This window comes from Tamandua tetradactyla, chromosome 12 (assembly GCF_023851605.1).
Source record: "Tamandua tetradactyla isolate mTamTet1 chromosome 12, mTamTet1.pri, whole genome shotgun sequence".
NCBI classification, from domain to species: Eukaryota; Metazoa; Chordata; class Mammalia; order Pilosa; family Myrmecophagidae; genus Tamandua; species Tamandua tetradactyla.
Genome location: NC_135338.1, coordinates 59,663,827 through 59,801,736, shown reverse-complemented (window position 1 = coordinate 59,801,736; position 137,910 = coordinate 59,663,827). Strand labels below are relative to the sequence as shown.

The following is a 137,910-nucleotide window of genomic DNA, read 5'->3' as shown; positions in this document are numbered from 1 at the left end:
TGTGTGAGTGTATATCATTGTAGGACTTATTTAAAGGGTAATTTTTGAATATACATGCATATGATTAAATGTAAATGGGGTAATTTAATTTAATTCAACAGAATTTATTGAGCACCTATTATATCTAAATCATTTTGTGAAAACAATTAATGATGACTGGAACACCGTCTCTGACCTCGCTGGAGCTCACAGACTAGTGAATCAGGCTTTACACACTAATTATTACACAGTGCCCTCCTTAGGGTACGTTAACTGTGGCAAGCTACCAACAAGCAAAGCTCCAAGGGAGAAAAATTGAGCTGAAAGCATTTGGTGAAATAAAACATTAATCTAGTGATTCTTAAATTTCTGTTGGAGAAGAAATTATAGGCATCTTTGAATTTTGATAAAAGCTTCAGAAACTCTTCCCAGAAAATATGCACAAGGCACACCATGTGCACATCCATTGAGGTCTATCCATGGATTCTTCAGCTACACACAACCCAGGATAAGATGCTTGGCCAAGGTCACTAACTCATTATGCTTTGCTACCACTTCCACCCTTGAGTTTAAGGTGCTCTGTTCTAGCTGGAGCTTCCCCATTCAATACAGATTAGCAACCCAGACACCAGACAAATTTCTAGGCTTCTTACCGCCATGTCACAAGAGCTTGGAAGACAAAACAGGAGGTTCACTTGATATAAACACCAAGTGCATTTGCTTTTGATATATCAATGGTTTGGTGTATGATCTAGACTAGAAAACTTTGGAGCATCACTGGTCCAATGGCATTCATTCACTATATTGGCCATCAAAAGCAACATACTCCCATTCTTATGGATAGGACCACTTCCTAATTTGGGCTCAACATGTAAATGGATTCTTCATTGATCTGAATCATGGATTACACTTCCCCTGTAGTATTTTTTACTATCCCTTCGGCTAAAGCAATGCATGGAATATATATACTTAATTACTTAGCCCTGATATTATTTAGGACAGTGGTATTGAAACTTTGGGGTCTCACTTTACACTATTAAAAATTTATTGCAGATCCAAAGTGCTTTTGTTTATATGGGTTATAGCTAGCAGTATTTACCATATTATAAGTTAAAACACAATTAAACATATATATTTATTAAGCCATTTTTACATAGCAATAACAAAATCATTAATTGATAATGGAAATAGGATGATTTTAATGAAAAATAAAAAGATATTCTGATGAAAATTAATGAGGTTTTAAAAAAATTACTGAGAAGAGTGGCCTTGTTTTATATTTTGGAAATCTTTTCAATAACTGGCTTAAGAAAAGATAGCTGGATTCTCATGCTTGGTTCTACTTTAATATATTGTGATAGATTGTTTTGGCGGAATTATATGAAGAAAATACAGTGTCACATAATTGTGTGGTTTGAAAAGAGATGTATATTAATTGCTTTTCAAATAATTTGGGATATTTTTCTTTAGTACAACACCCAAACTTGATAGGTTGTAGCTATTTAAAAGTTATTTTTAATGTGAAATCTGAAGTGATACCAATGACCTTTTTATATTCTGTTATTTTTAAACCTATTGGTCTGGCTAGAACTTTTAAATAAATTGACGGTGGATTCATACATGATTTTGTCACACACACATTGGTCATTTGTGAAATATTCATCTGCTGAGTCATGAAGATGTTCCAAACATTGGCACAGTTCTTTATGCCATACCCAAACCCACCTTCCTAACATCACCACAGATCTCAAAACAAGAGTCTTTAAGTAGTGGGGAGCTGATAGGTTCATTGTGGTAGATGCAAGGTCTCCAACATTGTAATTTTAACTAAAAAGCTCAAACTTTATTAGCAATAAATACAGCCAGTTGTTTTTATTGAGGTGAAAACCTCAAGATCACACTACCTTCATTAAAAAAAAAAGCCTTTCAAACACCCAGATCTAAATAAGCATAGTTTGTCTATAAGTTGTGCCTTCAGGTAAAAATGGTATTCTGTGGAAAAAACTTTAGTTTTTCTCAAACAATGCACAAGAGTCTTTCTTCAAGACAACCATCATGTTTCAATAGTCAGAAGAAGTGCTTTAGATGCACATCCCATTTTGTCAGCCAGAATACTATAATAATATTGTGGTAGGTAAAATAATTGACCCCATTCCCCCCCAAATATCTACATCCAAATCCCTGGAACATGTGCATAAATTACCTTACATGACAAAAGGGACTTTGAGGTGTGATTAAGTCAAGGACCTTGTTATGAGGAGATTAGCCTGGATTATCTGGGTGGGCCTTATATGACTACATGGATCTTCAAAAGTCAAGAATGTTTCCTGGCTATTGTAAGAGACAGATGTAACTACAGAAGAAAGATGAAGAAAGATGAATGGTAGTTGACTTTGAAGATGGAAGGAGGAGGGCATAAGCTTGTCATGTGGGTAGCCTCTAAAGCTGGAGAAGGCAAGGAAATGGATTCTCTCCTAAATTGGTTAGAAAGGAGTGTATCTCTGGTGACCCCTTGATTTTAGTCCAGTGAGACCTGGGGGAGACTTTTGACCTACAGAGCTGCAAGATAATGAATTTGTGTTGTTTCAAGCCACTGTGATAATTTGTCACAGCAGCAGTGGAAAACTAATACAGATGGATACTCTGGGTCAAGATACAATAACATTAATAATTTTTACTGTTTCTTCAAGGACATTCTTAAATAAACCTAGGAAAAATTAAACAGCCACCAATATATTTTGGTGCCATTGCCTTCATTGGTGCTAAGGCACCCACAGTTCGCTTGTACATTATCACTGCAAATGTCAACACAGTGAAAATGGCAAATGACATCAAGTTATAATTATAAAAATAATTTTTACCTCACAGACTCTGAAAGAGTTTTAAGAATCTCAGATTCTGTGGATCATCACTGCGTTTTAGTTGCACAATTATCTTCCAAACATCTGGGAGATTTTTATCTGTGTCCTTTTCAATTATGAATCAACCCTGAATTAAACTGTAACATTATGGATATTAAAAACTAAAATGAGATGAAAGTTTGGGGTCTTGAATCCCACTTTTTGAGAATTCTTTCCATGATAATCAGGTGAGTGCAGCTACATTGCTAGGAAATTTTCAACACATCTTTGGATTTTAACACATCAATAACCTTCTGTACGTAAGCATTTGAAGTGATTTAATGTTGGTTTCTCTGTATCTAATATTTCCCATAAGCTGTTGATTTAAGTCAAATAAGACATAAATACATATATCCTATTTCAATACATATTTCAATCCATTTCAATCAAGTTATCTGCTTGCTTTCTTTCACAGGGAATGAAAGCAATGAAACGATGGAGTTTTCCTATGTGGGCAAATTTCTTTGGGGAGCAACTTCTACCCATCCAAACTGGAACACTTGGAGCTAAAAATGCACACTGTGGGCTTTCAGAACCCGAAGGTGTGCATTTTAAATGTTTTTAAGTGCTCTTGTTAAAAGACATGTTCTCTTTGATTGATAGATTTAAAAAAAAAATCTGCTAAGTGAACTAATTCAGCAATAGTTGAAATTTAGCAGCAGTAGAAGTGGCTGAACTAAGGAAACTAAAACCCTTTCTGTGATGAGATACAGGAGAGCATGTAGCATCCTACCAACTCATCTCTATAGCCTTGAAGTAGGCAGAACAAATAAATTCTTGATTTCCAATTTCCAAAGCAAGGACCATGCGTGGCTTAGTTGAACCAGAAAAATATAAAACAAAAAACCAAAAGAAGTAAAAAATTAGAGCATTAAGATCATGTCCAAATACCAAATCTCTCTAAGTTGTGGCTCCCCCATATCTGTGTAATGCAGAACAATTTTATTAATAACTTTAATGCCTTCTAAAGATCGTGGATCATGGAAACTGGAGAGTCCTTTGCTTCCTAAGGACTCTTAGGAAGATGTGGGTATTGCACTATCATGACAGAAGCAGAGAAAGAGCTAAATTTCTTTTCACAATAGAGAGTGAGCCAATTGGGATTCCCAGGGAGATGATCCAAGTAGAAGGAGACAAGACCCATGAAACCTGAGTGATGGTGGAGGGAAGGGCAGGGAAGAGGAATCCTTTTGATGATGAAGCAAAGAAGAGGGGATGTTAGCAAACAGACATTTTGATGGGCATTTTTTTAAAGTTTGTTGTTGGATATAAAGTTTACACTGTCTATTCTCTATGAAAGCTTCATAAAATCTTTTGTTCTCATTCTGAGTCTAGCCAGAGGCAGGTCAGACCCAGCGAGTCAGAGTTCCATGATGGTGAGAGCCCTGATCTACCAGCAAGTGTAAAGTGGGGGAGAAGATTTTTCTTCCTGTTCCCCTGGGTTTTGAAAAACAAAAAAAAAGGATCCCATTTCTTGAGGACCATTTATTATACACCAGGCCCTATTACAGACATATTGTAATGCCTTTCTCTCACAGCACCACTATTTTACAGATGAGGTAAATGTGAATCAGAGATCAAGTAATTTGCTCAACATTTCAAGACCAGTAATTGCTTCTAGTAAATGTCTCTTCTACAATTTTCTGAAATTGGGAAAAGTAGCTAAATCTTGCTTTCTGAAATGTTTAGAAAATACATAGATGATAGATAGGTTGGCAGGTCAATAAACAGATGATAAAGTACATGTGACAAAATGTTAAAATTTGTTGTATCTGGTTATCTGTGTAGGGGATATATTGGCGGTCTCCATATTATTTTATATTATGTTTGTGACGTTCTTGTAAGTTTGAAATTACTTCAAAATTAGAAGTCACAAAGTTTTGGGAGAACAAAATGCTGCAGGGGTGGTGGAGGTACCTCTTGAGATGCTCTCACCCATCCACTCCCTCCTAGGATAGAAGGCCCTCCTTCACCTCGATGCCTTCGTTCATAGGGAATCTTCCATTCCCTGCTCAAACACTGAGGGCATAGCACAGTGGGATGCATCATAAAAAAAAATACAGTACCTAGAATCTGGAGGTTTGGGTTCAAGTCTTGATAGTTATAGAACAGTTGACTGATTCTGAATGTCAAAGATTTGCTTCTCTCTCCTTTCCCAGTAAAACACTGGATTGTATTTCCTAGTCTCCTTGTTGGTAGTAGAGGCCACTTAACTGAACTTTTGCCTATGAAATGCAAATGGAAGTCAGAGGTGTCATTTCCAGGACCAGTCCTCAAAACCCTCTCATGCAAAACTCTCCCTCCAGAGTAATTCTCCACTGCTGCCATTGGCCTAGATCCCTAGTGACCGTATAGAGCAAGTTCTCCCGTCATCTCTGGTTGGCTGCTGGCTGAACTTCATGTGAAGTAAAAATAGTTTATCTTATATTAAGCCATTGAGATTTGGTGGTTCATCTGCTATTGTAACTGGTATATCTTAATTAAATTTGGAGAATATATTTGAATATTACATACCACCACCACTCTGGATAATGGCTACCATTTATGCCCACTTTGAGTTGGGCATTGTGTGAAAAGTTGAACATGCATTACCTCATTTAAGTTTCACCAAAACATTAGGAAGTGATTAATATTGTCCTCCTTTTATAAATGAAAAAACTGAGTCTTGTAGACACTAACTCAATTGTCAATATCACACAAATGCTAGATGATGGAAGACAGACTAGAAGTAGATGCTGAATAAAATCCTTTTATTCTGCTATCATGCCATCCTGTCCTCCCCACAACAATCTCTCTTTTCCTTCTTTAGTGTCTCCATAGAGTCTAGGAGTTGTTTGATTCCACTGAGGAATATTTATTAATTGCATTGACTTGAAAGCAAGGATTTACTTATTCCCCAAAACTTATAGTGGCCACTGTATGTCAAGCTCTGCACTGATCCTTTGAAAAACACAGGGCAGTTAGTTATACTGCCATCTGCCATACCACACCTGTTAGAAAATCCTAGTCTAGATCCTGACTTCAGTGAATCCTGAATTGTCTGGGCACACAGAATGGGTTATGGTCTTAGTATGGTGAAGATGCAGCTCTAGCTGTGGTCTATAGTTGGTTACCAGCAGCAGAAAACCACAGCTGGCTAGTTTAAGTGAAAGGAAATTTCCTCAGTGGGAGGTGGGAGGGTTGGAAAACAAACAGGATTCAATGGACCTCCCAGGAGTATGACAGCCTATCTCTTGTGCAGGATAATTCTCACTCATTTTTCAGGTCCCAGTTCCATATCACTTTATTCTAGCTTACCTTACCCATATCCCTTCCTATGCCCACCAGCCCCATAGCACTGGGGAATACATCATTGCAGACTTAGCCCTTGAAGTGATTCTTGAAGGAAAGAAGGATTATGGAAGGGAAGAGGATTCAGAGTCAAGAAATCTGGGCTCTGTTCTGGAAACATCACTATTTCTCAGCTTTGTTCTCCTGTAGAATAGAATTAAGGACCACTGTGTTGATCCAGTCTACAAAGTCATGGCTGTACTGGTGTTTAAATATTTTTGAGCTTTAGTTGCTGACTGCTCACCCCACTTCCATACTTCAGCAGCCTTGGATGATCTACAGGGTTTCCACAGATTTCCTCATGACCCAGGAACTAAGGGGATAATGCCTGGGACAGCAGGAGATAGCTAGGCCCTTGCTCCCACACTAAAGCCAGAGTCTAATTTCACTGGTCATGCCCCATACTTGTCACACCACCCACTGTTCCAAGCAAGGGATATTTATTTAACAGGTGGGTGATATGGTTGTTTATATTCTCAGAATTAGTTGGGTACAGGGTAGACTATGAGTGACTAAAATGTAAAAAATGTGATCTCTTATTATTGAACAGAGGAAAATAGATGGGGAATAAATTTTAACTTTAAGTAGAAATGATAGCCCGGCACATGTCCTTATCGAATAGTGTGTTTCTGAGTAGCTGAAGTGTTTATAATATTCTAGGGGCAACATCTTTGTGTATTCTCTGCTTGATCAATGTGTCAGAGACTCATGCCCATGAACCATCGACTGATACTTGATCTTCTGCTCCTCCGGATTATGGCTTTGAACCCGTGCTGGGCTCTTGGTGTTACTCATGGATTCCTGTTAGTAGAGATCTTCTCCATCTGTAGTCAGATGCCTGCTACCCACTGGTAGATACTTCAGCGTTTCCCAGGCTTCTATGTTTGCCCAGTTCCTGTTGGACCCACAGGGTGACCTTGAGGACTCTAGGGAAGACTTCGTAGAATGGGACCTACTCCCTGTCCTTGGGAAGTTCCCCTCTCATTAGGCTAGGTGGGTCAGGCCCAATGAGCAAATAATTATCAACACTAGGTATAAATGTTTAGGGGATACTCTTGGAAATCTAACATGTTAAGTGCATCTATTTCGGAGAAGGGGACATTTAGGCTTGGCTTTCTTTTTAGTCCCAATTTAAATACTTCCTTCTTAAAGTACTTCCTTGAATATGTGACATATACAGAAACTTGCTATGCCAATCTATGCATTGAGTTCAGTGCACTCCCTCATCCCCACATGAATGGCAATCACTAACAACGAGATGACCATGCCCAAGCCCATGGCAGCATGGAGTTACATCTGTGGAGCTCTCACCCTTGCCTTCAATCCCCATCTCCTTCCACATGGGACTTGGGTTTTATCTTCTGTGTCTGACTCTTTATATTAGGCTGCAAAATTTACTTTCCCTGCCTTTGGCCCTTAACACTTTATAAGAATACTTCTTTTGCTGATCCTTGGCTTTTGCCATTTCAAACTGCCTCTGGACTATACTATTACCAGCCATAGCCTCTGGGACCCCAAATCTCATTCCAAAGCACATGGGTGACAGGGAGAGAGACTGATGTAAGGCCATGTGGATAAGACCTTTGGCCTACCTAGGTTTGTTTGCTGCTGTCTCCCTCTGTCCTAGAACAATGCCTAGCACACAGCAAGCAATGAATATTGAATAAATAAATCTGCTTGGCAATGGAGGATGCTTACTACAAGCTGAAACAAAAGAAAAGTTCATGAGTGGTTGCTCAGTACAATCCTAAAGTTGACAACTTGGTAACAGCGTGAAAACAAATTAAGCCAAAGAAATACCTCCCCTGGGATGCTTCATTACTTTCCCCATCTAGGTGTGGATGCCATTAAGGCAAATTATTGCCTCTCAAATATTTTTAGCTCAATGCCCGTTACTCTCTGAATTTGCCTTAGAGGTACATGTTTTCAACTAAGTAATGGGACATACAAATTAAATGCAATTTCAAATTTAAACCTGTACAAGTGTCACTTGCCAAGTCCCCCTGATAGTCCCAGGAGGCTGCCCACAGCACTGTTGGAAAGTGTATTACTGTACTTGGTTCCCATTATTTAGTCTGAGAAATTCATATTAAAATAAAAGCCAGCAATAAAGTTAATATTTTATATACTGCACAACCACAGCAGATGTTTAGGTCCCAAACAGATAGATTCATTTCTCATATTCTTTTTCTCGTTTGCTTTTTTATTTTACACATACTCACACATACATATAAAAACCAACCTCGGACATTTTAAGATGAAAAACCAGCATCTACTATAAGCATTTTAAAAATGGAAAATGATTCAAGCAAAAGGTTGGTATATTCAGGAGTCCAGAATTCTGGCTGAATGCCAAGTCCCAAGTATCTGGTACTATTTCCTTGAAACAAAGCCAGCCTGGGAGTGAGTTGGACTTCCACAATGAAGCTTCATTGGTTGTACACTGTTACTTAAGACTCTGTTTTTTTCTTGTCTTGTTTTGTTCCCAATCCTTGCTACTCTAAACTGGCTGACCCCTCAACACTCTGGTACAGATTGTCATAGACTTGAGGTTTACCACCCTGATCACCTGGCACAACAAAGACGGAACTGACTTGGTTACTGGCCCATGCACTCCTTCAAGGAAGGGCTGTGCTAATTTGTCTTGACATTCCCAATCAACAACATAGAACCTGGTGAGCAGTAAGCATTACATAAATGTGGCATTGTTAAAGTTGTCTTGGACTCGGTGACTCTTTTGCTGACCTGGACCCCGGAGTTTGCTCCCACCTGATTTTTTGCTTCTACTCACATCACACAATAGCTCACTTCACACTCTTCTGGTGTTACCTGTGCTTACTGTTGAGTATCTACCTCTGGTCTTCCTTCTGGTATCTAACCGCTAGGCATTCCCCATTTATTAATTTCTCCAAATTAAATTTGCAAAAGGGCTATAACTATTAAAAAATGGAGATTTGAATCACTTGTAACATAATGTTGCTTTAGATGAATAACTTACGTCTTCAATCTGTATTCTCATCTGGAAAATGAAGAAAGTGGATTAAATAATATATCATCCATATCCTTCATTCTCTGTTTCTGATTTCACAAGAATCAAGATATATATAATTAATGCAAGCAAAATAAAAATAGCAATCTATAGATTTCCCAAGGGACTCCTATGGTTATACAGTATAATGCCACCAATCAAAATTTGAATGAAGATCTTCAAGATCAGAAGATGACGTTCTCGAAATCTCCTGATATCCAACTGAAAAAGATGCTCCACATACTCTCAGGAGGCAACGCACACATCAGCTGAACCAGGAGGCTCAGAAAATGTTTACAGAGAGGATGGATACCTATTGGGTTCCAGGTTTACCAGGCAACATAGAAAGAGCTAAATGATTAAAAATATAATAAAATAAGCCACTCATTCATTCATTCATTCATTCATTCAAAAGTGCTTATTGAAAACCCACTTTGCGTTGAGGCTGTTAATGCCGTTAAAGATCAGCCTAGGAAAGTTAGAAAACAGCAGAAAAAATGAAGTACAAGTCTGCCACCAGCTATTGGACTGTGTGAGAGGAGGGTGTGTTTAGATTTTCATTTCTAGGCGTGTAACTTTCCATATACTTTCAAAGATAGTGGACACATAATTAGACATTCTGCTTTTCTTATTTAACATTAATAACTAAGTGTTTCCTACATTGTAAAATGTTTTCATAATTACCATTTCACTCTACTAGAATTTAATTAGTCTATGTTGTGGGCTGTTTAAGTTTTCCTTATTCCCTTTGTTTTACTAAAAATGACACTCAGGGCGGGCCGCGGTGGCTCAGCGGGCAAAGTGCTTGCCTGCTATGCCGGAGGACCTCGGTTCGATTCCCGGCCCCAGCCCATGTAACAAAAACGGAGAAACAGAATACAATAAAACAAGAAAATGTTTAAAAAATGTTTCCCTTTCTTCCTTCTATCCTTCCTTCCTTCTCTCTGTCTTTCCTTTAAAAAAAAAAAAAAAAAATGACACTCAATGAAAATCTTCGTGAACATTATTTATGTTTTTAGAATGTTACTTTTGAATGGGTCTCCCCAAATAGTAAAAGGCTGAAACTATCTTTTCTCTTTGGCTACTTATCTTTCTTTTAACCAATGTTGCTTAACTCTTCTCCATGGAAGTCAGACTTGATCATCATCAGCTTTCTCACTTCTTTTCTTCTCTTTCCTCTATACATTTATTAAGGACGTTGCAACTTGCGCTTTGTCACAGTTCAGAACACGTGCATGCTGTTCTGCCATCCCAAAAGAACTTGAGCTGTTTGGACAGAGATCTTCCTTTAAATGGATCCAGTGTTCTTCTCCAATTGTTTTACTTAAGTTTCCCCTTTCCTGAAAACATCGTTTTGTTTCCTTTATTGCCTGAATGGGTTTTATCATTGAGTTTTTCAAGAGCAGCACTCTGATCCTATGTTTCCTGAGTTCTTTTGTGTTTGGAACTGCCTTATATTTTCAATTACAAGCATATGACAAATAATAACTAGCTTGAATTATAGTATTCTAATGAACAATTAACATCTATAAAAGATAATAAAGAAGATGGTAATCAGGTATGGCATCATGATTAAAATCCCAGGTTTGCCTTTGAATCCTGACTATGTCACTTAACTCCCGGTGTGACCTTGGGCAGAAAATGTAGCATCTCTGAGCACCAACATTTTCATCTGAAAAATGGGGTTGATAATGAAACTTGCTTGGTCAGGTTGTCATGACAATGAGAAGAAATGCTGCTTCTATAGTATTGAACAAATTGCTCGGTACATAATCAGCAGTTAATAGAACAGTAATAACTCTTAACATTTACAAATATATTTCCTTAAAAATTTTATTATTACCATTACTATTAGTAGTAGTATTAGTATTATTATATTAGTATTATTATTGCCATTCTATTTAAGGGGCACTTCCTGGGAGTGTTTTATGTGCCAGGCAGTGGAGTAGGTACTGGGGAGTCCCCAAGAGATCATTACCTAGAAAAGACAAAATATTAAGTCTGTTTGTTAGAGAACAAGAGTTATAGAGTTACAATGAGTCAACTTTTCTGAGACTGTGCTCCTTATTCTGTTGATAGAAAAGTAAAAATATTAGTAACATTGCCTCCATCTGTGATACCATCCTTGCTATACCAATAAGTGGCATAAACAGCAGGAGATGTTTATACCACTTAGACAAGATTGGAACTTGGGAAAGGATGAGGGTTTAAAGCTGATGTTTTCACATATAAATAAACAAAACGTCAATTACAAGAAGAAGAAACAAAAACTACCTAAAGAGACATTTTAGCTCCATCCCTGCACCCGGAAACCCAGTTTGGGGGACTTTTGGAAATACATGGAAGTGAATCTGAGAAGCTTGAGTGTTCATAGACACATTACCTTATGGATTAAATGTAGAAATAGATCCTTTCCGTAATCAGGTAGCTGACATTCTATTAAGTTAGACTCTGTTACAGTATCAAACATAGTTTACCATTTTATGTAGAAGGAAACCTGGGTAAAACATTTACTAACAGGGGAAGAACATAGCCAGTCCATCTGTAAGCTGGGAGAGTCAGCTGGGGAGCAGGTCCCAACAGGAAAGAGATTGAAAGAGCTGGGTTTTTGGGTTTCCAAAATAATTTGTCTGAGCCAAATCATAAGAAAATAGTAAGAAAGAAGCTTGGAGAAGTCATATTACCTAGAAGTCACAAATGGACTTCTTGGCCTTTGAAATCAGGTCCACCAGGCAGTTGAGGATCTCCTGGATGTTATGTTGTGATCAGTTCTCTGTCCACCATCTGAAGGGCTAGGGATTAGCCAGTACATGTGCAGTGATGATCTAGACTGAGCTCCCAGCTCCAGGAAAATAAGACCCAAACCTCCACAAGTACCGACGTGGGGCTTTGGGGCAGAGCAGGAGTGGTGGCACTTACATCCAAGAAATTCTGGAACTACATTTCTCAACCTGCTGCTTGCAGTTGAGTGGCTGTCTTGGTGGGATCATTTGGGTCTTCTAGCCCCAAAACAGAATTTATGTGAAGAATTTCTTACACTAAATACATTCTGAATCTGTCTACTTCTCCCATCTCACACACACCATGGTAGACCAGGCTACCCTTGTCTCTAGTGATGCCAATAGTCATGTAACTGGCCTTCATTGAGGGGCACCAGGCATGACCAGTTCACTCTAAGAACTGACAAGCTAAAGAGGAGGCCAGACAAGTGCCTCCCTCTTTCTGTGTTTGCCTTCCTTATTAGACTGTTGATTCCTTAGGGGCCAGAACTATCTGGTTTTAATCTTGGTGACCCCAAAGGCTTGTAGATGGTCTGATACACATCATTGTAAGCATTGGTTGAAGTATTCTTGTTCATTTTATGTATACATTTTTAATTTGCAAGGTAGCTACAAATCACAAAGTTACACGCATAACTTAAGTTCTCAACTGCCAAATCCTCCCCTACAATCAACAAAGTCCCGTAGACCAAATCCAACTTTCATCCCCAAATAAGAATGTAGATGGTACAAAATTAGCATATTTTAAAAGATGCTTTCCCGAGGATGGCATATATATACATATATGTAAAATAAGGAAAAGAATAAAAGGTGCCTCTCATCATCTTATGAGATCAGCACCACTCTCGCTGCTGCCAATTTCTCTCCTTTAAGTGCTGTCTTTGAAACCAAGGCACAATCAAGGTGCGTGATAAAGTAAAATGCTTCACTGATCTAAACAAAAGGTAGTTTTGAAGATGTCTGGTTGGCATCGAGGGATGGGGGGGGTGGGTTCCGTGGAGAAACATGTCACATCCCACTATCCCTCTTTCCACCTTTTTTCCCCCCTTGGCTGGGGAGCTGAGATATATGTGTTGGTGAAGGTGAATTTATTTCTTGGAGGATATTTTTTTTTCTCCCATGGACCAGGGTCAGGAAGAATCCACCCCAAGGGTAGTTGGAGGGAAGAAAAATAACAAGGCCCACGAGTGTCTAGGGACCATAACATTGCTCACTTCCTCTGTAATCATCAGTGCCTGGCTGGGCTGCCTTGGTAATTTACATAATATCATCCTGACACCTTCACTTCAGTTATCCATCACCTGCGAAGGAATTTTCCTTCCTGGCATGCTCTTGCTTGCTCCCTCTATCCTTTGGTCCCTCTCTCCTGTCTTTCATTTATTTCTTTTTTTCTGCACCAGCCCCTTACCCTTTCTGCATGCTCCTACTGCTCTTCTTTCCTCTCTTCCTTTGTGCTTGTGTTATCAGACCAAGCAAAGAAAGATGGATTTCACATCATTTCTGTCCTTCTTGTTCAACTCACCCACTTTTGGTAAATGATGAAGTACCAAGTCAATGAGGTTGGGAAATATGCAGAAGAAGAGAGCTCTCTTTTTATATAATAAATAGTATCATTGGGGTAGGGGGAAGGGAGTTACTCTAATAAATTTACACATGAACACTCTGGGGGAAAATGAGGTCTTCAGTTTACACATTGTTTTGACCATAAATCAGTTTATGCTTTGCATTGAGCATAAATTTGCAAATAGAGAAAAACTGGGCATTGAGTATTCAATTCATCTTTTAGTATAAGCCGAAGAGTCCAGAAATAAATAAATCCAAGAATCCCATGCACCTAGGAATATAATCAAGTCACCATGCTAATAATTTTCTGAGAATCCCTCAGTTGCTTGTGTTTTTATGGTTAGGCTGCAAGGAAATAGACCAATAATCAGAAGGATCAACGGTCTTTGCCCTCATCCTACATTTTAGGGGAAAGCAAGTTGGTTGGAAAAATTATATAAAAAAACACAGAAAATCTGTTGTACAGAATACATACTTTGTGGCTTTTAAAATATGCATTGGAAGTTATTATGAAGTGTTTTACAAAGACTGAGGAAAACCAAGGTCATCAAGGTTCCAATGTTATGAAAAGGCATGTTATACGTATCTGAATTTTAAAGATGAAAATTATTCATGAATTGATTCTAATGGTGTTTCTTAAGCTTAGTTTTTCCTTTCTTTCTTTTGTAATGCCCATCCCACCTCCCATCCTCTCCTATGTTTTATTTTCCTTCATTTTTGTTAGAATAGACTGAGCAGATAAATGGGACACACAAATAACTAGCACAAGCTTTCAATAATTGTTTCTTGAAAGGTAGGGCCAATGTTTTATCCTTGTCTGTAGACCTTTTTTAAAAAAGATAATTACTGAGGCTAAGACCCCCATTCGAGAGCAATTGAACTGGAATTTTCAAATATAGAGCAGTTACCAAGTTCTTATGTATTATAATGGTAAGTTCTCTATATGTTCTCCTCTAGTCACTATTTAATAGTTCCCCCAAGTCTTCTGGAATTTTCTGGAAATCTCTGTGCAGATGGTGCAATGTCATGCAAGCAGTCCCTGAATCCTAATTTTTTTATGTAAAAAAAAAAATTACAGGGACCACATCCTCATGCATGTGGACTTTGTGATTATCTGTGCCAGACACTTTGCTAGGAATTTTATGTACGTTTTCTCACGTACTCCGACGCAATTCTACATTGTAAGAGCTATTATTCTCTACATCATACACATAAATAAATTAAGGTTCAGGGAGGGTGGTAATTTGCCCAAGGTCACACAGCCAGAAAAATGCAGAGCAAGGATCATAATTAGGAAAAGAGCAAGACGTGGCACTTCGCAGACACCAATAAATGATGGCTGTTTGTGTGATAATCACTGCTATTTTTTTTTCTCTCTGAGGTCTTACTATCAGTTACTAATGATAAACAATATAAAACTGAGGGGTGATGTACCAGGGAGTAAATTTGCATGTGGGCAGCAGATGATCAAGACTGGAAATCAGGAACCTTGAACGGGCTTAGGGTGAACATACCAGAACTCAGTCAGTATTTGCCAAGGTAAATCTCATTTAATTCCAGAGACTCCCATTGAGAGCCAGGGTATGATTGGAGATGTGGTGCAGGCATGATTCTCACAGTGAGAACCACATGGTGCCAAACCCACCAGCTCTGTGGACCTTGCCCCTCATCTCTTTTAGTTCTGTGCACAAATTGTTCTCAGCACTTCCCTTGTGCTGTTTGTAAGTGTGATAGAAAGGAACCTACCCAGGTGTTCACTATCTCTCACTAGCCAACATGGCCACTTCTCTATTTGTAAAGAAAGAGGGCCAAACCAGAAATTTTGGCAAAAATTGTAGCCATCATGGTCCATTGAATTCAGATGGTAATGCCCCTGTCTCCTTTGCTAGTCATGACTGTCCTACAGGCAAGGACCCTGTCTTTACTTTGGCATTTCCCTACTGAGTACAGTGGCTGGCACAGAACAGGTATCCAGTGGCTACCTAACCAACTTGGCTGCGGGGAGAGAGGGGTGCTATCTTGTGTTCCTCGCCATTGTAGCCCCGTATAGAGCACCAAGCTTGGCACATGGCAGAACATAATTATTACTTGTGGAACCAGTGATAAATGGAATGTGTTAACATTCCCAAGTGTGACCTCACAGGCGAAATTCCCACTGGGTCTCAGGAGTCCCCTTGGGGGCAGCTGTGTGGCTCCAAAAAGATGGAGACATCTACGCTCCTAATCCCTGCCTTCTCAGGGGGCAGGGTTCGCCTTTCTGCATACCCAGGTGTGCAGTGTTAAACAAAACAGAGTTTATACCACAAGAAGGGGAATCTATGAGCTAGAAAGGCTAGAAGAACTTTAGCCCTGCTGGAGGGAAGTCTCCTAGGGCTGCCAGAAGCCTAGTGCAGCACATGGTCTTAGTCTCCTAGAGGTGCCAGAACCAAGTGCCACAAACCAGGCAATTTATAACAACAGAAATGTACCATCTCACAGGTCTGGAGCCCAGGGAGTCTGAAGTTAAGTTGTTGGTGGGATGGAGTTCCCTCTAAAACTGTAGGGAAGATACGTTCTAGCTCCTGGTGGCTGTGGGCAGTTCTGGTGTTCCTTGGCTTGCAGCTGCTGCCCTCCTTTGTCTGCTGATGTCATCACATGGTCTTGCTCTCTTCTTTCCCGCTTTCTATAAGGTCACCGGTCATATTGGTATAGGGGTCAGCTTACTCTGGTATGATCTCATTTTGATGGAACTAATTCCATTTACAATGAAAATTTCCTATTTCTAAATGTGCTGGTTTGAAAGGAAGTATGCCCCCTAAGAAAAGCCATGTTTTGATATAAATCCCATTTCTTAAAGGTAGAATACTCCCTATTCAATACTGTATATTTGAAACTGTAATGAGATCATCTCCTTAGGTGATGTGATTTAGTCAAGAATGATTGTTCAACTGGATTAGGGGACGACATTTCTCCACCCATTTGAGTGGGTCTTGATTGGTTTATTGGAGTCCTATAAAAGAGGAAACATTTTGGAGATTCAGAGAGATTCAGAGAGAGCAGAGAATGCTGCAACACCACGAAGCAGAGAGTCCACCAGCCAGCGACCTTTGGAGATGAAGAAGGAAAACGCCTCCCGGGGAGCTTCATGAAACAGGAAGCCAGGAGACAAAGCTAGCAGATGACACCGTATTCGCCATGTGCCCTTCCAGCCGAGAGAGAAGCCCTGACTGTGTTTGCCATGTGCCATCTCACTTGAGAGAGAGAGCCTGAACTTCATCGGCCTTCTTGAACCAAGTTATCTTTCCCTGGATGCCTTTGATTGGACATTTCTATAGACTTGTTTTAATTGGGACATTTTCTCGGCCTTAGAACTGTAAACTTGCAACTTATTAAATTCCCCTTGTTAAAAGCCATTCCGTTTCTGGTATATTGCATTCCAGCAGCTAGCAAACTAGAGCACTAAATAAGGTCACATTCATGAGGACCAGGGTTTCAGACATGAACATATCTTTCTGGGGTACACAAGTCAACCCTTAAGCACCCAACAAAAGACTTCAGCACTTCATGGTTTCCTTTAGAAGCTTCTCATTACCCTCCAGCATTAATTTGCAACCCCATTATAAGCTCTCATAGTATCTGGCCTCCTTGTTTGTGTCACTGTACACCTCAATTGACTTTGTATGTATGTGTTTATTTACCTTCATTTCTTCCTAAATCAAATACTTTTTGAAGGCCAGCTCAATTTCAGTGTTTTTGCTATTCCTTGCTAGGAGCGACACTAAAGTTTATTAATTGGCTGTTTCCCTGAGTAGACTGTAAGGTCCATGAGCTCAGGGATCATAAGTATGCCTTCTTCATCAGTGCATCCCTGCTATATGGCAGGTCCTTCATAAACATTTGCTGATTAAAGGAATGAATGAGTGAGTGAATTATCAGAGCCCTTTGCTGTACACTGAAGATGCAAAAGTGTTTCATAGACAGCTCCTGCCTTGTCCTAAAGGAACTCACACCCTATGAAGTAACATTTATATTTAACCAACAAACCACAAGGCTGCAACAATGTATCATGTCAATGTAGAAGCATGTCAACAATATGTAACTATTGGTATTTGTGGATGCTTCCCCCCAGTGCTAATGAGCCAGTGAGAGTCAGAGCATCTCAAACTCATCTCTGAATTCTCTTCAGCACCTAAAAGGAGCACTGCCCCCAATAGCTACCTTGTAAATGCTGGTGAATTTGACACTTGAATTGAGTCCTCCAGCCCATTCCATGGCAGAACCCCCAGGGCTTAATGTAACAATGTTGACCAAAGATAGATATAACACCACAGAGGTAGAGTAGAGACCATTTACTGAGTTCTTTCTATGCACCAGGCACAGGCTAAACATTGTACAGACATGTCATTTAATTCTGACAGTAACCCAAGGGCCTAAATTTCATGTCCTCATTTTATAAGATACACACTTGCCTCTGTTAAGATATGTTTGCTGGGATTGCACAGTTGGGTAGTGGCAGATCCAGAATCCCAAACCAAGTTGCCCTATTTCTTAAGCCTGAGACCTGAACCACATGAAGACATTGGCCCTACACAGAGATGCCAACAAATCCTAACACCAGTGGGCATCCCACTGGTTGGCGGACTACCTTTCCCATGAGGATAAATCCAAGTCTTGGTCCTTGTGTGGGTTTCAAAATATGTTCCTTATCTTCCTGGACATAGTATCTAGGTAGAGTTTCCTAAATGCCTTTATTTTCACAATTTTGGGGATTTATGCTAAGGAACTCCTAGCTCCACACCAGAATGTTCATGATCTAATGGAGCACTGATTATGTTATTTTTTCCTGATAAAATTTACAAAGCTGGGGACAATCCTTCTGGAGTTTATATGTGCAGAGGAATTCTCAGCAAACAACTAATATGTACTTCTGTTGGTGGCAGTGGTACTAGACTCTATTAGCATTTGATTAAGTACATCAGTAGGACTCTACTCCACTCCCACCCCATATACACTAAAATGATAAGAAAGAAAGAAGAAATACCAGAAGTCATTTGAGCATCTGTGGCAGGCACTTTCTACCTCCACAAGGTTTTGTTTGGATACTGTTTTTCAAACCTACAGTCTGCAAATCCAGAACAATTGGAGGCCTATCGACTTTCACAATACCCTTTTTATTGTTATATCTACTGTTGTGAAGTTACTTTATTAAGATTGGAGTTTATGCTATAAATTGAATTAAGGCACAAATATATACAGTTCATTTTGTCTTTTAGCACTGCCCCTCTCTTACTTTCTCTTGTGATAAAGAAAACCATTAACTCCTGTCAGAACCACAAGGAAGGAGATCATTTTTATTGAAATAAGAACAAAATGATAGTGTCAGGCACTGAGTCTAAGAGATAAAATATTACATCTAATAAACATGCTACATATGGGATTCGACAAGGGGTCCTTGAATTACGGAACAACAGAAGCTGCAGAAAAACAATAACATTAATATTGAAAAATAATGACTAACACTTCCATCTTGGAGAAACCTGAATTTTAATAAACAGAATGGAAATTTTGGAATCTCTGGGAAAGTAGCTTAATGGCATCCAAGTTATTGGAGGATTGTTCAAGGTGAACCAGTAGTATGGTGGTTATGGCTAACCAAGGTTACCAAGGATTCAGAAAAAAACACAGGAGCCTCTATTGAAAGGAAGATTTGTCAAACTATGGCATTTAAAATGTTGCAAAGAAGCAGATTAAAGCATAGACAGGTGGAGTCTAATTAGGGCAAGTAGGAAGTTTAATAATAATTTTAAAAGATTCATAGTGACTGTCTGGCATGCCAGGTGAAGTTTCCCGAGTTTCTGTTGGGGTCAGTGGCAAAGGATGTGATGTTGATGAGTGAGATCTGCATTTGGGTTGAAGAAATGGGAGAAATGGTTGGCCTACTACTCTGTGTTTGCCATCATTTGTCTAAATTGGTAGTTTTGAACTGGAGGCAACTCCCCTTCCCTGCCCCACCAGGGGACATGTGGCAATGAGCCATGTGTTGGTTGGCTAGACAGGTTGGTCCTACTGGCAGCTAATGGGGAGAGGCCAGTGATGCTGCTGACCATCCAACAATGCACAAGGCAGTCCTTCAAAACAAATAATTATTGCCCCAAATGCCAATAATTGAGAAACCATGACCTAAATCTATTTTTAATTCCTAATCAAAAATGCCTCATTGCTCATAACTAACAGATCTGGGCTGTCAACCATGTGCCCAGGAACCCACATCCACTGCCCTTGTAGGCTCACTTTCCTCCATCTTATCATCCATACCAGACTTCGGGCATGAGGGCATGGTCCAACTAAAATCATGTTTGTGGTTGTCACAGGATCTAGCTCTTTATTTGGCTTATTGTGCTGACAAAATAATTTAAAAAATAAATTGTGTATTGTTACTAACAATATCCAAAACTACAACTATCAATGAATGAGTGCAATATTTGCCACTTATTGGGTATCTATGGAGCAGACACAGTTTCAAATCTTTCCATGTATTCTCTTAGAAATGAACCTGCATGAAGACACCATCATCTCAAAATTACAGATGGAGTAATTTGGAGAAAGATGTCCTAGCTAGTAAGCCACAGAACCAGGATTCAATAAAAGCTTGTCTCACCTCAGAACTTGATCCTTTTTGGCTAGTCCAAGGTTTCTCCACATTGGTGCTGTTGACATTTGGGGGTGGATTATTCTTTGCTGTGGGATGCTGTCCTCTGCTTTGGAAGAAATTTAGCAGCTTCTTTGGCCTCTACCCATTAGATCTCCTTCCCTTGCTGTGACAATTAAAAATGTCTCCTGACAATGCCCAATATCCCTTGGGGTGGTGGTGCATAAATCTCCAGTTGAGGACCGCTGCCAAGACCCTATCAGCTTCAAGATTTCAGCACTGTAACACTACAGACTATTAAAGGGGATAGCAAATGGGTTGCCTGGTTGCTATAAAATTAATCAGAAGAAAAAGAAAGCCATTTGTATGCTGTTTTTTCTCTCTGTGCCCCCATTAGAAATGCTTCTCTTTTATGTATAACGTGCATGGACTTGAGACTTTTGGCCATTGATTACTTGTTTCCAAGAAAACATATTGGGAAAATCCCTCACGTGTCACATCCAGGGCTCTGTCCCAACTCAAACTGAGTTTCAATTTCCTTCTTGTGTAGTAACATGATTACCTAATGTATCTGAACACTGGAAATCGAGACAAAACTCACCATTTATTGATCATCTACTATCAATTGAGTGGCCGGCTCTTTACTTTTTCTTTAATTTTTATATGATCCTGAAATATAGATATTCTCTTTCATATTTTATAGTGAATAAACTTAGAGTGAAAAGTAAGGAACTGCCTCCTAGCTCTTGTAGCGTGTGAAGAGTTACTTGAATCTGAACCAATGGACCGTGAAGTCCCAGGTTAGTTTTCCATACACCGTTTCTCAGTGCCGATGATGTACCTATATACCTTGCCTCTTCATTTCTAATTCAAAAATAAAATTCTTATCATTGTTGAAACTGGTTGATAGGTGAGTGATGATTTTTTGTGTTTCTGTCTCCTTTTGCATATACCTGAACATGTCCATATTTTCCATAATAAAATGTTTTTTAAAATAATTATTCTTCTTCCCTCTTCTGCATAGAAACAAAATCAGTTTTCTCATGCTTGCTATTAATTTAAGTGCCTAAGTACTGTTTCCAAGTTGCCTGCTATTTATTTTGAATCCAAACTTATAAGTTCCCTTTTCTTTTTGGGGAAAGTTTGAATCTCTTAGCAGACATTGGAAGGCACGATGAGCGATGATTGCCTGAAAGTGTTTGCCTGAGAAAACCGTCTCCCTCTGCCTTTTTTTTTTTGTCAATTCGGGTGCCTCCCCCAGTCGCCTGGACTCAGGCAGGCAGCTTGGCGCTTGCTGCCTGGTGTTCATCTTCCTCACGCTCAGTGGCTGAGCCGCCTGCCGTGCTGGAAGGCAGATAACAAGAAAATGCAAGAAAAGATTTCAAAGGAGACACACAGACATGTTGCCTCATACCTTTCTCGCCTGCTCATTATTTAAACTCTGGGAAAAAAGAGAGAAGGGGTGGGTGAGGGGGCAGAGAGACACGGGCTCCTGAATATTTCACAAGCCTGTCTCTGTCCCATTACACTGTCTAGAGTCGCCTTCAAAGAAAAGGTGAGGGAACAAATACTGTTATCTTCTTGGGTAAATGAACCCAAGAAATTCCCTGTTTTTCCCCCATTAAAATGAAAGCAGTAGCATGGGCTTGGAATATTAGATTAAAATTTTGCTATTAATCACCTAAGCATAACCCTCATCTCAACCACTGTGCTAAAAATAGACACTTTGAATATGAGCTGCATCTTTCTAACCTGACAGCTGTTTGGAAGATTAGAAAGCATTGCTTGTTTTAACCTGCCTTGAGAAGACGGAGTCTGCCCTCCAGCCCTTTTTTCTCTCTCTCCATTTGCCCCACTAGTAACTGTAGCTTCCCCACCTCTAGAATGACTTGATCCTTTAACCCAGTAAGAACAATTGCAGGACTTAAACAGAAGGTTCTGTTAGGTTCTCTACCACCTCTACAGAGGACCTTTTCGTCAGTAGATTTAGCGTCTCTGTGCAAGGACACTCTCTGACTCTGGTCACTACTAATTTCAAAAATATCCATTGCTCCTGCTGTGTACCTGATTTTGTGCAATGCACTGCAGGAACAGAAATATTACTGCTAATGACAATAACAATAATGAATAAAAAGACTTGTCCTCGAGTTACCCACAGTAGAGTGGGAGCGATGGGGACACTGCAAGAGGCATGAAGGACCATGAGTTGTCAATTGGAAGAGTGGGAGAAAGGGATCTGGAGATGATTTTGTGGAAGAAATGCTGGAGGTGGGGTCTGAAGGTGAGTAGGAGTTATCTAAAAGGTAGGAGCTGGACAAAAGAGCATTCTTGGAAGAGGAAATGACAAAATGGTGAAACCAGAGCCATGCCCAAGACCTATATGTAATTTCCAACAGGATAAATGCAAAGATGAGAAGAGGAGCAGCTTAGACTAGGATTACAGAAGGCTCCGATTGCCTCCCAAAGCCTCAACTTCAGCCCAAGTGTGATAAGAAGCCACTGAAAAGATACTGCTGGGAGGGATATGACCATTTGAGGTGCCATTATTTTGTTAACAGCTTAATGAGCTATAATTAAGGTACAGTGGTGCACATATTTAAAATGTGCAGTTGAAGTTGTGATTTCTAGATATCCTGTGAAACCACCACCACAATCAAGATTGGGAACATACGCAAAAATCCCCAAGTTCCCTCTGTGTGTTTTTCCTCTCTTTCATTCCTCCCCAGGTCCACCCCAGGTGACCATTGATCTGCTTTTTGTCACTGTAGATTAGTTTGCTCTTCAGTATCTGTCATCTCTAAGTAAGCATACCTATTTTGAGATTTATACTGATTTTGAAATTTATGGATATACCACAATTTGTTTATCTATCTATCTGTTGATAAACATTAGATTTTTCCAGTTTGGAGCTATAACAAATACAACTGCTCTGGACATCTACATACACATCTTTACATGCACATACACGTTCCTTTCTATTGGATAAATACCTATGGCTGGTTTATGTGACAGGTACACATTTAGTTTTTGAAGGAAACACCAAACTGTATTTTAAAGTGGTTGTACCATTTTAGAGTCCATCAGCAGTGTATGGGAGTTTCAGTTGCTCCATGTTTTCTATGACACTTGGCATGGTCAGTCTTTTGAATTTTAGCCAGACCAGTGGAGTTGGGGTAGTATCTCTCTGGCCATTTAAAAAGACTTTTATCTTTAGAATTGGCTTTAAGTAATGTGCTTATGGTGTGACTGGGTGTAGCTTTAACCATATTTTTCTTGTGCTTGTTTTTATTCATTTATTTTTACCTTTTTGAGTCTAAGGATTTATGGTTTCATCAAATTTGGAGGGAAAAAAAGCATGGGCTCTTATTTCTGCAAATATTTTTGGTCCCCTTGTGGTAAGCGGCCTTTAAGATGACCCCCTGCCTCCCCCAAATGATCCTCAGTCCCTGATATGCATGTGCTTGTGTATATCTTTCACATGCTGTGCCGTGGCTAATTGATGTGACCAGTAGAATACAAAATAAGTAATATTTTGCCACTTTCAAGATTAATTCATAAAATACACAGCAGTTTCTATTTTGCATGTACTTTCTCACTCTCCTAAGTTCCTCGGCTCTGGGAGAAACTGGCTGCCATGTTGTAAGGACATTGAAGCAGCCCTGAGAAGGTGCTCACATTAAGAGGAGCTGAGACCTACCAGCAATGACACAGAAATAGCATGGAAACAAATTTCCCCTCAGTAGAGCCTCAGATGACTACAGTGCAGACCAACAGCTTGCTTGCAGCCTCATAAGAGACCCCAAGCCTGAGCCAGGGTGCTCCTGGATTTATGATCCTCTGAAATAGTATAATATATGTTGTTTTAGGCTGATAAATTTGGGGGTAATTTTTTATGCAGCAATAGGTAAGTCATACAGACTCTCCTCTTTTCCTACCTCTCCTTTCACAGCATTGGGCTCCTTGAAATGGTAGTCTTACAGCTCATTGAGGTTTGGTTCATTTTTCTCCCGTCTTGTTTCTCTCTGTTTCATTGAAAGTGTCTATTCCTGCCAACTTCAAGTTTGGTAATCTTTTCTTCTGTGATATCTAAGCCATCATCAATCCCATTCAGTGCATTTTTCAGTGCAGACTGAAACTACATTCAGTGTAGTTTTCATTTCTAGCAGTTCCATTTAGTCTTTTTCATACCTTCCATGTCTCTAACTTTTAAAGTATGCAGTAGAGTCCTAATAACTCTTCCAAATCCTTTGTTTGCCTTAGGCCTGGGAAAGTGGAAATGGAGAATAGGAGATGGAATTCAGAGATATTAGAAACTAGAACTATTTCTGCAATTAAAGGCAAACTATGAGTGGAAAGGAAGAGTGATTCACAGTGTTCCATTCTGAATGACCAGGTGAGTCATCTGCAGGTGTTGCTGGATCGTCTAAAACTCTTTGGATGTCTTTCTGGGACAAGCCATATACTTCACTATTCTCCCCAACATGCACCATTTGCTTCTTGATTATGCCATAGAACATGACAGGGCAAAAAAATCCATGGAAGTACAGTGTTCAGTGAGCCCTAAATATGCTGTCATCAACTGTTACAAATGATCCACGTCTATGCAAGGTGTTGGTGGTGGTGTGGTGTGTGTGAATCCTGTATTTTATGTATGACTGCTCTGTAAACATACAACTTCTCTAATTAAAAATAATAACTGAATATCCCCCTCCTAAAAATGCCTTGGAATGTGGGAAAGACATAAAGCCATAAAAGGAAGATGAAAATAGGTGAATTTATCTACAGTAGAAAAATGCCATCTTAACAATAGGACTAAACAGTGCAGTTCTCTCCAAGTATTTAACAGGATTCTTCCTGTTTCTAAATATCCACTTCATCTTGTCCATTGTTGGGCATTTCTTAGTACATGATTCATGTTCTTCTGCTATTATTCCTTCCAGAGACTTAATCTTATTTAAATTAAAAATCACATACCTTATTAATTAAAACACCAGATGAGAGCAATTGATAATTCATGGAAGGGAAAGCAAACATCTTCTCTATAAATATTTCTCCCCTTGATTCTTTAGGTGCTTATTATTTAAGCTTTGGAAAACCACTTTCTGCTCTAAACCAAACTGTAATTAATATTAACCACTTACATGTGCACAACAGTTCACAGTATACAAAGCTCTTCTTTTATTCATTATTAAATTTCATCTCTATAACCATCTTCTGAAGTGGTCAGAGCAAGGATTAATCATCCTCCACTTTACAGAGGAAACCAAGGCTGCAAAATTGGAATGATTTTCCGAATATCATACAGTTAGCAACTGGCAGAATCTGACTCCAAATTCCGTGTTTTTGCTACTCTATCATGCCTTGGGCTTTTCTCACAACTGAAGAATGAAGAAATTTCATTTTTCAAGGGGGATCTAGCACTTGACATAATCCTGAGCTGTTAAAACAGACGAGAAGAAACTCCAGCAATAGGAGAGTTTAGGGAAGGGAAAACGCTGCTTCTTTCAGATCTGTTGCATGACAGCTTGATGGCTATATGAATGTTACTTCAAAACCAAAAATAGAAGAGTGAAACAATTTTGTCTCACCAGTTATTTGGTGTCAAGTAAGGAAGAACCAACTTTAGTCGTTTCTGAAGTGTATTAATTTTTTTTTGCCGTAGGAGTCAACTGATCTGGATTGAGTTGACAAAAATAATCAAGATAGTTTTACCGGAAATAAGAGGGCAATGTTTTTTCTTGCCTTCAATGCCTATCTTTAACCTACTCTTTTTCGTCTGGGTCTGGGGAGTCTCTGAAATGAGAGTCTGGATGGAAACTTTGCATTCAGAGTCCAGGCTCAGTCCAAGTTCCATTTCCCCTGATAATGGCCCAACGAAAGCCACGTCCTGAAAACCATGGAACTAAAGTCCATCTGAGTTTTCCCAACTTGGATTTTAATGTGGTTGACTGCAGCTTTGCTGTGTTGTTTTGTTTAGTGATCAGAGGATGGGTTTGGAGTCTGACAGACTTGCAGTGGAATTCTGAAATCGATACTTACCACATATCACACGTTCACATTGCTTAACTTTTCTGTTTCCAGTCATTTTATGATTGGAATGAGTTCAATAACAGTTAAATGAGATATTGAGTATATAACCCAAATAAACTCTGGGCTTCATGCAGTACTATCTTGACACAGTTTTCCATCAAGGAAACACATTCCAACAACGAGAAAGTAGTTAAAAATGTTTTACACCTTATTTATCTTTTTAAAGAAAGGTCAAAGAAAGAGGAAAAAGTACATAATTAATGTAAATTGAGTATCTTCAGTTCCTCTTTTCCACCAGTTCCACATTGACAATTCCCAAAGAGTTCATTTTCAAAATTTTCACTCTCCTGCTCGCAACACAAACATAGCCCACAAAGCTTGTCTGTTTCTCTTTGTCCCTCACTCTCTTTCTCAGTTCTGGATCACATGCATCATTTAGTCTCTGGTTGTTTCCATTTTCTTTCTTCCTGTATCTTCACAATGGAAGAGAGCCTCTAATATGACTTAGAATGCAGGAATCCTAGTCCTTCAGGAAGCAGGGAAGTGGGTAAAACTGCAATTATCTATTCTCCAACAGTTGTAGTCTAAGAACAAGCTGATGTTTTGTACATAGCACATATGATAAACTTACACAGCAGCTCGCACATAGTTGGAGCTCAAAATTGTACCTGCCATTCTTTTAACACAACCTCAGATAGATTTGCAATGACAGTTCTCAGCAGATGGTGCCCCATTTCCTAAAGTGATCAATAAGCCACTGGGAGGCCAGGGTGATGTGAAGTAGCTTATTAAATTCTTAGAATCTAGAGCCATTCTCTGGTGAGCATAGGTCTATAGATGGGCTCTTCACTCAAACAATATAGGGCTCCCACTACGTTTCTGATTCTGGACTCGGCTCTTGGGGTTTAAATATAAAAAAAGATATTCACTACCTTCAAAGGCTTTATGGGCAAATGGCTGGGACCCATGTTAAAAAAGAATAAAAGAAGCAGTTGGTAGTAGATGCCCAGATCACATCTACCAGTCTGATGCACCCATCTCTCAACTGCAGTGAGTGTTTGCTGCTAATGGCCCACAGCTTCATGCTTTTCCAGAACATTAAGATGCCCAATGGTGCTACCTGGTACAGAGATGCTTGGGAAGCTATGCCTCCCCCCACCTCTTAACTAGGGACCTGGTTAATAAGGAATATAGATGTCTAGCCCTTGACTTCAAAGCAGGGCAGCTCTTTGGTACCATTCATGCTTCTTCAGGCTGGACTTCAGCAGAAGCCAGATGTTTCTCTAACTTCTTTCCTTGCACTGTCTTGCTCCCCACATTCCTTAGATGTCTCACTTAACAGTGGGTCCCTCAATAAACTTCTTGAATGAGAGTCCTTATTCAGGCTCTGCATCTTGGAAGCCTGAGTTAAGGCACAGTGCTATAAATACAGTTCAGGGTATGGTGCACAGGGAGGAAAGAGTACTACTTCTTGAGATGTATAGGAAGGCTGCACTCAGAGGGTACTTGCCTTTCAGTTTTAAGAATGCTCTGGAAAGAGGATGGTAGGAAAGGGATGACATATGCAGAGTACCAATCAGGCCTAATTTACATCTCTCCTTTCCCAATATGGGCAAATAAACCATAACAACAAAGACATCACAATATGGAAGTGCATGAAATTCTCAGACAAGGCTGAAAAATCCTATTGCCTGTGGCTCAAGAAGTCTGGTGGGCAGTGGGGAGTGTCAGGTCCCCAGGCCGCCTATCCATGCGCTGCATTTCTCCTTGTACACAGTGGAGAGCCAAAGGAGGTTTTAACTCAGGAGGATTGTGTTGTTGTATCTGTGCTCTAAAAAGATAATTTTGGTGGCCGTGGGAGGATGGATTGGAGGAGTAAGGTGGGGAGATTGGATAGATGATCATAACGAATATGGAGATGAGAGACACTTAGAGAGCCAATGGTTTGGCAGGAATGAAGGCTTTAGAGTTGAGGACGTATTCTAAGCATTAAAGAAAACGAATCTTTAGTATGATGTGACCAATATAGAGGAAGCAAGGAGACTATATAATAGTGAACGACAATATTCCGGCATCTCCCAGTGATAAAAAAATAAAACCTGAACATGGATTACTCCATTAACAAGATTGGCCAGATAGGTAAAAAGACAATTCTAATGAATGGTGTTACTCAAGTAAAGTAGACATTATCCTCTTATTTGAAACCTCCATGCAATTTAAGGCATCGTTGGTGTATTAAAAAGAATGCATTATTCCAAGTGCTAGTAGCAGGTCAACATTCATTAGCAACCCTACAATAATAGCCAACAAGTGTGAAGAGTGAGCCCGTGATTGAGGAAAACAATTTCAGTTAAAAAATAGACTCTCATTTCTCTCTCTCGCAGGGTTATTATAGCAACAAGAAAATGAAAACACTTTTATTTTTCAAATTTATGAAAAAGCGCTCACCCACCACTGTCATTCTAGGCAGGAAAGCATCCTTAGTCAATCTAGCCTTTTCTTCTCTGAACTTAAATAAAGACAAACAACTATCAAGCAGCAAGAAGATTGGAAAATTTTGTTGATTTCTTTATAAAATGCAAATGAAAAATCGGTCATTAAAGAAGATAGCTGTTTATTACAGAAATCAATTTAGACTTCTCTTCATGTCATTGCTGTGTATGTGTGTGTGTATTTGTGTGTGTTTACTTAAGGTTGGCTAGGGGAAATCTGCTCTTCAGATTCAACATACTTTTGTTGTTTTTGTTTTTGTTTTTTTTTTGAGCATTTACTCTACTTCCACACACTTTGTTTTCTTTACCCTTCATGGGAACACTGTTGGATTATTACTTGGGTAACACCATTCATTAGAATTGTCTTTTTACCAATCTAGCCAATCTTGTTAATGGAGTAATCCACGTTGGATGACAAAGTCATTTTAAAGATAAGAAAAGTCAGCTCCAGAAAAATCAGGTAACTTATGCAGCTAATATTGGAGCAAAAGAGGGACAGAGTGGGACAGAGACAAAGTATAAGGCAGTGTGTTGTGAAGTCAGTGACTGAGCCAGGAGGAAAACTCGGTTCTGCTGATTCCAAAGCCAGAGCTCTCTACTATCTCGTCATTTCATCCCACAGCTGTGAGAGTGAGAGGCTTTAGAGGATGGCACAGCAGTTCCCAAATTTCTTGGCATATTTTAATTATCTGGGGAGCAGTCAAAAAGTGATCTCCAGGTGATTCTAATGTGCAGACATGCTTGGAAACTTCTGATAAGAGTAGGAAAGAGAAAGCCCTTTGAAACCACACAGACCTAGGTTCAAATCCCAGATTCTAGGCTTGCTAACTGTGTGACTTTGGGCAAGAGATTTGAACTCTCCATGGTTTGATTGCCTCATTTTTAATATAGGGATGATGGTCATATCTACCCCAAAGGGTGGTGGTGAAGTTTAAATTAGTTGATTATTAGATGGATAGGTAGGTAGGTAAGTAGATAGATAGGTAGGTAGGTAGATAGATGGATAGATAGATAGAAAGCAATTAGAAGTGTTTGCAGGGTTATTTCATAAAAACAGCAGTAAATAAACTAACAAAAAATGGGCCCCCTGGTTCCTGTGCCTGGTGGCCAGGAGGAAGAATGCGTCAGAAAAGGCCAATTGAGGAGACCTCCATGGTACCGTCAGAGCTTGGGTCTGGAAAGAATGCAAGGAAATATTGAGCCATCAGAGCTACAAGGAGCCTAGAACTGCAGGCCCCCCTCCCTGCATCACCACATGTAGGTTTTAATGATAATGACATAGAGGTCCAGAGAGGTTAAGTGACTTGCCCAAAGCTACACAGCAATTTGAGCACAGTTGGGGCTAGGACATGAAATTCCTCACTTATTTTGCTACAAGTTTTACTTTATGGTGGCTGCTTTGGCAGGGCTCTAGGGATTGGATGAAACTTAGAAAGGCGGGGTTGGCTCACTCCAAGGGGGAAACTTGAGGGCTCCTGAGCACCCCATCTGACTTGTAGTGACCCCAGTTCACAGACTCTGGAGGGACAAGCCTCAATTGACCGGCGGTGTTGGCACTTGTCATTTCTTCTCTTTGCATGTCTCCTTGACGTGCCCTGACTGGTGGAGAGAAATTCTCTTTTAAAGTCCCTGAATTGGAATCATTCCAAAAGGGTTTGATTTGCCTTTCAACATTTTAAAGGGAGAGATTTTCACTTGTGTGCTGAAGCAATCAGCTCAGCCCTTCTGTCTAAAAGAAGTCTATGGCATTGTGCAGTTGTACAAACTCTAATCACTGCTCCAGCACTTGACTCATTCCTTCTATGTTTGCACTTTCAAAGGTCATTTAACTGAAACACATCTTTTCAAACAAAATCCTTGGGAAACATTTGGCTTTTGTTTGGCTGCATGAGGGAGTAGGAAAAGACAGCTTTGGAGTTAAACCAACAAGGGTTGCATGCTGACCTGTGGTGCACAAATTACTCAGTTTTGCTGAGCCTCAGTTTGTTTATCTCTCAAATGGGGATTATATCTGCCTTGCAGTGAATCTATGAGACCAAATCAGATAATGCTGTCATAAGACAATTAGCAAACAGATCTGTGTCTGGCAAATAATTAAGAAAGAGTTTGTCTGCTCTGATATTTCATGTTGGGCAAAGGAAGACAATTAATTAAGATTGCATCAGGAAAAATTTACATAGTTTTTTGGGCTCAAGAAGCAGTGTCAGGAAGCATCCTTACCCTTGAGGAAGCCATGATCTAAGTAGAGACACAAAATTAACACAAAGAAACAAAACATATAAGTACTCATTTATAAGGTAGATTACTCAAGTGAGACAGAATGCTAGAGGTGGCCATATATGTTGTAGAATAAGTCACAGGCTAGTGATTTAAAGCTTTTTCAGATCTGTGGATACCTTTCATTTGACCATTTTATTCTAAAGGAAAGCTGAAATATGGAATGGAATAGCAGAAAACGTTTGAATTAATTACCAGGATATTGAACTCGGAAGATTTCACATTAAAATCATCATTGTCTGATAATCTTTAAAAATGGGAAGATTTGGAAATTATGAAACAGCAATCAATTGGATTTTAATCACAGCCTTGCCCTTACATGGAGCATGTGCTCTTGAATTTGCTGCAGTCACCACCACTCCCTGCTGTCTCTCTGACTTCAATGCTCTTTACCATTCTATTTGCACTGTGCCCTACCCATAGTAGAGTTAAAAGGAAAGAGAAATGTGCCTTGAATCAGGAGAGTGTTTCTTATCACATAATGAGAGAGAGCATATCATGTTATAAAAGGAAAGACTATTTTACACAATGGCATGCAAAACAACAAAGATTTCTGCACTGCAAGAAGGCAACTTAAGCTTTCATAATGAAATAAAATGTTGCAAGAAATGTAATAAGTTTAAGAATAATGCCTAGAGAGAGGCACAAATGTAAAATGACCAAAGGCTCCTTGCTGCCCTACTTTGTTAATTTACGTTAGCAACTCAGCCACTCTACCTTGCTAGCTGGATCTTGGTAGAGAAACATAAACGTGGTAGTGAGTCCTTTCTTTGTCACTCTTGGCTGCATGACATAAATCTTGAGATCCATTTTTCTTTTGCAAACTGGGGACGATAACAATGACCTCCAAGGATTTGGGTGAGGACTAAAGGAGTTGCACATAGCAATGTGCCTGCGGTAGTGGCATGTGGTTGCTGATCACTACATATTAGTTGAATCTGACCTTAAATGGAGGTGAAGGAATTTTGAAGCCTGGGTAATCAGGAAGATGTGACTGAGAAATTAGGGTATCATTGGACCTTCTTAGAGAAAGTAAGACTGAAACAGACCCAGATGTGAGAGAGGAATTGCATGGCACATGTCAGGTTGGAGATGCTGATAGGGCAAGTTGACCTGACCCAGCCAGGTGAGAGTACTTGTTGAGGAAAGCCTGAATGGAGTTTGTGGTGGAATGCATCAAGTCTTCCAGAGTACTGGTGATGGGTGCCCCAGCTTCTTACTCCTTCGGTCTCAGAGCCGGGATCAGTTACTTATTGAGTTCTTGTGTGCCAGGCATTGGGCCAGCTCCTGGGAGCAGAGAGACGCTAAGACTTAGGTTATGAATTTATTCTGCCTGAAGTCAAACCACATGTCTGTTGCTTAGAAGCTGTGTTACCTGGGGCAAATCACTTAACCTTCCCTGCCTCAGTTTCCTCATCTGAAAAGTGGAGGACTTTAACTTCAATGGAAGTGTTAATGTTAGATGCCTCACCGGGTTGTGTGGCTTATTGGGGTTGCTGTGGATTAAACCAGGGCATCCCAAGAGAGTGCTGGGAACAGAGTAAGAACTTCGTATATGCCAACTACTGTATTCAATGAGGTCTGGACGCCCCCCCACTGCAGGCAGGAACGATGGGAAGGGAATTCAAGGGCATCCAGAGGTGCATGCGCAGGGCTTACAGTAAGAACCAGGGCTGGGGGAGAGCAGGGAGTTTGGCCCCGGTATCTCGGGATCTCACAAAGATACTGGCGAGGGGCTTGGTCAGGACAGCTAAGGACCAGAAAGCATGGAGAGCAGGGAAGGCAGGAGGCAGCCAGGGGGTCCCGGGGCTCAGGGAGGAGGAGAACCAGGAACAGGGTGTGGATCTGGGGGTTCAGCAATGGGTGGAATAAGAAAGGACCACATGCTTCGTTCCATGTTCTGGGGGCCGTAGGGGCCCGCTGTGCAACATAAAAGTAGAGGAGTGACGTGATCACATTTAAGGGAGCATTCTACGGGGTGAGCAGATGGGAAGACTGATGCTCCTTGTTCCAGGAGAGGGCAAAGGGGTCATGTTGAGAAGCACTCTACCTCCTCCCATTGGTTATTTAGATCTAGTTAGTATCTTACATGAATTTCGCACTATGCACATCACAAGATATTGCTTTTCAGGGTTGCCCGAGTTTTTATAAAGAGTTAAGAGCTGTTACATGTAAACCTGCCCAAGGCTTTTTCCGGTGCCATTCATCACACTTAGGGGAGGCATCCTCAGTAACTCCACATGGTGGGATATGGTGGTTTATCTTTGGTGTGACCAGAGATGGGAGCTGGGCAACAGGGTGGGCTGGCCTGTTTGAAAGATGACAGACTCACCCTATCAGTGCCCCTCCAGTGTTGCCAAAGGTCTGGAACCTTTGGACCCTTTTTGGTAAATATTTATTGAATGATTGAATGAAATAATGATCGCTCCATCCCAGCGATGCACATGTGAGAAAAAGTAAGTAAAGCAAATGCATGCAGGGTAGGTTCTTTTTTGTTGTTGTTAGCTATTTTCCTTTATTTCAATACATTTCATGAGTCATGTGTCCAAACCTGCTTGGCGTTAAAAGAATGAAGATAAGGACATGGTCCCCCTCCACCTGGGGTCTCTCTGTTCTCTCTCTGGTGTTCACCTGCTTGATTTCGGTTGACGTTGGCATTCACAGTTGGGCTCCAGGTGATATCATATCTCAGCAAGGTTGGGCTGGTTCTCCGCGTTTGAGAGATGAGGAAACTGAGGCTCAGAGAATGAATCCTTGGTGTCAGAAGTCACCCAGTTGCTTGGGGATGGAGTCAAGATTTGAACCTGGCTCTAGTGACCCTGGAAGCCCTGCTCTCTTGGCCACCCCAGGTGGCCCTCAGGGGAAATCACAAGGGCTCCTTCTCCGGCTGATTCTCATTCTCCCTGTGAGTGTAACTCTAAACAGTAGATCAGTAAACCTATGGTTCTACCTCTTTTTGTGGAAAAGGACAAACATGAACATGCAAAACCACAGGTGGATGGAGAAAGTGAACAGCCCTCTTGCACTGTCCATTCTGGTGACTACTAGCCACATGCCATGATGTGAACTCAAATTTCAATTAGTTAAAATTCAGTAAAATTGAGAATGCAGTTCCTCAGTTGCCTTAGCCACATGTCAAGGGCTCAATAGCCACATGTGGCTGCCAGATTGGAGAGTCCAGATATAGAACATCTCTATCATCACAGAAAGTTCAATTGGACGGTGCCCCATCTAAATGTAAAACATCGTACCAAAGTGAGGGCTTGTTAAGAGTATGCAGAAAGGGATTTTTCATAACTTGCCTGTTTATATGCTGGCCTTGAACTTCTTGGAGGCCTTCTCTTGTTGCTTCTCAGACATGCTGAATTTCAACTTTGCCATGCATTTCTTTTGCATATGTTTGTGATTATGTGCATTGAAGCAACTCACATTTTGGGCATCGACTCTATTCAAGATAAAATAAGCAAAGAGTTCTGTGATTTCTGTCCCTTGTACAGGGCTTTTCATGGAACTACACTTTAATGTTCTAGCCTCTGCTTGTCAGAGAGGTGTATTGTGGGGTTGCCACTGGGGACGTTGTCAATTCCATTCACAGCCCCTTCATATAATGTTCTTTTTATGAAGTCATCCAGAGAAATTTATTTTAGACTTGAGTTTTCCTAAATGACCTGTCTCATATTTTTCCTCTCTGGAGACTACAGATCTTATAACTGTGTTTCCTTCTTTGCTTTAGGTGCTTGGAAGCTTATGAAGGACCTTCTGGCATCCATTGCTGAGCTAATTTTATCCTGTGCTTATTTTACTAATCAACTCTCCATCTCCTCTCTGATTTCTTTATTTTATTTTTCATCTCATTGCATTAGTGTGTGTGTTTTAATCGCTCCTTCAATGGGATGGAGGATACATGAGTACAGAGATGAAAGATCAAATGTAAATGGGTGAGCTGCTTAGGGACGTGGGGATCAGAAACAGAGGTGTGGGTCCAGGCAGTGGCCCAGCTTATCTGTTTTGAGTTGGAAGGTCACAGTAGATGGAGGCCACTCCCTTGGAATCATGCCGCCTCTGCCCCTGAGGTTGGCCTTGGCACATACCCGGGCCTCACCAGGAAAGGGAAGGCTGTTAGCCTGTCTGGGCATATTCTAGCTTCTTGGCTCTGGGCTGGGGCTGCTCCACCTGTCCCCACTCCAATTGCAATCAAGAACATCCAAGGTGAGTCACTTGAGCCTTTGGCCTGCCTCCTTGCAGGGATAAGCTCCCCCCAAACCTATGTCCTACCACCCTGACCTCTCCTTCCAGTGAGTGCAGCCTTAATTATGAGTCAGAGCAGAGGGTCATCCATTTCTCCGACCTCCCCTGTTTTGGGAGCTGATTAATTCTTTGTGCCAGCTATCCAGTTATTCATTTTCCTTGGGGAGAAGATTTTTTATGAGACCTTGGTCAACAGCAAAGAGCTTGTGTGCCAAGCCAGGCAGCTCTGTGCTTCTGGAAAACAGCAAGTCCAGGCCAACTAGAAACAACACTGTACAGCCTACGGGTGCCTCTCTCATGACTTGTATTAAGATTTGATTTAATTTTTACCTGATGCTTCACCTATTACAATGAGACATAAAAAAGGGAATTTGCAGCTGCCTGCTTATCAGAAAAGATCAACTGTTTCTGTAATTAATATGGAAGATAACAATTTAAAATAATGAAACACCCATAATATGCTTAGGGGAAGCAGCTTGTTGCTATAATTAGAACGAGAATCAAATTGTTCTGATGGCAAACACATCATTTATTGAACTGAAGCTACTCTATGAATGGAAGTAAATAGCACAGCGGGAAAAAAAATCCGGTAAGAGACTCATTTGGTAAAACTCTGGGTCTGAGAAAGATCTTGGAGACATTTGTGGATGCAGCTTAGCAGACCTGGGCATTCCTGTATAGCCATCTGGGGGGCTCCACCCAAACGCCTGCAAGGTATTTATTTGCTTAGGTCCCTTTGAGAACCTTGTGAGTCTTTTAAAACACAACTATGACTGTGTTTCAGTCCCGCTTAAAAGTCCACCACGGTTAAGATGAAAAAAAAACTGCATCTCTAAGAGCATGCAAATATACATATGCATGCAAACACATATATCCGCACACATTCTATGATGTCACTGTATAGAAATTTCAAGAAACTCTTATTCCTCCTCAGTCAAGTTTTGCTGGGAAGTGAGGATTGAGGAAGCGCTTCTACTTTATGCCCCACTTTTCATTCTCTTGTTTAAAAAATTCTGAGTATAAAATATTTTTTATATTTAATGAAGTTGTTGTTTGTTCCCATGGCTCTCCATTATTTATAGGTTTTGCGTTCAAGTTCTTTAGGTGGCCTTGACCAGCTAAGCTTATCAATCTCATGTTCTGCCAATGCTGCCCTGTTCCAGCACCAGCTCCCGGCCTACAGCAGCTTAATCCACGACCTCTCTGCAAACCCAGAGCGGGTGCCTTTGTTCCCGCTGATCTCTCAGCCTGCCATTTTCTTCCCCTCCTCTCTTTATGGGAAGGGTCCTGTGTCTCTGTGAAGGTCTGGTGAAAATTTCACCCCCTCTCAGCAACTTTCTCAGACCAATCCTCTACCCTCTGAGCGCTCATGCTATCTCCCACAAATTTATATCAATATATGCTGTGGCATTATGCATTTGTTTGCATGTCTCATTCCCACTCGAGGAATATTTATATGTGTGTATGTTTACATGCCTGACACATAGTAGGGATAAATGTTCACAAAAATGGTGTTAGATGAATTTGGGTGAACAAGGACACATTTTGGGCTCATTAGACATGTTAAGATATTTTTAAAGTTTTGTGGTTTGAGTAAAATTTGAAATGCATTTGCCAAGTATGTTTCTCCCTGTTTTGTAAAGCCCATATGTCTATTAAGGGGGGAAAAACCATATGGTTCTGATTTCTTTACTCACAGATCAGCATTTCTTTTTTTTTTTTTTTTTTGATATCTGATGTTCAAGATGCTGCCTGTACTGTGTGTGTTGGTCCCTCTTTCTGAATATGTTTTTCTTTGAGCTGAGAAGATTGACTTTCCCCAAAATGGAAAATTAACTCTCAACAGGATAAAGAGTATTTTCAGTGCTCGGCTTGTGTGGCTTGGGAGATGGAGTTTCTAATGAAAAAGCACTCTTTGCCTTTTTTTGCAAAGGAAGAGGTGGTTACCCTTAAACAGACCCTTCTGCCAAGGTGAATCACAATTCAAGTTGGGGCATATGGGTTGATTTTTGGTGAGACAAAGTGATCCATGAGCATGGATGTGAGATTAATCCAATGAATTAATGAATGAATAGGCATATAAATGAATGAAAGCAGTCTAGGGAGGAGTGATGTCACAACCATCAATTTTTAAATTAGAAAACCTGGATTGAATCACTATTGCCCTTGACTTTGTGTCTTAATAATGGAGGGTCTTGGCCTCTCTGAATGTGGTCTACTCACTGAAAGATGGGGTTAACTATGTCTATGTTCTCAGGTTTTAATAATTATTCATTCTTTTTGATCAGTTTCCCATATTTTAGTTCCTTTACCTAATGCCTCTACAATCTTGGCCATATTTGGGTAATTTGCATACTACCCTTTACTTACCACTTTTCTTTCAATTGATTTTTCTTTATTTTGTAAAGCACTAACAAACATATTTGTGAAATACTATGTCACGATTATCTGCAGAAATCCGATATTCCTTACCATAAAGTTAACTGTAGAAAAGAGATAGTTATTAATTTTCCTAAATGTTAATATTTAGATATGTTTAATAATTTCTAAAATAACTTCACTCATTACCAGCGGTACTCATGGCTATCTTTGAAAATTTTAGACATGGTCAGTAAGAGAGAGACAGAGAGAGAGAGAAAGATGGCTATGGGGTGGAGGCAGAGATTTAGTCCTGCTGTCCTAAGCCAAGGACTGTGTGGATGACCAGCCACCATCGAGAAGTCAGGGGAGAGCAAGGGTGGCCCTGCCAACACCTGGATTCTGGACATATAGCCTCTAGAACTGTAAGGCAATTCCTTTTGTTTAGACCATCTAGTTTCTGGTCCTTTGGTATGAAGTCCTGGCAAACTGAGACTTATCCCTACCACACTAAGGGAGGCCAAACACCAGGTGACCAGTGAAACATGGAGTCAATCACGCCCTTTTCTATAAGGTGCCTCTTTGGATAATTGTAGTAGTTTCATGAGACATGTGTGGCTAGTTTTAGGTTTCTCATTTTAAAAGCGAAGAAGTAGGGGGTGCAAGGGTAGTTCGGTGGTAGAATTCTCACCTGCTATGAGAGAGATCTGGGTTTAATTCCTGGCCCATGCATTCCTCAACCCCATTCCCCACCCAAAAATCAACAAATGGTGCTGCAATAACAGGATACTAGCATGGAAAAATAATGAACTATGACTCCACCACAGAGCATAAAAAAAATAAAAGGTGAGGAAGTGAAGACTTCAAGGAGGTGACATGCTGCTTCTAGGGCCTCGCAGCCCATAGAACATCAAACCCATTCTAGAAGGAGCCAAGGTAACCATATATACATATGAGAGAGCAGGTCAAGGAAAAACAAGGGGGAGGTGAACTGTGCTGAGAAGATACAATGCATAAAATCCTGGAAAGACATCTTCCCTTTGACTGTGTGTTGGTTTTAGTAGATCTCCAACAGGACACAGTCCAGAAAGCCTGTTTGCAGCTTAGGAGGTCATATTTTGAACTTGGAAAATTTAATAAACGCTACACAGAAATAAGATGTGTCAGGTCCAAAGATGATTGCTGGAGAAACGGAAATAATGCAATTCCATGGTCTCATGAAAGTGTTCACACACTGGAAGAGAGTATGGAGGAGAACAAATGACTGGCAGATGCACCAAAGAAACCACAAACAAAATAAAACAAACTTGCTATGAGGACCCAGCCAAAATGAAGTTCAATGCGGCATATTCTGAGAGAACAGAAAGGCAGCAATTATTTGCATTAAAAAGCATGAATGTGATATATTTTTTAATGTAGGTTAATGGAGTCCAAGCCTGCAAACTTTATTTTCTTTTAGCCTTCAAAAGCAGTTATTTATGAAGAAATCTTATTTTCTCTTTCCTTCCTATTAATAATAGGATGGTCATTTTCTTAATCAAAGTCTCTTTCAGTAGTTCTCTAAAACTGTCATAGGTTTAGAGACTGCACCTTGCTCTTAAGACAAGGAGGCTCCAACTTTGAGGCTGCCCCTTGCATTTTACAGCCAGCTTTGGAAAAGTCTCTGCAACCTGTGTTACTGTAAAATAGGATCTCAAACTTGGCAATGAGAGGCAGGGGAATTCATTTTTAGATTTTAAAAATAAAAATGTCCATCTTCAAGTCAACACATTTTCCTGTTTTGGCATCTCAAACCATCTCAAAAAGAAAAGTGAAAGAAATTTTCAGCTTACCTTTGCCTCTCAGAAAGAACTTTTACGAATTGCATATTATTAAATTTTTACATGATTCCATTCTATAGATGAGATTGTGACTTCCATATGCACAGACTTGCCTGCCACTGGGTGTTGTCCAGCTGTGATAGGGCTGGAATAGGAAGAAGTCAATTTAAGGAAAACGCCAATTGGTTTGTTGCAGTATCATTCCCACCCCTAGCTAAGGGAACTGGAAAGAGAGAGGAGGGGCTGGAAACCCACTGAAAGCTTGATGACTGCTAGTAGGCTGACCATCTCTATAAGTGGAAATGACCTTTTAAGAAATAGCTCATTATTCCAACAAGTAAAACTATTTGGTCTGGAAGCTGGATTTCCACAGTTCCTACCTTTTTGTGCTTAGCTTGCTTTGATTTCCTAACACTGGTGGGTATCTTCAGTTTTGTCACAGCTGTGAGTGATGTACTGTGCCATGCAGGAGCTTGGTGAGGTCCCTCAATCCTCTGTGTCTTGATATACCCTCATGTATATAATGGCAGTGGTAATAGTACCCCTTTCCCAAAGCTGTGTAAAGTGACTTAAGGAGAAGCTACAAGCTCCATGTGCTACATAACCTGGATCAGGCATGAGTGCTATTGACTGAGTTCCATGTTAATGCCTCGATCATATATATTTAATAAGCTCTTTGAACAACAAAACACATACAACAAGGTTATGTATTGCTTGGTTAATGAAATGTTGCCTTTCTTTAGTCAGTCCCCTCTTCCTCAGAGGTAACTGCTTTCTGATTTCTAATAGCATAGTTGAGCTTTGTCTCTTCATGTTCTTCATGGAATTGGAATCATACAGTATATTTGGTTTGGTGTCCAACCTTTTCAACTTCTTTCACTCAGTATAATAATTTGGAGATTTTTCCATATGGTTGTTTATATCAGTAGTTCTTTTTGTATTTAAGCACTGTTCACTGGTATTAATAAGTGGCAATTTTTAATCCATTCAATCATTGATAAATATTTGGGTGGTCCATGGTTTTTTTTGTTTTGTTTTAAAAGTTTTTATTGTGAAAAATAGCATATATTTATGCAATAAATTTCAAAGCATACCACAACAATTAATTATAGGACAGATTTCAGAGTTTGGTATGGGTTACAGCTCCACAATTTTAGGTTTTTCCTTCTGGCTGCTCCAAGACACTGGAGACTAAAAGAAATATCAATCTAGTGCTTTAGCAGTCATACCCATTTGTTAAGTCCTATCTACTCTGTTTTAACACCACCTTCTCCTTTGATCTTTCTCCCAATCTTTAGGGGTATTTGGGCTATGCTCATTCTAACTTTTTCATGTTGGAAACTTTTTCATATTGGAAAGTTTTCATGTTGGAAGGGCTGTCAATAAATGGGATTGGGGGATGGAACTAGTTGATGTTCTAGAGACCCTTCTGGGTTTCAGGACTTATCTGGCCTAGGAACCCATCTGGAGGTTGTAGTTTCTGGAAAGTTATCCTAGTGCATGGAACCTTCGTTGAATCTTACATAAAGCCCGTGTTCTTTAGGGTTGGCAGGAATGGTTTTGATTGGGGTTTTGCAAACTATGATAAACAGCAATATCTGGCTGAAGCTTGCATAAGAGTAGCCTCCAGAGTAGCCTCTTTTTTTTTATTAATTAAAGAAAAAAAAGAAATTAACACAACATTTAGAAATCATTCCATTCTACATATGCAATCAGTAATTCTTAACATCATCACATAGATGTATGATCATCATTTCTTAGTACATTTGAATCAATTTAGGAAAAGAACTAGCAAAACAACAGAAAAAGATATAGAATGTTAATATAGAGAAAAAAATAATAATAGTAAAAAAAAAGAAAAGGAAAAAGAAAAAAAAAGACAAGCAAACAGACAGACAAAAAAAAAAAAACCTATAGCTCAGATGGAGCTTCATTCAGTGTTTTTTTTTTTTTTTTTTTTTTTTTTTTTTTTAAAGGAAAGACAGAGAGAAGGAAGGAAGGATAGAAGGAAGGAAGGAAGGAAGAAAGGGAAACATTTTTAAACATTTTCTTGTTTTATTGTATTCTGTTTCTCCGTTTTTGTTACATGGGCTGGGGCCGGGAATCGAACCGAGGTCCTCCGGCATAGCAGGCAAGCACTTTGCCCGCTGAGCCATCGCGGCCCGCCCTCATTCAGTGTTTTAACATGATTACTTTACAATTAGGTATTATTGTGTTGTCCATTTTTGAGTTTTTGTATCTAGTCCTGTTGCACAGTCTGTATCCCTTCAGCTCCAATTACCCATTATCTTACCCTGTTTCTAACTCCTGCTGGACTCTGTTACCAATGACATATTTCAAGTTTATTCTCGAATGTTGGTTCACATCAGTGGGACCATACAGTATTTGTCCTTTAGTTTTTGGCTAGACTCACTCAGCATAATGTTCTCTAGGTCCATCCATGTTATTACATGGTTCATAAGTTTATTCTGTCTTAAAGCTGCATAATATTCCATCATATGTATATACCACAGTTTGTTTAGCCACTCGTCTGTTGATGGACATTTTGGCTGTTTCCATCTCTTTGCAATTGTAAATAACACTGCTATAAACATTGGTGTGCAAATGTCCGTTTGTGTCTTTGCCCTTAAGTCCTCTGAGTAGATACCTAGCAATGGTATTGCTGGGTCGTATGGCAATTCTATATTCAGCTTTTTGAGGAACCACCAAACTGCCTTCCACAGTGGTTGCACCATTTGACATTCCCACCAACAGTGGATAAGTGTGCCTCTTTTACCGCATCCTCTCCAGCACTTGTCATTTTCTGTTTTGTTGATAATGGCCATTCTGGTGGGTGTGAGATGATATCTCATTGTGGTTTTGATTTGCATTTCTCTAATGGCCAGGGACATTGAGCATCTCTTCATGTGCCTCTTGGCCATTTGTATTTCTTCTTCTGGTAGGTGTCTGTTCAAGTCTTTTTCCCATTTTGTAATTGGGTTGGCTGTCTTTTTGTTGTTGAGTTGAACAATCTCTTTATAAATTCTGGATACTAGACCTTTCTCTGATATGTCGTTTCCAAATATTGTCTCCCATTGTGTAGGCTGTCTTTCTACTTTCTTGATGAAGTTCTTTGATGCACAAAAGTGTTTAATTTTGAGGAGTTTCCATTTATTTATTTCTTTCTTCAGTGCTCTTGCTTTAGGTTTAAGGTCCATAAAACCGCCTCCAGTTGTAAGATTCATAAGATATCTCCCTACATTTTCCTCTAACTGTTTTATGGTCTTAGACCTAATGTTTAGATCTTTGATCCATTTTGAGTTAATTTTTGTATAAGGTGTGAGATACGGGTCTTCTTTCATTCTTTTACTTATGGATATCCAGTTCTCTAGGCACCATTTACTGAAGAGACTGTTCTGTCCCAGGTGAGTTGGCTTGACTGCCTTATCAAAGATCAAATGTCCATAGATGAGAGGGTCTATATCTGAGCACTCTATTCGATTCCATTGGTCGATATATCTATCTTTATGCCAATACCATGCTGTTTTGACCACTGTGGCTTCATAATATGCCTTAAAGTCAGGCAGCGCGAGACCTCCAGCTTCGTTTTTTTTCCTCAAGATGTTTTTTTTTTTTTTTTTTTTTTATTAATTAAAAAAAGAATTAACAAAACAATTAGAAATCATTTCAATGTACATGTACAATCAGTAATTCTTAATAACATCACATAGTTGCATATTCATCATTTCTTAGTACATTTGCATCGATTTAGAAAAAGAAATAAAAAGACAACAGAATAAGAATTAAAACAATAATAGAAAGAAAAAAAAACAAAAAAAACAAAAACAAAAAACCTATACCTCACATGCAGCTTCATTCAGTGTTTTAACATAATTGCATTACAATTGGGTAGTATTGTGCTGTCCATTTCTGAGTTTTTATATCCAGTCCCGATGTACAGTCTGTATCCCTTCATCTCCAATTATCCCTTCTCTTTTTTTTTTTTTAATTAACAGAAAAAAAGAAATTAACCCAACATTTAGAGATCATACCATTCTACACATGCAATCATTAATTCTTAACATCATCACATAGCTGCATGATCATCATTTCTTAGTACATTTGCATTGGTTTAGAAGAACTAGCAACATAACCGAAAAAGATATAGAATGTTAATATAGAGAAAAAAATAAAAGTAATAATAGTAAAATCAAAACAAAACAACACAAAACAAAACAAAAACCTATAGCTCAGATGCAGCTTCATTCAGTGTTTTAACATGATTACTTTACAATTAGGTATTATTGTGCTGTCCATTTTTGAGTTTTTGTATCTAGTCCTGTTGCACAGTCTGTATCCCTTCAGCTTCAATTACCCATTGTCTTACCCTGTTTCTAACTCCTGCTGAACTCTGTTACCAATGACATATTTCAAGTTTATTCTCGAATGTCCGTTCACATCAGTGGGACCATACAGTATTTGTCCTTTAGTTTTTGGCTGGATTCACTCAGCATAATATTCTCTAGGTCCATCCATGTTATTACATGGTTCATAAGTTTATTTGTCTTAAAGCTGCATAATATTCCATCGTATGTATATACCACAGTTTGTTTAGCCACTCTTCTGTTGATGGAGATTTTGGCTGTTTCCATCTCTTTGCAATTGTAAATAATGCTGCTATAAACATTGGTGTGCAAATGTCCGTTTGTGTCTTTGCCCTTAAGTCCTTTGAGTAGATACCTAGCAATGGCATTGCTGGGTCGTATGGCAATTCTATATTCAGCTTTTTGAGGAACCGCCAAACTGCCTTCCACAGTGGTTGCACCCTTTGACATTCCCACCAACAGTGGATAAGTGTGCCTCTTTCTCCGCATCCTCTCCAGCACTTGTCATTTTCTGTTTTGTTGATAATGGCCATTCTGGTGGGTGTGAGATGATATCTCATTGTGGTTTTGATTTGCATTTCTCTAATGGCCAGGGACATTGAGCATCTCTTCATGTGCCTCTTGGCCATCCGTATTTCCTCTTCTGAGAGGTGTCTGTTCAAGTCTTTTTCCCATTTTGTAATTGGGTTGGCTGTCTTTTTGTTGTTGAGATGAACAATCTCTTTATAAATTCTGGATACTAGACCTTTATCTGATATATCATTTCCAAATATTGTCTCCCATTGTGAAGGCTGTCTTTCTACTTTCTTGATGAAGTTCTTTGATGCACAAAAGTGTTTAATTTTGAGGAGTTCCCATTTATTTATTTCCTTCTTCAGTGCTCTTGCTTTAGGTTTAAGGTCCATAAAACCGCCTCCAGTTGTAAGATCCATAAGATATCTCCCTACATTTTCCTCTAACTGTTTTATGGTCTTAGACCTAATGTTTAGATCTTTGATCCATTTTGAGTTAACTTTTGTATAGGGTGTGAGAGATGGGTCTTCTTTCATTCTTTTGCATATGGATATCCAGTTCTCGAGGCACCATTTATTGAAGAGACTGTTCTGTCCCAGGTGAGTTGGCTTGACTGCCTTATCAAAGATCAAATGTCCATAGATGAGAGGGTCTATATCTGAGCACTCTATTCGATTCCATTGGTCGATATATCTATCTTTATGCCAATACCATGCTGTTTTGACCACTGTGGCTTCATAATATGCCTTAAAGTCAGGCAGCGCGAGACCTCCAGCTTCGTTTTTTTTCCTCAAGATGTTTTTAGCAATTCGGGGCACCCTGCCCTTCCAGATAAATTTGCTTATTGGTTTTTCTATTTCTGAAAAATAAGTTGTTGGGATTTTGATTGGTATTGCATTGAATCTGTAAATCAATTTAGGTAGGATTGACATCTTAACTATATTTAGTCTTCCAATCCATGAACACGGTATGTCCTTCCATCTATTTAGGTCTTCTGTGATTTCTTTTAGCAGTTTTTTGTAGTTTTCTTTATATAGGTTTTTTGTCTCTTTAGTTAAATTTATTCCTAGGTATTTTATTCTTTTAGTTGCAATTGTGAATGGGATTCGTTTCTTGATTTCCCCCTCAGCTTGTTCCTTACTAGTGTATAGAAATCCTACAGATTTTTGAATGTTGATCTTGTAACCTGCTACTTTGCTGTACTCATTTATTAGCTCTAGTAGTTTTGTTGTGGATTTTTCCGGGTTTTCGACGTATAGTATCATATCGTCTGCAAACAGTGATAGTTTTACTTCTTCCTTTCCAATTTTGATGCCTTGTATTTCTTTTTCTTGTCTAATTGCTCTGGCTAGAACCTCCAACACAATGTTGAATAATAGTGGTGATAGTGGACATCCTTGTCTTGTTCCTGATCTTAGGGGGAAAGTTTTCAATTTTTCCCCATTGAGGATGATATTAGCTGTGGGTTTTTCATATATTCCCTCTATCATTTTAAGGAAGTTCCCTTGTATTCCTATCTTTTGAAGTGTTTTCAACAGGAAAGGATGTTGAATCTTGTCGAATGCCTTCTCTGCATCCATTGAGATGATCATGTGATTTTTCTGCTTTGATTTGTTGATATGGTGTATTACATTAATTGATTTTCTTATGTTGAACCATCCTTGCATACCTGGGATGAATCCTACTTGGTCATGATGTATAATTCTTTTAATGTGTTGTTGGATACGATTTGCTAGAATTTTATTGAGGATTTTTGCATCTGTATTCATTAGAGAGATTGGTCTGTAGTTTTCTTTTTTTGTAATATCTTTGCCTGGTTTTGGTATGAGGGTGATGTTGGCTTCATAGAATGAATTAGGTAGTTTTCCCTCCACTTTGATTTTTTTGAAGAGTTTGAAGAGAATTGGTACTAATTCTTTCTGGAACGTTTGGTAGAATTCACATGTGAAGCCATCTGGTCCTGGACTTTTCTTTTTAGGAAGCTTTTGAATGACTAATTCAATTTCTTTACTTGTGATTGGTTTGTTGAGGTCATCTATGTCTTCTTGAGTCAAAGTTGGTTGTTCATGTCTTTCCAGGAACCCGTCCATTTCCTCTAAATTGTTGTATTTATTAGCGTAAAGTTGTTCATAGTATCCTGTTATTACCTCCTTTATTTCTGTGAGGTCAGTAGTTATGTCTCCTCTTCCATTTCTGATCTTATTTATTTGCATCCTCTCTCTTCTTCTTTTTGTCAATCTTGCTAAGGGCCCATCAATCTTATTGATTTTCTCATAGAACCAACTTCTGGCCTTATTGATTTTCTCTATTGTTTTCATGTTTTCAATTTCATTTATTTCTGCTCTAATCTTTGTTATTTCTTTCCTTTTGCTTGCTTTGGGGTTAGCTTGCTGTTCTTTCTCCAGTTCTTCCAAATGGATAGTTAATTCCTGAATTTTTGCCTTTTCTTCTTTTCTGATATAGGCATTTAGAGCAATAAATTTCCCTCTTAGCACTGCCTTTGCTGCGTCCCATAAGTTTTGATATGTTGTGTTTTCATTTTCATTCGCCTCGAGGTATTTGCTAATTTCTCTTGCAATTTCTTCTTTGACCCAGTCGTTGTTTAGGAGTGTGTTGTTGAGCCTCCACGTATTTGTGAATTTTCTGGCACTCTGCCTATTATTGATTTCCAACATCATTCCTTTATGGTCCGAGAAAGTGTTGTGTAAGATTTCAATCTTTTTAAATTTGTTGAGACTTGCTTTGTGACCCAGCATATGGTCTATCTTTGAGAATGATCCATGAGCACTTGAGAAAAAGGTGTATCCTGCTGTTGTGGGATGTAATGTCCTATAAATGTCTATTAAGTCTAGTTCATTTATAGTAATATTCAGATTCTCTATTTCTTTGTTGATCCTCTGTCTAGATGTTCTGTCCCTTGATGAGAGTGGTGAGTTGAAGTCTCCAACTATTATGGTATATGAGTCTATTTCCCTTTTCAGTGTTTGCAGTATATTCCTCACGTATTTTGGGGCATTCTGATTCGGTGCGTAAATATTTATGATTGTTATGTCTTCTTGTTTAGTTGTTCCTTTTATTAGTATATAGTGTCCTTCTTTGTCTCTTTTAACTGTTTTACATTTGAAGTCTAATTTGTTGGATATTAGTATAGCCACTCCTGCTCTTTTCTGGTTGTTATTTGCATGAAATATCTTTTCCCAACCTTTCACTTTCAACCTATGTTTATCTTTGGGTCTAAGATGTGTTTCCTGTAGACAGCATATCGAAGGATCCTGTTTTTTAATCCATTCTGCCAATCTATGTCTTTCGATTGGGGAATTCAGTCCATTGACATTTAGTGTTATTACTGTTTGGATAATATTTTCCTCTAACATTTTGCCTTTTGTATTATATATATCATATCTGATTTTCCTTCTTTCTACACTCTTTTCCATATCTCTCTCTTCTGTCTTTTTGTATCTGACTCTAGTGCTCCCTTTAGTATTTCTTGCAGAGCTGGTCTCTTGGTCACAAATTCTTTCAGTGACTTTTTGTCTGAGAATGTTTTAATTTCTCCCTCATTTTTGAAGGATAATTTTGCTGGATATAGGAGTCTTGGTTGGCAGTTTTTCTCTTTTAGTATTTTAAATATATCATCCCACTGTCTTCTAGCTTCCATGGTTTCTGCTGAGAAATCTACACAAAGTCTTATTGGGTTTCCCTTGTATGTAATGGATTGTTTTTCTCTTGCTGCTTTCAAGATCTTCTCTTTCTCTTTGACCTCTGACATTCTAACTAGTAAGTGTCTTGGAGAACGCCTATTTGGGTCTAATCTCTTTGGGGTGCGCTGCACTTCTTGGATCTGTAATTTTAGGTCTTTCATAAGAGTTGGGAAATTTTCAGTGAAAATTTCTTCCATTAGTTTTTCTCCTCCTTTTCCCTTCTCTTCTCCTTCTGGGACACCCACAACACGTATATTTGTGCGGTTCATATTGTCCTTGAGTTCCCTGATACCCTGTTCAAATTTTTCCATTCTTTTCCCGATAGTTTCTGTTTCTTTTTGGGATTCAGATGTTCCATCCTCCAAATCACTAATTCTATCTTCTGTCTCTTTAAATCTATCATTGTAGCTATCCATTATTTTTTCTATGTTTACTACTTTATCCTTCACTTCCATAAGTTCTGCGATTTGTTTTTTCAGTTTTTCTATTTCTTCTTTATGTTCAGCCCATGTCCTCTTCATGTCCTCCCTCAATTTATCGATTTCATTTTTGAAGAGGTTTTCCATTTCTGTTCGTATATTCAGCATTAGTTGTCTCAGCTCTTGTGTCTCATTTGAGCTATTGGTTTGTTCCTTTGACTGAGCCATATTCTCAATCTTTTGAGCGTGAACAGTTATCTTCTGCTGCTGGCGTCTGGGCATTTATTCAGATTTCTCTTGGTGTTGGACCCAGCAAGGTTGTAATATTTTTCTGTGAAATCTCTGGGTTCTGTTTTTCTTATCCTGCCCAGTAGGTGGCGCTCGTGGAACTCGTTTGTCTGCGGGTCCCACCAGTAAAAGGTGCTGTGGGACCTTAAACTTTGGAAAACTCTCGCCGTCCTGGGGGTTCGCTAGCCGAAGCGGCTTGAGCCGGCCCGGGTCCGAACGCAGGGAGGGTGTCCGAACGCAGGGAGGGTTGCTGGTCGCCTCAGTCAGGGAAAGAGCCCGTCCGAATTTCCTAGTCGGCCCTGGGCAACAAGCGTGGCGGGAGGGCGCCAGCGGCAGCGGCCCGCCCGAGAGAGTGCACGTTCCCCGGGAGTCACGGGTTTGGAAGGGGCCTCCCCCACCCGTCACCGTTCTCCGCGGCCTGGGGGTTTCCGATCCAATTCTCTCAGTTGGTCCGGGGGCTGCGCGTGGTGTGGGCGCCAGTCGCCTTGGTTTCAGGGGACCACCTCTCCAATTCTCCCAGCCGGCCCGGGAAGGGGGAAGGGAGTAACTCCGGCCGCTTGCCACCCCGCCTGGTAAGGCCCGCGCGCCTCGGCGATCTCACCCGAGCTGTTTCTCTCAGCCAGCCAGCCGTTCCAGGATGGGGTACGCTGTCTTTTTTATCTCTGTTGTGGCTTTGGGCGCTTTCTGTATCGTTTCTACTCCCCTAGTAGGTGTCCTGGAGAAGAAACTAAGATCCGCGCGTCTTACTAAGCCGCCATCTTCCAGGAAGTCCTTGCTTCAGCAATTTTGTCTTTTGGTCTTTATGTGTAATATATATTTTTCACCCCTCTTTTCTTTTATTGCAGCTTCCTTCATCTTTCGTGGCATATCTGACTGATCCCTTTCTCATTTCTCAATTTTTTTTCATGGGCAGGCACCAGGAATTAAACCTGGGTCTCCGGCATGGCAAGTGAGAAATCTGCCTGTTGAGCCATTGTGACCCACCCTGTTTCAATATATTTTTAAAACTCATTCTTTGTGGTTACCCTTGGGCTTGTATTATACAACATATCTATAATCTAACAATTTAAAAATATATCAACTTTGCTGTAATAGCATGCATGATCTTTGCTCCTGTATTTCTCTCTATCCCCTCTTTATGTTGTTTTTGTCCCACATAATCTATTTATATTTTGTGCATCCATTATCAGGAAATATGACTTTTTCTTTTTTTTATTGTATTCTGACTCTTACTGGAATTAAAGATTAGAGTCATATTGAGGATTAAGTACTATTGAGTTTTGTGTTTGTCCTTTAAGTTACCTTTACTGAAGGCTTTTCCTTCTTCACATTATTCCAAGCCACTCTCTCCCATCTTTCTTCCAACCTGAAGAACTTCCTTTAGTGTTTCTTGTAGGGCAGGTCTTTTGTTGATGAACTCTCTCAGTTTCTATTTATCTGCGAATATTTAAAACTTGCCCTCATTTTTGAAGGATAGTTTTCTTGGATAAATAATTCAGGACTGGCAATTTTTCTCTTTCAGTGACTTAAATATATCATACTACTGCCTTCTCATCTTCATGGTTTCTGTTGTGATATCAGCACTTAGCCTTATTGAGGATCCTATGTATGTGGCAAGTTGCTTTTCTCTTGTTGCTTTCAGAATTCTTCCTTTATCTTTGGTATTTGACATTCTGATTAGTATGTGTATTGGAGTAGGTCTATTGGGGTTTGTTCGATTTGGAACATGTTGCACTGCATGCATATTCTTAGATGTGAATCTTTGTATTTTTCATAAGTTGGGGAAATGTGCCCACTATTTCCTCAAATATTCTTTCTGCCCCTTTTCCTTTCCCTTCTCTTTCTGGGACACCCATGATGGTATGCTTGTACTCTTCATGCTGTCACTCAAGTCTCTGAAATGCTTCTCAATTTTTTTCTCTCCTTTTTTTCTCTGTTTGTTCTTCTGACTGTAGGATTTCAAATGTCCTCTTTTCTAGTTCACTGATTCTTTCTTCTGCCTATTGTGCTGTTGTATGCCTTTCTTGTATTTTTAGTTTCCATTATTGTGACTTTCATCCCCATAACTTCTGTTATGTTTTCTTTTTAAAATTTTCAAATTCTTCTTAATATTTTCTGTATATCTTTTAGCTTTATATCCACCATCAGTTTATGTCTACCCATATTTTCCTTCATCTCCTTGAATTGATTTAGGGGATTTGTTTGAACATTGTTAGTTAGTTCTAAATTCTGTGTCTCCTCTGAAGACTGTACCTGTTTCCTTGACTGAATCATATCTTTCTGTTTCTTAGTATAGTTTGCAACTTTTTGCTGATCTCTATGCATCTCATTACATTGATGTGTTAGCTACGAAGGTCAGTTTCTCTCTCTCTTGTTTAGGGCTTTTTTGTTGATTGGCTTATGTTAAGGCTCTTTGATGTTTGGTCCAACTTATTCTGGATATTTGGAGTGACTTGAGTTCCACTGTTCAGATTTTCTCAGCTCTTCTGCAGCTGATTCTTGCACCTGATATGCTTTGGAGTTTTGAAGATTGTCCTTTTGTGCTATTGTTTCACCTCCAGAAGAAAGCTTCCCTTCCTCTGTCCTTCTCTGGGAATCTTAACCTGTTATATTTGTTTTTATACAAAATTTTCTCCCCATCTTTTATGATTTGCTTAAATTCTCTCATTTCAGTGTGCCCTTGTCATTATGGTGTTCAGTTCTTGGACCCAGCCTGTCTTAACAACAGTTCATTTTTCTTCCTTTTTTTTTTTTTTTAAATTTCTGCAAGGCTTTTCTGATCCCAGTTTCTTCCCTGTTATGGTATTCTGACCCACAGGGTTTATTGGGGTCAGTCCAGAAAGGTCTGTTTTCAGTTTGGATGGTCCAGTAAACAGAGACTGGATTGAAAGTGTGCACATCTTACCAAAAGTGCTGTTGCAGTCATTTTTGTCCCCGGGGTCTCTTTTGTATGTGCCACTCCTGAGCTTCTTGTGTTCCACCATGGGTCTCTGCAGACTTGGATCCTTGTGCCTGTAAATATATGAGGATCTTAGTCACTGGTGTGAGTGGTCTATGGTTTGTATCTATCACAGGACGGACCTGATCCATGCTGCTTCTGTGTAGTTCCTAAGCTGTGCAGGACTGAGTGAGGTGGAGCAGTCCAGACTGGCAGCTCAGGGTGCAAATTTCCTACCTGGTTTTGGTGGGGTTTTTTTTGTTTTTCTTTTTTTACTTTTTCTTCAATTCAAAATTTGTGGAGTCTTTCTCCAGTCTTATTATACTCCAGAGATTCAAGGAAGTGGAATTTGTACTTTTACTAGTTGATTCTGAGAAGAAACTTTTCCAGGGATGTCTTCTGTCACCATTTTGATGATGTCACTCTGTCTTTTTTTTCCTGTGATTAGTGCTTTCTGTGTCCTTTCTAAGAAATCTTTGCCTAATCCAAAGTCACAAAGATAATCTCCTGTTTCTCTCTGAAGTTTTATGGTCCTACTTTTTCAGTTTAGATCTATGATCCTTATCAAACTAATTAAATTTCTTTTTTTTTCCCATTGAGCTATCCAGTTATTTGTGCAAAATTATTTAAAATATTTTTTTCAGTCATTTAATTTACTTGGTGGTTTGGTTGAACATGGAGTTACCTTATACATGTGAGTCTCTTACTGGGTTCTCTATTCTAATCCATTGATTTATTCAACTATCTTGTGCCAATATCACAAATTTTTAACAACTTGCATTCTGAAAACCATGAAGCAATTTTATTTTCAAGATAATTTTGGCTATTTTCAGAATATTTGCATTTCCACGGGAAATTTTGTATCAGCTTATCAATTTCAAAAAATAAATAGCCTACTGCTATTCTTATTAGGATTACTTATAATCCATGAATTAATTTTGGAAGAATTGCGATCTTAGCAATATTGACTCTTCCAGTCCACAAATATGATATATATCCTCATAAATTTGGGGGTTCTTTATTTTGTCTCAACAATTTTTTTAGTGTTAAATGTATAAATTTTGCACATAGTTTTTACAATATATCCAATTTTTAATGTTTTTGATGCTACTGTAAATTGTATTGAATTTTAAATTTCATTTTCCAATTGTTAGCACAGAGAAATAAAATTGATATTTGTATATTAATCTTGTTTCTTGCAACTCTACTGAATTATTATTTAGTATATTTCATATAGCTTTCTATACACACAGTCATATTGTCTGTAAATAATGATAGTTTTACTACTTCTTTGCTAATATTCAAGTTTTTCCATTCTTTTTCTTGCCTTACTGCACTTGTGATGAGATCAGACATCTTTGCCTTGTTCTTGATCTTGGAGAAAATTTTTAAAATTTTGTCATATGGTATCATATTGGATGCAGGTTTTCCTTGATGTCCTTTATTGGATCAAGGTAGTTTCTTTCTAGTTCTACTTTTATGGACTATTTTAAATCAGGAATCGATATTGAATTTTATCAAATGCTTTTTTTTGCATATATTGAAATAATCTTATGGTTTTTTTTTTATTCTTCTATGTGGTAAATTATATTTTAAATATAAATATTAAAACATTAAACCAATATGGGATAAACTGAAAAGAATTATGATGTATTATTTTTTATGTTGCTGAACTGAATTTTTTAATGTTACATTAAATATTTTTCCATTTAGGATTAGGAAAATATTTGTCCATAATTTTCATTTTCACATTTAGTTGTCAGGGTTTGGTTCCAGGGTTCTTATATCAGAAATGAGGTGGGAAGAAGTCCTTTTTCCTATAATTTCTTAAAGACTTTATATGGTGAATATTTTTCCCTTACATTTTTTGGAATTTACCAGTAAAGCTATCCTGGCCTGGAGCTTTGTTTTGGTAAGCAGGTGTGATAGGCAGAATAACAGTCTCCCAAAGTTGTCTCCATCCTAATCCCTGAAACCCAAGAATATGTTATGATTCATGAGAAGGGGGACTAAAGGTTTCAGATGGGATTAAAGTTGTTAATCAGCTGGCCTTAATATAAGAAGATTATTATTGATATCTAGGAGGGGCCAATGTCATCACAAGCATTCTTTAAAGTGGAAGAAAAAGGCAGAAGAAAAGGTCAGAGTCAGAGACATGAGGGTGCTGAACTGCTGGCCTTGAAGACGGAAGGAGGGTCCATGAGCCAAGGAATGCAGGCAGCCTCCTAGAAGCTAGAAGTCAAGGAACTGATTCTTCCATAGACCTGCATGAAAAATACAACTCTCCCACTACCTTGATTTCAGCCCAGTGAAATTAGTTTACATCTTCAAGAAATGGAAGATAATTAATTTTTATTATTTTAAACTACTAAGATTGTAGTAATTTGTTACAGCAACAGTAGGAAACTAATATAATGAGTATTATTATATTATAGCATAGTATAGCATATATTATATTTTCTATATATTTTTTAAAAAGTTTTAAAAATTGTGCTTTTTAAGAAACTTATTTCCTCTAAGCTGTCAAATTTATTGACCTGAAATTATTTATAATATTCATTTATTATTTTTTAGTGTTGGTAAGATATGTAATGATGCCTACTTTCTCATTCCTGGCATTGTTAATGTGTGTATTTTCTCTTGATCTGTTTTGCTAGGGGTTTATTAATTTAATTCATTTATTGTTCTTAAAAATGACTTTAAAATGTTCTCTATTATTTATATTTTAATGATTTTATTTTCTACTTTCTATTCTTTTACTTTCTCCTTCATGTGGATATTTGCATCATTAGTTTTATATTAAAAATTTTTTAAGATAAGAACTTAATACTTTAAATATCTTTATCACAATGCTTTAACACAGTCCATAAATTCTTAAGTACTGGTTTTCATAGTAATTTTATAAAAAATATTGTCTAAAATCTCTGTGGTTTCTTCTCTAGCCCAAAGTTTATGTAAACATATATTTAATTTCCAAATACTTAGGGATTAATTTAGATATTTTAATGTATTTGTTTTCTAATTTAATCATATTTTTAGAGAATAAATATTATTCTCAATCTTTTGAAATTTAATAATTGTTTTATGACCCCCCCCAAGTGTGATTTATCTTGGTGAATGTTTAATGTAAAGTCGTTAAGAATATCTATTCTATTAATTGTTCTATAAATCACAATTAGGTCAACCTGAATTATGGTGTTGTTTGCACCCTTGCTAATTTTTTTGTTTGTTTTATCAGTTACAAATATGATTGTGAATTTGTCTATTTCTTTCTTTAGCTCTGTCAAATTTTCCTTCATTTATTCTGAAGCACTGTAGTTAGGTACATAAACATTTGAAATTTACTATTCTTCTTGATGAACTGACAACTTTATTAATATGAATTATCTCTTTATCTCTGATAATTCACTTTGTCTTGAAGTCTACTTTCTATAATATTAATGTAGCCACACCTGCTATCTTATGCACGATGTTTGCATGATGGATATTTTTCTGCCCTTTTTATTTTTGACTTATTTGTTTTTTTATAATTAAAGAATTTTTTTTAATAGAATGGTGATAGATTTTTTCCCTTTTTTAGAATCTGACTATTGCTACATTCTAGGTGGCTTTGTTATTTACATTTAATGAGCTGATTGGTTGGGTTTAAGCATGCTACCTTGATATTTCCTTTCTATTTGTTCCATCTGTTCCTTGTTTCTATGGCTTTCATTTCCTGTCTACTTTGGGTAAATAGTGTAATTTCTAGAATTCCATTTTATTTCCCCTGCTCCAATATTGTTATAATTTTTTGTGTATATGTTTTTAATGATTTTCGAGAGATTACTGCATGTATCTTCAGGTTATCACTTAAATCAATATTGTTATGCTTCACAAACTATGTAAGAATCTTATAACAATATAATTATATTTACCTTCCACCAAACTTCTATGGTTTTGTTGCCATATTTTCATTTATATTTATTCTAGAAACTCCATTTTTCTTTAATAGTTGACTGTTTTTTAAGAAGTTTACATATATGTATATGTATATCCAGGTATATCCACATGTATGCTATATACATAGTTATGTGTCTTTCTATGCATATTATACTTTTTTTACAGGTCTTTATATTTATTTATATATCTATCATTTAGTGCTCTTCTTTCACTTCTGAAGATTCAGAATTTCATCTTCTTGGATTTCTCTTTAGTTTGACAAACATCTGGCATTTCTTTTTGATTGTGTATGCTGAAGACAAGGTATCTCAGTTTTTATATGTTTGAAAATATATCTATTTTATCATCATTTTAAAATATATTCTTCCTGGATATGTAAATCTAGTTGTATACATTTCCTTTGCTTTCCATTGTTTTCTGGCCTCCATTGTTTCTTATTGTCAGTTAGTCATCATTCTTAGTTTTGTTTCTATGTATGCATATGTCCTTTCCCCTCTGCTTGTTTTAAGATTTTTACTTTCTTTTAGGCTTTTAACTTTTTTATTATGATGGCCTAAGTTTATTTTTTCTGGAATTTATCTTTCATTGGTTTTCTGTCCTTCCTGAAGTTGATGCTTTCATCATTTTGGGAAAAATATTATCCATAAACCCTTCAAACATTTCTTTTGTTTCATATTCTCTCTCTTTCTCTTCCTCTCTCTCCTCTCATTCTGGGACTCAAACTAGGCTTCTACTGGACCATTTAATATTGCTCAATAGATTTAGGGCACTCTGTCCCTTTTTGTTATCCTATTTTCTCCTTGGGTCCAGATTGGATAATTTCTCTTGACCTATTTGCAGTTTCACTGATCCTTTCCTTTGTTATGGCCAATCTGCTTTTAATGCCATGTAATGGATTGTTCTGATATATTTTTCATTTCTAAAATTTATATTTGATTATTTTACTTTATGTTTCTCATCTAACTTCTGAAATTCCCCACTTATTCTTTTATTTCACCACCATTTTCCACCAGACTTTTAAACAGTTATTACAGCTATTTTAAATGATCACTTTCATAATTCCAACATTTAGGCTATCTTATCTTGCTTATTCTCTTTTCCCTTTCTTAGCCATAAGTTCTTCTTTCTGGCTTATTCATATTTCTCATAAATTTTCATTGTATACTGAACATTGGGGAGACAGATTGCCCTTAGAATTTTCCCTTAGATAGAAGGATTCACCTTTTTTATCAGTCTCCCAGTGTATGAAGTTGTATGAATCTACTGCATAGTTAACTGTGCTGTAGGCTTTGTTGCAGCTATCATTTCATTTAACTCACCACTAGTTTTAAGCATGTAGAGGAGAGAAATGGAACTTTTCCTTCAGCAGGCTTGGAATCGAAGTATTGCCCAGACTGTGGAGTTCTCATCATGCTTTTCAGTCCAGCCTCCAGCTTTCTGAACTATGAGAGACTTCTGCTTTAAACTTTGGCTGTTAACTTTTTGAGGCACTATGGAGTTCTCCTTGCCTTCCAGCCCCATACAAGCCATCTATACTTTGGGAGATTTCTCTCTACCTTGATGCTTTGCCTCCATTCTTCAAAGGGCAGCTGCCTTGTGCTCATTGAGGATCATGGGCAACTCTGAGGGTTTTCTCTTACCTCTACTTCTCTGCTTTGTCTTCATGAGCTGCTGCATTACACCTGGTAAAAGTTGCATGTGAATTGCATTAAATTGGTCATGTTTTATAATCATTGTTTTCTGAATCTGAATTGTCTTTCAACAACTGTGGAAATTCTTATATATTATTTATTTGTGACCTTATTTTATACATTTCATTTGTTTGGATCTTACATTTAGGGTACATTTCTAATGTTTCTCTCTCTCTCTCTCTCTCTTTTTTTTTTTGTTTTGTTTTAGGTGTATCCTCCAGGAATCGAATCCAGGTTTCCCACCATGGAATGTGAGCATTCTACCACTGAACCACAATTTCTAATGATTTTGAAAGCAAAAATCATGAATAAAATTTCAGTACTGAGATTCCAGCAGTATATTTAAAGCATTGAACATCACAATTTGATAACATTTATTTAAAGAATGCCACAATTCATAAATATCAGAAAATATGCCAAAATACACTATGTTAACAGTCTAACATACAAAAGTCATCTTATTATCTCAACAGATACTATAAATCATTTAATTAAACAACATACAATTCTGAATAAAGAAAAATATTCTTATCATACTAGAGATACTAAAATCTTTCCCAATCATAATTTTCAGAAATCTCCATTATAGCATACCTGATGGTGAAATCTTTAAAACTAGCATTTATTTAGTATGCAAAAGTAAGTATTTATTAAACATTTAGTATAAGAACATGGTTCTACTTAAGGGAATATAGTAGAGTACATAACAAAGTTCTAGTCTTTGAAGTGAAATAACAAAAGAAGCTAATTAGATCTCATAAGAATCACAACAATGCTGTCATAATTTGCAAGAAATGGTTTTAAAACATCAGCTGGTTAACTATTACAATGAGTAAATGAACTCAGCAAGGTTACCTGAATCGGCTTCACATCCAAAAGTCACATTTTCTATAAAACATGATTTATCAATTAGAAAAGCTAACAAAAATACTTACCACTAGCCATAATTTCTTAAAGGTATTTGGTGACAGATCTACAAAGAAATGTTCTTAACATGTTTGGAGGAATTTATAACATTTTAATAATGAAAAAGAAGAAAACGAATCAATGGAGGAAAATATTATTGCTAGGCCTGGGAAGAACAAATATTAAAAATATACTAGTTCTCAAAAAATTTAATCTCCCATTTTAATCCAATACATTGAAGTTCAAGCAGGAATTTTTTCAAGGAATTTAACAAATTATTTCCAAATTTTTTTATGTATTAGTAAATGTGCAAAATTTGCCAAAAGAATTTTGAAAATAAAATAAGAGGAGCATTGCTTGGCCAGATAACAAAATGTTTTATGAAACCAACAAAATCTCAGAAGCAAAGTCATATAGCTATGAAATTTTAGTATATTTTACAGAGAGCTTTTGAATGATTGGATTAAGGATGGGCTATTTGATCCATGGTATTGGGTCCATTGTCTATATATTTTAAAAAGACATGAACAGTCCCTATCTTTAGCCATTTGCAAAAACAACTTTCACATTAGTGATTCTCATAGTCTCATTTGTACTGTGAGGAAATTTAGGTGAATATGCTCTTGACATTAATGTTGATTTTTATTTTGAACAAGACACAAGACAAAAAGCTATGAAATAAGGACAGATCAACCTGAAAATATCAACGTCTAAAATGCTTATTATAAAAAGAGTTAAACGGTAAGTGACAATCCAGAAGTAAAAATGTCTCCTGTATATGTAACAAAAAATATATAAGGAACTAATGTCCAAATATCCAAAATATATGTAGAACACATGTAGCTGAGTGAGATAATATGATTACACACACACAAAAAAAGGCAAATTTTATGAACTGGCATGAAGCATACAGGAAATAAATTAGCCAATAAACACATGAAAAATACTTTCTACAAATAAAATCAAGCAAATATAAAGTGACACAGCAATGATAGAGAATTTTTTAAATTATCAGATTGGTAAACTAGAAAATGTTGAAAGTAACAAATGTCGGTGATAGCATGAGTAGGTATCATGTCCCTCTCTTAAACTGCTAGTAGGATTCTAGGTTAAAATAGGCACTGAAAGCTACTTTGATGCCTAGAGAAGGGCGTATCTAACCTGTGATGTGTCTTTTTAATAGAAGCATACATATCGGTTAAAATCAGTGAGGTTGAATTATGTGCAGAGATTGGAAATGTGTTTCAATATGTATTATTCAAAGAGAAAAGAAATTTTCAGGTCACTGTGTAACCTAAGATATTACTTATGCAATACTGTCACACAGGCACTCACGTACATGCACACACACACTTACACACACACCCTCACTGCACTGATATATTTCCATATCTACCATATTACAAGTATGCAAATGCATAGGAAAATGTCTAGAAAGATAAATGCAAAATATAACAGTTAGTAACTTGGGGGCAGAGGTAGGCTGTTTGTTGGAAAACTTCGGTGATATTTAATACTGTTTAATTTGTTTATGCTGAAAATTTCTCATGAATTACTTCTGTAATATAGTGTTTTATAAAGAGCTAGTTTATATAAGGAAGGTAGAAGAAATTAATCCCCTTATTACATACTGTATTATTTATTCTAATAATTTTGTCTTGCTCTTATATCATTCTGATGCATGACTTACTCTCAGAAGTAATACCGCTCATAAAAGCAGTAGTTTTCTACCTGTGGATTGCAAATAAAACCCTTCTGGTTCTTGTAAACAATTTCTCCAAAGAAAGTTAATATGCACTTTTTAAAAAAACATTTGATTTTCAAAATTTTTCAACCTTGAAAGACAGTTGCAAAAATAATACAAACCCCATCCAGGGAACTCCAATATATCCTTATCCCCCCACATGCACAGACACATTGATTTTAATATTCTCTCACATTCCCTGCATTATTGTTTCTATCTATCCATTTATTATCTATTTAGCTGTACTAAGTTAGGCTCAGATATCAACTCGGTCAGGTGATGGTGCCCAGTTGCTCTGCTGCTGTGGACTTAAATCATCAGGACAGATATAGTATGATTTCACTTTTATGACCTTGGTAAATGTAAACTTAGAGGCTTAGAATACAGAATATAGGGGACTTAGAGCTACACAGAAGCTAGAAATGGGGGGATTGCTAGTTAATGAGGCTGAAGTTAAATGTAAAAAAACGGATAAAAGTAAAGGCAGTTTGCTATTGGGTCTATAAGTACTATTACCATATTGAAGGTAAACATGATTGAGTGGGGTTGTATAGATCCATGTGTCCCACTGATTAACACTACAAATATCTATAGGTTCTCACATAAACTACTACAAAGGTATGATTCTTGTACAAAGAGTGTATATATTCAGAATATAGGGGGAAAACTGCCATTGTATGGTATGGGCTATGTTCCACAGGAAAACATCACCAGTACCACAGCAATACCAGGGGTAAATAATGGGGGGATGGACCAGAGTTAATTTAGCTATAAGGGAAATGCAGATCATGACTACATTTTGTAGATTTTCTATTTGGTGAGGCTGTGTTTATTGATTATCTTTCTCTTGGGAACAATGAAATTATCTAGAATTGAGAGTGCTGATGGACTGTGGATTTTGGACTTTATACATAATGCCCTATGAATGGAGGTGGCTGAAGGATGTACTGACTGAGAAGTAGATTGACAAATGATGGTATATACATATGATAAAATATAGTGCCGCTACAAAAAAGAGCAAAATTGTGAGGCATGCAAAGTTGTAAGCGAGCTTTTATTTGGCATTTGGTGAGGCAAAATAAGCCAGAAACAAAAAAGCTAATATTGTATGGTCTCATTTAGAAAATACTTATAGGTAAACAGGGGCCTATACTGTAAGCTCTTATAGCAGTCACATATAGCCCGGAGAGACTGTGGGAGCAACGATGCCATCCTGACCAAAAGGGGGAAAGAAGTATAACAAATAAGCTATCAGTGGCTGAGTGAGTTCAAATGGAGTTGAGATGCTACTCTGGAAGTTACACTTATAGAAGCCTCAGTTAGACATTGCTGCCTATTGTAGCTTGCCAAATCCCAACCAAAACCATTCCTGTCAATCCTAAAGAACACTTAGGGCATTATATAACATGCTACAAATGTTCCATGCACTAAGATTACTTTCCAGAAACCTGCAATCTTCAGATGTGTCGCTGGATCAGATATTCCTGAAATGCAGAGAGGCCGGCATCTCCAGAACATCAGCTAGTTCTATCCTGCCATCCCATATTATTGACAGCCCCTTCCAACATGAAAAATATCAGAATGGGCATAACCCAAAGACCTAAAGAATGAGAGAAACATCAAAGGTGATGGTGAAGTTATTCAGAGAAGGCAGGGTTTAACAAATGAGTATGAGTGCTGAATCATTATATGGATATTTCTCTTTGTCTCTAGAATCTTACAACAACTAGAAGTTAAAACCCAAAATTGTGGAATTGTAACCCATACCAATCTCTGAAATCTGTTCTGTAACTAATTGTTGTGATGCGCTTTGAAATTTATTGCTTTTTTGTATATATGTTATTTTTCATAAAAAAAAGAAAAAAAGTCAATTGTGATGATAAATGCACGACTATATGATGATATTGTGAACCACTGATGTACACTTTGGATGATTATATGGTATATGAATATATAATATATATCAATTAAAAATTTTAAAAAGAAGAAAGAGCAAAAATCAAGGACTTAATTGCTCCCCTGGAGGAACTATAGAAAGAATAACAAACCAACTCAATCAAATGGGAGAGAAATAACAAAGATTAAAGAAGAATAAAATGAATCAGAGAAAAAAGAACAATAGAAAGAATCAATAAAACCAAACATTGCTTCTTTGAGAAAACCAATAAAAGTGATAGACCACTAACTATGTCGACACACACACAAAAAAGAGAGACGATGCATGTAAACAAAATCTAAAATGAGAAGGCATTTGTTATTAACATAATAAGAAGATACTATGAACAACTATATGCCAACAAACTAGAAAGCATAGTTGAAATGGAGAAAATTCCTAGAAACACATGAACAAGTTACACTGACTGGGAAAGAAACAGAAGATCTCAACAAACCAATCACAAGTAAAGATATTCATCAGTCATCAAAAATCTTCCTACAAAAAAAAGCCCATGGCCAGATGGTTTCACAGGGAAATTTTATCAAACATTCCAAAATAACACCAATCCTGCTCAAACTCATCCAAAAAATTGAAGAAAATCGAACGCTACCTAACTCATTTTATGATGCTAACATCGCTCTAATACCAAACCGGGTAAAGATGGTATAAGAAAGGAAAACTGCAAGCCAATCTCCCTAATGAATATTGATGCAAAAATTCTCAACAAAATAATATCAAATCCAATCCAATGCATATTAAGAATTATACACCACAACCAAGTGGGGTTTATACTAGGAATGCAAGGTGGTTCAATACAAGAAAATCAATTTATACCAGCTAATGCAACACAGCACATTAACAAATCAAAAGGGAAAAATCACATGATTATCTCGACTGATGCTGAAAAAGCATTCAACAAAATTCAACATCCTTTTCTGAGAAAAACAGTTCAAAAGGTAGGACTCAAAAGCAATGTCCTTAATATGGTAAAGGGCATAAATGAGAAATGCATAGCCTCCATCATACTGAATGATGAGAGACTGAAATCTTTCCCCCTAAGATGTGAATGTGACAAGGATGCCCTCTGTCACCACTATTATTCAACATAGTACTAGAAGTTCTAGCTAGAGCAATCAGACAGGAAAAAGAGACAAAAGACATCCAAATTGTAAAGGAAGAAGTAGAAATTTCATTATTTGCAGATGACCTGATACTATACTTGGAAAATCCTAAGAAATCTACAACACAGTTTCTTGAGCTAATAAACAAATTCAGCAAAGTGGCAGGATATAAAATTAATGCACAACATTCAGTAATGTTTCTATACACAAGCAATGACCTAACTGAGGAGACAGTTAAGGAAAAATTCTGTTCAAAATAGCAACTGAAATAATCAGGTATCCAGGAATAAACTTAACTAGGAATGTAAAGGACCTGTACACAGAAAACTATATAACATTGTTAAAAGAAATCAAAGAAGAGAATAGGTGGAAAGATATTTTCTGCTCATGGATAGGAAGGTTAAGTATAGTTAAGATGTCAATTCTATTCAAACTGCTCTTCAGATTCAATGCAATCATAATAAAACTTCTAACAACCTATTTTGAAGACTTGCAAAAACTAGTTATCAAGTTCATTTGGGATGGAAAGAGAGACATTGAATAGCTAAGAATATCCTAAAACAGAAGAATGAATTTGGAGGATTAACACTTTCTGATTTTAAAGCTTTTATAAAGCCACAGTTGTCAAAACAGCATGGTACTGGCACAAAGACAGACATATTAACCAATGGAATCAAATCAAGAATGTGGAAACAGACTACCAAATCCATGGTCAACTGTTCTTCAACAAGGTCCCCAAATCCACTGAACTCAGACAAAATAGTCTTTTCAATAAATGGGCATGGCAGAACTGGATATCAATAGCCAAAAAATGAAAGAGGACCCTTACTTTAGACACTGTACAAAAATTAACTCAAAGTGGATCAAAGACTTACATACAAGAACCAGTACCATAAAGCCCCTAGAAGAAAATGTAGGGAAATATCTTCAAGACCTAGTAATAAGAGATAGCTTCCTAATCTTTATACCCAAAGCACAAGCAATGGAAGAAAAGATAGATAAATGGGAACTCCTCAAATCAAGAACTTTTGTGCCTCAAAAGACTGTCAAAAATGTGAAGATGCAGCCAACTAAATGGACGAAAGTATTTGGAAATCACATATCAGATAAATGTTTGATATTCTGTATGCATAAAGAAATCATACAACTCAACAACAAAAGAACTCAAGTATAAAATGGGCTAAAGATATGAATAGACATTTTTTCAAAGAACAAATGCAGATAGCTGAAAAGCACATAAAGAGATGCTCATTTTCATTAGCTAGAAGGGAAATGCAGATCAAGACTACAATGAAATATCACCTCATATCTGTAAAAATGGCTGCTAAAAACAAACAGGACACTATAAATGTTGGAGAGGATGTGGAAGAATTGGGATGCTTATGCACAGCTGGTGGGAATGCGTAATGGCAGAGCCACTATGGAAGACAGTTTGGCTCTTCCTTTGAAACTATATATCAAGTTGCCATATGACATGGCAATACCAGTACTTGGTGTATACCCAAAAGAGCTGAAAGCAGTGACACCAACAGACATTTGCACCTTGATGTTCATGCACCATGATTTACAATCACCAAAAGATGCAAGCAATACAATGCCCATCAACAGAGGAGTGGATAAACAAAATGTGGTATATACATATGATGGAATGTTATGCAGCTGTAAGATGAAGTGACACTTTGAAGCATATGAGAAGATGGATGAAACCTGAAGGCATAATGCTGAGTGAAATAAGCCAGACCTAAGGATAGATACTGTATGATTTCACTTTTATGACCTTGGTAAATGTAAACTCAGAGGCTTATAATACAGAATATGGGGGACCTGGAGATACACAAAAGGTAGAGATGGGGAAATGGTTAGCTAATGAGTTTGAACTTAAATGAAAGGGAATGAATAGAAGTCAAGGCAGTTCATTAGTGGGCCTATAAGTAACATTGCCTTGTTGAAGGTGAACATGATTGAAAGAGATTGTATAGAGCCATGTATCCTACCAATTAACACTACATATATAAATAGGTTCTTGCATGAATGACTTCAAAGGTATGAATCTTGTACCCAGAGTTTGTAATTTCAGGATATAGAGGGAAAACTACCATTATATGCTATGGGCTATATTTAACAGGAAGACATCACAGTATTACAGCAATACCAGGGGAAAACAATGGGGAGAGATATGGATAAGAGTTAAGGGGAGGTTTGGATTTTCTATTTGGTGAGGGAGTTATTTTTCTCTTGGGAGCAATGAAAATTGTCTAAAATTGAGAGTGCTGTTGATTATACCACTAAGTGAGGACAATGCGAGACATGGACTGTTTACTTTGAACACTATACCTGATGCCCAGTGGATGGAGGTGGCTGAAAGGTGCACTGACTGAGAAGCAGAATGGTGAGCTGTGGTGTATACATATGGTCAAATATTGTGCTGCTACAAAAAGGAACAAGTCGTGAGGCAAGCAATGTTGTAAATTAACCCGTGGGACATTATATGATATAAAATAAGCCTGAAACAAAAGAGGAAATATTGTATGGTCTCATTTAGAAAATACTTACAGGGTGGGCCACAGTGGCTCAGCAGGCAAGAATGCTCGCCTGCCATGCCAGAGGACCCGGGTTCTATTCCCGGTGCCTGCCCATGTAAAAAAAAAATACTTACGATAAAACTGGGGAGCCTAGATGGTCACATATAGTCTATAGCTGTAATTATTATTTCTAGATTTTGAGAGTCTGTGCTATATACATAATCTGCTATTTCCCTGGAACTTTGGGTACCTGTGTGTCATCTAAGGCTCCTAGTAGGAGTTATGCTGTTCTGAAGGTCAGTATTGCCACATACAACTGTTAAAGAAATTGAAAAAGAGATCAGGTTTCAGTTAGAAATAAGAATGAAGCCAATCAGGTTGATACTAAAGTAAATCAGAATACAAGGATAAGGAAGACATTGTCTGTATTTTAGATCTTCACTTACTCTATGAGACCAATGGAAGAGAGGTTTATTTTGTCCCCAACCTAAATTTTCTGCAGCACATACTCTAATTCAACCAGTCTGGATAGATAATTTAATAACCCAAACATAGTGAGTCCAGAATGGGAATGAGGGCTTGTAATTCTCTACAGCTTAATGCAATGCCCAGATACATCCCAGAGTATGTTGAGGGACTGGAGAAAAGATTTGAAACTATTAAGCTTTACCACCTGGGAAACCCCTGATATTTTCCCAAACATTAGGGACTCCCAAGTCAATATGCTAACCCCTTAATCTTGAGGCTTGCTCTTGTGAAGTTTATTTATTAAGCAGAGAAGCTAAGCTATCTACAGTTATGCCTGAGAGTTACTTCCAGAGGACCTCTTTTGTTGCTCAGATGTGGCCTCTCTCTGTCTCTAGGCCCAACTCTGCAAGTAAAGTCATTAACCTCCCCACTATGTGGGACATGACATATAGGGGTGAAAGTCTTCCTGACAACATGGGAAATGATGGCCAGTGATGAGCCTTGCCCAGTACCATGTGCTTATCAATGTCTTCCTGAACAAAAGAGGAGAAATAATGGAAACAAAGTGTCAATGGCTGAGAGAGTTCAAAAAGAGTCAAGAGGCTACTCTAGAGGTTACTCTTATGTAAGCTTCAGCTAGATATTGCTAGTTATCATGGTTGCCAAACCCCAGTCAAAATCATTCCTGCCAACCCTAAACAACACTTAGGATTTTGTCTGAAATTCAACAAAGGGTCCTTGTTCTATGATTACTTTCCAGAATCCCACAACATCCAAATGGGTTCTTAGGCCAGATGAGTCCTAAAATGCAGAGGGCCAGCCTCTCCAGAACATCAACTAGTTCCATCCTCCTTTCCCATATTATCAGCAGCCCTTTCAACATGAAAAAGTTAGAATGGGCATAGTCCAAATGCCCCTAAAGAGTGGGAGAAAGATCAAAGGTGGTAGTGGAGTTACAGAGAGAAGGTAGGGTTTAACAAATGAGTATGAGTGCTGAATCACTTTATTGATATTTCTTTTACTCTCCAGTATCTTAGTCTCCGGTATCTACAAGTAAAAACCTAAAATTGTGACTTGTAACCCATACCAAACTCTGAAATCTGTTCTACAACTAATAGTTGTGAAGTGCTTTAAAATTTATTGCTTTTTTGTATTTATGTTATTTTTAAGAATAAAAAATTAAAAATTTTAAAAAAGCCAATACATCTCTGGTGTATTGCATTACAGCAGCCTTAACAAACTAAAATACTGTCTATCTAATCTATCATCTATCATTTATCTCCGATCTGTCTCTTATCTATTTATCAATTCATTTTCTGAACACCTAAGTGTAGGATGAATAAATCATGTTTCTTGAACACTTACTAGTGCCATATACATTTCTTAAGAACAAGGGTATTCAGTTCTTTTTTAAAAATTTTTTTTAAGTTTTATTTTTTTGGTATTCACTTCTGTAACCACCTTAAGTGCAGTTATCAAGTTTAAGAAATTCAACATTGATATAAAGTTTACAGTCTGTATTTCTATTTTTTATGCCCTAATAATGCCCCTTTGAACTTTTACTCCTCTCTTGCAAGATCACATCTAAAATCATGTATTGCATTTAATTGTTGATTGTCTCTTTAGTTTCTTCATGTTTTAATTGTGTGAACATATATACAACATAAACTTTTCCACTTCTACCATTCTCGAGCATACCATGCAATCAGATTCCTTACGTTTATAATATTGTGGTACTCTTAACCTCCCTCCATTATTTAAAACTCTCCCATCTCCCCAAACAGAGACCCTATACCCTTTATTAATTAACTCCCCATGCTCCCTGTTCCCTGCCCCTGGCAACCTGTACCATAATTTCTGTTTACATGAGCTCACATATTAGCTGCTATTTTCTTTGCAGTTGCCATGGGGCTTAAATTTAACATTCAAAATCTGTAACAATCTCACTTTGATACCAACTTAACTTTAATATTACACACAAACTATGTTTCTATACCCCTCTTCCCAACACCTTGATATAGTTCTTGTGTGTAGCAAATTACATGTTTATACATCATGAGCTCAGAACTGCTAATTTCTCATTGCATTTTATGCATTTGCATTTCAATCCTTTAGGAAGCAACAAACCAAAAATACAGTAGTAGTGTTATTTATATCTACCCATGGCATTATCCTCACATGGCATCTTTATTTCTTCATGCTGCTTCAATCTATTGTCCTTTCCTTTCAACCTGCAAAACTCTTGTTAGCATGTCTTGTAGGGATGGTCTAGTGGTGATGAAGTCCCTCAGCTTTCGTTTACTTGGGAATGTCTTAATCTCTCCCTCATTTATGAAATACAGTTTTTTTCAGATATAGAATTCTTGGTTGGTGATTTTTTGCTTTCAGCTCTTTAACTATGCCATCCCACTGTCTTCTTGTTTTCATGGTTTCTGATGAAAAATTGACACGTATTCTTAATAAGGCTCCCTTGTATTTGAAACATTGCTCCACTCTTGGGGCTTTCAGAATTTTTTCTCAATCGTTGTCAGTCAACAACTTGATTAAAATACGCCATGCTTAGGGGTCTACTTGGGTTTATTCTATTTGAAGTTCATTGAATGTCCTGATTGTTGTATATTCATTCTTTTATTAAATTTAAGAAATTTTCAGCCATTATTTCTTTGACTATGCTCTCTCCCCCTTTTTCTCTTTCTTCTTCTGGGACTCCTATCATTGTATATTGTTACGCTTGATGTTGTCCCATCAGTTCCTCAGACTCTGTTCACTTTTATTCATTCTTTCTTCTTTCTGTTCCTTAGAGAATGATTTTAATTATCTTGAAGTTCTCTGATTCTGCCAACTCCAATCTGTTGTTGACTCTCTCTTGGGAAGTTTTAATTTCTTCTGCTGTGGTCTTCAGCTCAATTTAGTTCTTTTTTATAATTTCCATCTCTCTATTGATACCCTCTTTATGTTTATTCATCATTTTTCTGATTTCCTTTAGTTCTTTGTCCATACTTTCCTTTAGCCTTTGAGTAAATTTGGGATCATTCTTTAAAAGACATTTTTTAGTTTGTCATCATTCTGGTCCTTCTCATTGGTGGTTTATAAAGATTTAATCCTCTTCTTTGCCTGGGAGATCTCTTCTTGTCTGTTTGTATGTTTTATAACATCTTGTGGTATCTTGGACATTTTGATATTTCAGTACATTATCAATTGTAATTTAGACTCTGAGGTATATATTCCTTAAGTTAATATCTAGCTAGTGCTATAACAGAGCTTTTCTTAACTGCTGGGAGCTAACAAAAAATAGAAGAAGGGAATAAGGAAATCACCTTTCCTAGTCTTTGAAGATTGAACTGTGCTAATGCTCTCCTCAGGGCTTTTCAATGCATTCCTTCAGAGACTAGCTACAAGCCAAAGCATAGGGGCCACTCTGATCCTTCCTCTTCTTCTACATGGATTTTTTCTTGGGCACGTATGTGTGAACCTGTGAATTCTACCACTGAGATGGTTCTGAGTGTCCTCATAGCTTCAGGCACTGCACTATTATGTCCTACAGCCAGTAATCCCTTGCCCCAGGCAGCTCAACTTGACCGCTCACCCACAGTATTCTGTAGGAGAGTTATGTGTGCCCCATTCTATTCACAAGACATGTTCCAAGACAATGAGTCCCCCGGGCCAGCATCACCAGACAGATTGGTGCAAACACACATGCTTCACAGTACGTAAACAAGGACTATTCTTCTCCCTCCAAGATGGGACCAGGAATCCACACTGTGAGCATGGACCATCTACAAGGGGAAATGATGAGGGGTGGGGAAATGGCCAGCCAGGGCACCATGCTTATTTTTTTTTAACATGTTTTATTCCAAAATATTTTTTGTATTGCTATTGCTTATTTTTTTAACATGTTTTATTACAAAATATAACATGTACACAAAAAAGAAATACATTCAAATTACATTTTAACAAATACTTATAGGATAGATTTCAAAGTTCAGTATGGGTTATAGTTTCACAGTTTCAAGTTTTTCCTCCTAGCAGCTCTAAGACACTGGAGACTAATAGGAAATATCAATATAATGATTTAGTCATCATACTCATTTGTTAAACTTTAACTTCTCTGTTATAACTTCTCCTTTGATCTTTCTCCCAATATATAGGGATATTTGGGTAATGCCCATTCTAACTTTTTTCATGTTGAAAAGGGGTGTTGGCACCATGGGATAAGGGGATGGAACTGGTTGCTGTTGGAGATACCGGCACCTCTTTGTGTCTCAGGACTTTTCTGGTCTAGGAACCATATGAAGGTTTTAGATTTCAGAAAATTAAACTTAGTGCGTGCACCTTTTGTAAGAGAGCAGATAGAACCTAAGGTGTTCTTTAGGGTTAACAGGAATGATGTTGGTTGTTGGTTGGGGTTTGGCAAATCATACATTTAGTAATATCTAGCTGAAGCTTGCATAAGCATAGCCTCCAAAATAGCCTCTCAACTCTATTTGAAATCTCTTAGCTACTGATATCTTATTTTGCTACATTTCTTTTCCCACTTTTGATCAGGAAGGCATTATTGGTCCCTCCCACAGTGCCAGAACCAAGCTCATCCCTGGGATTCATATCCCACATTGCCAGGAAGACTTTTACCCCTGGATGTCTTGTCTCACATAGTGGGATGGGTAATGATTTTACCTGCAGAATTGAGCTTAGGGAGAGAGAGACCACAGCTGAGCAACAAAAGAGGTTCTCTGGAAGTAACTCTTAGGTGTAATTATAGGTAGAAGCCAACTTTTCCACTACAGAAATTAGTTTCATAAGAACAAGCCTCAATATCAGGAGGTTGGCTTATTGACTTGGGAGTCCCTAGAGTTTAAGAGAGTATCAGGGGTTTCCCAGGCAGAAAAGATCAATAGTTCCATATTTTTTCTCCAGTCTCTCAAGGGACTTCACCAATACTTTTTAATTATCTGCCCAACATACTCTGGGATGTAACAGGGTATGAGATTAAGGGGCATTAATAAGCCAGAAACAAAAGAACAAATATTGTATGGTCTCTTTTACAGACTACTTATAAGAAAATTGGGGCCTAGATTGTAACCTATTGCTTTTTATGTAGCATTTGTCTTGATTCAGTGATTTTTAAATGTGTTCTGGAGCTATGAGAAAGATGTCTCCGACAGTTCAAAATCTCTAGTTATTCAAAACTTCTGTGGGAGGATGGAGCCCCAAAGTGCCTTACTCTGCTATCTTGATTGGGCAGCCATACACACTTTTAAAGAGGTGTTTTCCACTATTTGAGAATAGCTATAGTATTGACCTAATAAAAGATAGCCTTAATGATGATAATTAATCATGATGATGATGATGATAACCCACAGAAGTATGTAGGTTTTAAGTTTGGCCCAGATCTGGAAGCCCTTCCCTCCTTCCTTCCTTCCTTCCTCCCTCCCTCCCTCTCTCCCTCCCTCCCTTCCTTCCTTCCTTCCTGCTTCTTTCCTTCCTCCTTCTCTCCCTTCCTCCCTCCCTTCCTTCTTCCTTTCCTTCCTTTCTTCCAGTTTTCTAAGAACGCCTACTATGTGTCAGGTACAGTGCGAAATCTTGACAATGCATAGATGACTGATGCTTACTATCTGTCTTCCAGTTGGTCTCTGACTCTCAGATCATTTAAATGCTGTATCTGTTGGGAAAATGAGGAGGGAGTGGCCCCTGTAGCATGAAAGCAAAACCCCTACAGAAATCCTCAGCGGGTATCCATTTATATTTCAAAAGGAGCAGAACTTTGTCACCTACCAAACTAGCTGTAAGGAAGGGTGGAAAATTTAAATTATAATCCTTCCAACTTCTATAGTCAAAGCAGTTAGGCACAAAGGCAACTGGAAATGATAGAGTATACTGGGAAGGTGCGTTGAGTGAGACAATGTCTTGTAAGCCATGTACATTCAAATAATTGTGATACGATAAATTCTTTTTTCTGGACATGGACAGAATACTGTAAGACCCTATTTTGAGGGTTTCTGCAGTAGGGTTGACTAGTTAATTGCTATGTGATCCCAGAAACATAATGCTTAACATCTTCATCATCTTCTTCATCACCAACATCCAGGCCTGAAACAGTAATTGAATAGTTATGTAGTAGACATTCAGTATATATTGAGTGAATGAAGCAATGTAACATAAATATCACCATCCTCATTGTATCAGCTGTCAATTATTTATGACCTAATTTATACCAGATTCTATACTATTCATTGCCTACACAGTATTTCATTTATCCTTGCAGCTTTTTTTTTCCCCAGTGGTGGAAACTGAAGTTTAGAGATGTTAAATGATTTACTAAGAGTATCCAATAGCTTCTAAGTTTGAGAGCTGACATTCAAACTAAGTTCTCTCTGGGTTTGTTCTCTCCCCCAACACTGACCCCAACCTTGTGGCCACCACATGTCCATGAAAAATTGCCATGTGGATGGCTGCATTTGTTTTTGTTACTCTGGACCTCAAGAAATAAATGGTTCTTTCAAAGAAATACAAATGATGATTTCTTTGAAGGCAGTAGTCAATGCAATTTTAGCAAATATAATATTTATAGGACTCTGCAATTAATTTACAAATTTTTTACATCAAAATTCGCCCTGATGATCTTATTCTTGGGGGACAACAATTGTCTCCTCAGTGATGTTTTTCTACACTAAAGGCAATTATTGTTGCTTCTAGCTGTAATAAAAAAATAACCGTAACAGATAGAAGTGTCTTCGTCGAAATTGAGCTGAAACTCCCACTGTGGAAATAATCAGAAAATTAAAAGCTCTGCAATCTTGCAAATAACATTGCAACTTAATATTATTGGAACATAACATTATTATCTCTTTTTATAGAGAAAACAAACATAAATATATTTTCAAATGACACCATAATATTAGTTTTATTTTATTGGATAAGGGGGGAGAGAGCAAAGAGCAATAACTTTTTAGGGTTGAGCAAATGAAACAATGGGGATTTATGAAAAATGATCAACAGCACAAGGTTATACTGTTTGCCTCATTGTTGGGTCAGATTCTTCCAAATACAATATGGCACTACTCAAGCCCTTCCTGTTTGAATTTTTGGGGTTACTTCATCTATAGCAGCAACTCACAAGGTCTGTCACTTGTGAGACATTCAATTAATATGGGTTAATGAGTTTTTTAAGTTAATATTGAAAGAGAGTTCAAAGTCAAGTTCTTACTTATAATATTTCTTTTTTTCCTTACATCCCTTCCTTCTATCTCTCCTTCTCTTGTTTCCTCTGCCCTTCCCTCCTTCTGTTCCCCTTTTCCTCTCTATTCTTTTTTCTTTTTCCCTTTTTTCCTCCTATCTTATACTGTGTTAGTTTGAGTTATGAGGGGATATAAAACATGATAGTTAATCTCTATAAATAATACAAGTCATTTGAAATCAGATAGTCAATTAAACACATGTTCATTGAAGATCTGCCATGTAGAATAGTATCTACTGGGCCCTCTGGATAATGCAACAAATGTGTCTTGATGCCTGACTTTTCAGAGGCTTTAAGAAAAATCCACACCCTGCCATAGCCCCTGTCCCATGCAAGCCTCTAAGGGTTCTAGAAAAGGAGTCGGTCAGTCTTGGGAATGACTTCCAAGGATTATGGCCAACATGAGTAGACTGGAGGGTCACACTGACATTTGCAGAAGCGTTGAAGTCTAAGGAGCAGCATGGGAAGTGGTAAGGGAAGTTGTTGATTTCAAGTTTGGACATGTTTTATGGATATTGGGACATTCCACTGGAGATATCTGCCAAGCAGTTGGGAAGTTAAGAAGTCCTTGGTTTGATTTTGCAGTACTTTCCTTTAATGAGAATAATAAACATAAATTGGTCAGAGATTTGTTGTCCTATGGTGCGGAGTGAAAGTGATTTCTTTCTCAGAACATCCTGACACACCTTGAAATAATTGAAAATGTTTTCTTGTCTTATGGGTGGGTAATCAGGGGTAAGAGAACATGACTCAGTAAATATGGCTGCTAAACTGCTTGTGGGCAAGCTCTCACTTTTTTCCCAAAATGCTCAGAATGAAGCCCATTCTCTGGTTGCCTCTTCAGGAGAAATAACTGGGATGACCTCTGAGTAATAAGTATCTTTTTGTAGAGAAAGGACAATGAAGAAGAAAGAACAGAGACTTTGGATTTGTGTTTGAATCCCAGATCTGCAACTTAATAGCTCTAAAATGCCAGACACATGTCTTAATTTCTTTCTCTTTGGTCTCCTCAACCATAAAATGAAGCAAATTCAGGGTCAGGTGAATTTGAAATAATATACAGTGCCTGCTTAGAAATTAGGCTATATATGGCCTGCCCTAAGTGATCTGAGGTCTCTGCACTATAGTTTTGAGTCTATACCCATTAATCCATGAAGTGGCAATTTTTCCTTCTTTGTCATATCCAATCCTTCATGCATCCATATCTCTCTCTCTTTCTCTCTCTTCCCCTCCCCACCTTCCCCACTTCCCTCCAGTTCTCTCCAGAAACTTGTGAGCAAATATTCTTGGATTTCTCACTTGGATTTTATCTGACAGCACATCATTCTGAATATAAGGTCAGATATGAATTACTCAATTTAGAGCAAAGCTAAGATAAGGGTCTGCCTATCAACAGCTTGGTTTCTGGGCTTCCCTGCCTCTGAAATAGGCTCAAAAAGGGTTTGGAAAGTACAGCCTTCTTCTTTCTTTCAGGACCCTTGTACTGTGTGAGGACCACCAGGTAATGATACAGTCCCAGGGCTTTCTTTTCAATTTCTTTTCTAGCTTAGTCTCTGTCCAGAGTTGAAACAAATAAGCCATGATTAGAAACTAGAGAAAGTAACTGGCAGCTACCTTTCAGGATTGCTTTGTGTAGAGAGCCTTTTTATGATGAGGTAAGTGCTGTGATATATATATATATATGAAGGGTTGACTATGATTTAGATGTGAACTTCCTGCAGCATGAAAAAGAGCTGATTCTCTTTTATCCAAACTGCTCAGTATTTAAATTGTACATTAACAATAAGCTCAGGTTTTGACTCACAAAATCAAGGTGTCATTCTTCAATTTAATTCAATCCAGTGCATTGAGTACCTAATATGTATGTGGTGCTACCCAATTCCCTGGGTTTACAGAGATAAATGACTTACTACCCCCTTGCGTCTTCTGAGTATATCGTGAATGTATCCACTTCTCTCCATCCTCCCTGACGTTTCTTATTTCAGCCCCCATCATTAACTGGACCATGATAAGGTTCTCTGAATGGTCCTTTGCACTGTATGTTCCTTCCACATTCTACTCAGCAGAACAAATGATCTTTTTGGAACAAAATACAGATCACAATATGCTCGCTCCGTCTTTAAACTTTGGGTGCTTCGGCTGTATTTAGAATGACATTCAAACTCCCTGGTTTGCAACCTCTATGCCCTTCTTCCAATCTTACCTCTCTGAGCTTATTTGAACCCTGCCCCAACTTGTCCACCAGCCTTCAGCTCTCAGCTTTCTTTATGTCCCTGATGTAGTTGAGGCCTTGATGACTCTTTACCGGCTGGTCTTCTCTGCTGGAATGAGTCTCAATCTGATCTTCTAGTCACTGGCTCCTCACTCTCAAATCATTAAAATGATTGGAGGCCTTCTTTGCTTGCCATATCTAAGATAGCTTCCCAGTCACTCTCTATCACATTGCTGTGGATTAGATTATGTCCCCCCAAAAGACATGTTCAAGTCCTAACTCTCGTCTCGTGTATGTACCTTATTTGGAAATAGGGTCTTTGAAGAAGTATTAGTTAAAATGAGGACAAACTGGGTTGGGGGATCCTAATCCAATATGACTGGGGTCCTTACAGTAAGAGAAAATTTAGAAAAACAGACACAGGAAGATAACCAGGTGATGGTGGAGGCAAAAATTGAAGTGCTACAGCTGAAAGACAAGGAACACCAAAGATTGCTGGCAACCACCAGAAACCAGGGAGAGGTAAGGAAAGATTCTCAACTACAAGTGTCAGAGGGAGCATGGCTCTGCCTACACCTTGATTACAGACTTCTAGGCTCCAGCAGACAATACCTTTCAGTTGTTTTAACTGAAAGCACTTTATTACAGCCAGCCTAGAAACCTCATACAGACGTCTTCCTGCAACAGTACTGATTAATCTCTGACATTGCTCATGTTGGTTTATGATTCTTTTACTGTTTGGTTCCTGCCCTCTTCCCCAACTACAGTATAAGCTCCATGGAGTGGGGATATGATGTGCCTCTTTTATTAGGGCTGTTTTCCCAGCACATGAGATATTATAAGGTCCAGAAGATGAGCACGATAGGCATTTGTTAAACAAATGAATGAATTAACGCTCACAGGCTAATGGAGTAGGCAGATATGAATCCAAAATGTAACCATCTAAATGATCCAAGAGAGTCATAGTTTCCTGAAAGGAGTGCTCATCACAGCAACATTGGGGAAGGCCAGTAGATGGGCAGGTGGATCCCCACAGAGTGACATTTCCTGGATGAAATTTTCATTGCCTTGTCCTCAGTCTTAGTGGCTCAGAAATCTGTTTTATAGGAGTAAAATTTCACTTCTTTCAGGCATAAAACTTGTTCAAGAGAATGATGTATGAACCTGGATGGAACTATATCAATTTTAATTAGAGATGTTGCTGGTACAAAATGTGATTAGGTAATAGAATTCTCCAATCGTCACAATTCTATTCTCCAGGTAAGCTTCTCGGAAACTAATTTATCCTCAGGAATGTACTTGGTGATCTTGAAGTTATCTCTTAGATAATTAATAATCAGTTTACAGTTTTCATGGAATTACCAAGTCAGAAACTGGGGAAATTCCAGTCAGTAATGGATGGAGTGCAAAATGGGTCAAGATAAATGGTTCAGAATCAAGATCGTACCCAAGGGAAGTGTTTCAGAGGCCCCCTTTCATGTGGAGCTTGCTGCTTTAGGTGGTTGAAACCTCATGCCTGGATGACCCATATATTCTAGATGGAACCTTGATCTCTACCTTGAAGTATAAATTCATGGAGTGGTTTGAATCGTGTCCCCCCAAAAGATGGGTTTGAGTCCTAACCCCTGGAACCTGAGATGTGGCCTTATTTGGAAATAGGGTCTTTGCAGATGTCATCAGATTAAAATGGGGTCATAATGGTGTAACGGTGGGCCTTACACAAACAGCTGGTGTCCTTCTAGGAAAAAAGAGAGGGAGATTTGGACACGGAAACTCAGAGAGGCGACAGGGAAGGCTATGGGATAACAAAGGCAAAGTTGATGTGTCTGCAAGCCAAAGAGCACCTAGGATTGCCAATGACCGGGAGCAGGAAGAGGCAAGAAGGGATCTTTTCCTGGGGCCTTCAGAAGGAGCCTAGCTCTGCTGATCCCATGATTTCTGATTTCTGGCCTCCAAAACTGTGAAAGAAAATTTTTTTGTTGTTTTAAGCCACCTAATTTGTGGGGCTTTATTAATGCAGCCCTGGGAAAACAATATAATATGTGTGTGCATTTGCTTTGGAATTCATGAGATTCCTAGTTTTTGTATAGTCCTCTGAACCAAAGCTAACTGGAAAACATTCTGGTCTTAGCAACTGAACTTTTCTTTTTTTTGGATAGGAGGTCAACAAAGTTTTAAATTTCAGGCTCTGATTCTACAACTTCTATAACCTATTTGGAAACAAAGGATAGAGTCATTCCTACCCCTTTTCTCTGGCAGTGCATAGAGCTGGGACAGCTGTGGTCTCTAGGAACATGTCAACCTGTGTATCAAAGGCCCAGGGATACAGCCCAAGGAAACCAGGTGCTACCCTTTACTGTGCAGCAGGCGTAGAGGCTTGCAACCACAGACCACAGAAAGGTCATTTAAAATTGATGCTTCTCTGTTATTGTTATTTCCTTGACATGACACTTCTTGGTTGCGATGAGGATCATTTTGTTATGGTCAGATCTGTCAGGGTAGTGGCAAAATTCAAGCATGTTAGTTGTGTTCAGAACCTCCTTCATCAGCTCCATCGCCCTTTCCTCTTTGCTCTCTGCCAGTCCTGAAGTGCCTTGGATCCAGCTATGACCACTGGCTTACCTCTCTATTCCATGTTATTTGCTCAATATGAGATGACTGTCCTTCATTCTTTGTCTATTTAGGTCTTACTCATAGTTCACAGCCCTGACAATAAAGTAAAACCCTCCAAACTCATAAGCAGAGTTAATAACTTCCTCCTCAGGGCTCTTAAATGAGTCAGTACCTTTAATTTTAACACTTGTTTTGTTCTTCTCCAATGGAGTCATATAATAATGTAATTTAATGAGGGTCACTGTGTGTGTGTACATGCGTGTGTACCCCCATGACAGACTGAACATGCAAACAGACAAAGGGATATATGATAAGAGGATTCTGATCCACACTCCCTGCAACAACCAGCCTGGGAAAGCAAACTATGACCTTTACAACAATTGGCCCAGAATGGTCAGGTTATGGTCAATAATGGCCCACTTTCCCGTACCCCACCCTCTCCAACATTTCCAATTTAGGACCAATCAGAGGAAGTCAAATATGCTCTTCAAACAGATGACGTAAGATGCCCATTCCTAGTTGGCCCAACTTCAAGTTACCCATGCCAACACCTCCAGTCAGGACATATCCGAAGCCTTCCCTTTTATTCATGATAAAGCTTTCCTACTCTCTGCCTGTGCTTGAGCCTCTGTTAAATGCAAATGATGGTGGCTGTCTCCCTTTCTGCAGCAAGCTCTGAATAAATAGCTTCTGTTTGTTCTCCATTTATTTTCAGATCCAAAAAATCCTGAAGAACAGATATTAATCTTCTCATTTTATTTATGAAGAAACCAAAGCTAAGAATGGTAATGAATGACACTTGGTCAGGTTCTTACAGCTGAACTGACCAAGTTAACATTGATTTCATATTCCTCTGATCTCAAAGCTATCATTTTTGGTGATCTTCAGTGATGCTTCTTTAAGCAACTAGTACGTGTTTGTGGATGCCAAGACCTGTGACTTATTCATCATTGTATTCTCAACAACCTGCACAGTGAATGGCATATAGGAAATGCTCATCAAATAGTTGACAGCTTTGAACATTGCTTAGGTTCCCAGGACATGATTCTATACCAATTGTAATAAGATTGTACTTCTTAAAGCAGTCAATAGAAGTAAACTCTGGCGAACATTTCTGTTAGAATAAATGTGAACTGTTATTTATTGCAAAAAATATGAAGACTCATTTTTTAATATACTGCTTAACATCATAATTCCTGGAAACGGTTCCCCTGTGGTGAAATAATGAAAAGTAAGTGAAAAGAGCTGCAAATGTTGTTTCTGAGCAAAAGATTAGTTTAAAGTACTCTTCTCCTTGGGTTTGCTTCAAATGTTTGAATAATAGAATTTGTTGGTTGGCTTCATACTATAAATTACAAACCCAACCATTGTGGCACTTTGGAGTGGGTGCCCCTGGGCTGTGAGGATTTGGTGTGTGCAGGCAGCATCATCAGGACAGGGCATTCTTGGGAAAAACCCATAGAGAAGCAGCCATTTTGCCAGAATCTTGTGACATTGGCCCATTAATAAGGCTATTAATAAAAATAGCTTCTTGAGAGTTTCTATTTTCTCTTTTGTTTTGTTCCTTTTTTGGGAAGTTAAGTAAAATTTTGGGAGAATTTTAAACTAGTAACTTAATATACAAGAGAACTTCCATCGTAGAAAACCTGTACATCAGTGGCAAGTCATTTACAATAATTTGCAAATGATGGTTCAGCAAATTAAGAAATTAATTTTCTTGCAACAGCCCAGGACTGGAAATTTGAACAGTCTGAGTTCCACTATAGACTAGTTTCAAGCAGAGCAGGTTGTTTTACAATTTTCCTGTAAAGTGGGCATATGTGATGTCTGGTTAGCCTTATTTCGCAAATCAAATGAGATAATAATGAAGGTGAAAGTACTTTATATAATAAACTCTTAACAGTCATACTAATAACAATATCACCATTATTATTCTAAGGCACAGTATCATGAAAAATTATCATATGATAAGTACTTATTGCTTATTTTATATAAAATAGCCTAACAGTATTTACCTCAGGGTGATAAAACTTGTCATTAAAAATCAGTCATATAAAACATAGACTTCTCAATCAGTGTATAAAATATAGAATCTTCAATTTACATCAGGGATTATATCATTATTAGCATTATATAATTGTCGAGCCCTAAAAGACTGTAGGATCATTTTATTTACCTTCTTTAATTTGAAGCCCAATGTCAAAGGTTATTGCTTCCAGCACAAGATTGAGTGTGAGAACCTAAGAGGGGACCAGGGCAGGTATATGAGAAGTAGGATGGAAAAAGTTTGAGTCTTAATGAATTTGTTTCAGTGATTTTTTTTGTGGGGTGGGGTGGGGTGGGTGGGACAGAATATCGAGTTCCATTAGTCTGCCATTTGTAAATCCCAGAAAACAAATGGTGGCTTGAAGATGAAGGTGGGTTTGGAAGATGAGGGAGATGAAAAATGGATGTAAAATATGTCATCTGTTTGTAGTTGAAATGGAGTCTTTTCAGCGGTAGAAGCCTGACCAATATTCTGAGTATTTCAGTACGACATATTATATACAGTACAATTTATTTGGGTTCTGCCACAAATACTTGGCCTAAAATTGTTTAGAAAATGCTGGTATATCTCAGTTGTACTAAAGGAATCCAGGCGAGAGCTTGTGTCTACTTAAACTAGGCTTCCTCCTGGTGGAGCAGAGTCTTGTCCCCTTAAAGGCTTCACCAAGGTGGCATAGAAAATTCCTATGACTTAATTGCTAGGACTATGACTCCTTGTGCCATCTTGATCCAGCTGTCTTATACAATACAGAATCTTCTTCCACTTCTTTTTTCTGCTCCAACAGCAGAGTTCTATGCTTTGTTTGAAGAAGGCTTTGAGGGATGGGTTGGGCCCACTGCTCTCTGTTAACTTTGGAGGGGCCATTCCTGAGCGACCTGGCACACACAATAACCTGTCCTGTGGCTGGCCGATGAGGCTCTCTGATAAGGGCCACCTGATATGTCTTAATGGCTGTGCACCTCTTTTTAGAGACGCACACATTCTTCAGATGTCTGGCTCTAATCTGACAGGCTTTTGAACTTCCTATATCCTGAGAGCCCATTATTTGACTTAATAATTTGGGTGAGATTTGAAGACTGTGCTTTTCAAGGTTTGTCAGATATTTATCTAAATGGAAAGGTTGTGGTTTGTAAGAAAGGATTTTTGAAAATTATCTCTGCAGATGATCAAGACACTCAGGTCTCTCCTGACCCCATGACCCACCGACCCCCTCCAGCATTCTTACCTCAAAAGAAGGGTCCTAACTAGCACCCTCCTCATATCCAGATGACTTATGAAATATCCACCAAAATGTTTCCTCATTGATCCCATAAAACTTGGTATCTATGATCCCCACAGGCTAGTTGCTAGTCCCACTGACCTATTTTTCCCCTTATCCTGACTTTTCTGCTACTGTTGACCCTTTAAACCAACCTCACCTTCTTGGTCCTCTTTCATTAACTTCTCTTCTCACCTAATTGTTCTAATTTTCTTATTATCATTTCTTTTCTCTCACAGGTTAGATTCTCTGGAAGTGGAGGCTGAGATAAGGTTTTGGGTGCAAAATGTTTATGAGGGATCAACACTTATGAAAGGAACTGGATAGAATAGAAGAATAGCTTGAACAATGATGCAACTTAAATGATGTCTTTGGCAACCCTGGGGTGGGGGGTGGGTTCTGGAGCAAGTATTGCCTATCAGAGCATCTCATCAAGGCTCAAAATGGATAGGCCTTTGCTCCCACCTTGCTCAGTCACAAGATGAAAGCAGCCCTGGGAAAGACGTGACCTCAGGTAGGACAGTTCTTTGCAATGGGGACACTGAAGGAGCTGGCAGATGCTGTTTATGGATTGCACTCCCTGCAGCTGGGCACAAGTCTGGACCTAAAGGGGAATCTGGGTGATGCAGCTTGTGTCTCTCCCTTTTTCTGTCACCTGTCCTTTTGCATTGAGTGGTTGTAAATACCTTTGAGAGTGATGAATGCCATAGTCTCTTTCCCCAGAAGAAAAATGCACATATGTCTATTGATAAATCTGTTGGCAGCAATTTCAAAGGGCTCATAATGTTCTAAAACCTATCCAAAGTCCGGTACAGTTGATAAACCTAATTATAGTCCACTAGGTATTGGATTTTCTTCTTTTCACTGCATGAAAATTCAAATCCATTCCTGTTTAAATGAAAATTCAAAATCAAAAATTTTTGAGTGTTTTCTCCTGCATTCTTCCATTTAATCCTCACCACCAGCTTCTGAGTTGAGTACTGGCAATCTTATGGGCATATCAGGAAACTGAGGTCCTGAGAGGATCAATAATTTGCTCAAGATCAAACTGATATTAAATAGTCAACAGCTCTGTTTACTTCTTTAGTTGATGTCTCCTCCACTTCATTTCCTTGCCTCAGGTTCTCAGCTCTCAAGAGGTTGTCAGCTCTCAAGGGGTTTGTGAATTAAAATGGGAGTTGGGAACAGGAAAGGTACACAAATAACAGTGCAAGGACAATGAGACAACTGTTACAATATTGGCAGGGAAAAAAATTGTCCGAGAAGGAGTATCCCATCAGGTTAATTCAACAGGAGATAATTTCCTCCATCAGAGTCCATGCGAAAATAAAACTTGGATTAATTTTGGTTAACAGAAATCGTCCAATGGTCTCCTTGTTTGTGTGCTATCGACATTTCCACAGGAGACATTTCTGGATTTTAGATGGCTATGATTATTTTAAAATATATTTGATAGGCATTCATTCAGTCCATGTGATGTCAATAATTATCTTTATATAAGAATGAGTTATACACTGTGCATATATATGGGTATGTATCCTCTAAGAACTTAACAGATTCAATAGAGAACTATGAAGGACGCATTACACTATAATGCTGTAAAGAAATAGCTGATTGCCATATAAGACAGAGGGGAAACTGATGTCTTTGTTACTGTCTTCCATTAACCCTATGCAGACTCATTTAAAATAGTTTTAATCATATATGTGTATTATGTAGATAGTACATATTTTTATTACACATAGGTTAATTTACATAATTTCACATGCATTTAATGATTGTTAGTCAGCTGTTCTTTATTAACTTCTGAATCTATTAAATGAAGTCTCTTCTATTTGGTCTGAGACTACTGTGCTAGGCCCACAAAAAGTATCTAATGAATAGCCTAAGTGAATTAGTGAATGATTAAGTGCAAACATGAGTGAACAATCCTTGAGTCTTCACTAAGATTTCATTCCACTGGGCCTCTATTCTACCTTTGAACTTGTTACAAAGCACACAGATCCATCTAAGTGTTTTTTCTTAGTTTGATTCTCTAAATCTGATGGACTATTAGGAATCCCTCTTTGTATGTCCATCAAGCCTCTGAAACCCAACATCTACAGAGCTAATCTTGTAGTGACAATATCAGGGTATCTACAAGGATGACTTTGAATCTCTAACTTCCTGGGTTTAAATCCCCACTTCTGCCACTGACTAGCTGTGAGACATTCGGCAAGTTAGTTAGCTTCTCTGCTGTTGTGAATATTCAAATATGAGCTGCAAGGTAAAATGTGCCTGGCACATAAACTTCATTCATTGATAGCCATTATCATCATCATCATCAACTCTGAAATTCTTATTTAACATCTTATCAAACAGCTATCAGTATCTGATCTGTACTGTATGTATCATTTTTGACTCCCAAGCTTCCCCCTGGTCCCACTTTCAAAATTATCTCAAAAATATTTCTCAAATTCATTCATCTCCTTCTACTGCTTGTTCCTAATCTATAGACCTGGTTAGTAAAATGTATTTCCTGCTGGCCTCCCAGCTGCCTGGCTTGCTTTCCTCCAGCCCATGTCACATATTACATTTAAACTCACTTAATGTATGCATTCAATTATGTCAGTGTCTTTGCTTAAAAATCCTCAGTGGCTTCCATCACCCTGAGATTCAAGCTAGAACTCTTTAGCATCATGGCACCCTATATCTATCCTCTGGTCCCTGCTTCTCTACCCAGACCCCTCTCTTGCTGTTTCTCCTTAACTCACTGATCTCAGCTCCAACCATTCTGAACTATTGAGTTTCCCAAAACATTCTCTAGATCCCCCTTTTCCTTTAGGCTTTTGCATATGCATTCCTTCCTCCCTCTTCAGGACACACTGCTAAACTTTCATGAGCATTATCCTTTAAGGACCCTGTCCCTGACTCCCTAAAGACTGATTAGGTGGTTCTCTACGTCCCATTGCTGCATTCTGATAGAGTTCTGAAAACCTGACATGAAGAAAGAGGGACATGTAGGATTTGTCCATACTCCACCAGAAATGGAAGGATGCATGTGTGAATGGAAGCTTTTTAGATACCTGTATAGCTCACCAACCTTAACCTTCCAGAGGCTTGGCTGCTGGTCATGTTATCTGGGCTCTCATTGCCAAACTCCTTATAGACCCTCTGCCAGGCTAGGGCATCTTGGTTCTCGCCTTCCCCTGATGCCCCAGGACAGAGTTTGATGAAGTTCACTTGTGTTTACTGGCCCAGTCTGAAGAAGCAGACATTATACTTTCCCAGGCAATGGGAGAGGGGAATAGAATGTGTGCTCAATTCCAAGACTGGCAGCTTCAGATACGCAGTGTCCTAGGGATACCCTTTGGTGTCATCTTCATCTTTCCCACCTCTCTGAAGGCTTTACCAACACATCCCAATGAAAGAATACAGGAAATCCTTCCCGTGACCCACAGAGTTCTGGGCCATGAGATCTACTACATCATCCTTAATAGTGCGGGGGTTGGCTAAAAGGTGGACTCGATGGTCAGACTGCCTGTGTTTACTGTCTCAGTTCAGGACTCTCAGAACCCATCCACTCTGAGTCTCAGTGTCCCCATTTTTACAATGAGGATAATAGTAGTGCCTACTTCGGTGAAGGTGGTAAGGATTAAAAGAGTCACCTTGTAGAGTGTTCAGATCAGACCCTGGCTCTGAACAAGCCATCGATTAAAGTTAGCTATTGGCTCAGGGTCCTGCTATAAAGTTGAAGAGAGGAAATCTTAGCAGAGAGAGCCTTAGACAATCAACCAGTTGGGTACTTTGAGGTCAGATTTTGTTTGAAACCTGGTCCTGTCATTTACAGGGTGTGGGGTGTGAGAAAATTCACTCCACCTTTCCCATTGTCACCTCCCCACCTCTGAAATGTGGATGATACACCTACCTGATGGAATTGTCAGAGTTAAATATTAAAAAACAGGTAAGGTGGTACAGAATACATGTTTAGTCTCTGTAAGCCCACTTTCCTTCGAGTCCCTATACATTTAAAGATTACATCATTCTCTTGCATAATCAGCATTTTCCGTCCGAGAAACTAAGTTAAGAGAACCAGAGAACTGATCCGACTTGTGAACCACCAGCCTGATAAAGAAGAACAAAACCCTGCCACAGCCTTACATCGGTGTGAGTGAGGTTGAGAGCGGAGAGAGACTTCAACACAGGCACACGGAGGGGCATCTTTAGGAGCCTTTCAGGGGGAAATAAAGAAAGGCTGAAGCCAGGGGTTCAGACAGCTTCCTGAGGCAGCTGTTAGCAGACAGCAGAGCAGGACTCCCTCCTGAAGGCCCTGTGGGGGTTCAGGGAGCGTATGGGGACCCCACCCAGAAGCCCGAGCAGAGAGCTGGTCTTGGCATGTGGCTGGCGGGACGGGCAGGCGGTGGCGCCTGGCACCTTTTCCTATCCGGGAAGGCACTCCAGGCCAAGACAGAATGGAGAAAGGGGATTTCAAGTACAAAGTGCAATACAAGCTGAGTTTGTGTGTTTGTTTTTGACAATTATTCTCAGACAGAGTAAGTGAAATTTATGTCACTTTAAATAAGGGGTGGCTCAGTAGAAGGGGGGAAGGCAGGGGGAGGGAGGGAAAAAGAGCTTCAGTGCATCTCCTGGTAGTCCAGCAAGACAACAAACCAGGAACAAGCGGAATGCAACCACACCCAAGACTCTCTTGGCCCTGAGCTGCACTTCCTGCATTTTTCAGTGATTCACTCCCTAAGCCTTGCACTGGCTAAAGTAGATTATCCTCTTCCTCAGGAGTTCGTTTTTCTTTCTGCTTCAGAGAAAGTCAGCAATTTCCTCCCAAAGACCTCTCTCCATTTTGACAAATGTAGGTGATTCCCCTGAAGTTCACTGAGCACCTACTTGGGCACCACGTGTGGTGTCAAAGAGGAAGGGGTAAAATTCTCTACAAGGTTAAATCATTTTTATCCTGAAAGAGGTCTGGTTTCTGGGATGGGAAAAAAAGTTCTCAAAAGGAAATGTAAAATAACAAGAACAAGTAAGGTTAGCTTGCCGTTTCTTTATAAAGTGTATTAATCATTTCCTCATTAACAAAAATCCTGTAGATAAGAAATGGCTGTTAATTAATTAGCCACATTGCACAAAGGAGGGGAATAAGGTTTAGGCAGTGTGGATTTATTATCTGGAGTCACACACGTTTTCAGGGATGGGGAGGTGCCTACCCCATCTTCATGGGTGCTTTGTGCATCCCCCTGCCCCAGTGTCCATCCCAGGGAGGGACAACAGCTAGTCATGGTTTTACTTTGTCTTCTTGCTCTCTGACCAGTTCTGCAGGAATCAGTTGCGCACACCTGAATCAAGCTCTGATAATTTTTCTCCCCTGGAACTGTATTTCATTCATTCACCCCTTCATCATTGTTTTGGATTGGATCATACCTCCCACAGAGACACGGTCAAGTCCCACCCCCAGTCCTGAGGATGTGAACCCATTTGTAAATAGGATCTTTGAATGAATTATTCACTTCTAGGATAGGATTCCTTTCATTTCTAAGCTGGTTTCATCTTAAAATGTCTTTGTTTCTTCCCCACTTTTAAATGAGAGTACGTGGATTAGAATTCTGGATTCACACTTCTTTACTGTTCACATTTTGAGGATATTGCTCTTTTGTCCTCTGGCTTACCTTATTCCAATTAGAAGTCAGTGTTCATTCTGATTTTCCTTTATATGTCACTGGTCTTTATGCTTTTAATGGCCCTTAGAATTTTCTCTTTCTCTTTGGTCGTCTCCACTTTCATTATTTTAGTATTAGATGTGGATTTTTTTCCCACTTCTTTTGGCACTCAGTCACCTAACTTTTCAATATGAAGTCTCAAGGCTGTTTTTTATCCTCCATCTCTGGGTACTCTTCAGTCACTGACGGTTCAAACATTGCTTTTCAACATTCTCTGTTTCCTTTTGTAATAAGAAGTTTGAGCTTCTGTGCTGGTTTGAAACTGCTATGTACCCCTGAAAATCCATGTTCTTTTAATCCTAACCCAATCTTGTAGGGGCAGACCTATTGTAAAGTGACATCTTTTGTCAGCTTGTTTCCATGGAGATGTGACCCACCTAGTTGTGGGTGCGACCTTTTGATTAGATTATTTCAATGGAGTTGTGACCCCACCCATTCAAGGTGACATTTAATTAGCTTACTGGAGTCCTTTAAGAGGGAAACATTTTGGAGAAAGCTCAGTTGCAGATGTTTGGAGATGGAGATCCGATACAGAGAGCAGAGAAATGAAACCAAGATCACAGGCCTTTGGAGGTCATAGCTAAGAAATGAAATCCAGACTTTGGCCCAGAGAAGCTAAGTGAGGGCCTACAGAAGCTCAAAGAGGAGGCCACTGGAGCCAGGAGATGAAAGCAATGAAACCCAGGAACAAAGGGCCAATAGACATTGCCGTGTGCCTCCCCGTGTGACAGAGAAACCCCAGAAGTGATTGACCTTTCTAGAGCAAAGGTATCCTCTTGTTGATGCCTTACTTGGGACATTTCCATGGTCTTAGAACCATAAAATTGTAACTTAATAAATCCCCTTTACAAAAGTCAATACAGGGGGTGCAAGGGTAGTTCGGTGGGAGAATTCTCACTTGCCATGTGGAAGACCCAGGTTCGATTCTCAGCCTATGCACTTCCCAAACAAAGAAACTAGCAAAAACAAACAAAAAATTTCAACAATGGTGCTGCAATAATGGGATATTCACATGGAAAAAGAATGAAATGTGACCTCGTCATACAGCATACAAAAAAAAGCCAATACATTTCTGATATATTATTACAGCAACATTAGCAAACCAAAACAGCTTCTATATCTTTTAATATATCTTTCATATTTTTCATCTCTTAAACTGTCTGAAAAACAATTTTTAGAATTCCTCTCTCTTCTTGCTAATCCTCTTTTTATCTGTGTCAATCCTAATTTTACTGAATTATTGAAATAAAAGATAAAATTTTCCAATGATTGTCTTTCATATCTAGAGTTTCCAATTGCTTGTTTTTCTGATATATTTTCCTTTTTGATTTCTTGCTATACAGATGACACTTCTTTATTTATATCTTGGATTATTTAAACATTCTTATTTTAAGTAACGTCCAGATTTCTCTGCTTTTTCTGGTTCCATAGGTATGCATTCTCTCATTTTGTAGTTGGCACGCAGTCATTTGAGATGTTATATTTTTTGTAATTCTTGTGCTCAAGGCCATTTCTGCTTTGACTTTATTTTCATACTCTCTTACCTGCCCTTCCTGAGGGTGGAGGTGTTCTAGGACATTTGGGGTTTGACTCTGCCCAGACTTTGCAGAGTTCACTGACTATGAATCAATTTTGAGACTTTGGCTTGAAGTTTCATGGGTTTCTGTACTTCATGGGTCACTTGATGTGAATCATGTACCCACTACTATGCATGTTTGGGGTGATCATCTCTCATCAATTATTCTTTTGTCACTATGGCTTGAAGTAGGCAGCAAGCTTCTAGCTAATGGGTTCAGATATTCTAAAACCACTTCACCGAAGGAGCAGCACGTGACTGTCTCTTTATTCCATGTGTATTGTCATCTTCCAGTTGCACCCTGGATAAGTCCTAGTCTCTCATATCTAAGGGAGGATGGTTTGAAATGACCCAACTTTAATAACCGGAGTCTGGTCCATATTACCCCAATTTGGACCATGTGTTGGCTTCCACTCAAGACTCTGGATTTCTTCATTTCTGTCCTCTGGATATTTTTTTTCTGGCTTTGGAGCATAGCTAAATATTTGTATCATTATATATATAATTTCATCTAACATTTCTCTGTGTTTGGATCTGAAAGAATGATATTAATAAGTGCCTAAAAGCAGAGCCTACAGTCTATGGTAGGGGGAGTGGGGGTATTGAAAGTAGGATTGTGAAATACTGTTGTCTCAGAGCTGGTTGCTTGGATTGAGAACATAGGAACTTGTAGGCTGCATGGCCACTGTGCATATCATCCACTTGCCTGAGGTTGAAGTGTAGTGAAGGAGGTCTGAATGGAGAGGTTGAGTCTCTAAAGGGAGCCAGCTGGGTTCCTAACAGCTTTCCCACTTATGTTTCCAATCCATCATATGGCCATGCAAATCTTTCTTCCCTTTATTCCATAAGAATGCAGAATGGATTCCAAAATCCATTATCCTTCTTGTAATGTTTGTGTGTGTGTGTGTGTTTTGAAATTAACTTAAAGGTTGCTTTTTATACTTGCAACCCAAGGAATTTTCACTGAGACGTGAAATTAGAGTCTAAACCCACAAAAAGCCTAACTTGAATCTTTCTATTGCCCATAAGATTGGGTTGGCTGGTTTGATCAGCAGCAGAGGCATGCCTGGATCATTTCCAAGAAATACCATTGAAATAAGAAAATTTCAATAAATCATAAAGTGGAGTCCTTTAGTAGATTCTCTGGGTCATCACAGAGAGTCCATCGAACCACAAAGTGGAGCAATCACTTTGGAGACACAGTTTCTTGTTGTGCCGTATTTACTCAGTAAGCCTGAGCCAGTTAGTTAACATTTCAAACATTTGATTCCTCGTTTGTGAAATGGTGGCTATTTTGAAAATTAAAAGCATTGATGTAGGTTCTAGGGAAAAGAAGAGATTCTAAATAAGTGTCTGCCCTCTCACCTTCTCCTTATACTACCATGAGCAGGTGCCCAGGGAAGAAAAGATGAGTGTTGCTGTGGTAGGAACTCCCTTATATCTGGTGTCGCATTTGGGCAGGTGGCCAAGAGGGTATGTGCCCTTTGGGAGGAATGTCCGTGTCCAATCTTCAGCTGGTCTTGGAAATGTCCTCCAAGGTTAGGTTTTTGGAGGCTGAAACCTGCTTTGTTTGATTAGTGTCAGGAGCGGTAATTTGACACGCCGTGGTTTTGTTTTTTTTTTTTACTTTGAGATTGAATGCCTTACAATGGAAAGCAGGAAAGTTCAAATGAGGAAGTTCATTGGGTTTTCACTGACTGCACCTGTCTCCATTGCCTGTGCCAGTCTTATGGCGTCTCTAATGGACGTTCACAGTTGCGGGGGTAGATATCAGCACATAGGTCTAGTTTATATGAGAAAAGGAGGAAGGGCTGTGTCCTGGTCTCAAGGAAAGTACTCAGCAATTTTTTAATATTCTGATTGTTTTTCTAGATCTTCATATTGAATATCTCCCCCACCCCTTTATTTTTTGACTGAACAAGCCAGAATTTCCTTACTGCTTACTTCTCCCAAATGAGACCGTCAACACAGATTATTTCTTTCCAGGCAACAAAATAACAAAGGGTGTGTATGTGTGTGTTTGTGCGTGTGTGTTAGGGTGGGGTGTGTTGCTTATAAAGTGCAGGAGGAATGCCTCCATTTTCAAGCTGGATCGTATCCCTTTGTGTGACCTCTTCATGGTGAAGAGCTGATGTCTCCCAAAATAAGATTTAAATGTACATGTGTTTTTGTATGTGTGTGCACTCATAAATATGCACATTATGGAGGAAAAGTTAAAACTAAAGCTCCCTTGAATTTCAGGCTCAGGTCATGTGTTCCCTGGATGGTTAGACCTGGTTCCTAATTCATTTTTCTTATTCCATTTTTCTTCTGCTCACCCCACAAAGTCACCAGCACCATCTTTATAAAGATCAGTTCTGACTGTGCATCCTTCAACTTGCTACTCAGTGGTCGTTAGGTTAAGTACAGGCTTTCTTCCATAGTGTAATGGAGCTCTACACAATCAGCATCATCCACTTTCCCTCTTCTGCATGCATGGCAAAACAATTACACGATACAAAAATCTAGGGAAAAGAAAGTTCCACCCACTCCAGTCTGGCTCTCGTCCCACTCTCCTGCCTAGTGAAACCAGGGTTCACAGAAGGAGCTTGTCTTCTCAGATTTTTTCCATATATTTATAAGGGTCATGTTCTGGGTATCCCAGAAGGATTCAATACAAACAGTTTACTTGGGTCATGGTGTCAGGAAACACCTGTAGGAGATTAGGGGTGTGAGCTGGAGAAGGTTGTGTTAACAAGCAATTTGCCTCCAGGAGCAATTGGAGCCTAACCCATCTAAATTATCCCACATAGAGGGCAAGGGAGCTTGGTATTTGTTTATTCACCAGCTACTGGTATGCATTGGTTGAGTGCTGTTGCTGGAGCCTGTCTTAGGCCCTGCTGTGCTGCTGCCTGCATTGGCAAAGTGGGTTCTGATGGCCAGAGGGAGCTTGAGACAAAGAAATGAAAGTGCCGGCAGATGGAGCAGGGCTGGTGTGCACTTAAATGCTAGGGATAGGGGAATATGTCAGGGCTCCATCCATATCCCCTTCCTTACCTACAGAAAGGCTATAGTAATACAAATGTCTACACAATGCACAATTAATGAACACACTGTATTCCTTGCCAAGTTCCTTTTCCCCAAGTCAATCCCTAAGGGTGTTTAAAATAGTCCATCTTGCCAGGTATACCTGTTGTTTAGTCATTCATTCATTCATTCACTTATTCAATAAAAAGAGACTAAGTGATTAACTTCATAAAATGTGTTGATTGTTGTGGATGTTATATTGATTAGTAAAACATTTTGTTCTTCACTGAGATTATAATTTATTGGTGGGTGGAGCCAGGAAGCAATACAGACCAGAAATTTGTATTATGTGGTGACAAGTCTCAGGAGGGAGAAAACAGAGCCATTTGGAAATATCTAAGAATGATTCGTGAATTTAGGTCAAGCAGCGAACTGATGTTTAAGCTTTGCCTTACTGGCTGTTGGAGTGAAGCAGAATGGGAGATGGGTTACCTCGTCAACATTACTTGGCAGATGATCCATCTCTCTTGGATCCAGTGACAAATGGTTAAAAAGATTTCTTATACACACATACACATATGCAAAAGGCAAATATATTTCGAAACCATGGATGATTGCACACACATACACACACACATACAGAGCATGAGCTACTCCAGCACAGGTGACTTTGGCAGGTTGTGCTTTTGTCTCTGCTGAAACTGGAAAGTGCGGGTCTCCCTCTGGGACTTGAGCATCTGTGAACTTTCAGCAGTGTTGCCTTGTTCCTCTCAGAGACCACAGTGGGACAATGGTTTCATTCCAGATAGTTTTCATTTAATGGTTACTTCTCTGGGAGAACATAGATGCTCTCAGTAGCTGGAGCCAGACAGTTCCTCCCTGGAAAGACATTCTACATAATTGGGTCAAAGGTAGATTCTCCTTAGAGAGAGAAGGAAAGCTGTGGATGATTTTCCTTGTTCCTTTTTTTTTTTTTAATGATCAGAGAACTGTGCCATCCTTTCTCTTCACTGTGTTTGATAACATTGCTTACAACAAGAAATATGCACACCCTGAGATTATAAAGTAAGCTAACTGCTGCTTATTTTTAATGAACATTCCAGCAGTTCTTGCCCATATAAATATCTATCAACTCTCAATATAGTCACTTTGGGAAGCCGCAAATTCTTTCCAGATATACAGCCTTCTCAGTTTTTTGTTTGTTTTTAATGGCAGAATGGCTTGACCGTGAACTTCTAAACCAAAGACTTTGGGTTTGAGGTCTATCACTTCTAATGCTGAGATTCTACACACTAGCCATTGCCTCCCAGAGCCTGGGTCACCAAATCTGTTCAGATATGGACACTATCTGCCTTCCAGAGGGGATATGAGGATTAAGGAAGGAACAGATTGCCAGTTATGGCCACTTAGATGCTTTAATGCTTTCAGGAAAATGTACTGGGCTAATTGAGCAATTCCAAAACTATTTCTTTAAAAATTCCAGAATCCTCATTTAAAACAAGACTTTGTATTATAGTGTGTGCTACTATATAAGGCAGGCTCAGGAAGAGTACTTTGGGTTTTATTGGGGGCAGGTGATATGCTCAGTCTTCTTGCAGCCTTTCATTCTCTGAGAAAGACTGTCAGGCTCTACAAGGAAGCTCTGGGCTCAAGAGAAGATATTTGCACCTTCTCGGCTCCACTACCCCATTGAACACTAGGATTCTGGAGTACTTGAAAAGCCCCGCCCAGACTCACAAGTAAAGGGCTTAGGATATTACCGCTAAAAATGTGAATGCCAAGCCAGCTGACCATAAGCTGATGAGCAAGGGAGTGGGCAACCTGCTCAATTTCTCTGTGTTTTTGCCATTCTCAAACCAATTTTGCAAATGTAAAGGCATATCTCACTTTCATAGAATATAAAAACCAACAAACTTACCATTTATGTTTGTGTGTGTATTTCATTGTATGCTCACTTTATTCTAACAGCAGAACCCAGTGGAGATGGCCCTGCCCTCTCCACACCTCCAAGCTCCTTTCTCCCAAAGTGTCAACCTCTACCCTACTTCACTAGACACCAGCTCCTTGAGAACAAGTACATGTCGCGCTCATTCAGTGCCTGGAATGAGATCTGGTGTGGACCAGAAGGTTGGGGGACAAGACACTCAGATGGAATAATACTGAGGTTCTGGGTCTATAACCAACATTGTTACCTGTGATTGATCCTTTCCAGGGAGAAAAAAAGGCATTGGTTGAAATCCTTCTACCCCTCATCAATTGTATGGAATCTGTTGCTTGTGCTGGCTTTCTCTGCCAAACAATGACAGTGACTGACAGAAAGAGACAGCTATGCAGAAGTACCAGCCCCCTGGGTCCAGGGACAGCCACTGTGAACTCTGTGGTAGGATTTCAGGGCTGGTGAGTACTCCTTAAACATGCACTGCCTTGAGGCTATGCTGATAGAGGGTGAAGCCTCCAGTTTCTCCACTAACGACTGGGTAGCCTTGGGCAGCCCACTTAAGTACTCAGCAGAATAAAGGGTTTGGGCTAGATGAAGAGTGTCAACCTTTTAGTGGGGGGTGGCTTGTTTAAAAGAAGGCAATCATGGAAGGCTGACATAGGAACCATAGAATCGTAGGACCCTCCTTGTTGAAGAAGAGGACATGCCTGTAGGGGTATGTCTGAAAATGGGGTGTGTCTCTTGTTCACTGGCCAGGCACCCCAGCATGTTCCTCCACCACCCTACATCTCTAGGGATCCCTGAGGGTCTCCCAGAAACCCTGATAGTTCAAAGTATGATAGCTTGCATTAAATTACAGAGGATTGAATTACTTCTGTGGTTTCATACAGCTCTAATATTTCATAAGCCTCTGGATTAAATAGGAGACTGATAACTCCTCTTTTTAGAGTCAAGTTTCTGGATGACCAGACGGTGCCTTCTGGAAGCAAGCATGACATGTGGGGCACCGAGTGCATTAAACCTTGGCTGTTATTGTCAACTGCACTGTCAAATAAGAGCTTCCAGGATGAAGGAAGGCTGGCTCCCATAGGATGTGAGTGCTCACAGCATGGGGCTGCTGACATCTCTGGCATCTGTAATACTCACTACCTCACAATAGGTGCACGTAAATAGATATTAAATACATGAGTAAATAATGTGGTTTTGACCTGAGCTATAACCATAATTTTTCCCTAAGCCCACCCCCATTTTCTTAGCTGTAGAATGGGGATGAAAATACTTTCTTCATGGGGTTTGTTCAAAGGATTAAATTGTGAAGTGCCTGTAAAATTTTGGGCTAGCAATACACAATACAGCTATTATCCGTATGAGCAGGACTAGAAGTTCCAATACACTGCTTGGAACTGACTTAATAAGCAATGAGATTATGAGAATATAGGAAGGGGCAACCCGAAGTCCAGTCTACATTGGGAAGCTTGAGGAAGGCTTAATTGGGAAGTATGGTAGATTGAATTATGTGCCCCAATTCAGACATGTTCTTGATCCACATTACTGGGTGTGAATCAGTCATAAATATGATCTTCTGATGATATTGTTTTGGTTAAGACATGGCCCAGCTGAATTAGTTTGGGCCTTAATCTGGATGACTGGAGTAAGTAGAAGAATTTCATACATGTTCAGAGAGAATCATAGGGAGGAGATAGAAGCCAGAAATCAACAAAGCCCAGGAAGAAAGGAGATGGGAAAGCCAAGGAACCCAAGGATTTCCTGCTACCCAGGATGGAAGTAGGCCTTCTAGCCAGTGACTTTATTTGGTCTTCTGGCCTCGGAGGCTGTGAACCAATACATTTCCATTGTTTAAGCCAACCCATAGTGTAATATTTTCATAATAACCTGTAAATTAAGACAGGGTGGGTCCTCAAGAGGAGGATGGGGCATGAGGAATGGTGAGAAGGGAGCCTGAGCTTCTTGGAAAGGGAGGGAGGTATCTGACAGTGGAGGCTGGTTTTGCCACACTCAACCAGCTTTTCTTTCCCACTGGTCACTATTTTGTGAATCACTCAATGCACGACACTCAATACTCCATGTGTATCGTCTCATAAATCCTCACAAGCTAAAGGTGTTTATTAACCTCAGCTTTTCCGATAAGGAAAGCTTCCTCAGAAGAGATCTGCTATATATTTAGTGATGAGGACACATCTCTCTCAAATCTTTTATTTCAGGCATTTGTCTTGGTGTCGGCAATGTCTTTTATGGGTGGATTTTCCTTGCCGTCAAGGACTGCCAAGTGGAGCAGGGCAAACACTGTTTTTCCTTCTGAAGTGAAACACAGTGCCAAGAGACCCTCACATGTCTGTAGATTGCCCGACGCTTCCCCGCTATGACCCTCCTCCGCCATCTCTGTTCTCACTGGCACGTGAACTACTTGTTCCTGCCAGCAGAGTCAGTTGTGATGAGAACATTAATTTCTTTGCATGGACATGTGTCCATGTCACTCATAGAGAACAACACCACTCCTAACACATATCCACGCAGAAACAGGTGACCATGCCTCCTTCCAGCACATTCCATCAAATGAGGAAAAACAGAAAAAGGATTAGAGGAGATGATGCTTGTGAATCGTGAAAACAGCACCTACATCGTGGTCTAGTCTAACTAAATAATGTTTTTAGTTTTCATTATTGGGGCTGCTTATATTGTTATTGTTATCATTAGCCCTCAATAGCCTGTTAACGTGGCCACATCCAGTTTAGTCCACATAAAATGTCAAGTGAAGGAGATAGTGATTCTCCCCACAGGAGATGAAAAGACGGAGGCTTTAAGAAAGGATGGGAATTAGCCCCTGGCTTTCCAACAGCTGGCCCAGAGTTCTTGAGTCCTCAAGTCCAAGTCCTAGAACTCTTCTGTGGACCATACTCTTGAGAGGCAGATCCATTCACACCAAAACTCACTTTCACGTTCATGAATGAGGTCTGAGGCACAAGATACAAGAGGAAAAATAGAATGTGATTCCATCTCAAAATGCACATGCATAAACAGGCAAAATTAAGCTATCATGTTAGAAACATTTTCCTTTTAGACTGAAAAATGGCCCTTGATTGAAGAGGTCCTAACACATCCTCGTGCTATTTTGTTTCTGCCACATGCCAAGGTGACAGAATTCAGGAGAAGTTTATGTGGCTAAAGTTTTGCATTAAAAAGAAATTTTTTATGGTGAAATGTAGTTTTCAGTAGGTAGGCCAAGACAGAATCCGGGTGTCTAGGTAATGATGTTTATTTTCCTCATAGTTCAAGCATTAAATATCATTAGAGCCTCTTGATCTCAATATTAGCTACCATTTTACTGAGCATATCTTGTGTGCCAGGCTGTGCTCATAGCGTGTCTGATAAATTCTCATAAAGCATCTGGGAAGGGGAAAGATGTACTATGTGCATGACATTCTTTTATAATCCTCACTGAGTTCTACTGATTTTTCTATTAAATATTTTAACACACTTTTTTCATACTTTGGTTTGGAACTTTAGGGAAACCCAAAAGTGTTAGCTATTGTTTTATAGAAACCATGCTTTCTGTCTTCCAGAAGACATGGAGCAAGAAAAAGTAACCACACCCCTTGGGGAGACCTTGGCTTTGAGGGTTATAGAGAGCATGGGGCTCAGGAGCTGACAGAGGGACTTGAGTTTAAATCAAGCCCCGACACCTCCCAGCTGTGTTGCTCTGTGCATGAAATCTAATTTCTGTGTGCATCAGCTTCCTTGGTTTTCAAGTAGCTTCCTGCTATAACGTGATATATGTGTTCCTGAAAAACCTTGCATTCTGCAAAATCACACAAATAACAGGGCTCATGGCAGAAATACCGTTAAGGGCTAACAACTCAAAAGTATGTAACTTTGCAAACAGACCCCTAAGAATACGTAACAAAATGCAAGTGCACTTTAAAAAGTGCTTTTACTTTTAATAGATAAAAAGACGCTATAGTAACTCAAGTTCCCTATCTGTAAAATAAAAGTATCTGATGGAAGGAAATGTAAGGAAAGGTTAAGGCTGCTAAGTTGAACACCGAGGTTAGGCACACAAATTAATATACAGGGAAAGAAATTCACATGAATCAACCCTCTTCTGGATTATGCTGACGGAATTTCCTATTTCCTTGTTGGGTATGAACTAATTCCTGCTTCAGGAATATACTTCCTAACGGAAGAGATTGTCATATATCCAAGCAAGGTTGCTTTGATGCTGAGAAGTGAGAAATGTAAAGGATGTAACAATACCTGACGCTTAGTAGAACCTTCATCAATGCTAGCTCTCATTCATGCTACGTCAATATCAGTTTTAGAGTGAGAAGAAGCTATAGTTTCACAATAATAAGTTGTCTGACTTCTTGTTCAATCTTTTCCCCAAGCACACTGCTTCTCATTTTGTCAGATGCTCTGTGCAGAGCAGGAAAGGCAAAGCAGCATCCTCAAGCCTTGGGAAAGCTGCTGTTAGCTGATATTCTTGCAGAAGGAGGCCTGGAGAGAGTAATTCTGGGAGGGGGGCGTGCAAGAAAATGCAAATCCAAACTCTCAAATGCTAATCTCATCAAAATAGAATCTTTTGGAAAAGCAAATTTATGTCCTGTCGATTGATTCAGTGATATTTGGCAAAATTGTAAATAGAACCTCTGTTAAACATGACCGAGGGCAAGTGCAACACAAATAAAGTAGTAACCTAATTAAATAACATCTTTTCTAGCTTGATGAACTGTGTGAGATCAGGTATGTGAGTGCAAAAAACCCCCAAAATAGTCTTCCTGAGCATGAAGAGTAGACTCAAGCCTGGCCCTGCTGCTGCTGGGACCATGCTACATGGATACATGGGTTGTTAAAAAAGAGAAGGAAACATCCTTCAGAGGTGGTGAAGAGAGAAGTGGAGGGACTGAAATCACATCATATAAGGACCAGCTAAAGCCTCAGGAAGGTAAGCTCAGGGAAGCATATGTTACAACTTTCTCACTTGCTTTGTAAATCCCTAATAGTTAAATAGGAAGGGTGAGTGAAAACAACCAGAAATCGATATAGTTTAGGCTAATATAACTGGAATCTGCTCAAATCTGAAAGGTTACATTGCCGCTGGAAATGAGTGTCTGCCTCTGGAGGCACTAAACAGAAAGGGCATGGCCATTCTGTGAGCATCTTACCTTCCCACCAAGACTCTTTGTTTTAAAAAAAAAATTTTGCTGACAAGTCTTTATACACATACATTCCATACATAGTGCACAATCAGTGACTCACAATATCATCACATAGTTGTGTTTTCATCACCGTGATCATTTTTTTAGAACATTTGTATCACTTTACAAAAAGGAATAAAAAGAAAAAAGGGAAAACTCATACATACCATACCCTTTACCCCTCTTTCTCTCCTTGACTGCTTGTATTTCCATCTAACCAGTTTGTTTTACCCCTTATCCCGTCTATTATTTATACATTTTTAATCCATATTTTTTTACTCTTCTATCCATAACCTGGATAAAAGGAACAAAAGACACAAGGTTTTCATAATCACACAGTCACAGTATAAGAGGTATATATATATATTTTTTTTTAATTTTCATTTTTTACATGGGCAGGCACCGGGAATCGAACCCAGGTCCTCTGGCATGGCAGGCAAGCATTCTTGCCGCTGAGCCACCGTGGCCCGCCCAAGAGGTATATTTTTATACAATCATCTTCAAGAATCAAGACTACTGGAATGGGGCTCAACAATTTCAGGTACTTTTCTTCAGCCACTCCAAAACACCATAAACTAAAAAGGAATATCTATTTGATGCATAAGAATAACCTCCAGGATAACTTCTCGACTCTGTTTGAAATCTTTCAGTCACTGAAACTTTATTTTGTCTCATTTCCTTCTTCTCCCTTTTGGTCAAGAAGGGTTTCTCAATCCCTTAATGCCAGGTCCCAGCTCATCCTAGTTCTCTCCCACATTGCCAGGGAAATTTGCATCCCTAGAATCATATCCCACATAGTGGGGAAAGGAAGTGATTTCACCTGCCGAGTTGGCTTAGAGAGAAAGACCACATCTGAGCAACAAAAGAGGTTCTCTGAGCATGACTCTTAGGCATAATTTTAAGTAGGCTTAGCCTATCCTTTGCAGGAATAAGTTTCATTCAAGGGCTCAGCCTATTGATTTGGTTGTCCCCAATGTTTGGAGAATATCAGAACTTCTCTAAATGGAGAAGTTGAATATTTCCTCCTTTCTCCCCAGTTATCCAAGGGGACTTTGCAAATACTTCTTTATTCACTGCCCAAGTTACTCTGGGATTTATCAGGGTATCACACTAACCTGAACAAATCAACAAAATCTCATGCCCTATTCAAGATTCCATGTATTTATGGTGTTCAACTAAACTGGCCATACAAGTTAAATTAGGTAATGCACTACCCAAAATATAAATTTTGCATCAGATAAACATCTCTCCCTTTGGTCTCACACAGAAGTTGAAGTTTTAAAATATGGACAATATCATCCTTAACCCTGTATTCTGCTCTACCTTAGTCCTATCCAGATCAGCTTCCTTCATACCTCTACTCAAAATCTGATCCTTTTTTCAACTTTTTAAACAGTTTCTGTATGGGGTACTACTGACTTTCATAACTACAAAGCTTTAACTTTCAGTCTCAGATATGGCATAAACATCTGACGTTTCTAGAAATGACCAGGTTATATATTATAGAACAGTTTAGTATCTCAGAATTTAGAAACGAGTTACAACTCCTGAATACATGTGACTGCTGTAAGAGTTTATAATCTAAGACCCTTGACAATAGGCCCCAACCTGATAACCCAGGCTCTTGAATTCAGTTCACCGAGATTTTATAGTTTAGTTAGTCCATATGATTGAGTATGACAATATTTGTCTTTTTGTTCCTGCAATTTCATTCAACATACAATTCTTAAGTTTCATAAACCTAGTTGCATGCCTCACAACTTCATTCCTTCTTGTGGACACTCAGTAGTTCATTGTATGTATACACCATAGTTCCCCTTCCATTCCTCAGTTGTTGTACCCTTAGGCCATCTCCATCCATTGTGAATCATAAACACTGCTGCCAGAAACACCAGTGTGCAAGTGTCCATTTGTGTCCCCATGCTCAGTTCATCCAGCATTGGTCATTGCTTAGGTATATAGGAGGCAACCCCACCCCCTAACCTCTTGTGGAGCCACCACACTTCCCTCCAAGGGGTTGAATCTCTCAGTTTCCCTGCTGGCAGTGAATAGGTATATCTCTTTCTCTGCATTTTTTTCTAGCACTTGGTTCTCTGTTTGTTTTTAGACAGTTTTGTTCACACATCATACAATGCAACCTAAATATATATATATATATGCCTTTGCCATCATAATCTATATGAAAACATTTCTTTTTCTTGCACAAATAATCCATACCCCTCCCATGCCCCCTACCTGTTGACATTTAGTTTTGGCATAATGCCCTTGTCACATTCGGTGGAAACATATTACAAGTTACTGGTGACTATAGACCCTCGCTTGTGTTGACTGTACTTCCCCCCTCCGTACACCACCCATTTTCAGCACTTTGCAAAGCTGACATTCATTTATTCTCCCTCATGCAAAAATGTTTAATCACCATCATTGTCCACTGCAGGCATTCCTAAATTTTACTGCCTCAGACTTTATCTTCTATCTTTCCTTCTCGTTTCATATGTGCTCCTAGTCCTTCTCCTTTAATCATACTCACATTCAGTTTCATTCAGCGAACTGATATTATTGTGCTACAATCAGGTAGTATTGTGCTATCCATTTCTGAATTTTTATAATCAGTCTTGTTGTACTACCCACTTCTATATCCTGATAACCTGTGTTCTTAACTTCAACTCTCAAAGTACAATCATTAATGTTAGTTCATATTAGTGAGACTATACAGTACTTGTCCTTTTGTTTCTGGCTAATTTCACTCAGTATAATGTCCTCAAATTTCATCCACATTGTTACATGCTTCATGACTTTATCGTGTCTTACAGCTGTGAATATTCCATCACATGTATATAATACAGCTTGTTTAGCCACTAAATCGATGGACATTTGGGCTGTTTCTGTCTCTTGGCAATTGTAAATAATGCTGTTATAAACATTGGTGTGCAAATGTCCATTTGTGTCCTTGCCCTTATGTCCTCTGAATATACACCTAGTGATGGGGTTGCTTGCTAGATCATATGGCAATGCTATACTTAACTTCCTGATTTGCTGCCAAACTGCCTTCCAGAGAGGTTGTACCATTTTACATTCCAGCCAACTCCCAATAAGACTCTTAACTGCAGTGTGTTCTCCAAACTTTGAGGGGCTTTCCTATGCAAGACAGCCAAAAAGAAAAAAAGGAAAAAGACCCACTGAACATGCATTTATACTATGATCTTTACAACAGTCCAATAAGGTGGGTGTCCTTATTCCTATTTTATCACCGAGGAAACTGAGGCACTGGGAGACCCATTGCTTGCCTCATTTCACTCACTGAGTATGTTCAGAGCTGGGATTCAAATACCTGGGTCTGAGGCCAAATCCTCATCTCCAGCCCCCAAGCTGCACTGCCCAGCCTAAAGTCTTTGAGGGGAAGCTGAGATTCGGCCCCTGAGACCAGGGGCCAGGGCCGGGAAGTATAGGCAGCCAAGAGTTAGAGCCTGTGTGGGGTTGGCTCAAGGTAGGAGTAAGGCAAGCATAAGCCAAGTGGGCCTGGGAATTTTGTTGAGCACTCAGCTTCCCTTTTCAGACCAGCTGGTGCGTGTTGCAAGCATGTATCAGGTTTCCCTAAATGTACTGAATAGAGACAGACCTTAATGAAAGCTGCACCTAGGTTACTCCCATGAGGGAAATCTCCTTCCAAGCTGGAAAGACACGGGATACTGTGAACCCAGAGTGAGAGGGGAGTGCATTTCCTTCTTCACATCAGAGCTCCTCCTCTATTGCGAACAATGGAAGGTGGGACCACTACTGATTGCTCTGGAAGAAGAAGCAGTGGTCATCTCACGTGTGTGCAGGTCAGAGGCATAGTAAACACTGTCTAAAATATCATCAGCTCCATTGCAGGACTGATTTGCAATTGTAGAACCATTATTAGTGTATGTGAATACCAAGAGTGTCAGAATGCCAGGCTGTGAATTTGCCAAGAAAAATGACCTCCTTTTCTGCAAGAGAAGAAATGTATACCTTGTGGAAAATTATTTTCTTCTTGTGCAATATGCTTCTCTCTCAAATTAAATCAACTTTAATAATCTCCTGATCATTGGTATATTTTTACGTGTCAATAATATAACCCTATGTTTATATTAAACATTAAGCATGTAAAATTAACGCTATACAAAAAATACCATTTAATGAACGTGAAACACTTACCCCAAATATGACTGCAAACTGATAAATTCATGTATGCAGAGCAATCCCATAGAGGTATAGTCCTTGTAGAGACAGAGACACAATTTTTAACCCCATAGAGCAGGGGTCAGCAAACCACAGTCCAGGGGCTAAGTCCAGTCCATTGTTTTTGTAAATAAAGTTTTACTGGACAACAGCTACACAACTTCATTTACCTACTGTCTATAGCTGTCCTCTCATTACAATGGCTGAATGGAGTAATTTTGAAAGAGATGGTATGGCCCACAAAGCTAAAATACTTCTGTTATGAATTGATTGGTTATGCCCTTCAAAAAGATATGTTCAAGTCCTAACTGGGTCTTGTAAACATGATCTATTAGGATCTTTGAAGATGTTATTAATTAAGACAAGGCAAAACTAGATAAGAGTTGATCTTAATCCAATATGATGGGTGTCCTTATAAGGAGAGGTAATTTAGGCACAGACAGAGGGACAGTAATAGCTGTGGGACAGAGGCAAATGTCAAGTTAGGCCACAAACCAATGAACGTCATGGATTGCTGACCAACATAGGAAACCTACAGACTTGAGGGGAAGTGCAGCCCTGCTTGACTGGGCTTCAGACTTCTAGCCTCCAGAACTGTGAGACAATAAATTTATGTTGTGCTAGGTTGTCTGGTTTGTGGTACTTGGTTACACCAGCCTCCGCAAACTAATAATTAGTTCATTTCCTAACTGGTGCTTTATATCCCACTGGACTAGAGCCTCAGATCAAAAAGACCCCTTTTTCAGCACAGAGAGCTCTTCTTAGGGAGACAGATGGAGCTGTATCCAAGGTTCTCTCAAATCTGGTTCTGGTTCTGGTTGGCATAGATCAGTGATAAATAAAGGTAGCAGCTGCAGACCTTTATTCCTGATGGGGCATTTTACCCAAGTGTCAACAGTAGTTTCTAACTCACAAAAGATGGTGAACCACCATGTTTGTTCAGGCTCTTGTCCAGTTTAATATCAGATCCTTCCCTCTGGCCCTTTTCTGCTCTCTCTCTTGCAAGCCGTGTTTCCAGCCCCACTTATTATCTGGCTTCTGGATAAGTGTGGCCATTAGGAGACCCAGCAAGAGAATGGAAGACAGGTGGAAAGAAAAAGCCAAGGTATTTCTTCTCCTCTGTCTCAGTCTTGGGTGTGTCTCCAATAGTAGATAGCTAGGACATTATAGCTAGGAAACAATGGAGCTAGTAATCAAACCCTGCAGTGGCTGTCTCCAAAGGTTCTGTTCTTTGCAAAACCAGATTATCGTTCATGTGTGCCCTCAGGAAGTCAACATTGGGAAGCAGCTAATCAAGTCAGGGTGAAGTGAGTCCATAAGTTGACTCGTCATGGGTTGGGGGGCACTAGTGAGTGCAGAATGCAGCTTGGGACACAGATATTTAAGGAACTCCTGGTAGAAAGCCCGGATGCTGAGTGGAACCTCAGCATACATCAGAACTGCTATGGATTTCCCTTCCTTTTGCTTTCATGTCAAAAATGAGTGATTTTCAAAAGAGGAGAGATTTTGTCACCCCAGGGAATATTTGGCAATGTTTAGAGACATTTTTTGTTGTCACAACTGGAAGGGGTTAGAGCTACTGGTATCTAGTGGATAAAGGTCAGGGATGCTGCTAAACATCCTATAATGCACAGAACAGACCCCCACAGGAGTGCTGAGGGGTGAGAAAACTTCAGATTAAGTGCATTTATCTGACAATATAGAGGAATTGTGGTCCAGTAATAGTAGTAAAATGAGGGTCTCTGGCAGACCCTAGAAAAATATACCCCCCATAGAAGATATATTTCTTCAAGGCTTTACATTGTGCATCACAGCCAACTCCTTTCCACACAGGTATAAATTACTTGAATCTCTTCCATTTCAGCAATTCACATGGATAGTCACATTTCACTGTGATTTCAATACCTCTTTACCTAGGAAAATGTATTCTGAGTACATCAAAAGAAACTGAATAAGAAGTATCATGTGTACCCCTTTTATTTTTAAAGTTAGATTGCAACATATTAGGAATAGATATATTACATTAAACTTTTCTTTTTTGGTCAAATCATGTTTGATTTGGTTAATCTCAGTTGAACAAGAGTTTAATGCTCAGTCTTTTAAGTGAGATCATTCCTGTATTAATGAGATCCAGACTGATTCAAGTGAAAAAAAAATGATTAAAAACCCTAAAACGTCCCCTTGCTGTTATCCAAATGAATGGAAGGAAAGAGGTGGTTTTTTTTTTTTGAAGTGCTCTGTTTCTCTTTTTTTTCCCCAGCCTAATTGACTTGGATGTGGTTCATTTTGAGTGGGTTATGTTTTCTTATTGTAACAGTCTTTCCCCAGCAAAATCATTCTCCTCACTAATGAGCTCCATCCTCTTATGATAGGCAGAGAGTTTTAAAAACACCCACTGTTCTTTCCTGTTCATTTGAATAGCACCAAAGGGACACCTTTTCCATCATTTCTATCAGAGAAATGGGGTTGGATCTCATTAATAAAGAGATGATTTTACTCCAAAGAGCCCTTGGCATCGAGCTCTAACCTAGATTAGAACGTTGTCAAACACTGAATCCCTCCCACTGGAACTGCCTCATGAGCCATACCTGGACTCACCTGGCCAGGGTTCCACTGAGCAGAGTGGTCAGAGAAGGGTCTGTGCTCTTAGTACCCAATCCTACTGACCCGTTACTGTAGCACATTTTGCATGAAAAATATTTTACCAGTAAAAAGAAAGCTCACTGTATTTCATAGTGACCATCCCAGACCTGCCCCTTAAAACCTAAGGATGCTCCCACAAGCCATGTTTGTGAGAATGAGTTATGAGGGCAAGCATCTCTCTGAAGCATGTGCTCAGCTTTGCCCTCACTCCTACTCTCTCCTGCCCTGTTGCAATGCCTTGCATTCATTTTCCTGAGTTTCAGTTTCTATTTCTTCAGGTCCTAGCTCTCTCTCTATGGTTTCATGCATACAAACTCCCTTCTCTTACCTGCTGAATGCAGCAGACACTTCTTCTGCTTATTACCCCTTGGGTAATAAGCCCCAGGTAACACACACTGCCCAAGATACCCGCAGCCCTAGGGAGCTCTTCAGTTTTGGGTAAGTCCCTTGGAATACTTCGAATTCTTCCTCTGCTCCCATGCATATCTTCCAGATACCCTTATAGCCTAGGGAGGAAGTAAAACCTAGTGGTTAGGCATGTGGGCACTAGAGTCTCCCACTTAGCATCTACACCTTGGCACTAGTAACACAAGGCAAGTGCCTTATATTGAGACACAATGCTCCATGGATTTCTTGTGCTCTGTACATGTTGTGAGTGAGGCACTGACTGCTCTTTGTTCTAGACTATTTGTTCCATGATGTTTATGTAGCAAACAGGCTTGTCATTAATTTTCATAGTGCCAGTTCTCCCCATCACCTCAATCTCATCATGGGAGAGGGAATGAACAGAGGGTTTGAAAGACAAGTATGGTCAGAGGGACCCTGCCCCCCAGGAAAGGTATTCTAATTCTGTTGTCAGCTAAAATGGAAATTATAGGCAAGAAAAGTTCAATTTGTACCACAAATTGTGAGAGGAAGGGTGATTTTCCCCTCTTATTGAGTTATCTTTACAACAAACCATGTCTTACTTTACCATACTCTTTGAATATATATTGCTCAATAAAGCCTTGTTAAATGAGGTTAAATATATGAATATGAATTGAATTTTTCTGAACAGGAAGAGATATCACAGGTGACCATATGCCCATTTCCCTGGCATCTGGAATCATATTTCTCTTCTGTTAAAGTCCCTCCGTAGTTCCTTATTTCTTTCAGGATAAAACTCAAATACTTTATTGTGGTTTATAAGATGCCATGGGTTCTGGCCTTTCTCCCTTTCTAGTGCTTCTCTAACTTCTCCCTGTCTTCTAGGACATACACTTTGAACTGACAAACTGATAAGTTCATTCTTCTTATGGGCTTCAGACATGCACACACATCTTGCTTTCTGCCTAGAGTATTCTGTCCCCGGAGTACATTGCATTATGTAACCCTGAAAAGACATGTTTCTAATCTTAATCCACATTCCCGTGGGTGCCCAACCATTTGTAAATAGTATCTTTGAATATGTTATGGCGAGTCAAGGTGTGGACTCATTTGTGAATAGGGTCTTCTAATATCCAATTTAGGTTTGACCTATCCGAATCAGAGGGGGCCTTAATCTGTATTAGCACAAGTCTTACAGAAAGAAAGCCACAGGGAAAACAGCCCAAAGCTGGAATCCAGGGGAAACTGGAAGCACAGGCACAAGAAGAGAGAGATTACCGTGTGGTCAGAGGCAGAGATGCAAACCAAGGAGCCCCAAGAATTGCAGCAAGCCAGGGTTAGAACACTACAGATTTGAACAAAAGCATCATCTTTCAATGCCTTCATTTTGGACTTCCAGCCTCTGAAACCATGAGCCAATAAGTTCTTGCTTTAAACCAACCATTGTGTGGTATTTGTCATAGCAGTTTATCAAACTAAGACAATGCCCCTTTGCCCTTACTCTCAACTCCTTCATCTATTATTTCCTAATGATAGCTAAGATATGAGCTTAATATCTCTTTCCTGGAAAGTTCTTGTCCCTGGCCTTATGGCCCCCAGGCTAGTTTAGTATCCCTGACACATGACCTTCCACCACCAGCATTTCCTTTATCCCAAATCCCGTTGTTATTATGTTTTGCCTGTTCAACTATAAGCTCGTTGAATGCAGAGATTGTGCCAGTTTGGTCTGTGAATGCATTCCCAATGTGATCTAAAGGAGGAGGGATTAATTCACTAGTTCATTGATATCTTAAAAAGTATATAGCATTACATAACTATTAAAAATTGCCTGTTCCAAGGACTGACTCATTGCCCAACTGGAGTTTGTTCAGATCCCTTTTCTTGAACAAGCTGATGCTGGGCCTTGGGTCCAGTTTTTATAATGATTCTGTTTGGTTCTTACATTGAACATGCACCTTTCTGGGTTTTTTTAAAAAATCTCTGCCTTATCTTGCTTATGTATTTCCATATCACTGTATTATAATACAAAATATAAGTTTTGAATAAATTAAAGCCATGAATTCTGGCCCCTGTAACTTACTAACTGGGTGACTAGATATGCCACTTAAATTGTCTGAATATCAGTTTACCCAGTTAATTGTAACTGGGTAATTGTAAGATTCTCTTCATGAAATTTATAACTAACAATTAATTAACATGAGTACTTAGCATAAGGTTGATACCTAGTGGGTCTTTAATTAACATTTCCACCCTAAATATCCTTCATTCCCCACTTGGCAATAATTCTCCATAGGTACCCTGTATTTTGGACATCTTCTGAGCAGATGCACTAACTGCCCTTGTTCCAGAAATTTTTACTAAGGATATTTATATAGAAATCAGCCTTGAAGATATGCTTCCCTTTGGAACAAAGGGCAAGCATGCTTAAAGTCCAGTATAATAAAGATACTATTTGTCACTGGAACAAAGGTCAAGCATGCTTACTGGCCATTACAAAAGATTTGTGTTCCCTAAGCTCCAGGTTCTCCTGTAATGCATCCATTGTGTGTGAGGTGTTACCTGGCACTCTTCTCATCACTGTGGGACTCAGGGCTTGCTAAACTAGCAGAAATTATGCTATTCTGACTACTGCTTTTGCCATGATTAATACAGTTATTTGTATCTGACCTGAGAGTCTGTGTCTTTTGCTTGCATCTATGAAACTGTGACAGGGTAACTTGTTAAATGATGAATTGGATACAATTTCAAGCCTTCAGTTTTTGAAACTGCTGAGCTTCATGGTCTATGCTTTCGTGTTGGGATTATAGAAACTCCTTATAGAAGTACCATGAGTGGTAAATGACATTATGGACATAGGTGCCTGGCTAGCATTAGATCTAGAACATATCAGACCCTTAAAAAATATAATTTCCTTCTTCTGCTTTGATTTCTACTCCTATAAGTTGTTGTTCTTACTTAAACAGTTGGGTTGACATGATTAACTACTGGCAGCAGAGAAGTAAAAGGGCTTTGGGTGAAAAGTCAGAATGAAGAGCACTCTCCCCCACTTTCCACAATGAAACTTCTGCAAATATTCAGTCCAGAAAAACACAACTCATTTAATAATGAAAAATTAGAAATAAGTTACACCAATGTAAATCCAAAGATACTATGGAAGCATAGACAGAAAGCAAACATTACCAGAAGATAATATTAAATGATATTAAATATTTTGACTCAAATTAAATTAAAATTAATGAAATGATTGCTTCTTAGAAGCAAAAGTCCAAGTCAGAAACACATAATTTAGGGATAAGGTTGCAAGACTACAAGAGAAGATGAATATGGGATTGCAGAACTCAAGATATATTAGAAGGAAAACAAAACAAAATAAAATAGAAATGAAGATCAAATTGGAATAAACCTAAAGTGAATATCCACCAAGTAAACACAGTTTGCATCCTAGAAGATGGAAATAAGAAAAGCTAGCAAACGTAAACAAATAAATAAAAGGTTAAAAGAAAGAAGAGAAAATAATATATAGAGAAGATAGGCAAAAAAAATCCAACATATACATAATTGGGATCACTCCCCCCCAAATATTCCTTTCCCCCCAAAACAATAAAGCAAATACTTAAAAAATATATAAATCTTAGGAAAAACATATCCTAGGAAAGCTATTGAATTATAAAGCTAAAGAAGTAATCCTTAAAGTAAGTGCTCAAAACTATTGTAAAGGAAAGAAATATGAGGCTACCCTCAGCTTTCTCCACCAGCACACTCAATACCTGTCATAGGATAAATAATATCTCTCCAAAAGATATCCACATCCTTATCCTTACCTTACTTGGCAAAAAATGACTTTACTTTAAAGATGTGATTAAGTTAAGGATATTGGCATGAGAAAATTATCCCAGATAACAGATATCATGTAAGATTATTACATAAAATTATTGTATAAGGTGCATGGCAAGATGGCAGCTTAGTGAGGTGTGGAATTTAGTTCATCATCCAGAGGAGCTAGTAAATTGCTTAGTGAGGTTTGGAGTAAGCTAGTAAACAGAAAAACTGCTGGGGCCACATCAGTGACCAGATACACGGCACACACTAGTCTGGAAAAGCTGAACCAGCTGAGACCCCACACAGAACTGTAAGTCTCCCAAGTCATGGAGGCCAGTGCCCCTCTTCCATGGATGCTGCAGGCTGGTTCCCCAAGGGGAAAGGAAATAGACTTTACTAGGAGCAAGAGCATAGCTAGTCCAAGCTCCAATTGTGGAATTAATTAACAAATTCTGACTACTGAAAATAGGCCCCCAGCTCAGATAAATTTGGAATAAGAACTAAAGGTACTAGGAGTTTTTGCCGTGGCAGAGAGAGAGTGGGGCTGATGGGGGAAAAAATACAAAACAAAAACCAGAGGCTTTTTGAGTCAGACGCATAATACTTGAAAATGGCAGGATCTTAAAAAATGGGGGCACGTATAGAGTCACATACCAACTTAAACTCTTGATTGACAAACCCGAGGAGCGGGGTCCTGCTCCTTAAAGGATTTTTCTTTTTGCTTTGTTTCTACTACTTAACAACTCATTAGATAGAACTGAAAGTCTTCTCAGGCTCCACTGCCTCAGGCAAGGGTGAATTATGCTTGTCTGAGGGTAACTAGTCAGGTGAAAGTAACTAGTCAGGTAAAAGGAGTTATTCCTAAAGGCTGTACCTTCCTGGAGAGAAAGATGGGGCCCAGCTCAAGTGGGATCCCTCCATCAAGGAGCTCAGGCCCCAGGGGCTGGAAAACTGAAGCAGTTAAGGCTAACCTACAACCTCACCTCTATCTCAACCACACCTCCAACAGGGAGAGTTTACTGAAGTTAAAGGCACCACACCACTTTAGACTAGTGGGAGGCTGCAGACAAATAAGCACCACATACTGGTCAGGATAGGAAAAACACAAAGTCTAGAGGCTTCATAGGAAAATCTGTCAACCTGCTGGGTCTTACGCTCAGGGAAAACTGATGTAGGTGACTCTTTCTCCTGAAAGGAGGCCAGTCTTGTCTGAGAAAATCTGACTGGGATCTATAATATCTGAGGAGATTTCCATCAAAAACAAAAAAAAAAAGAAGGCTCCAGATAAACAGGGCAAGAAATAGAAAAGGAAGAACTGAAAAATTCTGATCAGTTAAACAGAACCTATGCCATAGGTCTAGAATAAGTTGAATTGCATGTCAAAAAACAGATAGAGAACAAAGTCAACTGGCACAAAGATCCTAGATAAAAGAGTGAAAACAACCTCCAGAATATACTAATTAAGGAAATTAAACACCTAGATGCCAGCAAAAAATAATGGGTAATACTAAGAAAATCAAAGATATGGCTCAATAAAAGGAACAAACCAATAATTCAAATGAGATGCAGTAGTTGAAACAACTAATTCAGGATGTTCAAATGGACATGGAAAATCTTATAAAAAATCAAATCAACAAATTGAGGGAAAATATAAAGAAAGCAAGGGATAAACAAAAAAATAGAAATCAAAAATCTAAAAAACAAGTCACAGAACTTATGGGAATGAAAAGCACAGTAGAAGAGATAAAAAAATAATAAACAATGGAAACTTACAATGTTAGAGTTCAAGAGGCAAAAGATAGGATTAGTGAACTGGAAGATGAGACATCTGAAATCCAACAATGAAAAGAAAATTTAGGGAAAAGAATGGAAAAATATGATCAGGGACTCAGGGAACTGAATGACAACATGAAGTTTACAAATATATGTGTTGTGTGTGTCCCAGTAGGAGAAGAGAAGGGATAAGAAGGAGAAAGACTAATGGAGGAAATAATCACTGAAAATGTCCCATGTCTTAAGAAAGTCATAAAATTACAGATCCAAGATTCGCAGCATATCCCAGACAGAATAGATCCAAACAGACACATTCCAAGACACTTATTAATCAGACTGTGAGATGTCAAAGAGTAAGAGAGAATTTTGAAAGCAGCAAGAGGAAAACAATCCATCACAAATATAGGAAGCCCAATAAGACTATGTGTGGATTTTTCAGCAGAAACCATAGAGGCAAGAAGGCAATGGTATGATATATTTAAGACGCTAAAAGAGAAAAATTGCCAACCAAGAATTCTATATCCGGCAAAATTATCCTTCAAAAATGAGGTAGAGGTTAAAACATTTTCAGACAAACAATCACTGAGAGAATTTGTGATCAAGAGACCAGTTTTGCAGGAAATACTAAAGGGAGCACTACAGGCAGACAAGAAAAGACAGGAGAGAGAGGTGTGAAGAAGAGTGTAGAAATGAAGTCTATCAGTAAAGGTAAAAAGAGAAAAAAAATAGATATGACATATAAAATCCAAAAGGCTAAACGGTAGAAGAAAGCACTACCTTTATAGTAATAACACTAAATGTTAATGGATTAACCTCCCCAATCAAAAAACATAGACTGGCAAAATGAATTAAAAAAACAGGACACATCTATATGCTCTCTACAAGAGACTCATCTTAGACCTACAAAGAAAAAATAGGTTGAAAGTGAAAGGTTGGAAAAAGATATTTCATGCAAACAAGTATCAGAAAAGAGCAGTAGTAGCTATACTATATCCAACAAATTAGACTCCAAATGTAAAACAATTAAAAAAGACAAAGAAAAGGAACAATTGAGCAAGAAAACATAACAATCATAAATATTTATGCACTGAGCCAGAGTGCTTCAAAATAGATGAGGTAAACACTGAAAGCACTGAAGGGAAAAATAGACACCTGTACAATAATAGTTTGAAACTTCAAATTCCCAACTCTCATAAATGGATAGAGCATCTAGACAAAGGATCAATAAAGAAACAGACTATTTGAATAATACAATAAATGAATGGAACTTAACAGATATTTACAGAACAACACCCCACAAAAAGGATACACCTTTTTCTCAAGTGTTTACGGATCAATCTCAAGAATAGACCATATGATGGGTCACAAAGCAAGTTTCAACACATTTTAAAATATTGAAATTATACAAAACACTTCTTCAAATCATAAGGGAATGAAGCTGAAATTCAATAACAGGCAGAGGGCCAGAAAATTCACAAATATATGGAAGCTAAAAACACTCTTAAACAACCAGTGGGTCAAGGGAGAAATTACAAGAGAAGTCAGTAAATATCTTGAGGCAAATGAAAATGAAAACACAACACATCAAAATTTATGGGATGCAGCAAAGGCAGTGCTAAGATGGGAATTTATAGTCTTAAATGCCTATATCAAAAAAGAAGAAAGAGGGGTGTAAGGATAGTTCAGTGGTAGAATTTTTGCCTGCCACGCGGTAGAGCCGAGTTCAGTCCCCAGCTCGTACATTTCTCAAAAGAAACAAACAAGCAAAACAAACAAACAAAAACCCAGCCAAACAAAAATTCAACAAGTGGTAAGGGGATACTCACCTGGGAAAAGAATGAAATGTGACCCCCACCATACAAAAAAAAAGAAGGAGCAAAAATTGAAGAATCAACCATTCACTTGGAAGAACTAGAGAAAAAACAGCATACTAACCCCAAAGCAAGCAAAAGGAAAGAAATACTGAAGATTAGAGCAGAAATAAATGAAATTGAGAACATGAAAGCAATTGAGAAAATCAACAAAACCAGAAATTGGTTCTTTGAGAAAATCAATAAAATTGATGGACCTTTAGCTAGGTTGACAAAAAAGAAAAAAGTGAGCGGATGCAAATAAAATCAGAAATGGAAGAGAAGACATAACCATTGACCCCACAAAAATAAACCATAACCAAGTGAGATTTATTCCAGGTATGCAAGGATGGGTCAACATAAGAAAATCAATTAATATAATGCACCATATCAACAAATCAAAGCAGAAAAACCACATGAATGCACCATATCAACAACATGATCATCGTAATTGATGCAGAAAAGGTATTTGACAAAATTCAACATCCCCTCTTGATGAAAACACTTCAAAGTATAGAAATAGAAAGGAACTTCCTCAACATGATAAAGGGAATGTATGAAAACCCCACAGCTAACGTCATCCTCAATGGGGAAAGACTGAAAGCTTCCCCCCTAAATTCAGGAACAAGACAAAGATGTCCACAGTCACCATTGTTTTTCAACATTGTGCTGGAAGTTCTAGAAAGAGAAATTAGACAAGAAAAGGAAATAAAATCATCCTACTTGGAAAGGAATAAGTAAAATTCCCACTGTTTGCAGATGATATGATAGTATATGTCAAAAATCCTGAAAAATCCACAGTAAAGCTACTAGAGCTAATAAATGAGTACAGCAAAGTAGCAGGATACAAGATCAATACCCAAAATCAGTAGCATTTCTATACACTAGTGATGAACAATCTGAGGAAGAAATTAAGAAAAAATTCCATTTACAATTGCAACCAAAAGAAGAAAATAATTAGGAATAAATTTAACTAAGGATACAAAAGACCTATACACAGAAAACTACAAGAAATTGCTAAAAAAAAAAAAAAAAAAAAAAAAAACATGGAAGACTTGGGTAAATAGAAGGGCACATCATGTTCATGGATTGGAAGACTAAATATAGTTAAGATGTCATTTCTACCCAAATTGATTTATGGATTCAATGCAGTACCAATTAAAATCCCAAAAACTTGCTTCGCAGAAATAGAAAAATGAATAAACAAATTTATTTGCAATGGCAGAGTACCCCAAATAGCTAAAAATATCTTGAGAAAGAAAAATGAAGTGGGAGGTCTCACATTACCTGACTTTAAAGCATATTACAAAGCTACAGTGGTCAAAGCAGCATGGCACTAGCATCAAGATAGATATACTGACCAATGGAATCAAATAGAATGTTCAGTTATGGACCCTCTCATCTATGGATAATTGATCTTTGATAAGGCAGTCAAGCTAACTCACCTGGGACAGAGCAGCTTCTTCAATAAATGGTGCTTGGAGAATTGGTTATCCATATGCAAAAGAATGAAAAAGGTCCATATTTCACACCTTATTCAAAAGTTAGCTCAAAATGGATCAAAGACCTGAGCATTAGAGATAAGACCACAGAAATTTTAAATGAAAATATAGGGAAATATCTCACAAAACTTGTAATATGAGGCAGCTTCCTAGATTTTACACCCAAAGCACAAGCATTGAAGAAAGAAATAGATATTGGGAACTCCTCAAAATTGAACACTTTTTTGCATCAAAGAACTTTGTCAAGAAAGTAAAAAGGCAGCCTATGCAACTGGAGACAATATTTGGAAACCACATGTCAGATAGGGTTTAGTATACAGAATATTTAAAGAGATTCTTCAGTTCAACAACAGAAAGACAAACAACCTGCAAAAGGATAGGCTAAGTCTGCTTAAAATTAGCCTAAGGGTCACCCCCAGAGAACTTCTTTTGTTGCTCAGACGTAGCTTCTCTCTCTAAGCCAACAAGGCAAATGAACTCACTACCCTCCCCACCACCCAACATGGGACATGACTCCCAGGGGTGTAAATCTCCCTGGCAACTAGGGGACAGAAATATTGGGATGAGACAGGACCCAGCATCAAGGGGTTGAAAAACTGTCTTGACCAAAAGGCAGAAGACAAAAATGAGAAAAAATTAAGTGTCAGTGGTTGAGAGACTTCAAACAAAGTTGAGAGGTAATCCTGGAGGTTATTCTTACACCTTGTATAGATATCCCCTTTTGAGTTTATGGTGTATTGGAGGAGCTAGAGGGAAGTACCTGAAACTGTAGAGTTGTGTTCCAGTAATCTTGTTTCTTGAAGGTGATTATATAATTATATAAATTTTACAATGTGACTGTTTGATTGTGAAGATTTTGCATCTGATGCTCCTTTTTTCTAGGGTATGAACAGTTGAGTAAAAAATATGGATAAAAAATAAACATAATAGGGAGAACAAAGGCTAAAATAAGTTGGGTAGATGGAAATGCTAGTGGTCAATGAGAGGGAGTGATAAGGTTATGGTATATATGAATTTTTTCTTTTTTTGTTTATTTCTTTTTCTGGAGTGATGCAAATATTCAAAAATGATCATGGTGATGAATACACAATTATGTGATGATATTGTGAGCCATTGATTGTACACCATGCATGGAATGTTTGTATGCTAAGAATGCATGTTTGTATGTTGAGTTTTATCAATAAAAATATTTTTAAAAAGGTTACTGGATATGAGTTTTTGGCAGTGGTGATGCTAGCAGTGCATTGTTAACATAACTAGTAACCCTGGATTATATATTTGAGTGTGGTTAAAAGAAGAAATCCATACAACTGCAGAAACTCTAATTAAACCATTGACTATAGTTAATAGAACAATTATAAAAATATGCTTTCATCAACTGTAACACATTGCTTTCCCCAATGCAAGGTAGTAATAATAGGGTGGTAGATAGAAATCCTCTATTTTATACATGATTGTTCTGTAAAGCCACAACCTTCTAATTAATTAGGTGATAATAGATGATAGGTAGATAGATAGATAGATAGATAGATAGATAGATAGATAGATAGATAGATAGATAGATAGATAGAGATGGAATGGGAAAAGTCACTGGATGGGCCCAAAGTAATCACAAGGGTTTTTTAAAGAGGGAAGCAGGAGGATCTGAGTCCTTAGGAGATGTTATGAAAACAGAAGCAAGTGACTGGATTGATGTGAGGAAAGGGTCAGGAGTCAAGGAATGTAGGTACCTATTAGATGCTGATAAAAAGCAAGGAAATGGCTTTTCCACTAAGAGTCTATGGATGGAACCAGCCTTGCCAGCACCTTCAGTTTAGCTCAATGGGAGTGTTTTTGGACTCCTGACCTCCAGAACTGTAAGACAGTAAATTTAAGTTGTTTTATGCCATTCCATTTGTGGTAAGTTGTTACAACAATAGGAAACTAATATGATGCCCAAAGACAGTGGAGCAACACCCATGATGGGATATTTATGGAAAAAACAATGTAAGCCAAGATTTTATTATCTATCAAGGTCTCCTTAAAGCATAAACCCTTTTGAACTTGAAAGAACATTTCTTTTTATGAAAATGACTGAAAGATTAACTTCAGCCCATAGGAATGACTGAGGAAACTATGACACAGGAACTAGCAGTCATTTTTGCACAATTTAAGCTATAGAATTGAATTAAAATAATGTGAAGGTTTTGGTGATTGGAGAAAATGTAAATGTCTTATATATATGCCCTATCAACAAGGAAATAATACAAACAATAAATGGGAAGGGAAAGGATTGTATACAAAATCTGGAATAAAAAAAATCTATAGCTGTCAAATCAGGTATTTGATGTATAAGCATATTTAGCGACACAAAGATAAATGCAAATAAAAATAACATTATCATCCAAAATCAGAAGGAGAGGTGTGCAAGGATAAGGAAATGTGAAAAATGTATATTATTTTTAGGGAGAAACAGATACAGTCTACCAAAGAAATGTAAAGACACTACTGGAATAAAAAACCCAAGCCTTTCTAAACACCAGAAAACATATACATTAAAAAAATTATAATAGCAATGATATCCATTTATTGCCAGGAACTCTTAAGAACTTCTCATATATTACGTTGTTTGATCTTCACAATTACATTTTGAGGCAAGTACCCCTTTTCCAGATGAGATAACAGAGAAGTTAAATAAATTGTATAAATTAACCCAAATAATAAGTACAGAACCTAGATTCAGACCCAGTGGTTTCCAGTGGTCTTGCTTTCACTTCTGTACTCCAGATCATAAATCTATTATTTCTCAATATGTTGCCTCATGTAGCAAAAGACTTAAAAAAAAAACTCAAAGGGGGGAAAGATGATAATTAATGTGATTAAAATAATGCCAAACATTTCTATGATATCAGAAATGCAGAGGAGCTAAACTTACTTATTAAACGGAAAAAGAAGAATTTTAAATTGGATCACAAGACAATATCCAATTCTACGTATTTTTCAAATAAAATAAAGACACACCTAAAACAAAATGATTCAGAAAGATCAAACACAGAAGATTGGCCGATGTATGGCAGCATAATATAAATATAAATAAAGCAGGTTTTGTAGTCATGGCTTTAAAACATGTCTGCAAATCATTTGACACTCATTTCATCCAAGTTATCGAACTTCTGTTCCCCTTGAAGATAGGCTGTCCCTAGTAATTTGCTTCCTGTAAAACAAAACAAAACAAAAAATTAGACAAAAGAGATTCTGAGTGACTGCTGAAGGTAAGTCATAAAAGGCAATGCAGTTTCTACCAGCTCTTTGTCGGAGTCTTAATCTTGGAATCCTGCCACCATAGACTGAGGAAGCCCAAGCTACATATAGAGGCTACTTGTAGTATTTCAACCAAGACTTCCACGTAAATTCCCACTCAACAGCTATTATTAACTGCCAAACATGGGTGAGAGAGCTTTTGTGATGACTCCATCCCCAACTGCCTACTGACTGCAATTATATGAAAGACATTCAGGAAAAACCACCCAGCTAGGCCCATACAAATCCAAATCCATGAGAAATAATCAAAACGGTAATGCTACTGTTTTGCATATGTGAAGTATTATAATAAAGACATGCTTCTCCACACTTATATAAAAATGACTTGGCAGCAACATCCATAAGGCAAGAATTTCTACACTCTAGTTAAATATATTTGAAAATGTTCATGAAATGGATAACTTTGTATGAAGATACAATTTACTAAAACTCAATGCAGACAGGCTAAAAAAGTAAACCATCTGATTTCCATAGGGAAAAACAGAAAGTTATCAAGGAAATACCTCTAAGAACAACAGTAGACCCAAACAGATTCACAAGGAAGTTATTTTAATCACCATTTCATTTTTATATGAAAAAATATACGCATATTTTTTTACCTGATAAAATCAAGTAGGATTGATTTTTCCTATTGTTTTTTCTTTTTTTTGTCACCATATTAACTGATAATCATTGCTTTATCACTTTCTGACATTATCTACCTATAGCAACTTCATTCCCTATGTAATTTTTAATAAACTTTTAATATGACAACACTCCTGTATTTACAAAAAATTGGGAAAATAGAATAGAGATTCCCATGTACACTGTACCCATTTTCCCTGTTATTAATATCATATTAATATAGTACATTTGCTACAATTAATGAATGAATATTTATACTTTATTATTAACTGAAGTCCATACTTTATTCACATTGCCTTCACTTTTTCCTAATGTCACTTTTCTATTCCAGGACCCCATATTAAATTTATTCATGAAGTCTGTTTAGGCTCCCCTTGGCTGTGACCTTGATAGTTTTCAGGAGTATTGAAATATTTTGTAGAATGTTCTCCAGTTGGGATTAGTCTGACTTTGTCTTACGGTTAGACTGGCATTTGGGGTAGGAGGCCACAAAGAAAAAGTACCATTCTCATTCCTTCATGTCAAGATACTTCTAGCCACATGATGATCACTGGTGACCTTCACATCAATCCCCTGGTTGATGGAGTGTTTGCCAGATTTCTCCACTGTAAAATTACTCTTTTATCCCCATTTCTTTACTGTACTATGGGAAAGGAATTTAGTATGCACAGCTCACACCTAAGGAGTGGGGAGTTATACTCTACCTCCTTGTGGGAGGTAAATTATTTAGAATTTTTCTTCATGAACTTATTTCCCTCTTCTTCTCTTTATTTATTTATCCAAACATTTTTTATATCAGTATGGGCTCAGGCATCCTTTATACTTTGGCTTATAATTCAGTAAAAATTTATTATTTTGTTGCTCAAAATTTCCAACTTTGGCCATTGAGCACTTTTCCATTTGGCCCCTGTGTACTTTTAGGCACACTGTCATCATGTGCCTGTTTGTTTTTTAATGAATTCCTACTTTCTGGCTCTATGAGTTGCTCAAGGCTCATCTCATATATTCCTACCTCAGTTCTAGTATCAGCCATTTTTCTAAGGAGCAGGGCAATTTTTAATAAAACTTTAAATGGTAAATCGATGCCATACTTATTAAGTCATTCTTAGTAATATTAAAAAGAGTACAATGTCCTGATTTTTTTTTGAGGTTTAAAAAGCAAAAAAAACTAATACAGACAATCTCACATCAAAATTGATTGCCACAATCCTAAATAAAAGGGTGGCAAACTGACTCCAGCAGCACATAATAGTGTATTTATTCCAGGAATACAAAAAGTTTCCGTTATTAGAAATTCATCATGTAAATAGATCAAAAGAACACAGATTAAATGGCATCTCTATAGATGCTAAAAGGCATTTGAAAAAATTCAATATATATATATATCTTGTTAAAAATCCTGAAACTCAATAATGGATAGACTAATATACTTATTAAAAATGAGCAAAATGTTTGAACAGGCACCTCACCAAAGAAAATATATGAGTGACAAATAAGCATATGAGAAAATAACATCACTAGACAGGTTAAAATTAAAAGATTGGCATACCAAGTGTTGGTGAGAATGTGGAGAAATGGTAACTCTCATACACTTCGGAAATTTCTTAAAACGTAGGCCTATACCCACCGTATGACCCAGCCCTGAAATTCATAGGATTTACCCAAGAGAAATGAATGCATATATTACACAAAGATTTATGCATAATTATTTATAGGAACTTTATTTGTAATAACCGAAAACTGGAAATAACCTGATTGTCTATAAAGAGGAGAATGTATAAACAAATTATGGTATGTCCATATAATGGAATACCACTCTGACAAAACAACCTGAATTGAATATATTATTGTGTTAGTTAGATTCAGTTGTCAACTTGGCCAGGTGAGCATACCTAATCTTGTTGCTGCGGACATAAGCCAATGGTATGTGAACCTCATCTGTTGCTAATTACATCTGCAGTTGGCTAGGAGGCGTGTCTGCTGCAATGAGTGACGTTTAACTTAATTGGCTTGTGCTTAAATGAGAGAACGCAATGTAGCACAGCCTAGCAGCTCAGCATTCCTCATCTCAGCACTTGCAGCTCAGCCCAGGCCTTTGGAGAAGTCACCCCGGGGAAAGTTGTTGGAACCCAGGGGCCTGGAGAAAAGACCAGCAGAGACCATCCTGTGCCTTCCACGTAAGAAAAGAGCCTCAGTGGAAAGTTAGCTGCCTTTCCTCTGAAGAACCAACAAAATAAATTCCCTTTTATTAAAAGCCAATCCGTCTCTGGTGTGTTGCATTCCGGCAGCTAGCAAACTATAACAATTATATTCAATATAATGAATTTCAAAATCATTATATTGAATAAAAGAAGCCAGACCCCTAATAATATAGATACTGTATGATTCTATTCATATGAAATTATATAAAGGGCAAACTGATCTATACAGAAAGCACTGATATCATGGGAAGGTGGATGGGGAGGGAAGGATTGCAAAAGTGCCAGAGGAAACAGTGAGGGTGATGGATATGTTTGTCTTGCTGGGATAATGTTTTCATAGTATATAAATATATCAGAACATCAAATTGTGTATCAAATTGTGTATCAAATTATGTTCAGTTTACTGTACATCAATTATATCTCCATAAGTCTGTAAAAGAAAATTTAAACTTTCAATTTTATCTTATTAGATGGGCCCTTCTTTAAGATGATCATGTTGACATGGAGATATAGTTATTGATAAATTTAGTTAGCTATAGCTATTCCTATGACTATGTCTATAAATATAGAAACAAACATAGACATAGGTGGAGTTATAAATAGAGTAATATAGGTATGGCTGTATAGATAGGGTTATAAATAGATGTACACATTTGTCCCCCCAAAAGCCAGCATCAACTTAATAGGGAGGCACTAGATCACCTCATTAAATTCTGTAATGAGACAAAGATGACCCCTGTTACCACTGTTGCTTAACATTGTATTGGAAAAGAATTAGAGGTCCCAAAAAATGGAAGGGAAGAAAATATTTTCATAACAACTCACAGAAGATGTACCTGAGCATTGGAAAATCCAAGAGAGTCATGTAAAAAAATCTTCCAAATAATTCTATAAAGAGATTTCAGCCAAATAGCAGGCTTTGAACTTAATAAACATAAATCAATATATACAAACAATGAATAATTGGAAAAGATAATGGAAGATGAGATCCCATTCATAACAGCACCTAAAAAGATTAAATGCCTAGGAATAAATTTAATAAGAGATGTGCAAAATTTTTATGAAGAAAACTTTAAAACACTACTGGATTACTGAAGTAAGTATCAAACAAATGTAAAAATGTGCCATGATTTGCAAAGGAAATCTCAATATCATAAAGATGTCAAGTCTCCCTTATTTTATTTATACAACTAACAGGATTCCAAGTTAAAATTAGTAAGGTTTATTTTTGTTTGTTTATTTTGTTTTTGGGAACAAACAAAGTTGAGTTTAGACATTATACAGGGAAAAGAACCAACAAAATTATATTCTATTTTTTTTTTTAACTAAAGGAAGCAATCAGTAATGGTTGGTCTCGCCAGATATGAACATATATTTTAAAGAAAATTAAAATGCCTGGCATTGGTGAATGAATGCATAGATGAATCAAAGGAGAAGACACAAAGGTAGTGGCATCCAGTTGGCCATGTCAGTATTTGGTCTTTCTTATGCAAGTGCTTCGTGTGTGCCGAGGTAGCACACATACTACATATTAGAGAAAATGTTGCTTTAAGCACGTGAACTGCCACATTTGGCAGAACCAGTTACAGCTGAAACATTGTCACATTTCCGTGGATTCTCTAAGAGAGTTCACAAATATGTATCAACACCACTGAAGCAATGGCTGCAGATACAGACCAAGGAAGATGGGCAGAAAGGACAAAAAGACAGACACTGTAATAAGCACCCTACTGACTAAAACAAGTATTTATTGAGCGTCTACTTGTGAGAGAGATTGTGCTAGGCATTTACTTACACTGTTTCATTAAAATCAGGCTTCAAATTCTGTTCTGAATTTGAATTCAAATCCTTTCAGTTTGGCATGTGCGATACCTGGTCTAAAAACATTTAATCGGCTTGTCAGGAAACTAGATATGAGTAAGGCAGAGGAGGTGAGAGTTGAGCATTCTTATGTTTAATACTTAACTAAGCCCATGTGATTTCCTCAAAGACTAATATTGCCAAGCCTAAAAATGAAATAGTTAGGGACAGTGCAAGGGTGGTTCAGTGGTAGAATTCTCACCTGCCCTGTGGGAGACATGGATTCAATTCATGGCCCGTGCATGGCCCAAAAATAAACAAGCAAACAAAAGAAAGAAAAAAATAAACAAACAAAAATTCAACAAAGAGTATTGCAATAACAGAATACTCACATGAAAAAGAATGAAATGTGACCTCCTACTATACAGTGCACGAAAAAAAAATGAAATAGCACGTTGTCTTTTTTTTTTCCTTTTTAAATGAATCTGAAATCTAGTGGAAGAAATAAGTTCATTACAACAAAGTCAGAACAAGTTCTAAAGGCAAGGTCCAAGCTAATATAGTGATCTGTGCATTCATTTAAAAATATTTACTGAATGACTATTTTTTTGCGGTAGGCACTGTCCTAAGAATTTGGAAGCTGTGAGTGATCAAAGTCGACAAAGATTTTTGCTTTCACGGTGTCTGCTTTCCTCAGAAAGGGTAAAGGGAGACAGGTAATAAACAATACACATCATAAATACAGTTCTTGTATCATAAGTTATAAAGTATGGCAAGTCTGTTTTCTTCTCAATCTTAGGCTCCCACCTCCCCATTCAAAACAGTCTTCTCCTACATTTTTCTCTCTCAATCCCTTCCCACAACATATGTTATCAGCTCATACAAGTCTGTCCATCTTGCTCTCTCTTATGATCTTGACCTTTAGCACAGTACCTGGTACATGCAAGCAAAAATAAACATCTGTTCCTTGAAAGGAGACGCAGTACCAAGAGGGAGGGCGTTCTCAGTGGATGGAAGAGCAGGAGCCACGGCCCTAATCTAGACTGCTGAGAATATTCCAAAATGCTGAGCATAGAAAGGCAATAGTTTACGGCCTTCGGGAAGAATAAAAGAGTTGAGACTAGACCGACAGGATAGAAATTCCAAAGAATTTTGTTTAAATGTAATCTGTTCTGTGTTTTAGGAGCAAGCCTGGCGTGTGATGGAGATGAATAGAGAATGGAGGATGGGCATTCAGGACGCAATATCTCCAGGGAGGGACAATTACAACAGTCCATGGAACAGACTTGATGGTGGGGAAGGGATGAGAGGCCCAGGGTTCTTCCCGGCAATGGTCGCTTCAGAGGCACTCCCTTGTGTACTACATATTTGTCTTCCTCTCTTTCTTAATTCCTTAACTTTCTTGCTCCTTTTGTACATAAATTTGCAAATTCTACATACCCTCATTGCCTAAAGTACCCTCTTTTCCCTTTCTCCTCTCTGCCTCCTCTCCCTTTCCCTCTCAGCCATAAGTTAAGGCTGTGAGATTTAGCAAATAAACATACAGGATGCACAGTTAAATTTGAATTTTGAATAGAAAAGGAATATTTTTTGTATATGTCCCAAATATTTCATGGAACATAATTATGCTAAAAAGACTCCTTATTTATGTGAAATTCAAATTAAACTCGGCATCTTAGATTTTATCTTGCATCCCACCATTTTTATGTTCAGAATCACTGTTCAAGGCTCAGACCTTATTGTGAAGGCCTTATTCCACGATCAGTGGGAGGTAGATCGGTATCCTTCATCATGAAATAGGAGATCTTGAACAAACCAGGTAATGTCTCTGAATCTAGCCCATCCCTTCTGTAAAATGAGACCATTAGTCTAAATAGAAAAAGAGTAGTATCTAGGGGAGGTAGTGAGGACAGACTTTACTAGCTGATGGGGAATGAATCATGTCCCCCACAAAAGACATGTTCGTGTCTTAATCTGCATTCCTTTGCAGATGTTATTATTAGTTAAAGTTTGGACTCATTCTTAAACGGGATCTCTGTGTCGGTTTGCAAGCTGCTTGAATGAGATATTCCAGAACTGGAACAGCTTTTAAAAAGGGGAATTTAATAAGTTACAAGTTTATAGTTCTAAGCCTATAAAAATGTCCAAATGAAGGCAGCCAGGGAAAGATTCCTTAATTCAAGGAAGGTCGATGGGTCAGCTGGGCGGTGACCTGGTTGGTATCTGCTGGTCTCCTGCTCCTGGGCTCCATTTCTTTCAGTCTTTGTTCCTGTGTGGGCTCCTCACTTTGCTTCTCCAGGGCTGGCTTTCATCTCTCAGCTGCCCTTAGCTCTGTCCAGGTTCTGGCTTGCTCATGGTGATGTCTGCTGAGCTGCAAGCATCTTTGTCAGTTCGCTCTCTCTGTTGGCTCTGTATTTTCTGTCGGTTCTCTCTTTGTCAGCTCTGACACTTCTGTCATTTTTAACTCTCTCCAAAATGTCTCCTCTTTTAAATGATTCCAATAAACTAATCAAGTCCCACCTTGAATGGGTGGAGCCATATCTCCATCTAATCAAAGGTCACACACACAATTGGTAATGTCACATCTCCATGGAAATAATCTAGTCAAAAATTTCTGCACTACACTATTGAATGAGGATTAAAAGAAATTGCTGTTTCCACATGATTGGATCATGACTAAAACATGACTTTTTTGGGGGTACATAATACTTTCAAACTGACAAAATCTCCAGAGATCGTATTTAGATGAGGTCAAAGTGAAAAAGGTGGGCCTTAATCCATATGACTGGAGTCCTTTTAAGGCAGAAGGAATTCAGATGTCGAAAAACTCCCAAGAGGAGACCAAAGATCATCATGTAACAGAGACAGAGATGCCAGCTGAAGAACCCCAGGGATCACTGCAAGCAGACTCCAGAATGCTATAGACACCAGGGAAGCGACAGCCTGTGGAGACCTTAATTTTGGACTTCTAATCTCCGAAACTGTGAGATAATAAATCCTAGTTGTTTAAGCCAACCGGTGTGTGGTATTTGTCACAGCTGCTCTGGCAGACCAAGACAACCTCTAAAGCTCCTTCCAGCTCTAGCTTTATAGGATTTGTCTCCCTGACTCTGAAATCCATTTTTTTCCTCCACTACACCATTCTGTCAGAAAAGGGAATTCCACAGATTTATTTGTTGGTTTGAGTCATGCTTTGTTTTGCTTTACATTATGCAAAATAATAGACTGAAGTCCCTGGGGCCTCAGACCCCAACAGTGTGTCATCAGAGCCATTTCCTTATGCTATATTTCCTAGATGAAACTTATGGACAATCCAAATCACAGTTACACAAACCAGATGCAACTCTGTATTTGAGACAAAGTTTAGAAACAATACTCTAAATTCTAAGTGAGGGGTTTAACAGGCTTGTAAGAAATGATGACAGAAATGGAGATATTGAGAACAGAAATGAGAAGCACCAGAGGAAACATAAGGGGGGTCCTTCAAGAAGTTCAAGAACAATTGAACAGAAAGAGAATGATAATAATATACAAGAAAACTTTAAGAGGTTATTTCCCCATACCTTATCTCATGTATTATAACTTTCCTGTGGGGAATGAAACATAGAGTTATTCTCGTTTCCCACTGAGAAAAGTAACGCAATCAAGGTCACAACATTCGTGTGATAAAGCTGAGAACCTGGACAGAGCTAAGGGAAGCTGAGAGATAAAAGGCAGCCCCGGAGAAGCAAAGTGAGGAACCCCCACAGGAACAAAGCTTGAAAGAAATGGAGCCCAGGAGCAGGAGACCAGCAGATGCCAACCAGGTGACCGCCCAGCTGACCCATGCTTTTCAGATTCCAGTGATTCCATCTCTTCACATTAGCTAGGAGAACTGACCCCATAATGTTGACAAGAGAACAACAGAAACCAGCAAGAGACATACTTTCTTGGTCAAGAAAGGAGAATTTTGCAAGTGTCTAAATTATCAATGTGGGCATATGGGATGTCTAAAGGTACTCTGTGTCTCTGGAATCAGCTAGAGATTTGTTTTGAGGAGTGGTTAAGAAGAGATCCATGAAAATTGAACCAAATAAACAACAGCAAAATTTCTAACTCTGACCTATTAATGTAAGACCACAGATTCTGCCCATCCACCTGCACTCCCCAAACCCAACCAAAGAATGAGAATGGAAAAATAAATCCTGGGGACTTTATTCTCTTCCTGTCCTGCCAACCTCTGCTGGTATCTCTTCTATTAAAGCACTTTATAATATTACGTAATCATCTCTTTCCATAACTGTCTCTCACACTGGATTGTGAGATCCCAGGCAGTAAGAGCCCTCCTCTAACTCATCCTGCAACCCCAGCACCTCACACGGAGGAGTTCTCTCTCAGGAAATGCTGGTTGAACTAAACTGAACTTCTTGGCTGAGTGGACAATTTGTAAGCGATCTCTGCCTCTTTTTAACATGCTTTTCTTATTTTACCATAACGTGTCTCTCAAGTCCCTCGCATCATATTCTCTTTCACTTAGAGATATTTTACCCTTGGAAAATATTTCTTTTCCCCTCCAAGTCCCTGATGCTTATTCCGTTTTAAAACAGGAAGTGACAGAGCACATGGACTTCTTTTCTCCCCCTGGGGGAGTCCTTTCAACTGGTAACCAGTGGATATTATTAATTTACTGAAGTTAAATTACAGATCATGTTTCTGAGATATTGATAAAAATAGTGATTTGCAACTGCTTGCTTAATAGAGAATAAAAAGTCTGGCCTCAGTCTAATGGGAGTTGACAGGGTTGTTTTATTAATGTTTCTAATTGATTCTCGATCTAAGTGGCAGCCATCTTAGTTTAAAAGATGGCCCTGACAGGAATGGACAATCAGTAATAAAGACCTTTCAATTAACATGCCAGATGAAATCTGTCCTTGTTCAGAAAATAATTCAAACTATAGTATTGATTGAAGTATGCCTACCTCTTAAGACAGTGTCTGAAAATGAGAAAGAACAAAGCACTTGTCTTTCATTATTATTTTGCACTTACGGTTTTTTCCCATGAAGATTTATACTTTGTTAGCTATATAAGGGCCTTTGCCAAACTGCTCATACATGTATACAAAACAGAACGAAAAGGAACCCCATAAAACACATAACTCCAGCATGGCAAACTTTAAAGAAAGTTTTACCTGGGCAGTGAGATACTTGAATTCTACAGCTGGATGTACCAGATAGCATTTTATTTATTTGCAAACTTGTAGCAATGTTTACCATGTACCTGACACTGTTCTAAATGTTTTACAAATGTTAATTGAGTCAATCCTTATCATCCCATCATGAGATGGGTCCATTTGTGGATGAGAATGCTCAGATTCAGGAAGGTTACATAACTTATCTAAGGTCAAACAAGATAAAAGCAAATTCTTGTTTTTCATATCTTGTTTTCCATATTCATATCTTCCTAGAATTCTCTGGAGGAATAGCTAGGAAGTCTGGCTTCAAAGTCTGTGCTTTTTACCATTACATTATTTGCATGTTGCATATATTCACAAATGCTTTTCCAGTTTATGCCTGTCTTTAGGGGTTAAAGATTACTTTTAGTTAAACTTTGTGGATGAGCAAAATGAAGCTTCTTGGAATGGAGGCTACTAGGTTGTACATCAATTGATAAAATGATAATTTCTGAGACCTGACTTGGACTAGAGGACATTTAACTTAATGCCATCTTTTAAATTTTCATTCAAAAAGATAATTTTCCTTTTTTTATTTTCTGATTATGAAGCAAATAAATATTAAGTTAAATAGATAGCAAAGTATGAAGTAAATTCATCTGATATCTCCCAAACCAAAAGTATTCCCTTATTTTGATGATTGTATTATTCAGGCATAATTTTATGTTTTGGTATATTTATAATTAAAAATCATACTATATTTTAAGTGCCATTTTATAATCTGTTTTGTGAGTCAGCAAAAATAAGTCATTACAATCTTCCCATGTCAGTATAGAGTACATCTGACTTTTTAATAGATTTACCAAAACTCTTATGATAAATGTTTATGTAATCACCTTATTTCAAACTCTAGGAAGTTACCAAGGATTGATTTTTCTTAAGCCTAAATGAATTCTCTTGGTTTATGTAAATATCCCTTTGATAAATTCCTTCCAGTGTGAAGAGTCCTGGTACCCATCTTCAAGAATAAAGAGAAAAGAGATGAATTTTCCACCATATTTTCTGATGATAATAGAGTTTAAACCATGTTCAGAGATAAGGTTAGAAGCTCTCATTTCTCAGCAGATCAGCTACTGGATTCTGCAGTGGGTGCAGGAGAGAATTACTGGAGAGAAAATATGGAACAGAAGCAAGACGATGTCAATAAACTGCTGTCCCCCACAGGAGGCCTCTTCAGCCCCATTCCAAACATCAGCAGTTCACATCTTCAATCAGACCCAATCCCTGCTTCTTGTCACTTGATGTGGTTATGAGACTTGAATGATTTACTTCACATTAGCAGAGGCTGCATTTGAAACCTGGTCCCTAAGCTGAGAGGCAAACATACTAAATATCTGTCAGCGCATATGAGTTGTCAAAATGAATTTCCCCATAGGAGCTCAATGATCATTATTGCTGTTCACGCTAGGAGGCACCATACCAAGGACCTAGAAGAAAGTGCTGTGTGGTGATAATGCTAGCGCAGATTTTTGTAGTAACTGATCACGGAAATACCATCTTCTAATGACATCAGCACTCCTGTAGACTTCTGATACATAAAAGAGAGTCCAGGTAGTGAAATTGGAGCAGGTACATTTTTTTTTGCCAAGTAGAGAATAAAAAAAGAAATTTCCCATTTTGAATACATTTAAAATTAGTTTTCTCTCTGTTTGTGACTCTTTCATTATAGTTCCATAACTACATCTATCTATTTAAATTTTGTATTGCATGTGTGTGAGATAGAAAGTGAGAGACAGAGAGAGAGAGAAAGAGAGAGAAACAACACCTTACTTAAAGAATATGTTAACAATGGTGTGTTGGCTAAAACGCTAGCATATTGACCAGGCTGGGTGCTTGGGAAACTGTTGTGGGTTCTTTACTTCTGATTAAGCCTGGCTTTTATAAATTTGCTTTTCCTTGATATTTCTTATTCTTAGGAGAAAAAGAAAAATATATATATATAAACATAAATACAAATATAAACATATGTATACATATACTATGCATGCATACATATGCACAAATATATATATATATATATATATATATACTTATATACATATAAACATAGATGATAGATGGATGGATGGATGGATGGACAGATAGATAGATACAGAAACATATTATCCACTATTTGGTAACTCCCTCTACATAGTGAACTGAAATGACTCATGGTAACAAACTAAAATGAGCCAAGATAATACCATAGCTACGATTAACTTCTTAATTTGTCTCTCAGGGCAACCATAGTTTGGAATGCGAGAGTAACAGGTGTTTGCCCTTGGTGTTATGTAATGAAGACTATTTATTACTATCATTTTAAAAAATTATGAAAGTCAGGTTGTAAGGGTAGTTCAGCGGTAGAATTCCCACCTGCCATGTAGAAGACCCCAGTTCATGCACTTCCCCTAAAATAAGCAAAACCAAAAATGGTGCTGCAATAATGGGATACTCACATGGAAGAATAATGAAATGTGATCCCACCATACAACCAATAGAAAAAAATTAGTAAAATTCTTTGTGATCTATTATGTGGCTTGTTGTTTGGGACCCTAATTATAATAACTCTTTGTCTTCATTCTTTCCATGATCAAAGGGATGGAATTGATGAGTGGAGAGATTTTGTGAATAGCTTTGTTTAAATATGGCAGACTGAATGTGTACATTTTTTTCTGCTTCCTTCCTGAAAACCAATGAAATTATATTTAAAAGAATACAAAAAAAGTGTGAAATCAAAGGGTAAACAGAGTTTGAAAGTCAACAACAGCAAATATGTTAAAACATGGAGGATGGTAGGCAAATGAAAATGTGACCACTGATGTAGTAAAGCAGAGAGAGCTGAATTCTAGCTTTCTGCAGGGGGATTTGAAATGAAAAGCAAACAATTTACATTTGCGACAAAAAAGGGAAATTAAAAAAAAGTGAGGTACTAGTTATCTTTGCAGTGTGGGATGGCTCTAAAAATTAGGATGATATTTTCACTGAGTAGGTAGTAGCGAGGTGCCTGGATCTCCTTTACTGCTCTCCACCTCCAGGCTGTTCTCTCCCTTCCACTCTCAAAGAACGTAAGTTTATTCTTTCAAAAGGTGGGAAGAGGACCCCAGAATTGGGGAATTCCAGACAAAAGAATAAGACATCATGCTGAAAAGAGGAGGAATGTGGTGTTTAAGTGAAAGGCTGCTTACGGAACTATGAGACCCCAGGCAATATTTACCCTATCAGCTATCAACCCACTGTCAACTTGACTTCTATACCTGAGTTAGGAAATTAGAGGATTAATCATTGGAAAAGTAATGAAGGCCAGAGAATAGAGTTGCATGTAAGGACATTCAGGGATTTCCCCAACCAACCAATGGTGAAGGCATAGAGTTGAAAAGCCTACTTATTCTCACATAAAGTTTCAACTGCCTTTTTAATGCCAATTAAAAAAATAAATTTTTTTGATCTTAAATATAAATCAACAGTCAAGGATCTTCCAACATTTTATGTGTACTTCTATGTTCAATACAGAGAACAAAACAAAAATGAAAAGGAACATAGAAAAAACGGAGCAAATGCAATGAGCAGAATTAAATTTTAATAAAATTTTAAATAATATTTTAAGCAAATTTATAATTAATTTCCAAAGAGAAGCCATTGTCTCTAGAGAAACATTCATAAAACAAGACAGATTGCTTAAAAATAAAAAATATTGTACGGTTACGTTTATATGCCAACTTGGTCAAGTTATGTTGCTCAATCTTTTGGTCAAGCAAGCACTGGCCTGATTGTTACTGTGAGGATATTTCTTGCACTTAAATCATTACTTAGTTGATTGCATCTACAGCTGATTGCATCTACTGCTGATTACATCCACAATCCATAGAGGAGAACTCCTCCAACATTGAGAAAAGTCTCATTTAATCAGTCGAAAGTTTCAGAAGGAGAAATGGCGACTTCAGCATTCATAAGAGAAAGTTTCCATCTCCATTCAGCCACCCAGCTTCTCCTGGGGCATTTGTCAGCATTCCCAGTTTGGACTGTTCTACAGAATTTGGACTTGCCCTTTCCCACAGTCATGTGAGACAATTCTTATAAAAACCTCATAATATTTACAGATAGCTTCTGTCAGTTCTGTTTCCATAGAGAACCCCGACTAATACTAATATAAAAATAGAAATATTTTGTAAGGGTCAATCCATTCAGGAAGGCCTAGCAGTTATTTACATATATATGCACGTACGTGCACACTTGACAACGGAGTCTCAAACATGTGAAGTTAAAACTGACAAAATTGAAGGGAGAAATTGACAACATACCTGCTTTCAAAATAGATAGGACAAAAAAAAAGTAGATAGGACAAATAGAAGATCAATAAAAGAATAGAAAATCTCAACAAAATCTATTTACAAAATTGAGTGTTCCATATAACTATAAGGCAATATACATTTTCTTACATGATAGGAGACATTCTCCATAAAACAAGCTTCTATTAGTTTAAAGGAATAAAATCATGCAAATATATTCTCTATCCACAATGAAATGAAATTAGAAATCATTAACCAAAAGAAATTTGGGAAAGTCGCATGTGAAAATTAAATAACGCAAACCTAAATAACCAGTAGGTCAAAGAAGATGTCAAAGAGAATTTAGAAAAATGCATTGAAGTGAATGAAAATGAAAACACAACATATTTAAAATTAAAGGATGCAACTAAAGCAGAGATAAAGGGAAATTCATAGTTGGAAAGACATATTAAAAAAGAAGGAATGTATCAAATCAACCTTCTGCCTTAAAAACTTAGAAAAAGAAAAGCAAACTACATGCAAATAAGATGAAGGAAGGAAATAACCAAGATTAAAACAAATGAACAAAATAGAGAATAGAAGAACATACACAATTTTTTGAAAAAATTAACACAATTAATAAACTTTTGATCAAGGAAAAAGAGAGAACACTCAAAATACTAAAATCACGAATAAAAAGAAGATGCTAAAAAAAAAGAGGATATTACTGCTGAATTTACAGAAGTGAAAATGATAGTAAGGGAATAAAATAAAGAATTGTATGCCAACAAATTAGATAACCTGGATGAAATTAAAACATTCCTAGAAAGATATAAACTACTGAGTTTTACTTAAGAAGAAATAGAGAATATGTATAGACCTATAACAAGTAATCTGATAGCATTAATTAATCAAAGAATTCCCGCAAAGAAAAGCCCAGGACCAGATGGTTTCACTGGTGAATTCTGCAAAACCTTCAAAGAAAAATCAATTTCATCCTTTTACAAAGACTTCCAAAAAATAGATGAAGAAGGAAGAGTGCCTAACTCATTTTGCAATGCCAGCATTTCCTTAATATCAAAACCAGATAAGGACATAACAAGATAAGAAAACTATAGACTATTATCACTTATGAATATAGACACAAAACTACTCAAATACCTTCAGTGAACTAAAAGTAAACTAAATATAGGAATATATATATATATAATCATACAGTATGACCAAGTGAAATTTATCCCAGGAAAGCAAGGTTGGTTGGACATAGGAATGGTAATCAATGTAGTATACTATATTAACAGAATAAAGGGCAAAATTCATGTTATCTCAATGGACTTTGAAAAAAGCATTTGTCAAAATCCAACACCTTTTACAATAGCAACACTAATCAAGCTAGGAATAGAAAGCCACATCATCAACCTGATAAAAGGAATCTCCAAAGTTCCACAGGTTTATGATTAATGGTGAAAGAATGAAAGCTTTTCTCCCATGATCAGGAAAAAGACAAGGGTCTTCACTCTCACCCTTTTCTTCAACACTGTTAACACTGTTTTGTCCACAGTGGTTTTGGCCAAGGCCAAAAAGAAAAATAAATCAAAAGGCATCTACATTAGAAAACAAGAAATAAAACTATCTTTATTTATGGAAGACATTATCCTATATATATAGAAAATTCTAAGGAAGCCACAAAAAATATTAGAACTAATAAACGGGTCCAGGGAAGTTGCAGGATATAAACATCAACTTGGAAAAACTGCATTTATATAAACTAGAAATGAACAATCTGAAAATTCATTCACAATAGTATGAAAGATGTAAAATACTTAGGAATAAATTTAAATAAAGCAGGGCAAGATCAGAAGACTTAATATTATTAAGATAGTACCACTTCCAAACTGATCTATAGATGAAATAAAATCCTTATCAAAATTTCAGGGGTGGGCAACGGTGGCTCAGGCTCAGTAGCAGAATTCTTGTCTGCTATGCTGGAGACCCAGATTCGATTCCTGAGCCTGCCCAGGTGAAAAAAAAATCAGTTGACTTTTTGCAGAAATTGCCAAAATATCCTAAAATTCATATGGAAATGCAAGGGACCCAGAATAAGCAAAACAATTTTGAAAAAGAGCAAATTCAAAAACAATTTCAAAACTTACTACAAACCTACCATAATCAAGGCAGTGCGGTTCTGTAATTAAGAAAGGCATATAGTTCAATGGAATAGAATTGACAGAAATAAACATTTAATTGATGTCAATCTGATTTTTAATGAGGATGCCTAAAGAATTCACTGGAGAAAAAATAATGTTTCCAGTTAAACGTGGCTGGAACAACTAATACTATACAGAAGCATGAAGATGGGACCTTATCATATACCACATACAAATTTAACTCAAATGCATGATAGATCTATTTTAAAACCAAAATTTATAAAACAGAAGAAAGCATAAGGACAAATCCTCATGCCATTGGATTAGGCAATGGTTTCTTAGAAAGAAAACCCAAATAATAAGCAACAAAAGAAATTAAAGAAATTGGACTTCTTTAGGGTTAAAAAGTGTATCATCAAAGGATGATATTCAAAAAAGTGAAGACAAATCACAGAATGTTTTTGGGAGAAAATGTTTGCAAATCATAAATCTAATAAGGGACTTTTATTCAGAATGTAAAAGGTCTTTTATAATTTAACAAATAAAGACAAATAACCCAATGAAAAATAAACAAAAGATTTGAATAGAGATATACAAAGAAGATACACAAATTGCCAATATGCATATGAAAAGAGGTTCAACATCATTAGTCATTAGGGAAATGCAAATTCAAACCACACTGAGATACCACTTCACACCTACTAGGTTCAGCAAAATTATATATAGTATATATGTAAATTTTAAATATGTAAATGGTATGTAAATGACAGGCAATAACGGGATTGAGGATGTGGAGAAATTAGAACTTTCATACCCTACAAATGGGAATCCAAAGTGGTATAGCCACTTAGTAAAACAGTCTGAAGTTCCTAAAAATAATGAACACAGAGTTACCATATGGTCCAGCTCCATTCCTATGCATATGCATAAGATAAGAGAACTGAAAGCATATGTCTACATAAAAACTTGTGCATGAATGGTCATTTACATGATAATTAGGAAGCAATTCTATTTATAATAATCAAGAAGCAAAAAAAACCATAAGTCAATCAACTGATGAATGGTTAAACAATACAATGTGGTGCATTCATAAAATTGAATATTACCTAGGCATAAAAATAAAGTTCTGATACATGATGCAACATAGATAAACCTTAGCAGAGATAAGGGATAGAAGACTGTACCAAAATGCTACACAATGTAGGATTACATTTATATTAAATAACCAAAATAAGCAATTCAATAAAACAACCTGTAGATTGATTTCCAAGTGCTGGGAAGGGTGAGGGAGAGTGAGTGCTATTAAGTACAGATGGGTTTCTTTTTGATGTGATAAAACTGTTTTGAAATCAAATAATGGTGATGATTGCATAACTCTGAATATACAAAAATTCTCTGAATTATAAACTTTAAAAGGTTGGACTTTAAGGTAAGTGAATTATATCTCAATCCATCTGTTAAAAAAAAAACATGAAATTTCTCCAAAATGGAGATCAAAGATATGAATAACCAAAGAAAAAGGATAATAAAAGTAGAGAATCAATTGAGGAGAACAAACATCCAATAGTAGGATCTCCAGAAAAAGAGAATGAAGATAATGGAAAGGATAAAATCAGAACATTAATAATACCATATTTCCTGGAATGGAGGGACTTGAGCTTTTAGATATAAAGAGCCACTAAATACCCAGAATGATGTATGAATAAAGATGCAACTGAGGTACAAATTCCCCAACTCTAAAATAGAGAGGTACTGTGGGGGGCTTCTGAAGAGAAAAATTCTGATTGCACAAAACAATTTTGGAATCTGAATATAATTTGAATTCTCAATGGCAGTATTACAGTCTAAAAGAAAGTGAAGTTATGCTTTCTAAATTCTGAAAGGAAATGGCTTCTAACTTAGAATTTTATATCCAGCTAAACTATAAAATAAACAAGCAAGTAGAGAAATATAGGGACCTTTTTGAGGAAGTTTTAAAGAGCTTGCTCCATTAAAATGGAAAAGTAAGCAAAGAAAGAAAAATGTGTGGAATCCAGAAAATGAAGTCTAATACAAGAAATAGGGAAAGGGATTTCCCAGCATGATGGTGAAAGGAGGTGCCAGCTGGAAAGTCCTGTAACGGTTTTTGAAGGCAATCAATTCAGATTAGAGAAGAAGGGTTAAGGACTCCAGGATGAATGTTTCATAAAGATAGTGCTAATATATTTTTGTATGTGTTTGACAATATTGGGGGGAGTTTCATAGCTCTGTCTGAAAGTTTGGGATTGAATTAGTAATAAGCAATTAAAAAACCAGGCACATGGGAAAAATATATGCAAACATTTTATATCTAACAAAAATCTGTGCAAGAAATGAAGCATAACCATAGGATTATACATGGCTCAGCTTTGAACAATATATGAATAGCCATAATAGAAACACCAAATATTTAATAAGCCCCAAGTTAAGCTATATCAATATTTTGGAGATGCAAGGAATGGCACTGTGTGCAGGAAGTGTAGCATTAAAGAGATAATGTCAAAGGTTGGAAAGCATTTCAAGAGATGGCAGCAATATCGTGTATTACTTTGAAATACGTAGGTATACATATAAAAGCTAAAGTGCTGAAAGCAGTTGCTTTGAGGAGCAGAACATGGAGTGGGAGAGGTGGAAGAAAGGACTGTTTTATTGTTGTTACTAAGTTTAAAGCACATTTTAATATTTAAAAATGATATATGTGGAATGATTTGATCAAAACATTGAATAAATTAAATTAATTGAATTGACCTCCCCAAATGATGTTATAAAGAGACAAAACTCAGATCTAGTAGTCAGAAGCCTATGTTGATACTTATTACCTGTGTTATTACAATCTCTGTGGTGTCAGAAAAGCCATGTAACCTGGCCAGGCTTCCGTGAATGTGAATGGGTTCTAACACTACCTACTACAATTTATCTGCATGCATTCATTCATTCATCTTTGAAGTATGAAATGCTTAAGAGCACATCAGGTTGAGTTGTGATTAGTAGCTAATTCTGTGTAGTATACAAATATATGAATCCCACAGGACTAAAACCAGGAAGTCAAAAATTATGATTGCCATAATAATATGCAAGAGCACTGACATTGCATATTGTATCACTGATCATGTTTCACGCTTTACAAAGAAATTTACTGTAAGAAGCCTCCTAATAGATCATTTCCCACTCTTATTGCTTATAGTCCATTCTTCACATAGGTTTTTTGCAATTTGAAAGGTTGTAGTTGTAGGTGCCCTCACTGAGTTTATTAGTGGATTGAATCTCAATTTTGGCTGAAGATTTTACATTCATTGAAAAAGTGAATTGTTGCGTCATTACTCTGGGAGATGTAACTTGGGAAACAATTGGAACAAACATTCCAATCTTTATGGTTGGAAATGTCAAACTTCTTCAAGGATTAGAAATTAATAGGATT

General features: G+C 38.1%; 1 long non-coding RNA gene across 1 annotated transcript; it reads left to right on the top strand.

Moving 5' to 3' along the window:
- The first annotated feature begins 58,853 nt into the window (after positions 1-58,853).
- LOC143651538 (uncharacterized) lies at positions 58,854-124,246 on the top strand. The gene is made up of 3 exons (XR_013160020.1): positions 58,854-58,933; positions 123,491-123,589; positions 124,057-124,246. It is a non-coding gene; the product is annotated as an uncharacterized LOC143651538 (long non-coding RNA).
- Positions 124,247-137,910: the final 13,664 nt, after the last annotated feature.